General features: G+C 51.4%; 2 protein-coding genes across 2 annotated transcripts in view; both read left to right on the top strand.

The window, feature by feature from the left end:
• Positions 1-34,523: 34,523 nt before the first annotated feature.
• EFNA3 (ephrin A3) lies at positions 34,524-93,531 on the top strand. Its single transcript, XM_040412306.1, has 5 exons — positions 34,524-34,670; positions 88,644-88,933; positions 89,717-89,782; positions 89,864-89,941; positions 92,308-93,531. The coding sequence occupies exons 1-5, from the start codon at positions 34,564-34,566 to the stop codon at positions 92,427-92,429; spliced, it is 663 nt and encodes a 220-aa protein (XP_040268240.1). The 5' UTR covers positions 34,524-34,563; the 3' UTR covers positions 92,430-93,531.
• Positions 93,532-136,949: 43,418 nt separating this feature from the next.
• EFNA1 (ephrin A1) overlaps positions 136,950-144,179 on the top strand; it is a 14,373-nt gene continuing 7,143 nt past the window's right edge. The window contains exon 1 of the mRNA XM_040411957.1: positions 136,950-137,063. Coding sequence (XP_040267891.1) covers positions 136,972-137,063 — 92 coding nt within the window. The 5' untranslated portion in view covers positions 136,950-136,971. The remainder of the gene's footprint in view (positions 137,064-144,179) is intronic.

Here is a 144,179-nt window from a genome sequence, read left to right as displayed (position 1 = left end):
TCACTGCAGAGCAATACACAATAAAATTTGTATTGCACCAACACACTGTGCAGAGGTATATTCGGACATCTTCACTGCACCACTGGGTTTCTCTGGAGGGCCCATGCAGGGGACCACAAAGTGACTGGTTTGCAGATTTTTGGAAGCAATTATTCCTGACAGTGCTTATGAATGACACAGCCTCATGACTTGCCCACTCCCCAGAGTGACTTAATCACATAAGAGTATAATGAGAGGTTAAATTGCTGTAATCTGGGAAAGTGGCTGAAATGAAAATGATGGATGAATGACCACTCATTAGAGTTATGGACAGCGAGGGTAGAAGTCAAAATAACCCTGTCTGGAACAGCAGAAAACACTGTGACACATGTTCACATTACATGTAATTAACGATGACGTGCTATATGAACTCATTTATGCCTGTCACATGGAATACATTTATTGAGCCCAGTCCATCCTACTTTCTAGATCATACGTGTTTCATCCTCAGAGCTCATAGTCGAAAGCTATACTTGGGTATTACTGATGACCATCTATTGTAAAGGATCAGTATACCCTACAAAACCAACTACTGACCCCACATGTCCAGCCTATTTTTGCCATCTCTTCTACGTCCGTGGCTACTCCAGGTATTGAGGAGAAATTGCTACATCCTCTTTCTCATTCACATTATACAACTCTTTGAGGATTATGAAGAGTCTATTTATTGTTCATTGCGGATCATGCCACACATAAACGTGTGTAATCTTCTCCCTTGGACACACTACCGCACATTACTTGGTCACTCATTTAAAGGGCTAGATGTACTGGTCAAGAGATGCGTCATTGAAAGGTTTGTCTATGTTGGGGCAAGTCTAGAATCTCAAACACTTTGTGCTTGGATACTCATTCCTTACGGCCCAACAGTAACTAAACTGCCTGTGCATCCGGCTGGTTGTATGATATATGGCTCTGCAGTACTGTATTGGATTTCATGAGCGGAGAGCGCTGACCTGTGCTTTGTTTCATTCATTCTGACTCCTGGGACTTCTGGCTGTAGGAACTACTCCATTAGAGAGTCACTTATTATACACGAGTAGCCTCCATGCAGCATGGCCTTGTTCTCTTACGTTCCTCATTGTTTTCAGGAGCAGCACCTGGAGAATGTGTCCCAGATGCCCTGTGTAATGGACAGGAGAAGCCACTCTTTTTGACTTGCTCTACCATGACTTCTCTATATGGTTGCTCTCAATAGGCGAGGGGAGCAAATGCGGCAGACTCAGAGCTTGTATGTGAGCTCAGTGCGTATTGTTAGTTATCCTTCTGTCACTTGGTTTCTATGCTTATATATTGATGATGCACAAGAAAGGCCCTGAGACCCTTTTGTGAGCACCCCAACACCATAGCTCAATGCGGAGAAGAAACAGGGTTATTTGTGCTACTGACTGAAAGCATGTGAGCCGGTGATTGTAACGGCTGTTGCTAACCGCTGGGGCTCCCCTTCTCACCGCTGCAGTCCCCGGCTCTGTGCTCGTGCAAGCACTGTCCTTTGTGGCCCGGCCGCTTCTGTCATTGTCTGGCTGCATTATGGGGCAGGTAGTTGCGGTGATCTGTTGCCGGCGTCTTCCCATTCACCATCGCGGTCCTTGGCTTTGTCCTTGCAAGCATCGTCCTTCCTGGATTCCACTTCATGGTTTCCTTCCAGCCCTGCACACTGCATGCCTTTCCTGTAACACGTTAAGGGCCAATGCGTGTCCCCTCCTGTTCTTTAAAGGTTTTGCACATGTGACCTGTGTGACCAATCCCAGACATCCTGCACCTATATAAGTGGTCCAGACCCCTTCCCAGGTGCCTGAGCGTCAAAAGTCCTTGTGTCCTGCAAAGGTAGAATTTGTCATGCTTGTGATCCTGACCCGTGCTTGTCTTCTGGATTCCGCTACCTATCTGATCCTTGCCTGCTACGTCTCAACTCTTCTGTTGCTGAAGTGGATTGCCTGACCTGTATCTGTGCCAACTGCCTGACTCATTGCTTGGAGGACTACGCCTCTGCCTCATCCTTTGGTCTTGCACTGTCGCTCCTGGTTATGACTCTGCCTGTTGACTACATATGTACCTCTGGCACCTTTCTCGTGTACCTCCTGTACCAGCTGCTTCATGTGCCTATCCCCCTCAAGAGGTAGCGACCTGGTGGTCTCCTTGGGAAAGTCTATCCCCACCATCTGCTGTACTGTGAAGAACGAGGGGTTCACTTAGACAACGCCCTTAGAGAGGGTTGGTCACGTGGCACAGTGGATTCACACCCGTTGGTTCGTGACAGTGATTCAGTGATAAAATCTGTACCTATTCAAACTCCAGGAAACACCTTTGCTATATTCACCACAGACATCTTCTATGGAAGTGCATGAGTTAATCAGAAATTGTGTTCCCCTTTAACAGGCTGTATTGGATTTGCAATAAAAAAAGAAAGCGCTCGCTCGGCTAACGCACTTTCTGATGGTTTTAACGTTTCTTCCATAATTTATGACGCATTTAAAAGCTTTTGAACTTCAGGCCTAGAGGAGCCGTGTGGCAGAGAGCGGAGGATCTGCAGATTCCATCGTCGGTCATGTCAGAACATAATGTCGTCATCCGGCCACAATTACACTTCGGCTTTTGGGAGAGAGCTTCATCCTTGTTACGTCCATTTTTATGAGGTCTCCTCTATAATATATTCACCATTCAGGCCCCGAAGATGAAATTTTGTGTCTCAGAGGAAGTAACTGGGATATAAAATACTGTCTGAGGCGTCAGGTACAGGGTTCCATTCAGATATCGTTATTCTACTTAGAGATGTTTATGGTAGTCATACAATCTAGCAGTCATGGAACTGAGCCCTGAAGATCTCTTTCTGGAGTGAGACACTGTTTATAAGGTGATTGTCAAGACAACAATGACACCGTCAGGCTTATGGCGCTGCCTGGCATATCCACTAAATTGACCCCATACAACCTGGCTTTTTGGCTCAATTCAATGTTTGAGCCAAGGATGGAAAAAATTGTTAAAAAGCCTCACCCAAAAATCATATTTAGAAAAACAACACACCCTCATATTCCATGTGAGACGCTGTCGACACCATTAGATCCAGAAAATCTCATTGGGCAGGGCAAACGGAAGTGTAGGAAATGTGTGACTGTTTATTTTTTGAAAAGCAGATTGGAAAGTACGGTTGTGAATGAAGTGTTGCACACATGTGCCGTCCTGGCATTGAGCACCCCCTAATTACTTTTCTAGAAGTTTCACGGCTGACCTGAATTGTCAGAGAGAATGAGTTGTGATCACAGAACGTGAACACATGACATGACCACGCTAATTACGTGGATGTGATGGACACAGGAGGCTGCTAAGAAGAAAGTAGCATGGTGACCTCATGTCAGTAAATGAGTGTGTAAAGGAGATGTTGTGTCAGGTTGTCACAGCACAGCAACAATTAGAATAATATCATTACTGTAATAATCGCGCTCACAGAACGGCGCTTCATTCTACACCAGACTTACTCAGCCCTGCTGCCCATTAAATGAGCCCGTCATAGCATATTCTGATGGTCATGTGTCGCTGCGGTGACATCACCCTGTATGGGGTCTAAACACACTATAATAATGTATTCATACGTAATTGGAAATCTATCCACATTGATTGCATGATGTCATTTTGCCTGACATTGCTTCACGTGTCAGGATCACCTCCTTATAGGATGATTAGTCGGGGTCCCCAGGGCAAGTGCCACCCCCCCCCCAGTTATTGCATAGTTGCATTCACTATCACATCTCCTGATAATGAGGCCTGTGGCTATGGACATTATGGCAAGTACTCTACCAACATGCAAGCTCACGGTGCGAGTGCCACGACTTCAGGTCTGTTTCTGCAGGCAATGCTTCAGTATGTACTAATTCACACTGTCTTCAGTGAGTGAAAAGTGTGCCATGGCCTCCAAGCCTCATCTATATCTGCTACTTAAACTATATGCACAATTTTCAATGGGGGGACATGCTGAGTACCACGCTCACATGCGCTTTCTAGGACCCCAATTATCACATTCCAATGGATCAACTTGGAACGTGTGCACAGTCTGTAATCAAAGAGAGTCACCAATGTGCATAACAAGGACCCTGCTCCTGGGGGGCCCATGCATGAAAGGATAGGACTATATGTAAGCAATAACTGTATACAGGTAACTCATTACACAAGTCATGCTTATATACCATATGGAGTGTAATGTGATCACGGCACAAAGTTGTTGGTGGTTAGGCGGCTGGACCAGCGAGCAAAGAGCTTCGGCTGACAACTCTGTCTGTGTAGCTCCTGTTCCTCAAAATTCATCACAAGCCCCAGCTTTCCCAGGACAAGAGCCTCACAGTGAGAGGCCATGTGGCGGCTTTATTGTTCTGGTTTCTCTTCCTGGCTTCGTGGTGGATGCTTTATCCTTATAAAACTTATATGAGGTTTTCATTGTAAAAATAGCGTGTAGACGCTGCACCAATCATCTCCTGCTTCTTTATTTAGCGAGGAAATAGGCAAATGCTCGCCTGCCCTTCCACGAGTGCTCTCGGCGTATCCTTACATGAAATTAAAGCCCTCTTTAAATAAATTGGCAAACTAAAGGGAACTAAGACAGGAATGTTCAATATTATATGGAAGTGGCAGAGCTGATGGTTTCTCTAACGTTCTCTGATACTGAAGCGATGCAGATATCTGCGGTGCGCACTTAAGATGCCAGCGGAACAGCGAGAAATGAGAAAAGGAAAAATTACACTGCGAGCTGGAGATGATTCCTCGGGGACGCTCGATAAGGCCGAGTCCCCGTTTAATGAATATGACACCTGCAGCACAATATGATGTGAACCATCCCATCTGGGAGAAGGTTACTGGGCTGTCAGCCGGCTCTCCACTGACTTTTATTGTGCTTGATCAAATCTGTCACTGGAGTGAGATGTGACGGAGGAATAATGTCATCCAGCTGTGCTCTGAAATCCCAGCTTTGCCTTCTTCGCCTTGTTCGGGGCATGGGTGAGATGTTTATTTGTACAGAAAAATGGATCATCCTCCAGACAAGGCTTTCCGTCAAGAACCCCAATCAGAGAGTAAATAAACAGTTACCTGGATCAGAGTTGTGATTTTTTTGGGATAAAGTGGCTCTGTACCAGGTGCCAGCAACCCACAAGTCATAGATTACTATGAAGCCTGCCAGGGCATGCTGGGACTTGTGATTCTGAAACAGGAGCCACAGGATGCAGACCACTGCTGTAAATAGACAGAAAGGGGTATAGAAAAGGAAAGCCATAAAGGAATTTTGTGAGATTTTTATACTGATGACCCACCCTCAGGACAGGTCATCAGTATCTGATCGGTGAGGGTTTGCCACCTGGGACCCCACCCCGAAGGTACAAATGCTCCTGAGATCACCGCAGCCTTCCTTCAGCTTTTCCTAGGCCAGCAGCTCAGCCCCATAGAAGTGAATGGGGCTGAGCGTGATACCAAGCACGGCCACTAAACAATGTACGGCGCTGTGCTTGGTGAGCTGTGAGAAGGCTGCAGCACTCACAGGAGCGCTAGTGCCTTCTCAAACATCTGATCGGTGGGGGTCCTGGGTTTAGGGCCCCCACCCATCAGATACTGATGACCGATCCTGTGGATAGCTCATCAGTAGTAAAACCTCAGAAAACCCTTTTAATTATTTCACATGTCCAGCTTGATGTTGAGCAGAGAAAATAACGGTGGCTTTAGCCTGCAGCAAATTCCAATCATGTTCATACCCTTAATACAGAATGGTCACCCTTTCAGGAACGTTTTTTGCTACTTTCCATCTCTTTTGGGAGGTGGCCTGAACCCTGAAATGATGGTCCTGCTGCCATATCTGGTAATGGTGACATTTGGGTACCTGTAGTTACTGAATGTCTTATAACTGGCGACACTAATGATCCAGACTGAGAATGAAATCATTTGCAGCCTCCGTGCAGGACATTTTTAATCATTGGTTTTGCAGAGAATTATCCGTCTTGGCCGGCTGTGCTTCTAAGTAAAAGGCAACGAGACCATTACGCCAATGGAAGCATGGCTCAGCGCTGCATGTCATTAAAAGTCAGGGACTAGACACAAGCGGGGAGCAGAAGACCTGCATGGGCGAATCAGTCTCTAAACACGCAGAATAAAAGTCATCCAGATGATTATATCTATGATTTTACACAGTAGATAGACTCTGTCCTCTCCTTGTCTTAACTGTCGGTGTTAGTTCATCCGCTGACCTTTGCTGAACCTCTGGTCATATATGTACAGGCCCATCATGTAATTATAATGGATATTTGTGTTAAAAATGGTGAGGGTTGTCCACACAAATAATCTGATGTATGACCATACACCGCCCTTCTTGTGTATGGCCTGCTTTAGGCATCAGTTTTGTATTTGGAGGTGGAAATGGGAAAGGGGCTATTGGTAGCGGACACTTTGGTACACTACAGAAGAGGGGCGTGAGCTGTGCTACAGGAGAGGAGAGCGCCCACTGCTACAGGAGAGGCACACAGACCCTGCTACAGGAGATGCGAGCGGTCCCTGCTAGAGGAGAGGCACACAGACCCTGCTACAGGAGAGGAGAGCGGACCCTGCTACAGGAGAGGCACACAGACCCTGCTACAGGAGATGCGAGCGGTCCCTGCTAGAGGAGAGGCACACAGACCCTGCTACAGGAGAGGAGAGCGGTCACTGCTACAGGAGAGGCGAGCGACCCTGCTACAGGAGAGGAGAGTGCCCACTGCTACAGGAGAGGCACACAGACCCTGCTACAGGAGAGGAGAGCTGTGCTACAGGAGAGGCACACAGACCCTGCAACAGGAGAGGAGAGCGGTCCCTGCTAGAGGAGAGGCACACAGACCCTGCTACAGGAGAGGAGAGCGGACCCTGCTACAGGAGAGGCACACAGACCCTGCTACAGGAGAGGAGAGCGCCCACTGCTACAGGAGAGGCACACAGACCCTGCTACAGGAGATGCGAGCGGTCCCTGCTAGAGGAGAGGCACACAGACCCTGCTACAGGAGAGGAGAGCGGTCACTGCTACAGGAGAGGCGAGCGACCCTGCTACAGGAGAGGAGAGTGCCCACTGCTACAGGAGAGGCACACAGACCCTGCTACAGGAGAGGAGAGCTGTGCTACAGGAGAGGCACACAGACCCTGCAACAGGAGAGGAGAGCGCCCACTGCTACAGGAGAGGCACACAGACCGTGCTACAGGAGAGGAGAGCGGACCCTGCTACAGGAGAGGCACACAGACCCTGCTACAGGAGAGGAGAGCGGTCACTGCTACAGGAGAGGCACACAGACCCTGCTACAGGAGATGCAAGCGGTCCCTGCTAGAGGAGAGGCACACAGACCCTGCTACAGGAGAGGAGAGCGGTCACTGCTACAGGAGAGGCGAGCGACCCTGCTACAGGAGAGGAGAGTGCCCACTGCTACAGGAGAGGCACACAGACCCTGCTACAGGAGAGGAGAGTGCCCACTGCTACAGGAGAGGCACACAGACCCTGCTACAGGAGAGGAGAGCTGTGCTACAGGAGAGGCACACAGACCCTGCTACAGGAGAGGAGAGCGCCCACTGCTACAGGAGAGGCACACAGACCCTGCTACAGGAGATGCGAGCGGTCCCTGCTAGAGGAGAGGCACACAGACCCTGCTACAGGAGAGGAGAGCGCCCACTGCTACAGGAGAGGCGAGCGACCCTGCTACAGGAGAGGAGAGTGCCCACTGCTACAGGAGAGGCACACAGACCCTGCTACAGGAGATGCGAGCGGTCCCTGCTAGAGGAGAGGCACACAGACCCTGCTACAGGAGAGGAGAGCGGTCCCTGCTAGAGGAGAGGCACACAGACCCTGCTACAGGAGAGGAGAGCGCCCACTGCTACAGGAGAGGCACACAGAGCCTGCTACAGGAGATGCGAGCGGTCCCTGCTAGAGGAGAGGCACACAGACCCTGCTACAGGAGAGGAGAGCGGTCACTGCTACAGGAGAGGCGAGCGACCCTGCTACAGGAGAGGAGAGTGCCCACTGCTACAGGAGAGGCACACAGACCCTGCTACAGGAGAGGAGAGCTGTGCTACAGGAGAGGCACACAGACCCTGCTACAGGAGAGGAGAGCGCCCACTGGTACAGGAGAGGCACACAGACCCTGCTACAGGAGATGCGAGCGGTCCCTGCTAGAGGAGAGGCACACAGACCCTGCTACAGAAGATCAGAGTGCCCACTGCTACAGGAGAGGAGAGCTGTGCTACAGGAGAGGCACACAGACCCTGCTACAGGAGATGCGAGCGGTCACTGCTACAGGAGAGGCACACAGACCCTGCTACAGGAGATGCGAGCGGTCACTGCTACAGGAGAGGCACACAGACCCTGCTACAGGAGAGGAGAGCGCCCACTGCTACAGGAGAGGCACACAGACCCTGCTACAGGAGAGGCACACAGACCCTGCTACAGGAGAGGAGAGCGGTCCCTGCTAGAGGAGGCACACAGACCCTGCTACAGGAGATGCGAGCGGTCACTGCTAAAGGAGAGGCACACAGACCCTGCTACAGGAGAGGAGAGCGCCCACTGCTACAGAAGAGGCACACAGAGCCTGCTACAGGAGAGGAGAGCGCCCACTGCTACAGGAGAGGCACACAGACCCTGCTACAGGAGATGCGAGCGGTCACTGCTAGAGGAGAGGCACACAGACCCTGCTACAGGAGAGGAGAGCGCCCACTGCTACAGGAGAGGCACACAGAGCCTGCTACAGGAGAGGAGAGCGGTCCCTGCTACAGGAGAGGCACACAGACCCTGCTACAGGAGAGGAGAGCGCCCACTGCTAGAGGAGAGGCACACAGAGCCTGCTACAATAGAAGCGAGCAGTCCCTGCTGCAGGAGAAGCACACAGACCCTGCTACAGGAGAGGAGAGCGGACCCTGCTAGAGGAGAGGCACACAGACCCTGCTACAGGAGAGGAGAGCGGTCACTGCTACAGCAGAGGCGAGCGACCCTGCTACAGGAGATGAGAGCGGTCCCTGCTGCAGGAGAGGCACACAGACCCTGCTACAGGAGATGCGAGCGGTCCCTGCTACAGGAGAGGCACACAGACCCTGCTACAGGAGAGGAGAGCGGTCACTGCTACAGGAGAGGCACACAGACCCTGCTACAGGAGAGGAGAGCGACCCTGCTACAGGAGAGGCACACAGACCCTGCTACAGGAGAGGAGAGCGACCCTGCTACAGGAGAGGCGCATAGACCCTGCTACAGGAGAGGAGAGCGGACCCTGCTACAGGAGAGGCACACAGACCCTGCTACAGGAGATGACAGCGGTCCCTGCTACAGGAGAGGAGAGCGGACGCTGCTACAGGAGAGGAGAGCTGTGCTACAGGAGAGGCACACAGACCCTGCTACAATAGAGGCGAGCGCCCACTGCTACAGGAGAGGCACACAGACCCTGCTACAATAGAGGCGAGCGCCCACTGCTACAGGAGAGGCACACAGACCCTGCTACAGGAGAGGAGAGCGGACCCTGCTAGAGGAGAGGCACACAGACCCTGCTACAGGAGAGGAGAGCGGTCACTGCTACAGCAGAGGCGAGCGACCCTGCTACAGGAGATGAGAGCGGTCCCTGCTGCAGGAGAGGCACACAGACCCTGCTACAGGAGATGCGAGCGGTCCCTGCTACAGGAGAGGCACACAGACCCTGCTACAGGAGAGGAGAGCGCCCACTGCTACAGGAGAGGCACACAGACCCTGCTAGAGGAGAGGAGAGCGGTCCCTGCTACAGGAGAGGCACACAGACCCTGCTACAGGAGAGGAGAGCGACCCTGCTACAGGAGAGGCGCATAGACCCTGCTACAGGAGAGGAGAGCGGACCCTGCTACAGGAGAGGCACACAGACCCTGCTACAGGAGAGGAGAGCGGTCCCTGCTACAGGAGAGGCACACAGACCCTGCTACAGGAGAGGAGAGCGCCCACTGCTACAGGAGAGGCACACAGACCCTGCTACAGGAGAGGAGAGCGGTCCCTGCTACAGGAGAGGCACACAGACCCTGCTACAGGAGAGGCACACAGACCCTGCTACAGGAGATGCGAGCGGTCCCTGCTACAGGAGAGGCACACAGACCCTGCTACAGGAGAGGAGAGCGGTCCCTGCTAGAGGAGAGGCACACAGACCCTGCTATAATAGAGGCGAGCAGTCCCTGCTGCAGGAGAGGCACACAGAGCCTCTTACAGGAGAGGCGAGCGGTCACTGCTACAGGAGAGGCACACAGACCCTGCTACAGGAGAGGAGAGCGGATCCTGATACAGGAGAGGCACACAGACCCTGCTACAATAGAGGCGAGCGCCCACTGCTACAGGAGAGGCACACAGACCCTGCTACAATAGAGGCGAGCGGTCCCTGCTACAGGAGAGGCACACAGACCCTGCTACAGGAGAGGAGAGCGGTCCCTGCTAGAGGAGAGGCACACAGACCCTGCTATAATAGAGGCGAGCAGTCCCTGCTGCAGGAGAGGCACACAGAGCCTCTTACAGGAGAGGCGAGCGGTCACTGCTACAGGAGAGGCACACAGACCCTGCTACAGGAGAGGAGAGCGGATCCTGATACAGGAGAGGCACACAGAGCCTGCTACAGGAGAGGCACACAGAGCCTGCTACAGGAGAGGCGAGCAGTCCCTGCTGCAGGAGAGGCACACAGACCCTGCTACAGGAGAGGAGAGCGCCCACTGCTACAGGAGAGGCACATAGACCCTGCTACAGGAGAGGAGAGCGCCCACTGCTACAGGAGAGGCACATAGACCCTGCTACAGGGGAGGAGAGCGCCCACTGCTACAGGAGAGGCACATAGACCCTGCTACAGGAGAGGAGAGCGGACCCTGCTACAGGAGAGGAGAGCGGACGCTGCTACAGGAGATGCGAGCGGTCCCTGCTACAGGAGAGGCACACAGACCCTGCTACAATAGAGGCGAGCAGTCCCTGCTGCAGGAGGGGCGCACACAGAGCCTGCTACAGGAGAGGCGAGCGGTCCCTGCTGCAGGAGAGGCACACAGACCCTGCTACAGGAGAGGCACACAGACCATGCTACAGGAGAGGCACACAGACCCTGCTACAGGAGAGGAGAGCGGTCCCTGCTACAGGAGAGGCACACAGACCCTGCTACAGGAGAGGAGAGCTGTCCCTGCTACAGGAGAGGCACACAGACCCTGCTACAATAGAGGCGAGCAGTCCCTGCTGCAGGAGAGGTACACAGAGCCTGCTACAGGAGAGGAGAGCAGTCCCTTCTGCAGGAGAGGCACACAGACCCTGCTACAGGAGAGGAGAGCGGACCCTGCTACAGGAGAGGCACACAGACTCTGCTACAATAGAGGCGAGCAGTCCCTGCTGCAGGAGAGGCACACAAGGCCTGCTACAGGAGAGGCGAGCGGTCCCTGCTACAGGAGAGGCAAACAGACCCTGCTACAGGAGATGTGAGCGGTCCCTGCTACAGGAGAGGAGAGCGCCCACTGCTACAGGAGAGGCGAGCGGACCCTGCTACAGGAGAGGCGAGCGGATCCTGATACAGGAGAGGCACACAGACCCTGCTACAGGAGAGGCAAGCGGACCCTGCTACAGGAGAGGCGAGCGGATCCTGATACAGGAGAGGCACACAGACCCTGCTACAGGAGATGCGAGCGGTCCCTGCTAGAGGAGAAGCACACAGACCCTGCTACAGGAGAGGAGAGCGGTCACTGCTACAGCAGAGGCGAGCGGACCCTGCTACAGGAGAGGTGAGCGGACCCTGTTACTTGGAGAGGAGATCCGTCACTGCTACAGGAGTGGCGAGCGGACCCTGCTATAGGAGAGGCGAGCGGACCCTACTACAGGAGAAGTGAGCGGACCCTGCTATAGGAGAGGCGAGCAGTCCCTGCTCCAGGAGAGGCACACAGACCCTGCTACAGGAGAGGAGAGTGGTCACTGCTACAGGAGAGGCGAGCGGACCCTACTACAGGAGAGGTGAGCAGTCCCTGCTCCAGGAGAGGCACACAGACCCTGCTACAGGAGAGGAGAGTGGTCACTGCTACAGGAGAGGCGAGCGGACCCTACTACAGGAGAGGTGAGCAGTCCCTGCTCCAGGAGAGGCGAGCAGAACCTGCTCCAGGAGAGGCACACAGACCCTGCTACAAGAGAGGAGAGCGGCCACTGCTACAGGAGAGGCGAGCGGACCCTGCTACAGGAGAGGCGCGGACCCTACTACAGGAGAGGCACACAGACCCTGCTACAGGAGAGCGGTCACTACTACCGGAGAGGCGAGCAGACCCTGCTACAGGAGAAGTGCGGACCCTACTACAGGAAAGGCGAGCAGTCCCTACTACAGGAAAGGCGAGCAGTCCCTACTACAGGAAAGGCGAGCAGTCCCTGCTACAGGAGTGGCCAGTGGACCCTGCTATAGGAGAGGCGAGCGGAACCTGCTACAGGAGAGGCACACAGATCCTGTAACAGGAGAGCGGTCACTGCTAAAGGAGAGGTGAGCGGATCCTGCTACAGGAGAGGCGAGAAGTCACTGATACAGGAGAGGCAAGCAGACCCTGCTACACAAGAGGCGAGCAGTTCCTGCTCCAGGAGAGGCACACAGACCCTGCTACAGGAGAGGAGAGCGGTCCCTGCTACTGGAGAGGTACGCAGACCCTGCTACAGGAGAGACAATCGGACCCTGCTGCAGGAGAAGCAAGCGGACCCTGCTACAGGAGAGGCAAGCGGCCCATGCTACGGGAGAGGCATGTGGACCCTGCAACAAGAGGCGTGCGGTCACTGCTACAGGTGAGGTGCACGGTCCCTAATACAGAAGAGGTAAGCGGTCCCTGCTACACGAGAGGTTACTGGTCCCTGCTACAGGAGAGGTGTGCAGTCTCTACTATAGGAGAGGCGTCCAGTCCCTGCTACAGGACAGGTGAGTGTTCCCTCCTACTGGAGATGTGCATGGTCCCTACTACAGGAGAGGCGTGCAGTCCCTGCTACGGGAGAGGTGATTGGTCAGTGCTACAGGAGAGGCGAGCGTTCCCTGCTACAGAAGAGGCGAGCGGATCCTGCTACAGGAGAGACAAGCGGACCCTGCTGCAGGAGAGGCAAGCGGACCCTGCTACAGGAGAGTCAAGCGGCCCATGCTACGGGAGAGGCATGTGGACCCTGCTACAAGAGGCTTGCGGTCACTGCTACAGGTGAGGTGCACAGTCCCTAATACAGAAGAGGTAAGCGGTCCCTGCTACACGAGAGGTTAATGGTCCCTGCTACAGGAGAGGTGTGCAGTCTCTACTACAGGAGAGGCGTCCAGTCCCTGCTACAGGACAGGCGAGTGGTCCCTCCTACTGGAGATGTGCATGGTCTCTACTACAGGAGAGGCAATCAGTCAGTGCTACAGGAGAGGCGTACAGTTGCTGCTACGGGAGAGGTGATTGGTCAGTGCTACAGGAGAGGCGAGCGGTCCCTGCTACAGAAGAGGTGAGCGGATCCTGCTACAGGAGAGGTGATTGGTCTGTGCTATAGGAAAGGCGTGCAGTCCCTGCTACGGGAGAGGTGATTGGTCAGTGCTACAGGAGAGGCGATCTGTCAGTGCTACAGGAAAAGAGATTGGTCAGTGCTACAGGAGAGGAGAATGGACCCTGCTACAGGAGAGGCGAGCGGTCCCTGCTACAGAAGAGGCGAGCGGATCCTTCTACAGGAGAGGTGATTGGTCTGTGCTATAGGAGAGGTGATTGGTCTGTGCTATAGGAGAGGCGAGCGGTCCCTGCTACAGGAGAGGCGATCGGTCAGTGCTACAGGAGAGGTATTGGTCTGTGCTATAGGAGAGGCGTACAGTCCCTGCCACGGGAGAAGAGATTGGTCAGTGCTACAGGAGAAGAGATTGGTCAGTGCTACAGGAGAAGAGATTGGTCAGTGCTACAGGAGAAGAGATTGGTCAGTGCAACAGGAGAGGAGAATGGACCCTGCTACAGGAGAGGCAAGCGGTCCCTGCTACAGAAGAGGGGCATGGTTCATGCAATGAGATGCTTGTTAGTAATTCACCAGCAAAATGAGAACCAAATGAAAGGGAGACAGACTGCAGGGGAATCTGACACAAAGAAGCCTCTGTTCTATAATCCTGAATTTATTTAATGCGTGGTGACCCTCATGCCTGGACAAGCTTCATTAGGGATCTCATCAAACACATCCCTGCCAGAATTCTGGTTCCTGACAGCTTCCCCCCTGTACATGGAGCTTGTTATTTAGAGGAAAATGTGTCCTTCTTTGGGCCCCACACAGCCCATAATTAGCCATTCAGAAAGCCAAGCTGAGGAGCAATATTGTCCTCGTGGTGTCAGTCTGCAATGTTCCACTGGAAATAATCTATGTAGCCCCTTCAATTGCTTTCTCTATTCCCCCTCCTCAATCTCACTGGGATGAGGCTATAACAGAATGAGCAGGTTTTGTTTCCCAAAATGGCTGCCATGGTCGAGGCTCAGCGAGATCTCTCTTGTCAGCACTGCGAGCCAGTTTTCATAATTTTCCTAAGCTTATTGCCAATTATTTTGTAGGCCATAAACCTGCTCCAGAGTTTTACCATGGAAACCAGACCTGTTCCTCTGTAATATTCAGTTCCAGTTTTTGTGTCAGAATTTTATTTTTTTCTCAATGATACAAAACGGTAATGCAGCGAAAACCCACCAAAGCCAATGAAACAAGGGCGATGCAATTAGGTGACTTTAACATATGTGCAAAAAATCTCAATTTTCTTCCACAGCAGCCTTTCTCGTGATACAGCAAAGAAGACGGCATGCTGAGAGTGGTTGTTCCCTGATCAGTAACCATTTGGAGACTTCTGATGTCAGCAATCAGGGTCATTTGTGCTATTAGAAATGAATGATTTCACAGCTACAGGTTCCCTGAACAAATACAGTAATGACGCTTCCTTTTCCCGTGATCCGCAAAATATCATAACCCCAGATATAAAGTGTGCGTGGTTTCTGTGTGGCAGTCGCACTGCGATTCTTTGATTGATATCTGATTCCATCTAATGATATCCGCCAAGTCAATGACCCAGTCATGAACACCCCGACGTGAGAGACTGCTCATGCGCACACCTTATCATTGCTCATCAGAAGGCTGGATTTACAGTTTGTAGTCAGGAGTGGGCCCATATGAGAGAAAAAGTACCCAGCGTTCCTTTAAACGTTTCAGTCCTTTAAGATCCATTCGTGGTGTTTCCTATTTTTTTAAAAAGGATCAAAAACTGTATGTATGAATCCAGTCTGTTTCAGTCAAATTCCTTTAATCCAGCGCCCAACAATTCAGAAATCAGGACTGCAAAATGATGCCTCTTCCACGTCAGATTCTGTAGGTCTTCTTAGATGAAAATTATTAAGATAAATATTTCCAAAGCAAATATTCAGGAAGGTTTCTCTCTGCCTTGTGGATCTCTTGGAATTTCTTACACGCTCAGGCCAGGCAGGGTCTCTACCTTTTTAAAGTGATAGGGACACCTTTGTGGAGGACCACAACCCTTCTATTACTGATAATCCAGGATGTCTCGCAATGTAGCAGCACCTATTTTACTGTATTTGGCTCAAGATAAAGCCCAGGTTCTAGCGTGGTAAGTACAACCCCACACGTGTTTTCTTTAGGAAGAAGCGTGACTTTAATAGACCATTAATCTAAAGAACCCCCGATGCTCCTGTTGGTGTCCTCTGTCTGTAAGGTCACGTAAAACACACTGCTTGACCTCTGCCCTTTACACACTTCACATTCTGTCAAGCCTCTCCGCGCCACTTGAAACTCTAGTCCTAATCACACAATGAAGGATGGCCAAACTGCCCTCTGCATCCCTGACATTTTTAAAAATCTTTCCATTAATTAAGTTTGCAGGTGTGGTGAGGTCCAGAAATGCACGGCATCTCTCCTCTAATTTTTGCAGATGAAGCAAGATGACACCATGACCAAAAGAAAAAAAGACAAGTCACCAACAAGTGTCAGGAAGGCTTTGAAAGTATGCTGAAAGGAGCAACGCCGCCGACAAGGCGGAGAACCTTGAGGTTATCGGAAAATCCACGACAGTTCAGACTACTGACACACTGAAGAGGGGGGCGGCTCATCAGAGCTCTACCTGTGAATACCAGCCACTTCCTAGTGCATTGTGAGTCTCCATATTGCCTCCATTCCTGGCTGGATTTATTTTCCATCACATTATATACTGCTTGTTTCCAGGGATTACAACCAGCGCTACAAGGTGTCCAGGAAAGGATCTGCTGGGCACGGGTGCCTATGTATGCTCCCAAGGGCCTGGTCACCAGAAAGGCTGGTGCAAGCACGGCCACGGCTGCTGGATTACAAGATGGTCGTAACCTCTGGAAATCAGCCACGTATAATGCGATGGAAAAAGGAACCAAGCAAAGGAGGCAATATGGAGAATCACAGTGTATTAGTAAGGGCCTGGTATTCACTGCATCTACAGGATAAATGCCACCTGCTGAAGTGAGAGGACCCCTTTAATATTCACACTGTAGGTGATTGGGACATTGTAAAGGTTCACACATGGCAGATTCAGAGTAGAGAATTCTGCACCTGAAAATCTGGTCCCATACATGTTCTGCAGCAGATGCTTGGATTTCTGCAGACAGGGTGAATATACCTAATGACAGCCTTCTGGTCATCTATTGTTTGCAGAGAAGGTGGGGTGTAAATTTTACTGAAATATTGCATGGACAAAACTGCATTGGGCCCAATTACAGCCTTTTAGAAAATGATCTTTAGTTTATTACCTCTTGTACACGCTTTAGAAACTCAGCGTGTACAACCAACTAGGCCATACCTCTCAACCGAGAGCTGTCTACTGTGTGGAACCCAGTGTCAGGGGAACTACAAGTCAAACCCTAAAAAACTAAACCGGCCGGTGTCATCAGCTTGTCACTCCATCTTGCCCTTTGTGGTACGGCTTTCACACATGTCATACATGAATCCTGCACTTCATTAAGACAGCGTCTCCCCGCTCGCGTTCGTGAAGGAGATGAACAGAGGTGAAGTGGGAGCTTTTATGACAACTCAGGTCAAACAAAAAGACAAAAGATGCCAATTTCCATCAGTGCAGTAATAGCAGAAGAGTTCCCCCAACTGCACTTTCCTCCGACTCCATCAATGGCTGACAAGGAGCAGCACTTACGACACCGACCCCACTTCATGCGCTCATCTCTCTAAATTTGGCTCCGTCTGGACACTTTATTGCTGCTGTTTGTTTTCCTTATAATTTTCTCATCCTGCATCTAAATGTTTAATTACTATGAAACTCTTGTCTCGTATCCTGTTTTATTGTGCGCTACTGTTTTTTTTTTTTTTTTACCATCCATTAATAACGCTGCTAATCCCTGACATTACACAGCGGGGACAGGTTTTTCGGTTAATGACAGTTTGTAAGCAAGTTGCTTGGTGACATTAGACAATCCAGGAACATTATGTGAGATTAAGATGAGACGTTTCATAGATAACATTCTCTTTTCTCCGTGCTCTGCTTGGGAAAGTGCTGAGAAAGTGGGATAATACTACACAGGCAGCAGCAGAGAAAGCGGTTATAGCGGAGAGGGCGGCTGGACGGACATACCGCGGTTGTCAGCACACAATCAACCAGCTTATATGTTCCGCACACACTGTCATGACACATCATTAATGACCGCCATACGCACATCATCATTTCACAAGAATGAGCGACAAAACAAAAAATCATTTGGAATGATCTTTCGGAAGCCATCAATTATTCTTAAAGAGTAACTAAACTTTTAGTAAACTTTATTTCTATATGTATTAATGGACTAAAAATCATCGGCATCCTGGGTGCCGATTGTACTTTACATTCAGTATTTGCAAATGGCTGACTTTTCAGCAGCCCACTCCGCTCAGCTAATCCTGGCATCGTTCATCCTTACAGGATTTAGCCAGACTAAGGGGACACGGGCAGGAGGGGTGATGCGTGCGTTCGCAGGGGCCCCCATTGCTCCAGTACAGTGATGTCTGTACACCAGATCATATACTGAATGAGACTTTAGGTGCCCATCTGCTTAGTAAAATCAGTTAATAAAGTATATTAGATAATGATGTTAGGCCATGTGTTACTCTTTAATGACCACTATCTGCAGTGAGGCTGCGGCCAGCCTGTATAGAAGTGACCACTCTGGACCAGAAGCTAGGACGTTCTGGAGGTGGGGGAACTTATGACTGAAGGGGCTAATTCTGGGGACGCACTCCCTTTATTCCAGGATTAACACAGGCTTACAGAGAGGGCATATAACAAAAAGTCTCTCTTCCTGCATTTGCTCTGCTGGTCCATTACAGAGACGTCACCAAACAAATGCTGTCACTCATCAGGCTCCCGGTAGGTAGAGCGCACAAACCCAGAGGTTTGCAATCATGGCACCAAAACCAGCGTCACCACGGCTGAACATGCACACACCTCTGGACTGTTATCACTTCATCATGATCAGGGTGGAGAATGGAATCTGGCAGCAGATGAGGCCCTCCTGCCTCAGTCACATACGCTTCCAGACTGCGCACATACACTTATTGCTTCCTTTTCACCAGTTCTACAGAGCTGATGCCCGCTATACAGTGAGAAGAGCATCATTTCTAGATCACCGTCCCATACCCCACTGTACACCTGAATTGATGGATATTTTATCCCGATGCTTTCCGTCACATGTAAATAATTCGGAACGTAAGGAAACCTTTTCTCCTTCCTCTTCCTGGATTTACAGGCACATAGATTCCCTATGCAGCTTTAATATTTAAAAAACAGAACATATATATCAGGGGTCAGCAACTTTCGGCACCCCAGCTGTGGTGAAACTACGACTCCCGGCATGCACACTTGCTTAGCTTTTCTCAGAACTCCCATAGGAGTGAATGGAGCATGCTGGGAGTTGTAGTTTTACAACAGCTGGAGTGCCGGTGGTTGCTGACCCCTGATATATACCAACACCAGCCTGCTGCCTGAAAGGCCTGCATCATTACCAGGATTCGCACATCCATAAAGGAGGTGGTGGGTCGGCAGTCAGCGGTCTGCTGTATATTTCGTTTACGTGGTGAAGTCTGTCAGGCACACGTGTACAGGTCTGTGTGCAGGGACAATTCCCACCCATTTATCTGAAGGCATTCCATGTTACCATGCACTGCAACAGTACCTCCTCTAGTTATGGCACATATGGGCCAGCTTATATAGCACACACTCCAAATCCTTGTAAGATGTGAAGTAGGGCTGAAACGATTACTCAATTGAATCGAGTAATTCCACACAAAAAAAATCCACGGAGCGGGAGTGAAGCGCTTGCTATTACTCACTGCTCCATGGTCGCCGGCCCGCACCGCCCTTTCCTCCTGACATATCGTCAGGACAGTGTACGTAAGTGCGCACTATTACCTGACGCTGTGTAACGTCAGGACGAGAAGATGGACGAGCTGTGGAGTGGTACCCCTACAGGAGAGGTAAGTATTTTATTTCACTGGTGCTGGGGACATGGCTAGGAGGGGGAGAAGGTGGCACTGGGGGCAAGTTGGTGGTACTGGGGGATGAAGCTGGTGACATTGAGGAGGCAGCTGATGGCACTGAGGGGGAAGACATATTCATTGTTTTATTCCTCCAGAGAACATTAATTACTTCCTCTACTTTGCATATGTAAAAGTAAAACCAAGAAGTAATAGGAAAACAGAGAAGAAAAAGAAGGTAAATGACTGTGGTAATGAAGGAGACGGAAGTGCTTCATCGATTGCTAACACTGGTTGAGGGAGCCTTTGTGCAGCGAAGACCCCTGTAATTTGCAGGGCCCCTCCTAATGTCAGACCATTAAGAGACCATTAGGAGGCTGCAGACTACAGTCTTATCTTATTACTTTAAATGCTCTCCACTGCAAGCCATAAATCTGGGAGACATTTCTCCGACTCCAGGTCCACTCTCCTCCCAGCTCTGAGTCATGATGTCCACAGTCTATAGCACAGAGTTTGCTCCTCCATCATGACACAATACACCCGATGCCACATGAGGTTGTGTCACCTCAGGGAAGCTGGGTGGCACGATGTGGTTACAGGACGGAGCCCAGCACTCCTCATTCTGCTTGTGATAGTTCAGCTCTGCACATCCTGTTCCCATCCCTCAAGGCCATTTAAACCACTGCCTCGCTTCTACAATACCGTTCAGTTTGCCTTCTTGCCATAAATTTTGGCTGAGGAGAAAACTACCGGTACATCCTACATGGCAGCGATTTCCGATGCTGCACAGAGGCTGCCAATCTCTGATCAGTTACCATCTTCTGATATATTAGCAGTGTGTTGATCCTACGATGCCTCCATGTGTTAGACTTCTGGGAAGAAGCGTTCAGCACATGGGGCTCTGTCACGCTTCACATACTTAACCCAATCAGCTATTAGGCTGTTTGATGCCTAACTGAGAGAATCAATTGGGGCAGATCAACGTTACATGACTGGGGAAAACGGAGGCAGTGATTGTCTGGGGTTTCATCCAGACCAGAAAACCAGTTATGGTTCTAGCTTGGACATGTGAGTTTATCCCACAGTTCAGACTGCGCTTTGTACTTATGTCAGAGCTCAGTACTTAGCAGACAATATAAGCTCTAGTCTAGAGTAGCTTGGGCAGGTATGAAGGAAGAGTAATGTTTGTGAAGAAATGTGACCTTAAGGCAGCAGGACTAAACCCAAATCACAGGCAGCAGGCAATCTTCAGAAATGTCAGGGCCAGTCTAAGCTAAGGGGGGCCACAATGGCCACATCCGGAGTCTCCAATAACAGAGGGTCCAATATCAATCATGGTGTCACCTTAACAGCGCCTGTTTGTCTTCTCCTGTTATCTCAGCTGCTTCTCTGCACAGTGGTTTGACTGGGAAATAATCTGTCTTCTTCCGAACAGGTGGGTTGGCCTTTTAACCCCCTCAATGCCAAAACACCACAGTCTTATGACCTCACCAACACGGCCTGTGTCAGCCACACTTCTCAGTTTGTTGCCGGCAGCATTCCGCTCCTGTACGTGGACGGTGTACGTGGAGCTTCAGCATATGCTGGTCAGCAGTATGCTCTGCAGACATCAATGGCTTTTGCCCACAGTCGTCTTAATTGCACTGTGTTGTATCCCAGCCGCTAAACATAGGCCTGCGCTGCGTATCTGGTGAAGAAAACTATTTCCATTTTCTATGGAAACTTAGATTTTTTTTCCTACACGCAAGAAAACCTGCGACACAATCTTATTGCACGGCCTTCGTGAGCAGGTTATTTGTAGGCTTTCTCTGCCGTACAGCAAATCTCACATGCAAAAAATCAAACATCACAATGGCTGACTTTCAAATTGCCCATTAGGTTATACTGGTGAAGCAGGTCACGCGTGTTGTGTGTGTGAAGGCTCTGGTCATGCATTATCTTGCAGACACACATTATCCTTGCATTTGCAATGTAAGACTTGCTTTTATGGCCCCTTCATTATCTGTTGCAATTTGTCGCATAATTCCTCTGATTTCAAACCGTCTGGTGTGCAGAATCTCTTCTCTTCATTTCCATATGTCTATAAGCCGCTACGTCACACATATCATATGTGTTTCCAGTCACTGGTCTGTAAACGGCAATATGTTAGAGCCCAGCAATAAACACGTCTCAGTCCCCGAACCCTGACGATGCCGATTTCCAGGCTGCTCGGCTGATTTACTCTTCCTTTAGATTTCATTGTGGAGACTCCCCTCACAATGGAGCGCATTTCCCAGAGCGTGAACAGATCTCACATCACATAGCATTCTTCCCAGAGATTGCATTAATATAGGAAGCATGCACACCTCTCTCCCAGACTCGGGATGCTGCTATCATTTGGTATGTCTAATCTGCAGGATTGCCTCTGGATTCTGACCTTTCTGTCCCATTATGAGGCAGGAGACAAACCTCTTTGAGTCACCTGTAATGTATAATATTCCGGCTCAGCGTGAGAGAGATTCTCATCAGCATATAAATAGCCGCGGTTTTAATCGTGTTTTCTCCTGAAAGACGCACGCTCTGCTTTATTCCTGTAATGTGCATTTCAAGCCTCCTTTAGTCTGCTGCCAGAGTCTTCCATCCCGTTCTGTCAATGTGTACAATACGATATCTGGATTCACTGCACTGGTACACACAGTCTGGCACCTAGCACAGTGGTCTATGGTCATCTCACAATGTATACCAACCAAATGGGCATCATTTACATTCAGATATTGCCTGATTCAAGACTGTACAAGCCAAGCACTTTAATTAAGAAACTTGGAGGACCATTTGCCTGAGACAGTGTGATAAGCAATCACTTGTTACGTAGAACTACATTTTTTCATGGTGAAAAAACACTGGAATATTGTAATAGGAACCTCGGCTGATTTCAAAGATATCAGCTCATCAGAAATCTGAGCCGTAGACTGTTAGTGAGTGCACAACTGAAGACTGTGTACACGGGCGGCAGAAGGTCAAGATGATAGGCTGGGTTCTTTAGTTGCTTTGATGAGGGGCGGAAGAAGGTCAATATGATAGGCTGGGTTCTTCAGTTGCTTGGATCACTACTACAACTACAGATTCTTGATTGGGTTGGGAACTCCACAGTGATTTGGGGATTATGATGAGAAGCCCCCAATGTTCATTATTGTAGATCTGAGGAATAATCAGTGTTGGGATTGCACAGCATGTGGTATTTTCACCATCTCCCACATTGTAGATGGGTGTCTCTGAAGCTTTCTGGGTGAATATTTGTCAGAGGTTTCTGGGAGAATACTTACTCAAAGCTTTGTGGGTAAATACGTCTGAGGTTTAGGGGTGCATACTTGTCTGAGGTTTCTGGACGAACACTTGTCAAAGGTTTCTGGGCGAACACTTGTCAAAGGTTTCTGGGCGAACACTTGTCAAAGGTTTCTGGGTCAACACTTGTCGGAGGTTTCTGAGTGAACATTTGTCATTGGTTTCTGGGTTAACACTTGTCATTTTTTTCTCGGTGAACACTTGTTGAAGGTTTCTGGGCGAACACTTGTCTGAGGTTTCTGGGCGAACACTTGTCTAAAGTGTTTCTGGGCGAACACTTGTCTAAAGTGTTTCTGGGCGAACACTTGTTGGAGGTTTTTGGGTGAACACTTGTAGGAGTTTCCGGGTGAACATTTCCCAGAGGTTTTGGTGTGCATACTTGTCTGAGGTTTCTGGGTCAACACTTGTCGGAGGTTTCTGGGTGAACATTTGTCGGAGGTTTCTGGGTGAACACTTGTCAGAGATTTCTGGGCGAACATTTGTCTGAGATTTCTGGGCGAACACTTGTCGGAGGTTTCTGGGCCAACACTTGTCGGAGGTTTCTGGGCGAACACTTGTCAGGGGTTTCTGGGTGAACACTTGTCAGGGGTTTCTGGCTGAACACTTCTCAAAGGTTTCTTGATGAGTACTTGTTGGAGGTGTCTGGGTGAGCACTTATTGGAGGTTTCTGGGTGAATACTTGTCAGAAGTTTATGGGCAAATACTTGTCGGAGGTTTCTTGACAAATAGTTGCTGGAGGTTTCTGGGCGAACACTTGTCGGAGGTTTCTGGGTGAATACTTGTAAGTTTCTGGGTAAATACTTGTAAGTTTCTGGGTGAACACTTGTCGAAGGTTTCTGGGCGAACACTTGTCGAAGGTTTCTGGGCGAACACTTGTGGGAGGTTTCTGGGCGAAGACTTGTGGGAGGTTTCTGGGCGAACACTTGTGGGAGGTTTCTGGGCGAACATTTGTCGGAGGTTTCTGGGTGAACATTTGTCAGAGGTTTTGGGGTGCATACTTGTCTGAGGTTTCTGGGTGAACACTTGTCAGGTTTCTGGTCAAACACTTGTCGGAGGTTTCTGGTTGAATACTTGTCGGAGGTTTCCGGGTAAATGCTTGTCAGGGGTTTCCGGGTGAATGCTTGTCAGGGGTTTCTGGGTGAATACTTGTCAGAGGCTTACCTTCTATGGTGAGGACAGGAGCTTCTTCAGTGTCCTTTACAGGATACACAGTGCACCAGTATATAGGAGGACCCGTTCATAAAGAACAGTACTTTATAAACTGTATGTAGATTCAGCTGTGGAGACTTTCAGGCTCCATATATGTTTTATTGGTATATATGACCTCCAGGCTCAGTATACACAGTTTATTGGTATATATGACCTCCAGGCTCAGTAAATGAGGTGTACATGGTATATATGACCAGTAATTATGGTATACAATCGACGTATATAACAGAAATAATCAACATGGTCAAAATGATGTCTATTAATCAGGCTGCATTTCATTTTCGGTTACGGTAGAGACTGTGTGAGTGTGTGCCTGCCTGTATACAGTGGCCCCTCAAGATACAATGGCCTCGGGATACAATATTTTCAACATACAAAGGTCTTTTCTGACCCATCCTAAGATGAAACTAGATTCAACATACAATTTCTCAGACTCAGATCCAACCAATCAATATGGCCACTTCACTCACTGGATGTCTAGCACTCCTCTGTGGTACTACATGTTCTGTACTGCCCACTGTCTGCGATAGGATGAGCTGCTCTTATGGACACCAGTTGAGTGTCAACTCCATTTTACTTTTCTGGTCCATCTACAGGGAGTGCAGAATTATTAGGCAAGTTGTATTTTTGAGGATTAATTTTATTATTGAACAACCATGTTCTCAATGAACCCCAAAAACTCATTAATATCAAAGCTGAATATTTTTGGAAGTAGTTTTTAGTTTTAGCTATTTTAGGGGGATATCTGTGTGTGCAGGTTACTATTACTGTGCATAATTATTAGGCAACTTAACAAAAAACAAATATATACCCATTTAAATTATTTATTTTTACCAGTGAAACCAATATAACATCTCAACATTCACAAATATACATTTCTGACATTCAAAAACAAAACAAAACAAATCAGTGACCAATATAGCCACCTTTCTTTGCAAGGACACTCAAAAGCCTGCCATCCATGGATTCTGTCAGTGTTTTGATCTGTTCACCATCAACATTGCGTGCAGCAGCAACCACAGCCTCCCAGACACTGTTCAGAGAGGTGTACTGTTTTCCCTCCTTGTAAATCTCACATTTGATGATGGACCACAGGTTCTCAATGGGGTTCCGATCAGGTGAACAAGGAGGTCATGTCATTAGATTTTCTTCTTTTATACCCTTTCTTGCCAGCCACGCTGTGGAGTACTTGGACGCGTGTGATGGAGCATTGTCCTGCATGAAAATCATGTTTTTCTTGAAGGATGCAGACTTCTTCCTGTACCACTGCTTGAAGAAGGTGTCTTCCAGAAACTGGCAGTAGGACTGGGAGTTGAGCTTGACTCCATCCTCAACCCGAAAAGGCCCCACAAGCTCATCTTTGATGATACCAGCCCAAACCAGTACTCCACCTCCACCTTGCTGGCGTCTGAGTCGGACTGGAGCTCTCTGCCCTTTACCAATCCAGCCACGGGCCCATCCATCTGGCCCATCAAGACTCTCTCTCATTTCATCAGTCCATAAAACCTTAGAAAAATCAGTCTTGAGATATTTCTTGGCCCAGTCTTGACGTTTCAGCTTGTGTGTCTTGTTCAGTGGTGGTCGTCTTTCAGCCTTTCTTACCTTGGCCATGTCTCTGAGTATTGCACACCTTGTGCTTTTGGCCACTCCAGTGATGTTGCAGCTCTGAAATATGGCCAAACTGGTGGCAAGTGGCATCTTGGCAGCTGCACGCTTGACTTTTCTCAGTTCATGGGCAGTTATTTTGCGCCTTGGTTTTTCCACACGCTTCTTGCGACCCTGTTGACTATTTTGAATGAAACGCTTGAATGTTCGATAATCACGCTTCAGAAGCTTTGCAATTTTAAGAGTGCTGCATCCCTCTGCAAGATATCTCACTATTTTTGACTTTTCTGAGCCTGTCAAGTCCTTCTTTTGACCCATTTTGCCAAAGGAAAGGAAGTTGCCTAATAATTATGCACACCTAATATAGGGTGTTGATGTCATTAGACCACACCCCTTCTCATTACAGAGATGCACATCATCGAATATGCTTAATTGGTAGTAGGCTTTCGAGCCTATACAGCTTGGAGTAAGACAACATGCATAAAGAGGATGATGTGGTCAAAATACTCATTTGCCTAATAATTCTGCACGCAGTGTATGTGCTATGCAAAACCCTGAAGAAGATCCTGCCCTCACCCTAGAAGGTGACTTACATCTCCCAGCACCTATCCCTGTCTGTTGTACCCATCGACTTACCTTATACGTCTTATTATTTTGGGATGACATTGTTGGGCTCCGGAACCAATTATCAGTGATGGACGCACCTTATATATGTGATACATATGACCTCCGGGCTCAGTATACATGGCCTTTGGATTCAGAAATTCTGGCATATACTGTATATTTAGACCTCTAGGCTCAGTATAAATAAGGTTCACATGGAATATATCACCTCCAGACTCGGTATATATCTGACCTCCGGGCCTTATATGTAGGTACACATGGTATATATGAGGTATATAATATATATCTGACCTCCGGGCAATATATGTAGGTACACAAGGTATATATGAGGTATATATCTTACCTCCGGGCCGTATATGTAGGTACACACGGTATATATCTGACCTCCGGGCTGTATATGTAGGTACACACGATATACATGACCTCCGGGCTGTATATGTAGGTACACACGGTATACATGACCTTCGGGCTGTATATGTGTAGGTACACACGGTATACATGACCTCTGGGCTGTATATGTCGGTATACACGGTATACATGACCTCCGGGCTGTATATGTCGGTACACACGGTATATATGAGGTATATATCTGACCTCCGGGCTGTATATGTCGGTACACACGGTATATATGAGGTATATATCTGACCTCCGGGCTGTATATGTCGGTACACAGGGTATATATGAGGTATATATCTGACGTCCGGGCTGTATATGTCAGTACACATGGTATACATGAGGTATATATCTGACCTCCGGGCTGTATGTCGGTACACACGGTATACATGACCTTCGGGCTGTATATGTAGGTACACACGGTATATATGAGGTATATATCTGACCTCTGGGCTGTATATGTAGGTAGACACGGTATATATGAGGCAAATATCTGACCTCTGGGCTGTATATATAGGTACACATGGTATATATCTGACCTCCGGGCTGTATATGTCGGTACACATGGTATACATGACCTCCGGGCTGTATATGTCGGTATATATGAGGTATATATCTGACCTCCGGGCTGTATATGTCGGTACACACGGTATACATGACCTCCGGGCTGTATATGTCGGTACACACGATATATATGAGGTAAATATCTGACCTCCTGCCTGTATATATAGGTACACATGGTATATATGAGGTATATATCTGACCTCCGGGCTGTATATGTCGGTATACATGACCTCCGGGCTGTATATGTCGGTACACGCGGTATACATGACCTCCGGGCTGTATATGTCGGTACACACGGTATATATGAGGTATATATCTGACCTCCGGGCTTTATATGTCGGTACACAAGGTATATATGAGGTATATATCTGACCTCCGGGCTGTATATGTCGATACACACGGTATACATGACCTCCGGGCTGTATATATCGGTACACACGATATATATGAGGTAAATATCTGACCTCCGGGCTGTATATATAGGTACACATGGTATATATCTGACCTCCGGGCTGTATATGTCGGTACACACGGTATACATGACCTCCGGGCTGTATATGTCGGTACACACAATATATATGAGGTAAATATCTGACCTCCGGGCTGTATATATAGGTACACATGGTATATAACTGACCTCCAGGCTGTATATGTCGGTACACACGGTATATATGAGGTAAATATCTGACCTCCTGGCTGTATATATAGGTACACATGGTATATATGAGGTATATATCTGACCTCCGGGCTGGATATGTCGGTATACATGACCTCCGGGCTGTATATGTCGGTACACACGGTATACATGACCTCCGGGCTGGATATGTCGGTACACACGGTATATATGAGGTATATATCTGACCTCCGGGCTTTATATGTCGGTACACACGGTATACATGACCTCCGGGCTGTATATGTCGGTACACACGGTATATATGAGGTATATATCTGACCTCCGGGCTGTATATGTCGGTACACACGGTATACATGACCTCCGGGCTGTATATGTCGGTACACACGATATATATGAGGTAAATATCTGACCTCCGGGCTGTATATATAGGTACACATGGTATATATCTGACCTCCGGGCTGTATATGTCGGTACACACGGTATACATGACCTCCGGGCTGTATATGTCGGTACACACAATATATATGAGGTAAATATCTGACCTCCGGGCTGTATATATAGGTACACATGGTATATAACTGACCTCCAGGCTGTATATGTCGGTACACACGTTATATATGAGGTAAATATCTGACCTCCTGGCTGTATATATAGGTACACATGGTATATATGAGGTATATATCTGACCTCCGGGCTGGATATGTCGGTATACATGACCTCCGGGCTGTATATGTCGGTACACACGGTATACATGACCTCCGGGCTGTATATGTCGGTACACACGGTATATATGAGGTATATATCTGACCTCCAGGCTTTATATGTCGGTACACACGGTATATATGAGGTATATATCTGACCTCCGGGCTGTATATGTCAGTACACACGACCTCCGGGCTGTATATGTCGGTACACACGGTATATATGAGATAAATATCTGACCTCCGGGCTGTATATATAGGTACACATGGTATATATGAGGTATATATCTGACCTCCGGGCTGTATATATAGGTACACATGGTATATATCTGACCTCCGGGCTGTATATGTCGGTACACACGGTATACATGACCTCCGGGCTGTATATATAGGTACACATGGTATATATGAGGTATATATCTGACCTCCGGGCTGTATATATAGGTACACATGGTATATATGAGGTAAATATCTGACCTCCGGGCTGTATTATGAGGTATATATCTGACCTCCGGGCTGTATATGTCGGTACACACGGTATATATGAGGTAAATATCTGACCTCCGGGCTGTATATATAGGTACACATGGTATATATCTGACCTCCGGGCTGTATTATGAGGTATATATCTGACCTCCGGGCTGTATATGTCGGTACACACGGTATACATGACCTCCGGGCTGTATATGTCGGTACACATGGTATATATGAGGTAAATATCTGACCTCCGGGCTGTATATGTCGGTACACATGGTATATATGAGGTAAATATCTGACCTCCGGGCTGTATATATAGGTACACATGACCTCCGGGCTGTATATATAGGTACACATGGTCTATATGAGGTAAATATCTGACCTCCGGGCTGTATATATAGGTACACATGGTATATATCTGACCTCCGGGCTGTATTATGAGGTATATATCTGACCTCCGGGCTGTATATATAGGTACACATGGTATATATGAGGTAAATATCTGACCTCCGGGCTGTATATATAGGTACACATGGTATATATGAGGTATATATCTGACCTCCGGGCTGTATTATGAGGTATATATCTGACCTCCGGGCTGTATATGTCGGTACACACGGTATACATGACCTCCGGGCTGTATATGTCGGTACACATGGTATATATGAGGTAAATATCTGACCTCCGGGCTGTATATGTCGGTACACATGGTATATATGAGGTAAATATCTGACCTCCGGGCTGTATATATAAATACACATGACCTCCGGGCTGTATATATAGGTACACATGGTATATATGAGGTATATATCTGACCTCCGGGCTGTATTATGAGGTATATATCTGACCTCCGGGCTGTATATGTCGGTACACATGGTATATATGAGGTAAATATCTGACCTCCGGGCTGTATATATAGGTACACATGGTATATATGAGGTATATATCTGACCTCCGGGCTGTATATGTCGGTACACACGGTATACATGACCCCTGGGCTGTATATGTCGGTACACATGGTATATATGAGGTAAATATCTGACCTCCGGGCTGTATATGTAGGTACACATGGTATATATGAGGTAAATATCTGACCTCCGGGCTGTATATATAGGTACACATGACCTCCGGGCTGTATATATAGGTACACATGGTATATATGAGGTATATATCTGACCTCCGGGCTGTATTATGAGGTATATATTTGACCTCCGGGCTGTATATGTCGGTACACATGGTATATATGAGGTATATATCTGACCTCCGGGCTGTATATATAGGTACACATGGTATATATGAGGTATATATCTGACCTCCGGGCTGTATTATGAGGTATATATCTGACCTCCGGGCTGTATATGTCGGTACACACGGTATACATGACCTCCGGGCTGTATATGTCGGTACACATGGTATATATGAGGTATATATCTGACCTCCGGGCTGTATTATGAGGTATATATCTGACCTCCGGGCTGTATATGTCGGTACACACGGTATACATGACCTCCGGGCTGTATATGTCGGTACACACGGTATACATGACCTCCGGGCTGTATATGTCGGTACACATGGTATATATGAGGTAAATATCTGACCTCCGGGCTGTATATATAGGTACACATGACCTCCGGGCTGTATATATAGGTACACATGGTATATATGAGGTATATATCTGACCTCCGGGCTGTATTATGAGGTATATATCTGACCTCCGGGCTGTATATGTCGGTACACATGGTATATATGAGGTATATATCTGACCTCCGGGCTGTATATGTCGGTACACACGGTATACATGACCCCTGGGCTGTATATGTCGGTACACATGGTATATATGAGGTAAATATCTGACCTCCGGGCTGTATATATAGGTACACATGACCTCCGGGCTGCATATATAGGTACACATGGTATATATGAGGTATATATCTGACCTCCGGGCTGTATTATGAGGTATATATCTGACCTCCGGGCTGTATATGTCGGTACACACGGTATACATGACCTCCGGGCTGTATATATAGGTACACATGGTATATATGAGGTATATATCTGACCTCCGGGCTGTATATGTCGGTACACATGGTATATATGAGGTATATATCTGACCTCCGGGCTGTATATATAGGTACACATGGTATATATGAGGTATATATCTGACCTCCGGGCTGTATATGTCGGTACACATCATAGGCGTGCGCACGGGGTGTGCCGGGTGTGCCTGGGCACACCCTAATCATCACCTCCGTGCTGCACTGCCATCTGCCAACTCCTGATGCGATCCTTCACATAGGCTTCAGGCTAAGGGTCTGAAGCCTATGAGACAGTAGAGCGCTAGAATGGATTTGCTCTAGGGAGGTATGATGTCGGGAAAGAGGCGGAGTCTCTTCATACAGGGGGCGGGGCCTCAATATATGCAGGAAATTCAACAGAGCAAGTTGCAGAGAGGAGCAGATTAAGGTTAGAGGGGTCTAAAGAGAGGGGGTGAAGTGATATTTTTTACCTGGGGACTGTATGCTGGAGGGGCTAAAGGCAGAGATAGTGATGTATTTTACATGGGACTGTATGCTGGAGGGGCTGAAGGTAGGAGGGGTGATATTATTTTACATGGGACTGTATGCTGGAAGGGCTAAAGGCCGGGGGAGTTTTGTATTTTACATGGGACTGTATGTTGGAGGGGCTGAAGGCAGGGCGTGATGTATTTTACATGGGACTGTATGCTGAAGGGGCTCAAGGCAGGCAGCGAAGAGAGGAAGGGTGATATTATTTACATGGGACTATGTTGGAGGGGCTGAAGGCAAGGAGTGATGTATTTTACATGGGACTGTATGCTGGAGGGGCTGAAGAGCGCCATAATTATTACTATTAGGGTTCATTCACAAGTCTGCAGTGTTTTGCGGATCCGCAATACACCCGCCAGGCACCCTTATAGAACAGCCTATTTTTGTCTACAGCTGCGGACAAGAATAGGACATGTTCTATTTTTTTCCAGAGCCGCGGACCGGAAGTTCGGCAGGCCGCTCCGGAAATGCGGATGCGAAGAGCACATTGTGTGCTTTCCGCATCCATTCCGTCCCCATGGAGAATGCATGGGTCTGCACCCGTTCCGCACAATTGCGGAATGGATGCGGACACATTTTGCGGACGTGTGAATGGAGCCTAATACAGAGGGGGCCATTATAATATTAAGAATAATAACAACACAGAGGGGCCAGTATATATTATAATTATACGGAGGGCATTATACTTATGGGCACTACGGGTGGAGGGGAGGTCTGTTATCTGAGGAGGATAGTAAAGTGAGAAATCTAAACATTTTTCTGTGAAACTCTGCAGAGACGCGGCTGAAAGAAGGTATCTCCGAATGAAGACGTTGAGGAAGGTCTACATCACAGGAGACGTCACTGGATGTAACAGGTATGTGCTGCTGTACTCTACTGTATAGTGTGCACCATTATATGTAATGTCCATCCACATATCTGGGGGGGGTGGCTATAGGATTTAGCTCACACTGCCGCAGTCCGGTCCCAGACTTCAGGTCACACTGTGCGTGTTCTGAATTCTGGGGCCTCATACCCATCTACTACATTATCTGTACTCAGAGAGTTACCACTGTGTCATCTGTGGTATTACATAGGACTGCAGGTGACATCTACTACATTATCTGTACTCAGAGAGTTACCACTGTGTCATCTGTGGTATTACATAGGACTGCAGGTGACATCTGCTACATTATCTGTACTCAGTTACCACTGTGTTATCTGTGGTATTACATAGGACTGCAGGTGACATCTGCTACATTATCTGTACTCAGAGAGTTACCACTGTGTCATCTGTGGTATTACATAGGACTGCAGGTGACATCTGCTACATTATCTGTACTCAGTTACCACTGTGTTATCTGTGGTATTACATAGGACTGCAGGTGACATCTGCTACATTATCTGTACTCAGTTATCACTGTGTTATCTGTGGTGTTACATAGGACTGCAGGTGATATCTACTACATTATCTGTACTCAGAGAGTTACCACTGTGTCATCTGTGGTATTACATAGGACTGCAGGTGACATCTGCTACATTATCTGTACTCAGTTACCACTGTGTTATCTGTGGTATTACATAGGACTGCAGGTGACATCTGCTACATTATCTGTACTCAGTTACCACTGTGTTATCTGTGGTATTACATAGGACTGCAGGTGACATCTGCTACATTATCTGTACTCAGTTATCACTGTGTTATCTGTGGTGTTACATAGGACTGCAGGTGATATCTGCTACACTATCTGTACTCAGTTATCACTGTGTTATCTGTGGTGTTACATAGAACTGCAGGTGACATCTGCATTATTTGTAAAAAGGGGCGTGTCCACAGATTTGGGGGGAGAAATACTTGGCTTGCCCCGGGTGCTAACAACCCACGCTACACCACTGGAATCTGCCCTGTATGTTCCCTGCTGCTTGCTACCCCTCCTCAATTACACCCCTGTATAATGTACCCTGATACCCCTCAGTTATATGATACTGTATAACTGAGGGGTATCAGGGTAAATTACAGGGGGTAATATAACTGAAGGATCAGGGTAAATTATACAGGGGGTAAAACTAAGGGGTATTAGGGTACATTATTATACAGGGGCAATATAACTGAGGAGGGCTATCTCAGGGGACATGATGAAGGGGTAATATAACTTATATAATATAAGTTATATTACCCCTGTATAATGTCCCTGATAGCCCTCCTCAGTTATATTACTCCTGTATAATAATGTACCCTGATACCCCTTAGTGTATTTGTGTGTGTGTGTGTATATATATGTGTGTGTGTGTATATATATATACACACGCGCGCGAGCGGCGTGTGTTTGTGCTTTAGGGTGCACACCCTAATGCAATAGGCTGCGCACACCTATGGTACACATGGTATATATGAGGTATATATCTGACCTCCGGGCTGTATATATAGGTACACATGGTATATATGAGGTATATATCTGACCTCCGGGCTGTATTATGAGGTATATATCTGACCTCCGGGCTGTATATGTCGGTACACATGGTATATATGAGGTATATATCTGACCTCCGGGCTGTATATGTCGGTACACACGGTATACATGACCTCCGGGCTGTATATATAGGTACACATGGTATATATGAGGTATATATCTGACCTCCGGGCTGTATATGTCGGTACACACGGTTACATGACCTCCGGGCTGTATATATAGGTACACATGGTATATATGAGGTATATATCTGACCTCCGGGCTGTATATGTCGGTACACACGGTATACATGACCTCCGGGCTGTATATATAGGTACACATGGTATATATGAGGTATATATCTGACCTCCGGGCTGTATATGTCGGTACACACGGTTACATGACCTCCGGGCTCCGCTCCGGTTAGCGCGGGAATCCCAGTCGTCTGTCACGTAGCGGGACGCTGAGCAGGTGTGGGCGTGTCTTGCGCGATGTGGGCGGAGTGGCGGGGGCGAGCGGCGCGTCCCCGGCGCGGTGGTGGCAGTGCGCTGCTCGGTGCGGCTCTAGGATGGCTCTGTTCTCGCTGCTGCTGCCTCTGCTCTCCCTGCTGCCCGGGACCGGAGCCGGAGCCGCAGCCAACCGGCACGCTGTGCACTGGAACAGCTCCAACTACCAGTGAGTGCGGGTGTCCTGTGTATGACTGTAGTGGGGGGTGTTAGTATTGGGGGTGTCCTGTATATGACTGTGTAGTGGGGGGGTATTAGTATTGGGGTGTCCTGTATATGACTGTGTAATGGTGGGGTTGTTAGTATTGGGGTGTCCTGTATATGACTGTGTAGTGGGGGGTATTAGTATTGGGGTGTCCTGTATATGACTGTGTAGTGGGGGGTATTAGTATTGGGGGGGTGTCCTGTATATGACTGTGTAGTGGGGGGGTATTAGTATTGGGGTGTCCTGTATATGACTGTGTAATGGTGGGGTTGTTAGTATTGGGGTGTCCTGTATATGACTGTGTAGTGGGGGGTATTAGTATTGGGGTGTCCTGTATATGACTGTGTAGTGGGGGGTATTAGTATTGGGGTGTCCTGTATATGACTGTGTAGTGGGGGGTATTAGTATTGGGGGGGGTCCTGTATATGACTGTGTAGTGGGGGGGTATTAGTATTGGGGGGGTGTCCTGTATATGACTGTGTAGTGGGGGGTATTAGTATTGGGGGGGTGTCCTGTATATGACTGTGTAGTGGGGGGTATTAGTATTGGGGTGTCCTGTATATGACTGTGTAGTGGGGGGTATTAGTATTGGGGGGGTGTCCTGTATATGACTGTGTAGTGGGGGGGTATTAGTATTGGGGTGTCCTGTATATGACTGTGTAGTGGGGGGGTATTGGGTGTCCTGTATATGACTGTGTAGTGGGGGGTATTGGGGTGTCCTGTATATGACTGTGTAGTGGGGGGGTATTGGGTGTCCTGTATATGACTGTGTAGTGGGGGGTATTGGGGTGTCCTGTATATGACTGTGTAGTGGGGGGGGTATTAGTATTGGGGGTGTCCTGTATATGACTGTGTAGTGGGGGGTGTTAGTATTGGGGGTGTCCTGTATATGACTGTGTAGTGGGGGGTATTAGTATTGGGGGTGTCCTGTATATGACTGTGTAATGGTGGGGTTGTTAGTATTGGGGTGTCCTGTATATGACTGTGTAGTGGGGGGTGTTAGTATTGGGGGTGTCCTGTATATGACTGTGTAATGGTGGGGGTGTTAGTATTGGGGGTGTCCTGTATATGACTGTGTAGTGGGGGGTATTAGTATTGGGGTGTCCTGTATGACTGTGTAGTGGGGGGGGTATTAGTATTGGGGTGTCCTGTGTATGACTGTGTAGTGGGGGGGGTATTAGTATTGGGGTGTCCTGTATATGACTGTGTAGTGGGGGGGGGCATTAGTATTGGGGTGTCCTGTATATGACTGTGTAGTGGGGGGGGCATTAGTATTGGGGGTGTCCTGTATATGACTGTGTAGTGGGGGGTATTAGTATTGGGGTGTCCTGTATGACTGTGTAGTGGGGGCTGTTAGTATTGGGGGGGGGGCCCGGGCTGTTAGTATTGGGGGGTGTATTAGTATTGGGGTGCCCTGTGTATGACTGTGTAGTGGGGGCTGTTAGTATTGAGGGGGAGCAATGGGGCCCGGGGTGTATTAGTATTGGGGTGCCCTGTGACTGTAGTGGGGGCTGTTAGTATTGGGGGGGCCTGGGGTATTAGTTTTGGGGTGTAGTTAGTATTGGGGGTGTCCTGTGTAGTGGAGGGGGGCCTGTGTATTAGTATTGGGGGGGTGTTAGTTTTGTGGTGTCCTGTATATGATTGTGTAGTGGGGGCTGTTAGTATGGAAGGGGGGGGGGGGAAGGGACCCCTGGTGTTAGTATTGGGGGGGGGTGTATTAGTATTGGGGTGCCCTGTGTATGACTGTGTAGTGGGGGCTGTTAGTATTGTGGTGTAGCTAGTATTGGGGGGGCGGCTGGGGTATTAGTATGGGGGTGTATTAGTATTGGGGTGCCCTGTGTAGTGGGGGTGTTAGTATTGGGGTGTAGCTAGTATTGGGGGGCGGCTGGGGTATTAGTATGGGGGTGTATTAGTATTGGGGTGCCCTGTGTAGTGGGGGTGTTCGTATTGGGGTGCCCTGTGTAGTGGGTGTTAGTATTGGGGTGTAGCTAGTATTGGGGTGCCTTGTGTATTAGTATCGGGGGGTGCCCTGTGTATGACTGTGTAGTGGGGGCTGTTAGTATTGGGGGGGCGAGGGGGCCCGGGGTATTAGTATAGGGGTGTATTAGTATTGGGGTGCCCTGTGTATGACTGTGTAGTGGGGGCTGTTAGTATTGGGGGGGCAGCTGGGGTATTAGTATTGGGGTGCCCTGTGTAGTGGGGGTGTTAGTATTGGGGTGCCTTGTGCATTACTATCGGGTGTGTCCTGTGTATTGGGGGGGCCTGTGTATTAGTATTGGGGGGTGTTAGTTTTGTAGTGTCCTGTATATGATTGTGTAGTGGGGGCTGTTAGTTTTGGGGTGCTCTGTGTAGTGGGGGCTGTTAGTATTGGGGTGCCCTGTGTAGTGGGGGCTGTTAGTATTGGGGTGCCCTGTGTAGTGGGGTTTGTTAGTATTGGGGTGCCCTGTGTAGTGGGGGCTGTTAGTATTGGGGTGCCCTGTGTAGTGGGGGCTGTTAGTATTGGGGTGCCCTGTGTAGTGGGGGCTGTTAGTATTGGGGTGCCCTGTGTAGTGGGGGCGTATTAGTATCGGGGGTGCCCTGTGTAGTGGGGGGTGTATTAGTATCGGGGGTGCCTTGTGTAGTGGGGGGTGTATTAGTATTGGGGTGCCTTGTGTAGTGGGGGGTGTATTAGTATTGGGGTGCCCTGTGTAGTGGGGGGTGTATTAGTATTGGGGTGCCCTGTGTAGTGGGGGGTGTATTAGTATTGGGGTGCCCTGTGTAGTGGGGGGTGTATTAGTATTGGGGTGCCCTGTGTAGTGGGGGTGTATTAGTATTGGGGTGCCCTGTGTAGTGGGGGTGTATTAGTATTGGGGTGCCCTGTGTAGTGGGGGGTGTATTAGTATTGGGGTGCCCTGTGTAGTGGGGGTGTATTAGTATTGGGGTGCCCTGTGTAGTGGGGGTGTATTAGTATTGGGGTGCCCTGTGTAGTGGGGGTGTATTAGTATTGGGGTGCCCTGTGTAGTGGGGGGGTATTAGTATTGGGGTGCCCTGTGTAGTGGGGGTGTATTAGTATTGGGGTGCCCTGTGTAGTGGGGGTGTATTAGTATTGGGGTGCCCTGTGTAGTGGGGGTGTATTAGTATTGGGGTGCCCTGTGTAGTGGGGGTGTATTAGTATCGGGGGTGCCCTGTGTAGTGGGGGTGTATTAGTATCGGGGGTGCCCTGTGTAGTGGGGGTGTATTAGTATCGGGGGTGCCCTGTGTAGTGGGGGTGTATTAGTATCGGGGGTGCCCTGTGTAGTGGGGGTGTATTAGTATCGGGGGTGCCCTGTGTAGTGGGGGTGTATTAGTATCGGGGGTGCCCTGTGTAGTGGGGGTGTATTAGTATCGGGGGTGCCCTGTGTAGTGGGGGTGTATTAGTATCGGGGGTGCCCTGTGTAGTGGGGGTGTATTAGTATCGGGGGTGCCCTGTGTATGATCCGGAGGTTACGTGGACGTTGGGGCCGATGGGGGGGTGATGGCTGACCACTGGCTCCGCTGTCTTGTCCTGTGAGCTGACACTCTGTTCGGAGAAGGGCTTCTTCCTCTCCCTGCACCCAGACATGTAGTGACACCTTTCTTTATGGCCGCGCACACTCGGCTCTGCCTTGTCCTGTCTGATTTCCTTTACGTTGTGGTGGTCGCTCTGCTGCTGAGATTTCCGTACGTTTCCGCGCTGCGACTGCCACATCTCTGGGGGGAGGGGGGTTATTAATGAGGTATCAGGATTTAATGTGGGGCAGCGGCGGAGCAGATGTACGTCCTGCTGCCGCATCCATCATCCATAACTGCTGTGTGAGGCCGGACCGTGCGCCCACCGTCCCTGCATGACACCGCACTGTCCTATACCCTGATGTATGGTGCCCAGGGCCTCCATCACACTGCTCCATCCTATACCCTGATGTATGGTGCCCCCCCTCGACCCAGGGCCTCCATCACACTGCTCCATCCTATACCCTGATGTATGTGCCCCCCCTCTCGACCCAGGGCCTCCGTCACACTGCTCCATCCTATACCCTGATGTATGGTGCCCCCCCCCCCCTCGACCCAGGGCCTCCATCACACTGCTCCATCCTATACCCTGATGTATGTGCCCCCCCTCTCGACCCAGGGCCTCCGTCACACTGCTCCATCCTATACCCTGATGTATGGTGCCCCCCCCCCTCGACCCAGGGCCTCTGTCACACTGCTCCATCCTATACCCTGATGTATGGTGCCCCCCCCCCTCGACCCAGGGCCTCCGTCACACTGCTCCATCCTATACCCTGATGTATGGTGCCCCCCCCCCCCCTCGACCCAGGGCCTCCATCACACTGCTCCATCCTATACCCTGATGTATGGTGCCCCCCCCCCTCGACCCAGGGCCTCCGTCACACTGCTCCATCCTATACCCTGATGTATGGTGCCCCCCCCCCCCTCGACCCAGGGCCTCCGTCACACTGCTCCATCCTATACCCTGATGTATGGTGCCCCCCCCCCCTCGACCCAGGGCCTCCGTCACACTGCTCCATCCTATACCCTGATGTATGGTGCCCCCCCCCCCCTCGACCCAGGGCCTCCGTCACACTGCTCCATCCTATACCCTGATGTATGGTGCCCCCCCCCCCCCTCGACCCAGGGCCTCCATCACACTGCTCCATCCTATACCCTGATGTATGGTGCCCCCCCCCCCTCGACCCAGGGCCTCCGTCACACTGCCCCATCCTATACCCTGATGTATGGTGCCCCCCCCCCCCCCTCGACCCAGGGCCTCCATCACACTGCTCCATCCTATACCCTGATGTATGGTGCCCCCCCTCGACCCAGGGCCTCCATCACACTGCTCCATCCTATACCCTGATGTATGTGCCCCCCCCCCCCCCGCCCCAGGGCCTCCGTCACACTGCTCCATCCTATACCCTGATGTATGGTGCCCCCCCCCCCTCGACCCAGGGCCTCCGTCACACTGCTCCATCCTATACCCTGATGTATGGTGCCCCCCCCCCCCCCTCGACCCAGGGCCTCCGTCACACTGCCCCATCCTATACCCTGATGTATGGTGCCCCCCCCCCCCCCTCGACCCAGGGCCTCCATCACACTGCTCCATCCTATACCCTGATGTATGGTGCCCCCCCCCCCCTCGACCCAGGGCCTCCATCACACTGCTCCATCCTATACCCTGATGTATGGTGCCCCCCCCCCCTCGACCCAGGGCCTCCATCACACTGCTCCATCCTATACCCTGATGTATGGTGCCCCCCCCTCGACCCAGGGCCTCCATCACACTGCTCCATCCTATACCCTGATGTATGGTGCCCCCCCCTCGACCCAGGGCCTCCATCACACTGCTCCATCCTATACCCTGATGTATGGTGCCCCCCCCTCGACCCAGGGCCTCCGTCACACTGCTCCATCCTATACCCTGATGTATGGTGCCCCCCCCCCCCCCTCGACCCAGGGCCTCCGTCACACTGCTCCATCCTATACCCTGATGTATGGTGCCCCCCCCCCCTCGACCCAGGGCCTCCATCACACTGCTCCATCCTATACCCTGATGTATGGTGCCCCCCCCTCGACCCAGGGCCTCCATCACACTGCTCCATCCTATACCCTGATGTATGGAGCCCCCCCCTCGACCCAGGGCCTCCGTCACACTGCTCCGTCCTATACCCTGGTGTATGGTGCCCCCCCCCCCCACGACCCAGGGCCTCCGTCACACTGCACTGTCCTATATCCTGATGTATGGTGCCCCCCCCCCCCTCGACCCAGGGCCTCCATCACACTGCTCTGTCCTATATCCTGATGTATGGTGCCCCCCTCCTCGACCCAGGGCCTCCATCACACTGCTCTGTCCTATATCCTGATGTATGGTGCCCCCCTCCTCGACCCAGGGCCTCCATCACACTGCTCTGTCCTATACCCCAATGTATGCTGCCCCCCCTCTCGATACAGGGCCTCCATGACACTGCTCTGTCCTATACCCCAATGTATGATGCCCCCTGCCCCCCCTCGACTCAGGGCCTCCATCACACTGCTCCATCCTATACCCTGATGTATGGGAGCTGGAGAAATCCAACTTCCTTCCTGGTAGCGGCAGGGCTCGTGGTGAGGAGGGGCGACGCACACGTTGATACATAATATATGGACACAAGGGGCACTAACGCCGTCAAATATGGATTCGCAGAGGGCAGCTGCCGGCACACGTGATGCTCCTACAGCCTGCTCTCCCACGTCAGAGGCTGATGGGTGCCAAGTGGTTGTGGGTGGCTGCCCCTCGCTGCCAGCATTCACCGGATGCCGGGAGATAATTGCTCGGTTTGGGGAGTAGAATATTGTAAACAGTGTTCGGGGGAGGGGGCATCAGGACGAGCGCTGCCGGCGTAAAACACAGAAAATGACTGGTCGATGTGTAAATGTCTCGCTGCTTCCTCCTCACGTTCAGCGCCTGCTCTCATATTGATTCTCCTCTCCCTCCAAAACCTGGAAATCTGTGAAGTGATGTATATGACTCTGGTCAGGTGGTATACATGGAGCGCGGGGTGTATATGACGCTGGTCAGGTGGTATACATGGAGCGTGGGGTGTATACGACGCTGGTCAGCTGGTATACATGGAGCGCGGGGTGTATATGACGCTGGTCAGGTGGTATACATGGAGCGCGGGGTGTATATGACGCTGGTCAGGTGGTATACATGGAGCGTGGGGTGTATACGACGCTGGTCAGCTGGTATACATGGAGCGCGGGGTGTATATGACGCTGGTCAGGTGGTATACATGGAGCTCGGGGTGTATATGACGCTGGTCAGGTGGTATACATGGAGCGCGGGGTGTATACGGCATTGGTCAGCTGGTATACATGGAGCGCAGGGTGTATATGACGCTGGTATACATGGAGCGCGGGGTGTATATGACGCTGGTATACATGGAGCACGGGGTGTATATGACGCTGGTCAGCTGGTATACATGGAGCACGGGGTGTATACGACGCTGGTCAGCTGGTATACATGGAGCGCGGGGTGTATACGACGCTGGTCAGCTGGTATACATGGAGCGCGGGGTGTATACGACGCTGGTCAGCTGCTATACATGGAGCGCGGGGTGTATACGACGCTGGTCAGCTGCTATACATGGAGCGCGGGGTGTATACGACGCTGGTCAGCTGCTATACATGGAGCGCGGGGTGTATACGACGCTGGTCAGCTGCTATACATGGAGCGCGGGGTGTATACGACGCTGGTCAGCTGCTATACATGGAGCGCGGGGTGTATACGACGCTGGTCAGCTGCTATACATGGAGCGCGGGGTGTATACGACGCTGGTCAGCTGCTATACATGGAGCGCGGGGTGTATACGACGCTGGTCAGCTGCTATACATGGAGCGCGGGGTGTATACGACGCTGGTCAGCTGCTATACATGGAGCGCGGGGTGTATACGACGCTGGTCAGCTGCTATACATGGAGCGCGGGGTGTATACGACGCTGGTCAGCTGCTATACATGGAGCGCGGGGTGTATACGACGCTGGTCAGCTGCTATACATGGAGCGCGGGGTGTATACGACGCTGGTCAGCTGGTATACATGCAGCGCGGGGTGTATACGACGCTGGTCAGCTGGTATACATGGAGCGCGGGGTGTATACGACGCTGGTCAGCTGGTATACATGGAGCGCGGGGTGTATACGACGCTGGTCAGCTGCTATACATGGAGCGCGGGGTGTATACGACGCTGGTCAGCTGGTATACATGGAGCGCGGGGTGTATACGACGCTGGTCAGCTGGTATACATGGAGCGCGGGGTGTATACGACATTTGTGTGAGCAGTTACTGGACTGGCATTATTTACCTGTGCAGCCCTTAAACAGTATCAACTGACAACCAGCCCAATTATCACCCGGACTGAGAGGTTGTCACAACCCCGCCCCCCGGAATGTGGAGTATAATAGTAAGGAATGGACTTTATCTTCAGTTTCTCTCAGTTGGCACCAATAAAGATGTAGGACCGGACACGACTATGCGTTGTATCCTGTTTACAGGAGCTTACGGCGGGGGTTCTCTGCTCACCCAATGGTGGATGGCCCTGTGTACGGGAGCCTGCGGCGGGGGTTCTCTGCTCACCCAGTGGTGGAGGTCCCTGTGTACGGGAGCCTGCGCCGGGGGTTCTCTGCTCACCCAGTGGTGGAGGTCCCTGTGTACGGGAGCCTGCGCCGGGGGTTCTCTGCTCACCCAGTGGTGGAGGTCCCTGTGTACGGGAGCCTGCGCCGGGGGTTCTCTGCTCACCCAGTGGTGGAGGGCCCTGTGTACGGGAGCCTGCGCCGGGGGTTCTCTGCTCACCCAGTGGTGGAGGGCCCTGTGTACGGGAGCCTGCGCCGGGGGTTCTCTGCTCACCCAGTGGTGGAGGGCCCTGTGTACGGGAGCCTGCGCCGGGGGTTCTCTGCTCACCCAGTGGTGGAGGGCCCTGTGTACGGGAGCCTGCGCCGGGGGTTCTCTGCTCACCCAGTGGTGGAGGGCCCTGTGTACGGGAGCCTGCGCCGGGGGTTCTCTGCTCACCCAGTGGTGGAGGGCCCTGTGTACGGGAGCCTGCGCCGGGGGTTCTCTGCTCACCCAGTGGTGGAGGGCCCTGTGTACGGGAGCCTGCGCCGGGGGTTCTCTGCTCACCCAGTGGTGGAGGGCCCTGTGTACGGGAGCCTGCGCCGGGGGTTCTCTGCTCACCCAGTGGTGGAGGGCCCTGTGTATGGGAGCCTGCGCCGGGGGTTCTCTGCTCACCCAGTGGTGGAGGGCCCTGTGTATGGGAGCCTGCGCCGGGGGTTCTCTGCTCACCCAGTGGTGGAGGGCCCTGTGTTCAGACCCCACCAGTCACATCGATGGCCTTTGCAGTGTTAGAGCTGGCGAGTTCCAGTTTGCGTATTTTGCCAGACACGCCTGAGACCCCCGATCACACCCTGGTCTTGTGTGATGTCCCCTTTCCCTCAGGAGACCTGTACCGCCCTCCGGTTAGTGAGATCCTTTCTTCAAGCCACCATATTGTCTTAGCTTTCCTTACATGTCTGGGATGTAGGGCCGAGCACCATGGACTTTCACCATTCTAACGAATCCTTTGTTCTTGTGGCCCGACACAAGCTGAGTGTTTGTGGGGCTCGGGAGGGGTAGCTTCTGGTACCATGAGGTTTAGGCAGAAAGTGGGATACGACCTCGGTTGATCAGGTAGAAGGTAGCCAACTCGTGCTGTTCTGCTGAGGAACGCCTGCTCTGACAAAATGCTGCGCTCGTTTAGGGGCTCGAAACATCACTAATTAATTAGCAGATTTGCAAGTCAGATGATTGCTTCCGGCCATGTTATCAAAGTGAATGTTAAATGGAGCCACCAAAGCCTCCAGCGGGAGTATGGCAGCACTCTGCTCTTTTGTGGATGCAGGGAAGGGTTAAGTCTGGCTGGAGAGGTGGCCCTCACCTGGGGTCATTACTAATAAATTGTTAGCGTCCCACCCGGGCCGGGCACAGATGCTATCGGTGGGCTCTGTAATTACATGTTGAGGAGTGAGGCCAATTGTTCAGGAGAGATGATCTTATCGCTCTTCTGGTGGAAAGTAATTAGAGTGCGGTGTGTGAGCGCGGCCTCGCGGGGATTGGTGGCCTCTCTGTCCTTTGTCCAGGACTGATTCTTCTGTATGAGACGGCGTGACCTCCCCGGGGGCGCAGGGCATTCCTCTGCTTCTGCAAATCTCATCTTGCTCACCTCTGGGAGCAGTCTTGTGTGGAGAACGTCCTCTTCTCTACTTGGGCGCCATCTCTTGTAGTGGAAGGATTGTCGTACAGTCGTAGTGACACGAGGTTCACGCAGTAGTGTCATATAATTGGCGCATACTTTCCTTGCCTTGTGGTCATCAATGCCTGGTACAAGTCAGGACAGGCCTGAGTGGCCACAGGACCTCGTTTAGTGTCGGTATACCTGGACTTACAGGGGGGTGGTGTTATAAGGGTGGCCTCCCATGTGGTCTCTCACATCTGTAGATGTGGACACTGTGAACCCCCAGTATACTAGGACTTACAGGAGAAGGTATTATAAGGGTGGGCTCCCTTGTGGTCTCTCACATCTGTGGACATGGTGAACCCCCAGTATACCAGGAATTACAGGAGAAGGTATTATAAGGGTGGGCTCCCTTGTGGTCTCTCACATCTGTAGATGTGGACATGGTGAACCCCCAGTATACCAGGACTTACAGGAGAAGGTATTATAAGGGTGGGCTCCCTTGTGGTCTCTCACATCTGTAGACGTGGACATGGTGAACCCCCGGTATACCAGGACTTACAGGAGAAGGTATTATAAGGGTGCGCTCCCGTGTGGTCTCTCACATCTGTAGATGTGGACACTGCACCCCCAGTATACCAGGACTTGTGTATAAGAAGTACACACCGCATGTCTTCACGCTCACGTTGGTTTGGGCACCGTTGTCTTCATGGCATCTCGCAGCTTTCTGGATAAACATGAGCTTCGCACACCTCTGTTTTCCCAGCAGCATCTGCTTCATTTCCCAGTTTCCCATCCATCTCGCTGCCTGTGATCTACTTCTGCGGCTCTTCTATATAATTGTGTCACTGGGGACAGGGTGAAGCGGGAGATAAGAGGCTCGGTTAAACAGTGAAGTGCCACCTGGAGCCACAAGGGAAGGCACTCAACCATGCAACAACACATGTGCGTGCCGTGGGGCCTGCTGCCTACACTGCCGAGAGCCGGCTCGGCGAGACCGCGTCCTGGTCTATAAAGACCGGGGGCTAAGAGATTCGCACAGGGTCCTGTAGGTCTGTAGCTAGGCGACTGGTGGGCTGTGGTGGTTTTGCGTGTGTATTTCTGTATTATGCTGCTGACAGGAGATACTTGTTACGTGTACCAGTGACACCAGTCGTCAGGCTCCAGCAAGAATCTGTGTATGCCTGTTTTCTCGTGTGATGAGCCGTGACAATGCCTGGACAATCAGGAGATGATTATGTGGATAGCATGTGTGCATAACATGGGCATTGGGTGAGGGACTGGAGGGGCGTCATGTGGTGGCCTCTACAGACCCCACTGCTGTTAGAACAGGGAATAGCGCTCTTATTGTGGTAAAGGCCGGGTGTGCCCGAAACGTCCTTTTTAATGGAGAGACTTCATTGGTATTTCCAGTTGGATCTTTCATTGTGGTCATTCTGCGGTGGAGTGGATGGGCGTCCAAGCATCAGGAGTGGTGCAAGAGAGCAGCAGTGTGCACCATAATGTCATCTGGTAGCGTTTCTGCGTCCACGTCATGCCCACTGGTAATGAGCCTGTTCTCGGCACCACTCACGATTATTGCCATCTACAGCTCTCATGTCGGAACATAACCCCGTAAGACAGGAGGCTGTAAACCCGACACCCATCATCCGTGTCGCTAGTGTTCACGTGCTCAGTATTACGTCGGGTCATCTGGTTAATGGTAGGTGAGATGCCGGTTGATACGTACCAGGGTGGCTAAATAGAACCGAGGAACATAGTCGGTGACCGTGTTTGTTTGGTGCCAGCAGGTAACACTTTGTACAGCGTTGTGTTGGGGTGCTTTCATGCGAATCAGTAGCGAGCCTGTAACAATCGCTGGCCGACTCTATTTGAAGGCGACTGGCACCTGTTAAAATGATTGGGAGGGGTTTGTCTCCGTTCCTTCCCCTCCTCGCGTACACAGAGTGATGTCCTGCTGACCAATTATAATTCATGTCTACATCAACGTGGTCATGACGGGGGGGTCGTACGTACATGTTCAACCCTCTTTAGGGTACTATGGAGCACGAAATCTGCTTCGCTGCATATTTTACCCTTTACATTGCAACGTGTTTGTGGTATTTGCCCTGTGTTGCTGCTGATCACCAGGGTGATGGCGTCTTTTACGCGGCGCCCTGTTTGTTGGCCGCTCATCGCTGTATGTAGCCGTGCTGCTGGCAGATGATAATTTTCTGTGAATGTGCACAAGGACCAGTGGTCGCCGTACTAATCACCCTTCCCCATACAGAGGAGATGATTGCTGCGTGTAAATCCAGCTAACGCACTTCCTCACCAGGTCCGTGCCCGCTGTGTTGGCGAATGATGGGCCGAGACAAGTGTCGATCAGCGCTCGTTTTCAGGGCCTCTGTCAGGGACGATCACATGACTAACTAGCAGTGGTCATTGTCGGGGGATCAGCTTCCACCAGCCAGTTTTCAGGAACAAACCTTCGATAATTGGCGGTATTCTCAGCCCGTGTAAAAGGGCCTTTAACATCAGAATTTGAGCGGTTGTCTGCCGTGACAGGTTCAGCAGTGATTACGAGGCATAATCCCGTGTTCTCCCTTCCGTGCCCGTTGGGTTTTACATGGCAGTGGATAGCTTGCTTAGCAGATGGGCAGGTTTTACGTCCTCTTTGTAGTTGGTTATTCTCCTCGCTTTTCCAGGGCTTCCTTGAATGATACTAAGCCCACCTATTGTCCTGACCAGTGCCATTGTGAGGGTGCCGCACTCGTCCCTGTTCACACGCATATTCCTGCTGCCCCAGAGATCTCAAAGGTGGGAACTGTGCTCGGCTTACTAGGAGTTCTTCACCAAGAGGGGTGGGGATAAATGACTCTGCATGGGGCCCATTAATACAGGATGCTGCCTCTCAATGGATGCAGAGTTGGGGTGTGTGCATTTAGTGGCGAGCGGAGGACCCGCATTCTGCCCGGTTAAGCAGGCTGGAAGTGATATGCTTGCAGTTAGAGGGGAGAACTCCCAGGCCGTTTGGCTTCAGTCAGCTGTTAATGATGTGGGAGAAGAGGCCACTCTGACAGTCCGCTGTAGAGCCGGGGTTCAGGAATATAAGGGTGCTCTATGCCCTGTGGATTGTATAGTTAAGGGTGGCACAACGAGTGGATTGGCACTTATGGTTGGGATCATTCTTCCCCTACATGGTTGACATTACTGTCAGCAGCACACCCTGTTCACACGAGATCTGCTGACGACAAGCAAGGGTTTATTAATGATGAGGGTGTGTACATTTGGAGATGGAGTGAACGACTGCTCACTCCTGGTCATCAGCCAATGTAAAAGGAGCTAAGAGCCTTTCACCATCATCAGTTGTCAGCAGCAGATCTCCTCAAGTAAACTGGAATGTCCTGCCAACAATTCGGGGGGGGGGGGGGAACGATCACACTACTTGGCAGTCACGTACAGTACCAATGATTGTTGCTGCAGATGAAGCTAAATGAGTGCCAACTGGCCTTCTGTCTTGACCAATGGCACACATTACCAGTGTATATGAACCCTTATTGTGAGGGTGGATTATGATGGTGGAGGTGGCTGTACCATCCCCATCCTTAAGCTCTATGTGGGCGGTTGGTTAGGTGCTTTTTAGAATGATCTCTTCATTTAGCTTCATCTTATCCAACCATTCTCTTGCTCTCCAGATCTCCTCCTAGTGTTGGCCATATGTCCTCCCGCTCTCGATATCTCCTCCTGGTGCTGGCCATTTGTCCTCCCGCTCTCCAGATCTCCTCCTGGTGCTGGCCATTTGTCCTCCCGCTCTCCAGATCTCCATTTGGTGCTGGCCATTTGTCCTCCCGCTCTCCCGATCTCCTTCTGGTGCTGGCCATTTGTCCTCCCGATCTCCTTCTGGTGCTGGCCATTTGTCCTCCCGATCTCCTTCTGGTGCTGGCCATTTGTCCTCCCGATCTCCTTCTGGTGCTGGCCATTTGTCCTCCCCACTCTCCAGATCTCCTTTGGGTGCTGGGCATTTGTCCTCTCCGCTCTCCAGATCTCCTTTGGGTGCTGGGCATTTGTCCTCTCCGCTCTCCAGATCTCCTTCTGGTGCTGGCCATTTGTCCTGCCGCTCTCCAGATCTCCTTCTGGTGCTGGCCATTTGTCCTGCCGCTCTCCTTCTGGTGCTGGCCATTTGTCCTCCCGCTCTCCCGATCTCCTTCTGGTGCTGGCCATTTGTCCTCCCGCTCTCCCGATCTCCTTCTGGTGCTGGCCATTTGTCCTCCCGCTCTCCCGATCTCCTTCTGGTGCTGGCCATTTGTCCTCCCGCTCTCCCGATCTCCTTCTGGTGCTGGCCATTTGTCCTCCCGCTCTCCCGATCTCCTTCTGGTGCTGGCCATTTGTCCTCCCGCTCTCCCGATCTCCTTCTGGTGCTGGCCATTTGTCCTCCCGCTCTCCCGATCTCCTTCTGGTGCTGGCCATTTGTCCTCCCGCTCTCCCGATCTCCTTCTGGTGCTGGCCATTTGTCCTCCCGCTCTCCCGATCTCCTTCTGGTGCTGGCCATTTGTCCTCCCGCTCTCCCGATCTCCTTCTGGTGCTGGCCATTTGTCCTCCCGCTCTCCCGATCTCCTTCTGGTGCTGGCCATTTGTCCTCCCGCTCTCCCGATCTCCTTCTGGTGCTGGCCATTTGTCCTCCCGCTCTCCCGATCTCCTTCTGGTGCTGGCCATTTGTCCTCCCGCTCTCCCGATCTCCTTTGGGTGCTGGCCATTTGTCCTCCCGCTCTCCAGATCTCCTTCGGGTGCTGGCCATATGTCCTCTCTGTAAGGCTACTTTCACATCTGCGCTTTTGCTGTCCGGTTTTTAGATTCGGCATGGTATCTCAAAACCACAGCAAAACGCTTCCGTTATAATAATTCAACCGGCTGCATGCATCCTGAACGGATCTGGTTTTAATATATCGAAAATAAAGAGACCAGGTCCAGCACTAAAACCATTGTAAGTCAATGGGCACCTTATCTGTTTGTTTTTTTGGGGGGATTTTTTGGTCAGAAAAAAATGGATCCAGCACCATTTATTTACATGTTTATTTTTGCCGGATCCTGCTTCTTCCGTTTTTCATGCCTCACACAAACGCTGCTTGTGCTGGTTTTGTGTCTGGTGTGGGAACACTTCAATCTGGAACAGAATGCATTCTGGTGCACCCTGTTCAGTTTTTTTGAGTTTTGAAAGCCTGTGCTGGATTTCAAAAATGTAAAGGAAAACGCCCATGTGAAAGTAGCCTAATCTGGAGTGTGAATTTTTTTTGTTTTAATTTCAAGTTGCCTGATCCTGGATTTGGTGGTGGCTGTGGTGTACTGCTGGCTCCATGTTGGTTGTGCAGACACGGAGTCCCTCTGGATTTGGTGGATAATGTGGCACTCTTAGACTGAAGTCTTACCCCTGGAGATGGCCCTGGCTCTGGCGAGCTGTGAGGATTCTAGGATTTGTTCCGGCCTCTGAACTTTTGGTGTGAAATCAGGAGACGTTAATCCTCGGCCCTGTCAAGGGGCAATGAAAGCTGAAGAGGGCCCTTTAAGGAGGCGCTTTCCTTGCATGAAAGAAGGCTGAGGAGACAGAGAGGCCCTTCTGTGCTGGCGGAGCGATCAGTCAGAGGGCTGAATGTGACTGTCACGGCCTCCATTGTGCGGCCTCGTTGCTCTCAGGAGCCCATCTTCTCTTATTCTGATGAAGACTTCTGCTCAGACGGGCGCATTCAGCCGCTGCGCTGCCCCTGAATGCCAGAGCGCTTATCTTCTCACCCATTGTGTCCCAACAAAAACGGGTGGGGAGTGGGAAAGGCCCCCACCAAATAAAAAATACCACCAGGAGGCAGGGCAGCAGAAAACCTGCAGCTCTGGATGTGACTGGAGTAGATGGCCTAGTATAACAGCAGCTCCGGATGGGACATGAGTAAAAGGCCTAGAAAAACAGCAGGGTGGTGCCCTCCCAAGTCTCCCCAGCATCTTGGAGTCTGGACGGTCACTGATCGTATGAGGGTTCTTCCTGCTGACGGGGCCCCTGTGTCGGGCTGATCCTCTGCGGAGTGTGCGCTGTCTTGTTAGCCTCGTCTGCTACTTGACAACTGGATCTATGTAAATCAGGCCTAGAAGTCTTCGCCGCCCGAGGCTCCAGCTTCACTACAGCCTCAGACTAGTTGTTTTTCTGCACATTTACTGTTTGCAGCCGCCCTCCGATCCTTCACCAGGGGGGAGATGAAGGTGCAGCTGATGCCCTAGACTGTGCGTGGTAATGTGTCTGGTATGTGTGGTGATGTATGGGCTGAAGATAGATCTGGGGTTCCTGGACTGTGTGGGGTAATGTGTCTGGTATCATGTGTGGTGATGTATGGGCTGAAGGTAGATCTGGGGTTCCTGGACTGTGTGGGGTAATGTGTCTGGTATCATGTGTGGTGATGTATGGGCTGAAGGTAGATCTGGGGTTCCTGGACTGTGTGGGGTAATGTGTCTGGTATCATGTGTGGTGATGTATGGGCTGAAATAGATCTGGGGTTCCTGGACTGTGTGGGGTAATGTGTCTGGTATCATGTGTGGTGATGTATGGGCTGAAGATAGATCTGGGGTTCCTGGACTGTGTGGGGTAATGTGTCTGGTATCATGTGTGGTGATGTATGGGCTGAAATAGATCTGGGGTTCCTGGACTGTGTGGGGTAATGTGTCTGGTATCATGTGTGGTGATGTATGGGCTGAAATAGATCTGGGGTTCCTGGACTGTGTGGGGTAATGTGTCTGGTATCATGTGTGGTGATGTATGGGCTGAAGGTAGATTGGAGGTGCTCTGGCTCCAGTTTTGCATGTGTCACCAGATCAGTTAATATTAAGTTCACATGGTCTTACTATTAACCTGTGTCAGTAAGGCTACATGCACACGACAGTGAAAAATGGCTGCGTGACAGCCGTCACACGGGCATTTTTAGCACCAGTGAAAGTCTATGGGGCTATTCACATGGCCGTTCTTTTAACGGCCAGTGACTAGCGTCCGTCCAAAAATAGGACATGTCCTATCTTTGGCCGTTTTCACGGCCGGACGGACCCCATTGAAGTCAATGGGACAGTTTTTAACGGCCGATTGGACAGGAGTGCACCCGTCTAACGGCCGTTCAAAACGGGTACACAGGCCATTTAGGGGTTAAAAAAAACTCACCTCATCCACTTGCTCGCGTTGCTGCAGTCTCTTCTCTCTTCATTGAGCAGGACCTGCGATCTGCGTGGTGATGTAACCATGTGGGAGCGCGCAGTGACGTCATCGCGCACCTTCGGCAGGTCCCGTTCTGTGAAGAGACTGCTGCAGTGCGAGCACGTGGCTAGGGTGAGGGCTTGTTTTGTTTTTGTTTTTCTTTGTTGCAGGACACTTTGGGGGCATTACATAAACTATGGGGGACATTATAAAGCTGGGGGGCCCTAAAAAGAAACACACTATGGGGGGCATTATTTAAGATGGGGCCCTACATTGGGGGCATTATTAAAGCTAGTGGTGGTTAAAAAAAAATGATATACACTGTGGGGGACATTTATTTAGCTGGGGGCCTTCCATCCTGTGGGTGTTCTCAGAAGGGTGGGTCTAGAAATAACTGGCAATCAAATTCATCTTTTTTTTTTTTTTTATGTCCGTTTTTAACGGACATGAAAAACTGATCCAAAACGGACATTAAAAACGGAGACACGGCCAGAAAATGGATGCACACACTAATGCAAAATGGCCATGTGTCTGTTTTTAACGGATGTTTTTTTTCACTGTCGTGTGCATGAGGCCTAAGTCTTCCCCAAAGCCTCCTTTCTGTGGTAGCGTGCCCAGGGTTGTGAGGAGCTGATTGTCTTCTCACATGGCTGTTGAGTCTCTCTCATGGATGATGGTGGATCTGTCAGAATCCCTGCTGCCCAATTTCTCTCCACCTGACACATTATCTGCGTGGCGTCGTCTTTTCCTCATGTTCTGAGCTCTCTGTTCTCTCTGCCGCTTATGACGCGTGCCTCGTTCTTCTTCGAGGCAGTTAAATGGAGGCGTATGTCAGAAGAGATTGGGTTGGGAATTGTCAGAGCGGAGTCGTCCGTAGTGTGAAGCAGCTGTGGTCATTGTCACACGTCTCCATGCCAGGAAATTCTCTGATCTAATCTGGGGGAGAAGGTTCGGAGAGGGCAACATCTGCTGTGCTGCCCACGGGTCATCTTTCCGTTGGACACATGGTTCTCCTCCACTTTGTTGTTGAACATTCCTTCCTTCTCCACCACACATGGCCTGTAATGCTCCTTCTGTGCCATCGTCTTCTGACATAACAAACGCATATGAATCTGTCTAGCACATACAGATGGGTGGTGAGACGTGCCCGTCTTCTATGCCATCTGGTCCTCCTATGTGAACTGTGATAGGCTGGTGCGAAGATTGAGTGGTGAGTATGACCACCAAGCATCCCATATACATGTGGCTTCTCCCTGTATCACCGAACCTTTAGACTGTGGCATGGTGGGGGGTTCCCTTGTCTGCAGGTACACGGAGGTTCTCTTTAACCCCTTTGCTGGTGGAGTGTTATATTCCTGGTTCTTCATTACAATATGAGAACTTCATTGTTACATGAGACTACGTGAGTAACATCGCCAGAGGGCCCTGACCAAACTCTAGAGTCGTGTCTCCTCTGGAGCACAACTGGGCACACATGTAGCGATTCAGGAAGTTCTGACCTGATCCTAACGCATCATCAAAATGTTGACTTGGAGATCCCTGTTGAGTAATACAGAATTTTGTTAATAAGTAAGGCATTTTTCCTGGGCGTTTCTTGCCCTCATCCCATATGTCTTTGTGTACAGTGTGTACATGGACCTCACATGGGTAACTGAGCAGCAGTGTGCCCTCGTGTGGCTGGCCCATGGTGATGAAGGACATCACTCCTTTACTATTCAGTGGCTTTGGCCTGTGCAGATAAAGTGTGTACCATGGCATTTAGTCTCGTCTGGGGTCCTTCTGGTCTATCCATACTGACGGGTGATCGGTATGGGTTTGTGAGGTCTTCCATGTTGTCTATCTTCGTGGTGGGGAGAGGACTTGGGTCACCTTGCAGATGTCTGGAGGGTTGACATCTTCGGTTCTCCTGTGCAGAACAGCAAGTATTGTGTGGTGACTGAATATCGTTGGGGCCACTAATTGAGTAAGTGGATGGAGATTGATTGTTTAATTAAAACCCAATTTAGTGCCGCATCGATCTCGTTAGCCGGAAACCCCAATGGTCGGACGCTTAGAGATAACAACCGGCCAGGGAAATGTCATGGATGTGAGCGCAACAACTCTGTATGGTCAAGATGGCAACTTTATAAAGGGGCAATCATCATGTTATCAGCCATCTCGGTGAGGTGTACACGGTCTACCCCAGTGGTGGTGGGTGCCTTATTTGCCAAGACTATCATCTGTGCAGTTGGATTCATTTTGATGTACCAGTTCTGTGTACCTATAGACTGGTTAGCTGGTGACAATACCCATCATGGATGGGGTGATCACATGTGTGAACCAGGGTGGTTATCTGACTTTGGAGAAGTTGCGTCCAGTGACTGGCTGAAGACTGTCAGTGCTAAACAAACATGTCCACTGAACTGTCCTGTCCATATTTCTGATGGTTATACTGGTGGACCTATCCTCTGACCTCAGTGTCGGGGTGAATCTTCGTCATCACTTGTATGGGTCACTGATCTTACCAGTATAGTGGCAGAGCAGTGGGCTCCATGACTGGGCCGTAGACCCTCTGCCGCTGGTGGAGGCTCCTGTGTAGAGTTCTTTGCTGTGTTTGTCACTGCAGTGTTACATGGCCGAGACTGTCCTACATAAGCAGTCATCCGCATGATGTGAACAGTCTTCCCCACTGCTTTTAAAGGAGACGTCTCTGGGATCATGTGATCATATCAAAGCAGTACTGGCTGTATGTGTCGAGTCCTCGGGACTGTGCGTGGCTGTATGTGTCGAGTCCTCGGGACTGTGCGTGGCTGTATGTGTCGAGTCCTCGGGACTGTGCGTGGCTGTATGTGTCGAGTCCTCGGGACTGTGCGTGGCTGTATGTGTCGAGTCCTCGGGACTGTGCGTGGCTGTATGTGTCGAGTCCTCGGGACTGTGCGTGGCTGTATGTGTCGAGTCCTCGGGACTGTGCGTTGCTGTATGTGTCGAGTCCTCGGGACTGTGCGTTGCTGTATGTGTCGAGTCCTCGGGACTGTGCAGGTGTGCGTGTAGACATATAGATATATATTTATATAGATAAATAGCTAGCACTCAGGACAGTAACTTGTATTGAGAGGTTCTGCGGTGTACTTACCCCCTGTGGAGTAGTAATAGGGGGCATTGGATGGGCGAGGGGCAGGCTGCTGGGTCCCCACCCCTCCTCCAGCGTGTGCGCAGCCATGCAGTAAATGGTTCTGATATGTAGATCCGGGAGAGCTTGTTACTAATTTAGGGCTCGGATACGGCGGCCATGCTCTGTTGCTGTAAACCTTTCTGACAGCAGCAGTGTGGGGGAGGGAAGTAGACTGATGGATATGGGTCTAATGGGCTGATGCACGTGTGTCTGGCCCGCTGACTGCGCAGCGTACTGGTGAGGACAGCTGCCCTCATACGCCACGGCTCGGGGTTTCCTGCAGGTGGGGTCCTTGTTGTCATCCTCCGTGTGTGTTGTGTACAGGGGCCCAGGTCAGCTGGTCCAGGCTTGATGCCATTACATCTCTGGTACTAACAAGGTGCGATGCTGGGGAAGTGCGGAGCCGCTGTGTTACCTCCGCTCCCAGCCGCAGGCAGCAGATAAATCAAAGTGAAGGAACCTTAATGGATTCTGAGTCTGATCAGCAGCGGTAAATTAGAGGAAGGAAGGACTGGTGCTGCTTGGTAAACACATTACTTATCCGGTGATCCCTCACTGGCGCAGATGGTTTACAGGGCACCCGTGCTGGTGATGAAATCTCTCCTCTGACGTGTGCAGTCAGGCTCTATCGCTTACACGGGGTCTCCATGGTGGTGATCACCCTCATAGAGAACCCAGAATGAGATTACAATTTAAAAAGTTTAAAGACTTTCCTCGAAACCTGGGGAGGGAGACGAGCGTCGGGCCTCGAAACCCGGGGGGGGGGGGGGGGGGGGTTAGGCGTCGGGCCTCGAAACCCGGGGGGGGGGGGGGGGGTTAGGCGTCAGGCCTCGAAACCCGGGGGGGGGGGGGGGGGGGTTAGGCGTCAGGCCTCGAAACCCGGGGGGGGGGGGGGGGGGGTTAGGCGTCGGGCCTCGAAACCCGGGGGGGGGGGGGGGGGTTAGGGGGCGGGCCTCGAAACCCGGGGGGGGGGGGGGGGGGTTAGGCGTCGGGCCTCGAAACCCGGGGGGGGGGGGGGGTTAGGCGTCGGGCCTCGAATCCCGGGGGGGGGGTTAGGCGTCGGGCCTCGAAACGCGGGGGGGGGGTTAGGCGTCGGGCCTCGAAACCCGGGGGAGGGGGAGCCTCGTTAGGCGTCGGGCCTCGAAACCCGGGGGGGGGGGGTTAGGCGTCGGGCCTCGAAACCCGGGGGGGGGGGGGTTAGGCGTCGGGCCTCGAAACCCGGGGGGGGTTAGGCGTCGGGCCTCGAAACCCGGGGGGGGGGGGGGGGTTAGGCGTCGGGCCTCGAAACCCGGGGGGGGGGGTTAGGCGTCAAGCCTCGAAACCCGGGGGGGGGGGTTAGGCGTCGGGCCTCGAAACCCGTGGGGGGGGGGGGGTTAGGCGTCAAGCCTCGAAACCCGGGGGGGGGGGAGGCGGCGGGCCTCGAGACGCGGGGGAAGGCGGGGGGCCTCGAAACTCGGGGGGGGGGGAGGCGGACGGCGGGCCTCGAAACCCGGAGGGGGGGGGGAAGGAGGCGAGCGGTGGGCCTCGAAACCCAGGGGGAAGAAGGCGGGCGTCGAAACCCGGGGAAGGAGGCGAGGGGCGGGCCTCGAAACCCGGGGGGGGGGGGAAGGCGGCGGGCCTCGAAACCCGGGGGGGGGGGAGGAGGCGAGCAGCGGGCCTTGAAACCCGAAGGGGGGGTGAGAGGAGGCGAGCGGCGGGCCTCGAAACCCGGGGGGGGGGGGAAGGCGGCGGGCCTCGAAACCCGGGGGGGGGGGGAGGAGGCGAGCAGCGGGCCTTGAAACCCGAAGGGGGGGTGAGAGGAGGCGAGCGGCGGGCCTCGAAACCCAGGGGGAAGAAGGCGGGCGTCGAAACCCGGGGAAGGAGCCGGGCGACTGTGTCAAAACCAGGGGGGGGCGGGGAAGGCGGCGGGCCTCGAAACCCGGGGGGTGGGGGGAGGCGAGCGGTGGGCCTCGAAACCCGGAGGGGGGGGGTTAGGCGTCGGGTCTCGAAACCCGGGGGGGGGGGTTAGGCGTCGGGCCTCGAAACCCGGGGGGGGGGGGGGTTAGGCGTCGGGTCTCGAAACCCGGGGGGGGGGGGGGTTAGGCGTCGGGCCTCGAAACCCGGGGGGGGGGGGTTAGGCGTCGGGTCTCGAAACCCGGGGGGGGGGGTTAGGCGTCGGGCCTCGAAACCCGGGGGGGGGGGGTTAGGCGTCGGGCCTCGAAACCCGGGGGGGGGGGAGGCGGCGGGCCTCGAGACGCGGGGGAAGGCGGGGGGCCTCGAAACTCGGGGGGGGGGGAGGCGGACGGCGGGCCTCGAAACCCGGAGGGGGGGGGGGGGAAGGAGGCGAGCGGTGGGCCTCGAAACCCAGGGGGAAGAAGGCGGGCGTCGAAACCCGGGGAAGGAGGCGAGGGGCGGGCCTCGAAACCCAGGGGGGTGGGGGAGGAGGCGAGCGGCGGGCCTCGAAACCCGGGGGGGGGTGAGAGGAGGCGAGCGGCGGGCCTCGAAACCCAGGGGGAAGAAGGCGGGCGTCGAAACCCGGGGAAGGAGGCGAGGGGCGGGCCTTGAAACCCAGGGGGGTGGGGGAGGAGGCGAGCAGCGGGCCTCGAAACCCGGGGGGGGGGAGGCGACGAGTGGCGGGCCTCGAAACCTGGGGGGGAGGTGGCGGGCCTTTGAAACCCGGGGGGGGAGGAGGCGAGCGGCGGGCCTCGAAACCCGGAGGGGGGGGGGGAGAGGAGGTGGCGAGCGGCGGGCCTCGAAACCCAGGGGGAAGAAGGCGGGCGTCGAAACCCGGGGAAGGAACCGGGCGACTGTGTTGCGGAAATTTTTCTTCTATAAAGTATCTTCTATAAGGGTCATCTGAATTTTAGAAAGTTTTTTACTTGCAGCATGGAGGTGACCTAGAGGAAGGTGTCATCAAAAAGACCCAATACATACTTTTTTTACCTTCTCACCGGCAGTGACCGTTATCACCACATTTCTGTTTTCTGCAAAGGTATCGATCACATGTTATGTACAGACCTTTGCCGTTAGCTCTAAGTCCCTGTCTGGTTTCCTTCATTTCCAAAAACCTCAGCGCCCCCGCGCAAACAAACAAATTTTAACTCCTTTTAACACAATTTAAGCATAATTTTTTCAAAAGACGGCCCTCGAAACTCGGGCAGGGCGACGGGCCTCGAAACTCGGGGAGGGAGCCTGGCAGTTTTGATCCTTGTACTAGAAATGTTTGACTTGTATAAGAGAGACCTGAACCATGAGTATGCGGGAGCGGTGATGACTGCTAATGGTGGCGCGCTCTTGCCGATCTAATGTGCGGCGTGTTACAGCCTCATCCGTCCTGATCGTGGTGCGGCCGTGGCGATGTTGTCGTCTCCTCGCCCGGCATCCGCCCCTGCTGTGGATCATCTTTCTCCTCTCCTTTTTTTCCCGGGATTTGTGACTCTCCGAGTCTTTGGGGCACATTTGAATTATTTTATTGTGTGGTTCTTCAAAGGCTCGTCGTGAAGGTCGAGGGCGCCGCTCCGGCACCTTGGCTCTGCCGCTTTGATGTTTGTAAATCGTGTGGAGATGAATCCCCCATGAATTATTCAGGACAAGAAATGGAATATTTTAACCCAGATTTTCGCCGGGCCCTGTAAGATGGCGGCAGCAATGTTTACACTGGCGGGAGGAAGCTGCCTCCTCAGAGTCTGTCCTGCGGCTTCTCTGCTGACTAGTTACAAGCCAGGCCTTGTCTGCAGAGCTTACGCTTCCTAATAAAAGCCTCTTCATCTGGCGTTGGTTCCTACTCCCTCTGAATTACTTTGAATTGCAGATCTCTGCCAGCTTCTAAATGACCTCATAAAGCTGATTTATGGCATGTTGGTGTCAGGAATGGCGGCTTTCATTGCCGGGATGCGATTTATCTCCTCATCCTGCTGCTCCTCTTCTTCCGGCTCATAAACCACACCTCAGCCCTGACGGTGGGGTGCTGAGCCTGTTCTCAAGAGCTTGCAGTCATCCAGTGGATGCGAACTGCAGGGGTGGGGTGGGGGGGCTTCGCCTCTCATTAGATGTTCATTGATGTCAGGTGGTCATTAGTAGCATCCATTCCATTAGGGAGATGGAAGGGGTTAATCAGCGGCTTTGGGGCGTCTGCTCATGGTGTTCCCGCATTGTAACATGGCGGATTCTCCTACACGATGGAGCCACATAAAATGCCGCTGTTAGACATCACATGACCCCACAGTGAGGCACAGACGTAAATGCGGGCACTGAGTAGAGCGGGTCACCTCCATGTGACGGGCGGCTCTCCGGCCTGTGATTTGCCTGCTGGGAGGAGGCGCAGACTCTGGAGCCGTCTAGAATCAGCACTTCATGCTCTGCAATTAAGACACAAGTCTCATCCCCCGCAGTTACATCCTAATGACTCCTCCTAATTTACATGGCGACCTTGTGAGAGCAGGACACCCACTGTCACAGGGGGCAGAGAGGTATGGATGATGTCCAGGAGAGGTATGAATGATGGGGGGAGAGGTATGGAGGGTGTCCGTGCAGGGGGGAGAGGTATGGAGGGTGTCCGTGCAGGGGGGGAGAGGTATGGAGGGTGTCCGTGCAGGGGGGGAGAGGTATGGAGGGTGTCCGTGCAGGGGGGAGAGGTATGGAGGGTGTCCGTGCAGGGGGGGAGAGGTATGGAGGGTGTCCGGGCAGGGGGGAGAGGTAGAGAGGTATGGAGGGTGTCCGGGCAGGGGGGGGAGAGGTATGGAGGGTGTCCGGGCAGGAGGGGGAGAGGTATGGAGGGTGTCCGGGCAGGGGGGGGAGAGGTATGGAGGGTGTCCGGGCAGGGGGGGGGGGGGTATGGAGGGTGTCCGGGCAGGGGGGGGGGGGGGTATGGAGGGTGTCCGGGCGGGGGGGGGGGGGGGGAGAGGTATGGAGGGTGTCCGGGGGGGCGCGAGAGGTATGGAGGGTGTCCGGGGGGGCGCGAGAGGTATGGAGGGTGTCCGGGCAGGGGGGGGAGAGGTATGGAGGGTGTCCGGGCAGGGGGGGGAGAGGTATGGAGGGTGTCCGGGCAGGGGGGGGAGGGGTATGGAGGGTGTCCGGGCAGGGGGGGGAGAGGTATGGAGGGTGTCCGGGCAGGGGGGGGGAGAGGTATGGAGGGTGTCCGGGCAGGGGGGGGGAGAGGTATGGAGGGTGTCCGGGCAGGGGGGGGGAGAGGTATGGAGGGTGTCCGGGCAGGGGGGGGAGAGGTATGGAGGGTGTCCGGGCAGGGGGGGGGGGGGTATGGAGGGTGTCCGGGGGGGGGGGAGGGGTATGGAGGGTGTCCGGGCAGGGGGGGAGAGGAATGGTGGGGGATGGGGAGTGGAGGGGTATGGATGTCAAATGGTGGGGGACGGGGGGTGGAGGGGTATGGATGGTTCTTCTTTCTTTGTGTCCAGGGGATACCGATATTTGTAAAACACCAGTACTGTAATGTGTGTCAACACCCAACAGACCACCAAATACATAACCACACCCATATATTATATTATATTAAATTCAATCTTTATTAGTTAAAAATTGTGGACAAATTGTATACATAGCAGTGATTACAGGAAAATTCACTCCTTCCAAAAACTCCTGGTAACGGTAATACAGATTTACAAAAATATGCGTAGTGGCAATAGTTTTATTATGCTGTCAAAAATAGGCCAACAGGTCAGGTAGGTGTAATTGGCTTATGCAGGTCTGAATAATGATGCGATGTCGGGTGCACTTGAGCCATAGAGTCCAACCTTAGAATTCAAAGACCATGCATGGTACAAAAGTGTGGACACAATGGTTCAAACTGAGCACAAATAGCAAATTACAAAAACCGCATATCTGTAGGCTAAGATAATACAAAAAGATGGTGTCTGCACCAAGGCAGCACCGCACATGTCCGACACAAAAACCCCTTTGGTAGTCCACAGCCACACTAGTGGACCTCCGTATGGATCCACACTACAGCACCAACCATACTGATAGGGGCACAACAGACATGTTGGATCAACAGACCAAGCACCTACATGCCACAATGGATACCAGGAGTGCAAGGAGATCGCCCACCCCAACGCGCATTTCCCTAATGCTTCCTCTTGGGGGCACTATTGCCACTACGCATATTTTTGTGAATCTGTATTACAGTTACCAGGAGTTTTTGGAAGGAGTGAACCTTTTATATTGTCGCAGAATTTTCCTGTAATCCACTGCTATGTATACAATTTGTCCACAATTATGTATTTATACATTTTTAACTAATAAAGATTGAATTTAATTTAATGTGTGTGTGTGGTTATGTATTTAGTGGTCTGTGTCCAGGGGATGTATAATTGGTATCCGGGATCTCATGCGCTCTTTCTCACACATCTCCTAAATGATACGCAGGGTCTCTTTCTCTCTCTCTCTCGCCTCTCTATAAATGATACGCAGGGTCTCTTTCTCTCTCTCGCCTCTCTATAAATGATACGCAGGGTCTCTTTCTCTCTCTCGCCTCTCTATAAATGATACGCAGGGTCTCTTTCTCTCTCTCGCCTCTCTATAAATGATACGCAGGGTCTCTTTCTCTCTCTCGCCTCTCTATAAATGATACGCAGGGTCTCTTTCTCTCTCTCGCCTCTCTATAAATGGTACACAGGGTCTCTCTCTCTCTCGCCTCTCTATAAATGGTACTCAGGGTCTCTCTCGCCTCTCTATAAATGGTACTCAGGGTCTCTCTCTCTCTCTCTCTCCTCTCTATAAATAGTACATGGGGTCTCTATAGTGTTTTCTTTCTCTCACCTCTCTATAAATGGTACGCAGGGTCTCTTTCTTTCTCTCTCTCGCCTCTCTATAAATGGTACATGGGGTCTCTATCGTGTTTTCTTTCTCTCACCTCTCTCTATAAATGATACGCAGGGTCTCTCTCTCTCTCTCTCTCTCTCTCTCTCTCTCTCTCTCTCTCTCTCTCTCTCTCTCTCTCTCTCTCTCTCTCTCTCTCTCTCTCTCTCTCTCTCTCCTCTCTATAAATAGTACATGGGGTCTCTATAGTGTTTTCTTTCTCTCGCCTCTCTATAAATGGTACTCAGGGTCTCTCTCTCTCTCTCTCTTCTCTATAAATAGTACATAGGGTCTCTATCGTGTTTTCTTTCTCTCACCTCTCTAGAAATGGTATGCAGGGTCTCTATCGTTCTTTCTCTCACCTCTATAAACGGTACAGAGAGTCTCTATAGCTCTTGCCTCTCTATAAACGGTACGCGAGCCCTCCAGTATTAATACTGCCCTCACAGAGCCCCCAGTAGAAATAAGGCTCCCCTATTGTTCCCCCAGTGGTAATAAAGCTCTCTGCAGACCCCTCAGTAGTAATAAGGCCCCCATAGTGCTCCTAGTAGAAATAAGGCAGATCTATAAGTCCCTCCTATAGAGCCCCCAGTAGTAATAACGCCTAATGTCCCCTGGATTTAAAATGCCCCCACAGTGGCCCCATATTTCTATCGCTCCCCCCTACTGTTATAATGCTCACCCTGAAGCCTTCCCAGTATTTATAATGCCCCCTGTAGTTATATTCCTCCACTTAGTGTCCTCAGAAATTATAATTCCTCCGCCCCTCCACCATACAGTCCCATGTAAATAACATTATTTCCCTCCCTCCCATCAGAGTCCCATGTAAATACCATCAAACCACCTCTCCAGTCCCCTCCAATATACAGTCCCACGTAAATGGCATGACCGCCTTCAATATACAGCCCCATCTAAATAACATTACCCCTCAACATTCAGTCCCGTGTAAATATCACCCCCCCCCACAGCTGCTTTCAACATATAGTCCCATGTAAATAAAATTACCCTGCCCTAGCGACCTCCGACATGCATTCCTATGTAAATAACATCACCCACAAAATTTTCAGTCCCATGTAAATAACTTCCCTCCCTTCAGCCCTGACATACAGTCCCAGTTAAATAACTAAAACTCCCAGCATTGCTCTGCCTCTACCTTCACTTACCTCTCCTCATGTAGCCGACCTCACCTCAGCCTCTTTCCAGGGCTTCTCTTCACTGCTGAGCCGTCCTCTCCTGCACTGGTCACATGATGGTGACATAATTGCAGGTCCTTTTCAGCTACTGCAATTCGAACTGATCACATGACCTGTGATGTCACCACAGGTCCTTCAGCTTGCAGGGCATTAGATTCAATTGTTTAGCTGTCCTGAGGATGGCAATACAGTTGTATCTATCTGGTAGGCTGGACATTCGTGACTTGGAACAAAACATCAGGGGCCCAGGCCCCAAATGTTTTAACCTAGCAATGCCCCTGGTACAGAGGGTCTCTATCTCTGTCACCTCTATGAATAGTACAGGGGGTCTCTCTCTCACCTCTATGAATAGTACAGGGGGTCTCTCTCTCGCCTCTATGAATAGTACACGGGGTCTCTCTCTCGCCTCTATGAATAGTACACGGGGTCTCTCACTCACCTCTATGAATAGTACACGGGGTCTCTCACTCACCTCTATGAATAGTACACGGGGTCTCTCTCTCACCTCTATGAATAGTACACGGGGTCTTTCTCTCACCTCTATGAATAGTACACGGGGTCTCTCTCTCACCTCTATGAATAGTACACGGGGTCTCTCTCTCACCTCTATGAATAGTACACGGGGTCTCTCTCACCTCTATGAATAGTACACGGGGTCTCTCTCTCACCTCTATGAATAGTACACGGGGTCTCTCTCTCACCTCTATGAATAGTACACGGGGTCTCTCTCTCACCTCTATGAATAGTACACGGGGTCTCTCTCTCACCTCTATGAATAGTACACGGGGTCTCTCACCTCTATGAATAGTACACGGGGTCTCTCTCTCACCTCTATGAATAGTACACGGGGTCTCTCTCTCTCACCTCTATGAATAGTACACGGGGTCTCTCTCTCTCTCCTCTATGAATAGTACACGGGGTCTCTCTCTCACCTCTATGAATAGTACACGGGGTCTCTCTCTCACCTCTATGAATAGTACACGGGGTCTCTCTCTCTCTCTCTCTCTCCCCTCTATGAATAGTACACGGGGTCTCTCTCTCTCCTCTATGAATAGTACACGGGGTCTCTCTCTCACCTCTATGAATAGTACACGGGGTCTCTCTCTCTCCTCTATGAATAGTACACGGGGTCTCTCTCTCTCCTCTATGAATAGTACACGGGGTCTCTCTCTCTCTCTCTCTCCTCTATGAATAGTACACGGGGTCTCTCTCTCTCCTCTATGAATAGTACACGGGGTCTCTCTCTCTCTCCTCTATGAATAGTACACGGGGTCTCTATCGCTCTTTCTATCACCTCTCTCTGGGGTGGTATATATTTTTTGTGACCTCTCTCTGACAGGGTCTCCCTCCTCTGCAGGGTCTATCCTGTGCACCCTGCTGCGATGTCCTCCTGTCAGGGGGAGCACAGACGGGTGCTTGTCCCTGGTATTTGGGGCAGCATTACCATGCATGAGGGTGGCAGGCCGGGCTTGGGCGCGGTGCTCGTGTGGAATTTATGGCTGGTTCCGGATGATGGATACCATTGGCTGCGCTCGGGTTCGCAGGAGAGTGACATGTTTGCGGGGTCACCAGGTGGAACGCTGTACACTTTGCTGGCGCATTTGAATTGCGGATTTTGCCGTCCCCTCTGCTTCTTGTATGTTCACCCAATTGGAAATAACGCTCAGCCGAGTCGGTGACTGACAGCGGCCGGGAGAGGCTTCTCGGGGGCGCTATAAGAGCTCTGCTTCAATGTGTACTGGGCCAACAGTGTGCTGCGTACATATATACAGCTCCCAGGCTGTCACCTCATGTACCGCGGTCTCAGTCACTGTTCACACACATAACTGCACTCGTCCATTAATGTGATCCTTCGCACCAGCAAATCTGTGAAGTCCAGTGCAGGGAGTGCCGTCACGAGAACTCTGCAGTACCAGTGGTAATGGTCACCTGGAGGTCCTGGACATTTGGTCCTTCTTGCCCTGTCTCACAAATCCTCCTGATCCAGACAGTGGAGATTGTAGTGCCGTCAGGATGGGCTCATGTCTGGTGATCATGGACCTTGGATTACCAGGACTGATGTCTCATACCTGCTGTCAGTGACTTACCTTGTGTTCTGGATGTTGAAGATCATCATGTGGAGGTAGCCTGACCCCCCAGATTAGAACCTAAAGATGAGTTCTAGACCTGTTCCTGGCAGCAGTGATCACCAGTGGCCTCTGTGGGGGCATCTTGTCTCCTGTCCTGTAGGTAGTGATCACCTGTGGTCTCTGTGGTGGCTGCTTATCTCCTGACCTGTAGGTAGTGATCACTTGTGGTCTCTGTGGTGGCTGCTTATCTCCTGACCTGTAGGTAGTGATCACTTGTGGTCTCTGCGGTGGCTGCTTATCTCCTGACCTGTAGGTAGTGATCACTTGTGGTCTCTGTGGTGGCTGCTTATCTCCTGACCTGTAGGTAGTGATCACCCGTGGTCTCTGTAACTGCTGCTTATCTCCTGGCCTGCAGGCAGCGATTGCAGTGTTCTCTGGCGGCTGCTTATCTCTGGACATGTTTGTTTGGGATGTTTGACATGTCGATGGGTCAGATTGCACACACCACAGTGGTTGTGGTGATGGGGCAGTGTCAGATCATAGCCTGCTGTGTCACCTTACCAGTAGGGTGCCACGGTATGTCCCAATAGACTGGCGTCCTCTACTAGCAGGGTTTGTAGAGGGATCTGTGTGAAATATACACTGGTTTATCTGCTGAGCCTGGAGCATGAGAGGCGGGTTAATAATTAATTGAGCGGGACCGCAGGGTCACCGGCTCTGGCGATGATCAGACGTCTACGAGTGGATGTGCTGGGATTGAAGCTCTTAATCAATGATGGCTGCTCCCGTTAGGCTGCCCTTTATAAAGAGGGATTTAATTTGCATCGGGCGAGAAATCCTCTTTCTGTTCGCCACACCGAGACTCATTAGTACGCGCGAAACCACAGCACTTAGCGCCTGCTTATCCTCCGCTAAATAACCCTCCTGCTGCATAGCAGAGATGATCCTCCCCTTGTACGGGTGATGAACGACACAAAAAAGGTGTAGACCGTTACACCAGGTGATATCCGTCTCATGTCGAAGGGTCTCCGCTCTGGAGATATGGGACATGTAGTAATCCTGGTTGGTCTGGGAAGGGGGACTTCTAGACTTGCTGTCATTCATCCCATTGAACACTAGAGTCAGCCTGTCTCTGGTCTGAAATGACTGATAACAGGGGGCAATAGACTGTATTCTCCTGTCCTACAGTCATCCTCTCCCCTGAAATGGCTGATAACAGGGGGCAATAGACTGTATTCTCCTGTCCTACAGTCATCCTCTCCCCTGAAATGGCTGAGAACAGGAGGCAATAGACTGTATTCTCCTGTCCTACAGTCATCCTCTCCCCTGAAATGGCTGATAACAGGGGTCAATAGACTGTATTCTCCTGTCCTACAGTCACCCTCTCCCCTGAAATGTCTGATAACAGGGGGCAATAGACTGTATTCCCCTGTCCTACAGTCATCCTCCCCCCTGTAGTGGCTGATAACAGGGGGCAATAGACTGTATTCTCCTGTCCTACAGTCATCCTCTCCCCTGAAATGGCTGATATTAGGGAGCAATAGACTGTATTCTCCTCTCCTAAAGTCATCCTGTCCCCTGAAATGGCTGATAACAGGGGGCAATAGACTGTATTCTCCTGTCCTACAGTCATCCTCCCTCCTGAAATGGCTGATAACCGGGGGCAATAGACTGTATTCTCCTGTCCTACAGTCACCCTCTCCCCTGAAATGGCTGATAACAGGGAGCAATAGACTGTATTCTCCTGTCCTACAGTCATCCTCTCCCCTGAAATGGCTGATAACCGGGGGCAATAGACTGTATTCTCCTGTCCTACAGTCATCCTCTCCTCTGAAATGGCTGATAACAGGGGGCAATAGACTGTATTCTCCTGTCCTACAGTCATCCTCTCCTCTGAAATGGCTGATAACAGGCGGCAATAGACTGTATTCTCCTGTCCTACAGTCATCCTCTCCCCTGCAATGGCTTATAACAGGGGACAATAGATTGTATTCTCCTGTCCTACAGTCATCCTCTCCCCTGCAATGGGTGATAACAGGGAGCAATAGATTGTATTCTCCTGTCCTACAGTCATCCTCTCCCCTGAAATGGCTGATAACAGGAGTAATAGACTGTATTCTCCTGTCCTACAGTCATCCTCTCCCCTGAAATGGCTGATAACAGGGAGCAATAGACTGTATTCTCCTGTCCTACAGTCATCCTCTCCCCTGAAATGGCTGATAACAGGGGGCAATAGACTGTATTCTCCTGTCCTACAGTCATCCTCTCCCCTGAAATGGCTGATAACAGGGGGCAATAGACTGTATTCTCCTGTCCTACAGTCATCCTCTCCCCTGAAATGGCTGATATTAGGGAGCAATAGACTGTATTCTCCTGTCCTACAGTCATCCTGTCCCCTGAAATGGCTGATAACAGGGGACAATAGATTGTATTCTCCTGTCCTACAGTCATCCTCCCTCCTGACATGGCTGATAACAGGGGGCAATAGACTGTATTCTCCTGTCCTACAGTCATCCTCTCCTCTGAAATGGCTGATAACAGGGGGCAATAGATTGTATTCTCCTGTCCTACAGTCATCCTCTCCCCTGAAATGGCTGATAACAGGGGCAATAGACTGTATTCTCCTGTCCTACAGTCATCCTCTCCCCTGAAATGGCTGATAACAGGGGACAATAGATTGTATTCTCCTGTCCTACAGTCATCCTCTCCCCTGCAATGGGTGATAACAGGGAGCAATAGACTGTATTCTCCTGTCCTACAGTCATCCTCTCCTCTGAAATGGCTGATAACAGGGAGCAATAGACTGTATTCTTCTGTCCTACAGTCATCCTCTCCTCTGAAATGGCTGATAACAGGGGGCAATAGACTGTATTCTCCTGTCCTACAGTCATCCTCTCCCCTGAAATGGCTGATAACAGGCGGCAATAGATTGTATTCTCTTGTCCTACAGTCATCCTCCCCCTGAAATGGCTTATAACAGGGGACAATAGATTGTATTCTCCTGTCCTACAGTCATCCTCTCCCCTGAAATGGCTGATAACCGGGGGCAATAGACTGTATTCTCCTGTCCTACAGTCACCCTCTCCCCTGAAATGGCTGATAACAGGGGGCAATAGATTGTATTCTCCTGTCCTACAGTCATCCTCTCCCCTGAAATGGCTGATAACAGGGGCAATAGACTGTATTCTCCTGTCCTACAGTCATCCTCTCCCCTGAAATGGCTGATATTAGGGAGCAATAGACTGTATTCTCCTGTCCTACAGTCATCCTGTCCCCTGAAATGGCTGATAACAGGGGACAATAGATTGTATTCTCCTGTCCTACAGTCATCCTCCCTCCTGACATGGCTGATAACAGGGGGCAATAGACTGTATTCTCCTGTCCTACAGTCATCCTCTCCTCTGAAATGGCTGATAACAGGGGGCAATAGATTGTATTCTCCTGTCCTACAGTCATCCTCTCCCCTGAAATGGCTGATAACAGGGGCAATAGACTGTATTCTCCTGTCCTACAGTCATCCTCTCCCCTGAAATGGCTGATAACAGGGGACAATAGATTGTATTCTCCTGTCCTACAGTCATCCTCTCCCCTGCAATGGGTGATAACAGGGAGCAATAGACTGTATTCTCCTGTCCTACAGTCATCCTCTCCTCTGAAATGGCTGATAACAGGGAGCAATAGACTGTATTCTTCTGTCCTACAGTCATCCTCTCCTCTGAAATGGCTGATAACAGGGGGCAATAGACTGTATTCTCCTGTCCTACAGTCATCCTCTCCCCTGAAATGGCTGATAACAGGCGGCAATAGATTGTATTCTCTTGTCCTACAGTCATCCTCCCCCTGAAATGGCTTATAACAGGGGACAATAGATTGTATTCTCCTGTCCTACAGTCATCCTCTCCCCTGCAATGGGTGATAACAGGGAGCAATAGATTGTATTCTCCTGTCCTACAGTCATCCTCTCCCCTGAAATGGCTGATAACAGGAGGCAATAGATTGTATTCTCCTGTCCTACAGTCATCCTCTCCCCTGAAATGGCTGATAACAGGGGGCAATAGACTGTATTCTCCTGTCCTACAGTCATCCTCTCCCCTATAATGGCTGATAACAGGGGGCAATAGATTGTATTCTCCTGTCCTACAGTCATCCTCTCCCCTGAAATGGCTGATAACCGGGGGCAATAGACTGTATTCTCCTGTCCTACAGTCACCCTCTCCCCTGAAATGGCTGATAACAGGGGGCAATAGATTGTATTCTCCTGTCCTACAGTCATCCTCTCCCCTGAAATGGCTGATAACAGGGGCAATAGACTGTATTCTCCTGTCCTACAGTCATCCTCTCCCCTGAAATGGCTGATAACAGGGGGCAATAGATTGTATTCTCCTGTCCTACAGTCATCCTCTCCTCTGAAATGGCTGATAACAGGGAGCAATAGACTGTATTCTCCTGTCCTACAGTCACCCTCTCCCCTGAAATGGCTGATAACAGGGGGCAATAGACTGTATTCTCCTGTCCTACAGTCATCCTCTCCCCTGAAATGGCTGATAACAGGAGGCAATAGACTGTATTGTCCTGTCCTACAGTCATCATCTCCCCTGAAATGGCTGATAACAGGGGGCAATAGACTGTATTCTCCTGTCCTACAGTCATCCTCTCCCCTGAAATGGCTGATAACAGGAGGCAATAGATTGTATTCTCCTGTCCTACAGTCATCATCTCCCCTGAAATGGCTGATAACAGGGGGCAATAGACTGTATTCTTCTGTCCTACAGTCATCCTCTCCTCTGAAATGGCTGATAACAGGGGGCAATAGACTGTATTCTCCTGTCCTACAGTCATCCTCTCCCCTGAAATGGCTGATAACAGGCGGCAATAGATTGTATTCTCCTGTCCTACAGTCATCCTCTCCCCTGAAATGGCTTATAACAGGGGACAATAGATTGTATTCTCCTGTCCTACAGTCATCCTCTCCCCTGAAATGTCTGATAACAGGGAGCAATAGATTGTATTCTCCTGTCCTACAGTCATCCTCTCCCCTGAAATGGCTGATAACAGGGAGCAATACACTGTATTCTCCTGTCCTACAGTCATCCTCTCCCCTGAAATGGCTGATAACCGGGGGCAATAGACTGTATTCTCCTGTCCTACAGTCACCCTCTCCCCTGAAATGGCTGATAACAGGGGGCAATAGATTGTATTCTCCTGTCCTACAGTCATCCTCTCCCCTGAAATGGCTGATAACAGGGGCAATAGACTGTATTCTCCTGTCCTACAGTCATCCTCTCCCCTGAAATGGCTGATAACAGGGGGCAATAGATTGTATTCTCCTGTCCTACAGTCATCCTCTCCTCTGAAATGGCTGATAACAGGGAGCAATAGACTGTATTCTCCTGTCCTACAGTCACCCTCTCCCCTGAAATGGCTGATAACAGGGGGCAATAGACTGTATTCTCCTGTCCTACAGTCATCCTCTCCCCTGAAATGGCTGATAACAGGAGGCAATAGACTGTATTGTCCTGTCCTACAGTCATCATCTCCCCTGAAATGGCTGATAACAGGGGGCAATAGACTGTATTCTCCTGTCCTACAGTCATCCTCTCCCCTGAAATGGCTGATAACAGGAGGCAATAGATTGTATTCTCCTGTCCTACAGTCATCCTCTCCCCTGAAATGGCTGATAACAGGCGGCAATAGACTGTATTCTCCTGTCCTACAGTCATCCTCCCCCCTGAAATGGCTGATAACAGGAGGCAATAGACTGTATTCTCCTGTCCTACAGTCATCCTCTCCCCTGTAATGGCTGATAACGGGGAGCAATAGACTGTTTTGTGGATGTTGGTTGGAGGACCAAGTCTCAGACTGCCCTGTATCTTTGGTCACCCCTTTCAGCAGATGTCTCTGTGAGGTGGCCGGGCTGTACAAGGTGTGCTCCCTGATGTCTCAGCCCCCAGGGCTCCTCATGCCATGTCGGGACTTCCTTGTTGTTTGTGCTTCTGTCCTCCGGAGGTTCTTGTGCCGGTCACATCTGCAACTTGCAATTCCCTGGTGAAGCTGTTCACCTCTCCTGTGAGATTGTGTGCTCCTATGCTCAGCACGTCTCTCCCCAGAGGTCACCTGCCCAGTAATAACACCGGCTCAGCTTGATGGCAAAGTTCATGAGTAGTTGTCGGCCATCTAGCGCTAGGTGTTGGGCCAGGTTGAATTTGTAGATTTTTAGAAACACCAGAGAGCAGGGACTGCATCTTAAGGAACTTTTGAGGACCCCTCAGAATTGTGGTGATGATTCAGTGGTGACCCCACAGAATACTGAACCCGGCAATCCACCTCATTCCTAGGGAGTTTCTCCTGGTGTGACCCCCAGAGCTATGTACCGAGGGGTTCTGAGATGAGGATTTGGTGGTGACCCTACAGATTACTAAACCTGGGAATAGTCCTTATGGCGTGTGAACCCCCCCCCCCCCCCCCAGAGCTGTGTACAGAGGCGTTTTCGCCTGTTCCTCCTGCAGTGAATACATTGTCCCTCAGATCCGTGACCTCTGCTGGGTTTGCAATTTGTCGTGATGTGCAGTTTTCTCGTCTTTCTCTAGAGACCATTTTGTTTAAATCAATGCACATCTGGCCGGTAAAACCTTGTGTGGGTCTACAGAGCTGTAAGGAGCCCTTGAAGGTGCGGCCAACACATCCCCATCCTGAGACGCCCTGGCCTGTGTACATTCCATGTATCGTAAGGATTGCCACCTACTAATGCTTTGTCAGTAAGGATGGGGTGTGAGGCATCATTTACCTCCTGCCTAGCTCTGTGTGTGTGTAAGGACCTCTATGGCTTAGATCTGATTATTGATGGGCGTACATTGTGACAATGTTCCAGGCGATGGGTTTTGTAATAAATGTATGATGCCTCTGATAGAACTGAGCTCCTGATCATCTAGAAAGGAATACATCTCCATGTTTACTCCCTCCGGCATGTCACCAGGTTACTGGGGAATAATGTGCATTCCTGTATCGGATGGACGCCTCGCTCCCAACATGGCGATCATCCGGAACCTGCTTGTAATGTGTGGTGCTGGGATCGATTGGCCCGCAGACTATATGTGCTCATTAAGACGTTTGTCCCGTCTCAGACCACATCCTGCTGCAGCGTCTTCTCTCGTAATGGAAGGAGCCGTTTGCTTTCCTCATATCTGATTAATTAAGAATAAAGCCACCAGCCTGGCATCTGGAGGATGATCATCTGAGGGCGTCTCGAAGAGAAGAGCTTGACTGCCATAAAACGGAAGCTTCTTGCCGTCTTCCACCTCCATCCCCTGGGAGCTTATTCCTTTGTTTCTCCCACCAACGCTTTGTTGAGTCATTTCATGATTCGTCCCGGGAGGATTGTGAGTCGTTTTTGGACACCTGATGGGGGAGGCTCTTGGAGACGGGCTTGAGCAGCTTGGCACCACTTTAAGACGACAAATCATTGCCAACAGGATAATAAGCCTGTGTTAAAGATGGAAACTGCCAGCAGTGCCACTCAGTGCTGGGGTGTCTATGTTCTTCAGTTTAACTTCTCCTGACGATGGGTCCACCAACAATGCATGCACCCCCAGACCGAGTAGTGGTGTCTCACACCTCAGTTCTGGAATCTGCATTAACCAGAACAATTCTACAACCCCGCAGAAAAACGTAAAGAACCATGTGCAAAAACATCAGAGTCCAGAAATTGCAGGTCGTGTATGTGTTAGCTAGAGTTGGGCTAGTCATGAAATGTAAGGGCCACTCCAGGTCTTGGTGTTTTTGGAAACGCAGTGAATGGTTTGCGTCCTTTTCTGGTGCGTCCTGTGCAGTTTACATCCAGGTGTGATGTAATTATGGAAACTATAACCTTTAAAAGTTCAGAATCTGCTCAATTCAGTGAGTTTTTATTTTATTTTATCTCCACAGTCCCCTATGACTCTACCACCAAGTGAGAAAAGGGCGTTCAGGACAATTGAGCTGGCAGAGCTTTGGTCACATTACTGGAACACAGTCACAGTCCTTACTTGTCCACCTCCCTGTGTGTATGGTGGACGTCAGGGTTCTGTTAAGTGATTTCCAGTTCTGTAGCCTATTTTAATATATTTATTTCTCCAGAGAACAGCTTGGACATCTGGGGAACACTGGCAACCAAAAATTAAATGTCCCACATCCCACCCCTAGTGGAATGTCCTCTGCCAACTGACCCCAGTCTTGACCGTGGTCCCTCTCTTGGCTGTAGACCTTAGATTAAACACTCCTCTGAAGTCCTGACCACCATCATTCTGGTCAGTTGTGTTTTACGCTCAGTATCTTCTCTGTTTTTATAGTCTCCAGTGGTGGTGATGGAGTAGAGACTTGTCCAGTAGCGTAGGATCTCGGTTTACTTGTTGCGATTTCCCCACGTATCCTTTATCTGAGACTCCTCTCATACTTTCGTCTTCTGCTTGCAGGGTCTTATATGGTGGGCACACAATGGGATTCATGCTACATACATTGCCATCTACATCCTGGTGGCTGCAGCTTGCAGGGATGTCATTATGGAGGTCATTCATCTGCATGGATAACATGCTGTCTTGCTGACAACTTATGGACCTAGGGCAGGCAATGAATTCTAGGAAAAAACATGTCCTTTAGCAGTCTGCACCCAAGGGTGAGTTCACACGGACGCACTCAAACACGTTCTTTCTGTGCGGCCTTATAAGACTGGAATCTGATCACCCCTCACTAACGTGTCATTACCTGCAGCACTGCAGCCATCTTAGTCTCTTTACGTGAATAGATCAGCCTTGCGTAGTGGAGTCGCGTCCTTCGTACCGCGTATTTGTCATGGTAGAAGCGGCTATTCCACCTGAAGCTTTGGACTAGTGAGGACATCATGGAGTCGAGGTGATTTGCAGAGACTCAAATTTGTCAGAGGCTTAGAAACCGAGACAATTCCCAGGGTTTCTGGTCAGTGGCTGCCGCCGCCTAATATTGCTATGGAAATTGTCACTTTCATGCATGGCTTCCTTCTGCAGATAGATGACCATCTCTGAGCGCCCCTTGTGCATTCAGCGGGACAATAGAAAGGAGAGAACAGATTGAGGCCAGAGCCTGTCACTTATATCATTGAAAAGCAGAACCCACTAATGAGATCTCGCCGGGTGGATGGGGCGCTACTTCTGCCGGGATGGGAGTCTATGAGCCTTTCTCCATCTTTTAATAAGTGCACTGAGGCCCAGCTGCAATGATAGGCACATCAGTCTTAGGCTGTTCATACACATTCAGGTTTTTTTCAGAGTTTTTTTAATGCAGTTTTTGATGCCAAACCGGGAGTAAATTGAAAGAAGTATCTGTCTTTTATACTTTATCTCCTGTTATGATCCACACTTTCAAAAACTGCAGAAAAGGAACTGGATCTGAACCTGAATGTGTACGGCCACCCTTACTTGTGGGCTAGACGAGTCCCCGGAGGCAGGTGGCCAATAGGCCTAGGAATGTGGCTGGTTTTCTGTTGATGACTGTGGAAGCTGATGGGGTCCGCTGTCTCCTCTGACATGCAGGACATATAGTACATGTGCTTGATCTCGGCAGTAGAAATATGTTTGTGTTGCTTGTATGAGTTGATAAGTGTGTGAGAAGCGGTGAGCCCTGGAACATGGATGTGTGAGAGCGCGGTGAGGCCTGGTGTCCGGGTTTTACGAGAATGGAGCGGTAAAGCCTGGTATCGGGGTTTTACGAGAGAGGAGCGCGGGGCCTGGTATCGGGGTTTTACGAGAGAGGAGCCGTGAGGCCCGGTATCAGGGTTTTTAACGAGAGAGGAGCCGCGAGGCCCGGTATCGGGGTTTTACGAGAGAGGAGCCGTGAGGCCCGGTATCGGGGTTTTCTGAGAGAGGAGCCGCGAGGCCCGGTATCGGGGTTTTCCGAGAGAGGAGCCGCGAGGCCCGGTATCGGGGTTTTACGAGAGTGGAGCCGTGAGGCCCGGTATCGGGGTTTTACGAGAGTGGAGCCGTGAGGCCCGGTATCGGGGTTTTACGAGAGTGGAGCCGTGAGGCCCGGTATCGGGGTTTTACGAGAGAGGAGCTGCGAGGCCTGGTATCTGGGTTTTTAACGAGAGAGGAGCGGCGAGGCCTGGTATCTGGGTTTTTAACGAGAGAGGAGCGGCGAGGCCTGGTATCGGGGTTTTACGAGAGAGGAGCGGCGAGGCCTGGTATCGGGGTTTTACGAGAGAGGAGCGGCGGGGCCTGGTATCGGGGTTTTACGAGAGAGGAGCCGTGAGGCCCGGTATCGGGGTTTTACGAGAGAGCAGCGTCGAGGCCCGGTATCGGGGTGTTACGAGAGAGGAACTGCGGGGGCGGTATCGGGGTTTTACGAGAGAGGAGCTGCGGGGCCCGGTATCAGGGTTTTACGAGAGAGGAGCTGCGGGGCCCGGTATCGGGGTTTTACGAGAGAGGAGCCGCGAGGCCCGGTATCGGGGTTTTACGAGAGAGGAGCCGCGAGGCCCATTATCGGGGTTTTACGAGAGAGGAGCCGCGAGGCCCGGTATTGGGGTTTTACGAGAGAGGAGCCGCGAGGCCCGGTATCGGGGTTTAACGAGAACGGAGCCGTGAGGCCCGGTATCGGGGTTTTACGGGAGAGGAGCGGTGAGGCCTGGTATCGGGGTTTTAAGAGTGGATCCCTGAGCTGAAAGCATTGTTTCTATGCCTTTAACATGCTTTATTAGCTTCCTAATTAAGTCTGTCTCTTAGATGTCACATTAGACGGGCGGACGTTTTATCTGCTCCTCTGTAGCAGTTATTAATTGCTGATGCTCTCACAGGCCGGCGTTTCTGCCTCGGTGGTCCAGGACCTGGCGATTGGAGCTCTGATTGTGATGCTGATCACAACCTCCTGTCTCCAGGTCCACGTGACTTGCGGTCGATAGCATCTGACAGTTGGACAATAGTTTTTTTCTGTAAAATGGATTCCCCTCATCTGCAGGAAGCTGTTACACGCTGTTCTACAAGCAGGAGCCATTAGTATGGACCCCGGGAAGCCTCCGAAGATTTCTCACCAGTGACGCGTGACCTCCACATGGTCATATGTCACCGGCAGGAGGCCACCTGGGTTAAGTGCCAGCCTGGACACCCCTGCAGCCTTTGCTCAGCGCCGACCCCCGGGGCTCGTGTTCTGCTCCTGGGGGTTGCACGTGGTACTTCACTGCTGGTCGGGGAGATGTGCTGTCCCTTCTCTGGTGTTCTCTCAGACGTCAGGGGGTCAGCAGTGTTGGGACCACTTCAGCTGATTTGCCCGTCCTGGCCGATTCCTCGGCATGTCACTCAGGCTCACGGCTGCCTGGCTGATGTATCGTCCGTCTGATGCGCACTCAATTATTTATGACTGGAGCGCGGGAGACGCGAGGCTCTGTGTACCGGAGGATTGTCTAACTAGGACACGCTTCATTGTCCTCCCTGTGTGCTGTCCTACACCCCGGCTCTAGCCCATCCACAGCTATATTGCCAAGTGTAAGCACCACACGTACCAGCAGTCATCTTCCACCGGCTGCACCCCCAACCTGTGCTAACCCCACCGCGCAGGGCCCCCTCCCATGTCTCTGGAATGTCGGTAATGTCCTCCCTCCTTTGCCCTGCTCCATTTTGCCTGCCGCGTACAGCTGTGTGCGCCTGCCGGCTTAAATTAGTCCCATTGAAAAGACGGAGATGCGGTGGCTGCGGTGTTACCGGCAGAAGTCTCTGTGGATTTGGTCTCTGGGAAGAAAGGCAGAACCTGAGCCGCTGTACCGGTGCCAGGTCTGTGATGTGCGGCCACCCCACGTCGGATGGACCAGCCTTTGTGGCCGGTAGCACATACATAGATAAGGCTGGCCCCCGTTGAGCCAGCTGTACCCCAGATTGTTGGGCAGCTGCCAAGGCGGCTCCTCATCCGTCTTTCCAGTCGGAGAGAAGTAGCAGTGTGACTGCATGCTCCTGCGGGCACTTGGTCTCACCATCACGTCTGTCCCAGATATGTCAGGCCGGTAGCCCAGGGCTTGCTGCTTGCGCCTCGTCGCGGGGGTTGAGCAGACCTTCTGTGATGTCGAGCAGATGCGGGGTGTTGGGACTGCTGTAGTCATTTGTGGAGATTTGTGATCTGGCGGCGTAGCTGTGCCCCTCAATCCGCTCGCTGCACCGGGCCAAGCTCGAGACCCCAGCTAAGGATATTACTGCCGATGGGGCAGGGCAAGCCATGCGGGAAGATGGTAGGGGTGATCGTAATTGTACAATGTGCAGGAAACCTGGTGGGCTACGTATTGTATAGATAATGGGGGTTGTAATTGTGATCCAGACCGTGTGCTTGCCTCTTAGTGCCCCACCGTCCTCCGCTCTGTGTGTACGGGCCTACAGCTAACGGGCACAAGTCAGCCGAAGCCAGTGATTGGCTGCACATGCCCTGTATACAGCTACCGCAGTAGATGATGCTGGTAGTAGTAGTACGTTCAGGGCAGTGTTGCTGGGTTGATAGACTGGTTTCTGCACATGCCCTGTATACAGCTACTGCAGTAGATGGTGCTGGTAGTAGTAGTACGTTCAGGGCAGTGTTTCTGGGTTGATGAACTGGTTTCTGCACATGCCCTGTATACAGCTACTGCAGTAGATGATGCTGGTAGTAGTAGTACGTTCAGGGCAGTGTTGCTGGGTTGATGAACTGGTTTCTGCACATGCCCTGTATACAGCTACCGCAGTAGATGATGCTGGTAGTAGTAGTACGTTCAGGGCAGTGTTGCTGGGTTGATGAACTGGTTTCTGCACATGCCCTGTATACAGCTACCGCAGTAGATGATGCTGGTAGTAGTACGTTCAGGGCAGTGTTGCTGGGTTGATAGACTGGTTTCTGCACATGCCCTGTATACAGCTACCGCAGTAGATGATGCTGGTAGTAGTAGTACGTTCAGGGCAGTGTTGCTGGGTTGATGAACTGGTTTCTGCACATGCCCTGTATACAGCTACTGCAGTAGATGATGCTGGTAGTAGTAGTACGTTCAGGGCAGTGTTTCTGGGTTGATAGACTGGTTTCTGCACATGCCCTGTATACAGCTACTGCAGTAGATGATGCTGGTAGTAGTACGTTCAGGGCAGTGTTGCTGGGTTGATGAACTGGTTTCTGCACATGCCCTGTATACAGCTACCGCAGTAGATGATGCTGGTAGTAGTATGTTCAGGGCAGTGTTTCTGGGTTGATAGACTGGTTTCTGCACATGCCCTGTATACAGCTACCGCAGTAAATGATGCTGGTAGTAGTACGTTCAGGGCAGTGTTGCTGGGTTGATGAACTGGTTTCTGCACATGCCCTGTATACAGCTACCGCAGTAGATGATGCTGGTAGTAGTAGTACGTTCAGGGCAGTGTTGCTGGGTTGATAGACTGGTTTCTGCACATGCCCTGTATACAGCTACCGCAGTAGATGATGCTGGTAGTAGTAGTACGTTCAGGGCAGTGTTGCTGGGTTGATAGACTGGTTTCTGCACATGCCCTGTATACAGCTACCGCAGTAAATGATGCTGGTAGTAGTACGTTCAGGGCAGTGTTGCTGGGTTGATGAACTGGTTTCTGCACATGCCCTGTATACAGCTACCGCAGTAGATGATGCTGGTAGTAGTAGTACGTTCAGGGCAGTGTTGCTGGGTTGATAGACTGGTTTCTGCACATGCCCTGTATACAGCTACCGCAGTAGATGATGCTGGTAGTAGTAGTACGTTCAGGGCAGTGTTGCTGGGTTGATAGACTGGTTTCTGCACATGCCCTGTATACAGCTACTGCAGTAGATGATGCTGGTAGTAGTAGTACGTTCAGGGCAGTGTTGCTGGGTTGATGAACTGGTTTCTGCACATGCCCTGTATACAGCTACCGCAGTAGATGGTGCTGGTAGTAGTAGTACGTTCAGGGCAGTGTTGCTGGGTTGATGAACTGGTTTCTGCACATGCCCTGTATACAGCTACTGCAGTAGATGATGCTGGTAGTAGTATGTTCAGGGCAGTGTTGCTGGGTTGATAGACTGGTTTCTGCACATGCCCTGTATACAGCTACCGCAGTAGATGATGCTGGTAGTAGTACGTTCAGGGCAGTGTTGCTGGGTTGATGAACTGGTTTCTGCACATGCCCTGTATACAGCTACCGCAGTAGATGATGCTGGTAGTAGTACGTTCAGGGCAGTGTTGCTGGGTTGATAGACTGGTTTCTGCACATGCCCTGTATACAGCTACCGCAGTAGATGATGCTGGTAGTAGTAGTACGTTCAGGGCAGTGTTGCTGGGTTGATGAACTGGTTTCTGCACATGCCCTGTATACAGCTACCGCAGTAGATGATGCTGGTAGTAGTACGTTCAGGGCAGTGTTGCTGGGTTGATAGACTGGTTTCTGCACATGCCCTGTATACAGCTACCGCAGTAGATGATGCTGGTAGTAGTAGTACGTTCAGGGCAGTGTTGCTGGGTTGATGAACTGGTTTCTGCACATGCCCTGTATACAGCTACCGCAGTAGATGATGCTGGTAGTAGTAGTACGTTCAGGGCAGTGTTGCTGGGTTGATGAACTGGTTTCTGCACATGCCCTGTATACAGCTACCGCAGTAGATGATGCTGGTAGTAGTAGTACGTTCAGGGCAGTGTTGCTGGGTTGATAGACTGGTTTCTGCACATGCCCTGTATACAGCTACCGCAGTAGATGATGCTGGTAGTAGTAGTACGTTCAGGGCAGTGTTGCTGGGTTGATGAACTGGTTTCTGCACATGCCCTGTATACAGCTACCGCAGTAGATGATGCTGGTAGTAGTAGTACGTTCAGGGCAGTGTTGCTGGGTTGATGAACTGGTTTCTGCACATGCCCTGTATACAGCTACCGCAGTAGATGATGCTGGTAGTAGTAGTACGTTCAGGGCAGTGTTGCTGGGTTGATGAACTGGTTTCTGCACATGCCCTGTATACAGCTACCGCAGTAGATGATGCTGGTAGTAGTAGTACGTTCAGGGCAGTGTTGCTGGGTTGATGAACTGGTTTCTGCACATGCCCTGTATACAGCTACCGCAGTAGATGATGCTGGTAGTAGTACGTTCAGGGCAGTGTTGCTGGGTTGATAGACTGGTTTCTGCACATGCCCTGTATACAGCTACCGCAGTAGATGATGCTGGTAGTAGTAGTACGTTCAGGGCAGTGTTGCTGGGTTGATGAACTGGTTTCTGCACATGCCCTGTATACAGCTACCGCAGTAGATGATGCTGGTAGTAGTAGTACGTTCAGGGCAGTGTTGCTGGGTTGATGAACTGGTTTCTGCACATGCCCTGTATACAGCTACCGCAGTAGATGATGCTGGTAGTAGTAGTACGTTCAGGGCAGTGTTGCTGGGTTGATGAACTGGTTTCTGCACATGCCCTGTATACAGCTACCGCAGTAGATGATGCTGGTAGTAGTACGTTCAGGGCAGTGTTGCTGGGTTGATGAACTGGTTTCTGCACATGCCCTGTATACAGCTACCGCAGTAGATGATGCTGGTAGTAGTACGTTCAGGGCAGTGTTGCTGGGTTGATAGACTGGTTTCTGCACATGCCCTGTATACAGCTACCGCAGTAGATGGTGCTGGTAGTAGTAGTACGTTCAGGGCAGTGTTGCTGGGTTGATGAACTGGTTTCTGCACATGCCCTGTATACAGCTACTGCAGTAGATGATGCTGGTAGTAGTAGTACGTTCAGGGCAGTGTTGCTGGGTTGATGAACTGGTTTCTGCACATGCCCTGTATACAGCTACCGCAGTAGATGATGCTGGTAGTAGTAGTACGTTCAGGGCAGTGTTGCTGGGTTGATGAACTGGTTTCTGCACATGCCCTGTATACAGCTACCGCAGTAGATGATGCTGGTAGTAGTAGTACGTTCAGGGCAGTGTTGCTGGGTTGATGAACTGGTTTCTGCACATGCCCTGTATACAGCTACCGCAGTAAATGATGCTGGTAGTAGTACGTTCAGGGCAGTGTTGCTGGGTTGATGAACTGGTTTCTGCACATGCCCTGTATACAGCTACTGCAGTAGATGATGCTGGTAGTAGTAGTACGTTCAGGGCAGTGTTGCTGGGTTGATGAACTGGTTTCTGCACATGCCCTGTATACAGCTACTGCAGTAGATGATGCTGGTAGTAGTAGTACGTTCAGGGCAGTGTTGCTGGGTTGATGAACTGGTTTCTGCACATGCCCTGTATACAGCTACCGCAGTAGATGATGCTGGTAGTAGTAGTACGTTCAGGGCAGTGTTGCTGGGTTGATGAACTGGTTTCTGCACATGCCCTGTATACAGCTACTGCAGTAGATGATGCTGGTAGTAGTAGTACGTTCAGGGCAGTGTTGCTGGGTTGATAGACTGGTTTCTGCACATGCCCTGTATACAGCTACTGCAGTAGATGATGCTGGTAGTAGTAGTACGTTCAGGGCAGTGTTGCTGGGTTGATAGACTGGTTTCTGCACATGCCCTGTATACAGCTACCGCAGTAGATGATGCTGGTAGTAGTAGTACGTTCAGGGCAGTGTTGCTGGCTTGATAGACTGGTTTCTGCACATGCCCTGTATACAGCTACCGCAGTAGATGGTGCTGGTAGTAGTACGTTCAGGGCAGTGTTGCTGGGTTGATGAACTGGTTTCTGCACATGCCCTGTATACAGCTACCGCAGTAGATGATGCTGGTAGTAGTAGTACGTTCAGGGCAGTGTTGCTGGCTTGATAGACTGGTTTCGGTGCAGATTTTGTGGCGGTGACAGCTGACAGGTGCAGCGCGCTCTCCTCGGCATGGCGAGACTGGCTGTCGGTTTGTGTGGGGGCACAGAGATACCTCTTAATTAGTATAGATGGGACCCACTTGCTAAAAATATCTGCTGGCCGGGAGCGGAGCGCCTCTGACAGCTGGATTCATCTAATGCCGCTTGCCAGCTAAACGGATCCCTCCAGGCAAACACAACATTAATCCTGACAAACTGAACCTCTCTATTACCGCCTCTCGCCTGTGCCAGGAACACGCCGGTGGTCCGACACCTACCCCTACTGCGGCCATCTTCACTCACAGCCCGGGGCGCAGCACGTCCTTGGCCCGCTGCGGACATTATTACAGCTGTGGAGCCGTTCTCCTGGTCGCTTATACTGGCGCAGAGCGTGGCCCTGACACAGCACGTGAATCCTGATCATGCGCCCCCGTATGACGGCAATGACCGTACACTGGTCTGGACCGGAATAACCGCGTATAAAGCGTTAGTGCCATCGCTGCTTGTCGCGTGCACACTTCACACCTCAGACTGTTTGATTCTCTCTGCTTTCTGGAGACAAGGGCGCCACTTATCACCGATTCTATACCTTGTGCTTACTACCCAGCGTGTGACCCCTGATCCCCCAGCAAAGTTAATGCAGCTCACGTGGAGGTGGACGGGCAGGAAAGGTCGTGTCGGCACCGCCATGGGCTTGACGTGACCCTTGGCAATTCCCTTACATCTGTCTGGCCTGGTGACCGCGGAGCCTGTAGGGAAGACTTGTAGCCGCGGAGAAGAACGGACGTTACTTGCATGCCCTCCAACCATCCATATGCCAGTACGTATGCCACATTGTCCTTCCCAAGGACAGCAGCAACACTAAATAGTAATACTGCTGACCCCTCCGTGCCATGTGACAGCATACCGCCATATGTCAGAAGGTAGAGCAGATGGAGGACAATACCAAATCGTCAGAAATGTCCACCCAGCCCAGAGAATCGTCAGGGACTTCATAATTCTCCATAGTTTCTTCTTCATGTGACCACAGCTCTATATAATCCTCACACGTCTCTTCTTCATGTGACCACAGCTCTATATAATCCTCACACGTCTCTTCTCCTTCATGTGACCACAGCTCTATATAATCCTCACACGTCTCTTCTTCATGTGACCACAGCTCTATATAATCCTCACATGTCTCTTCTTCATGTGACCACAGCTCTATATAATCCTCACACGTCTCTTCTCCTTCATGTGACCACAGCTCTATATAATCCTCACACGTCTCTTCTTCTTCATGTGACCACAGCTCTATATAATCCTCACACGTCTCTTCTTCATGTGACCACAGCTCTATATAATCCTCACACGTCTCTTCTTCTTCTTCATGTGACCACAGCTCTATATAATCCTCACACATCTCTTCATGTGACCACAGCCCTATATAATCCTCACACGTCTCTTCTTCATGTGACCACAGCTCTATATAATCCTCACACATCTCTTCATGTGACCACAGCCCTATATAATCCTCACACGTCTCTTCTTCATGTGACCACAGCTCTATATAATCCTCACACATCTCTTCATGTGACCACAGCCCTATATAATCCTCACACGTCTCTTCCTCATGTGACCACAGCTCTATATAATCCTCACACGTCTCTTCTTCATGTGACCACAGCTCTATATAATCCTCACACGTCTCTTCTTCATGTGACCACAGCCCTATATAATCCTCACACGTCTCTTCTTCATGTGACCACAGCTCTATATAATCCTCACACGTCTCTTCTTCTTCATGTGACCACAGCTCTATATAATCCTCACACGTCTCTTCTTCATGTGACCACAGCTTTATATAATCCTCACACGTCTCTTCTTCATGTGACCACAGCTCTATATAATCCTCACACGTCTCTTCTTCTTCATGTGACCACAGCTCTATATAATCCTCACACGTCTCTTCTTCATGTGACCACAGCTCTATATAATCCTCACACGTCTCTTCTTCTTAATGTGACAACAGCTCTATATAATCCTCACACGTCTCTTCTTCATGTGACCACAGCTCTATATAATCCTCACACATCTCTTCTTCAGGTGACCACAGCTCTATATAATCCTCACACGTCTCTTCTTCATGTGACCACAGCTCTATATAATCCTCACACGTCTCTTCTTCATGTGACCACAGCCCTATATAATCCTCACACGTCTCTTCTTCATGTGACCACAGCTCTATATAATCCTCACACGTCTCTTCTTCTTCATGTGACCACAGCTCTATATAATCCTCACACGTCTCTTCTTCATGTGACCACAGCTTTATATAATCCTCACACGTCTCTTCTTCATGTGACCACAGCTCTATATAATCCTCACACGTCTCTTCTTCTTCATGTGACCACAGCTCTATATAATCCTCACACGTCTCTTCTTCATGTGACCACAGCTCTATATAATCCTCACACATCTCTTCTTCAGGTGACCACAGCTCTATATAATCCTCACACGTCTCTTCTTCTTCATGTGACCACAGCTCTATATAATCCTCACACGTCTCTTCTCCTTCATGTGACCACAGCTCTATATAATCCTCACACGTCTCTTCTTCATGTGACCACAGCTCTATATAATCCTCACACGTCTCTTCTTCATGTGACCACAGCTCTATATAATCCTCACACATCTCTTCATGTGACCACAGCCCTATATAATCCTCACACGTCTCTTCCTCATGTGACCACAGCTCTATATAATCCTCACACGTCTCTTCTTCATGTGACCACAGCTCTATATAATCCTCACACGTCTCTTCTTCATGTGACCACAGCCCTATATAATCCTCACACGTCTCTTCTTCATGTGACCACAGCTCTATATAATCCTCACACGTCTCTTCTTCTTCATGTGACCACAGCTCTATATAATCCTCACACGTCTCTTCTTCATGTGACCACAGCTTTATATAATCCTCACACGTCTCTTCTTCATGTGACCACAGCTCTATATAATCCTCACACGTCTCTTCTTCTTCATGTGACCACAGCTCTATATAATCCTCACACGTCTCTTCTTCATGTGACCACAGCTCTATATAATCCTCACACGTCTCTTCTTCATGTGACCACAGCTCTATATAATCCTCACACGTCTCTTCTTCTTCATGTGACCACAGCTCTATATAATCCACACACGTCTCTTCTTCATGTGACCACAGCTCTATATAATCCTCACACGTCTCTTCTTCATGTGACCACAGCTCTATATAATCCACACACGTCTCTTCTCCTTCATGTGACCACAGCTCTATATAATCCTCACACGTCTCTTCTCCTTCATGTGACCACAGCTCTATATAATCCTCACACGTCTCTTCTCCTTCATGTGACCACAGCTCTATATAATCCTCACACGTCTCTTCTTCTTCATGTGACCACAGCTCTATATAATCCTCACACATCTCTTCTTCTTCATGTGACCACAGCTCTATATAATCCTCACACGTCTCCTTCATATGACCACAGCTCTATATAATCCTCACGTCTCTTCTTCTTCATGTGACCACAGCTCTATATAATCCTCACACATCTCTTCTTCTTCATGTGACCACAGCTCTATATAATCCTCACACGTCTCCTTCATATGACCACAGCTCTATATAATCCTCACGTCTCTTCTTCTTCATGTGACCACAGCTCTATATAATCCTCACACGTCTCCTCTTCTTCATGTGACCACAGCTCTATATAATCCTCACACGTCTCTTCTTCATGTGACCACAGCTCTATATAATCCTCACACGTCTCTTCTTCTTCATGTGACCACAGCTCTATATAATCCTCACACGTCTCCTCTTCTTCATGTGACCACAGCTCTATATAATCCTCACACGTCTCTTCTTCATGTGACCACAGCTCTATATAATCCTCACATGTCTCTTCTTCATGTGACCACAGCTCTATATAATCCTCACACGTCTCTTCTTCATGTGACCACAGCTCTATATAATCCTCACACGTCTCTTCATGTGACCACAGCTCTATATAATCCTCACACGTCTCTTCTTCATGTGACCACAGCTCTATATAATCCTCACACGTCTCTTCTTCATGTGACCACAGCTCTATATAATCCTCACACGTCTCTTCTTCTTCATGTGACCACAGCTCTATATAATCCTCACACGTCTCTTCTTCATGTGACCACAGCTCTATATAATCCTCACACGTCTCTTCTTCTTCATGTGACCACAGCTCTATATAATCCTCACACGTCTCTTCTTCATGTGACCACAGCTCTATATAATCCTCACACGTCTCTTCTTCTTCATGTGACCACAGCTCTATATAATCCTCACACGTCTCTTCTTCATGTGACTACAGCTCTATATAATCCTCACACGTCTCTTCTTCTTCATGTGACCACAGCTCTATATAATCCTCACACGTCTCTTCTTCATGTGACCACAGCTCTATATAATCCTCACACGTCTCTGCTTCTTCATGTGACCACAGCTCTATATAATCCTCACACGTCTCTTCTTCATGTGACCACAGCTCTATATAATCCTCACACGTCTCTTCTTCTTCATGTGACCACAGCTCTATATAATCCTCACACGTCTCTTCTTCTTCATGTGACCACAGCTCTATATAATCCTCACACGTCTCTTCTTCTTCATGTGACCACAGCTCTATATAATCCTCACACGTCTCTTCTTCTTCATGTGACCACAGCTCTATATAATCCTCACACGTCTCCTTCATATGACCACAGCTCTATATAATCCTCACGTCTCTTCTTCTTCATGTGACCACAGCTCTATATAATCCTCACACATCTCTTCTTCTTCATGTGACCACAGCTCTATATAATCCTCACACGTCTCCTTCATATGACCACAGCTCTATATAATCCTCACGTCTCTTCTTCTTCATGTGACCACAGCTCTATATAATCCTCACACGTCTCCTCTTCTTCATGTGACCACAGCTCTATATAATCCTCACACGTCTCTTCTTCATGTGACCACAGCTCTATATAATCCTCACACGTCTCTTCTTCTTCATGTGACCACAGCTCTATATAATCCTCACACGTCTCCTCTTCTTCATGTGACCACAGCTCTATATAATCCTCACACGTCTCTTCTTCATGTGACCACAGCTCTATATAATCCTCACATGTCTCTTCTTCATGTGACCACAGCTCTATATAATCCTCACACGTCTCTTCTTCATGTGACCACAGCTCTATATAATCCTCACACGTCTCTTCATGTGACCACAGCTCTATATAATCCTCACACGTCTCTTCTTCATGTGACCACAGCTCTATATAATCCTCACACGTCTCTTCTTCATGTGACCACAGCTCTATATAATCCTCACACGTCTCTTCTTCTTCATGTGACCACAGCTCTATATAATCCTCACACGTCTCTTCTTCATGTGACCACAGCTCTATATAATCCTCACACGTCTCTTCTTCTTCATGTGACCACAGCTCTATATAATCCTCACACGTCTCTTCTTCATGTGACCACAGCTCTATATAATCCTCACACGTCTCTTCTTCTTCATGTGACCACAGCTCTATATAATCCTCACACGTCTCTTCTTCATGTGACTACAGCTCTATATAATCCTCACACGTCTCTTCTTCTTCATGTGACCACAGCTCTATATAATCCTCACACGTCTCTTCTTCATGTGACCACAGCTCTATATAATCCTCACACGTCTCTTCTTCTTCATGTGACCACAGCTCTATATAATCCTCACACGTCTCTTCTTCATGTGACCACAGCTCTATATAATCCTCACACGTCTCTTCTTCATGTGACCACAGCTCTATATAATCCTCACACGTCTCTTCTTCATGTGACCACAGCTCTATATAATCCTCACACGTCTCTTCTTCATGTGACCACAGCTCTATATAATCCTCACACGTCTCTTCTTCATGTGACCACAGCTCTATATAATCCTCACACGTCTCTTCTTCATGTGACCACAGCTCTATATAATCCTCACACGTCTCTTCTTCATGTGACCACAGCTCTATATAATCCTCACACGTCTCTTTTGTATAATCCCGTCGCTGTCTATTATAGGTTTGGTGGGCCAGCTCTCCATGGGTGTTTGTTACAGGGAGAGCGTGAACATTACTAAGTGCCTTTGGCCGGCTCAATATTTTCTAATTAATTCTCAGCCTCAAGAGCCGAGATTAAAGAAAAAACCAAATTACCGCTCAACCGTGCGTTCACTGTATTGACTGGGGCGTGTTACACAAGGAGAGCAGTTCTTCTGGAGATGTTGGGGGGCCTGTGATGTGCAGACACGTTCTTCTGGAGATGTTGGGGGGCCTGTGATGTGCAGACACGTTCTTCTGGAGATGTTGGGGGGCCTGTGATGTGCAGACACGTTCTTCTGGAGATGTTGGGGGGCCTGTGATGTGCAGACACGTTCTTCTGGAGATGTTGGGGGGCCTGTGATGTGCAGACACGTTCTTCTGGAGATGTTGGGGGGCCTGTGATGTGCAGACACGTTCTTCTGGAGATGTTGGGGGGCCTGTGATGTGCAGACACGTTCTTCTGGAGATGTTGGGGGGCCTGTGATGTGCAGACACGTTCTTCTGGAGATGTTGGGGGGCCTGTGATGTGCAGACACGTTCTTCTGGAGATGTTGGGGGGCCTGTGATGTGCAGACACGTTCTTCTGGAGATGTTGGGGGGCCTGTGATGTGCAGACACGTTCTTCTGGAGATGTTGGGGGGCCTGTGATGTGCAGACACGTTCTTCTGGAGATGTTGGGGGGCCTGTGATGTGCAGACACGTTCTTCTGGAGATGTTGGGGGGCCTGTGATGTGCAGACACGTTCTTCTGGAGATGTTGGGGGGCCTGTGATGTGCAGACACGTTCTTCTGGAGATGTTGGGGGGCCTGTGATGTGCAGACACGTTCTTCTGGAGATGTTGGGGGGCCTGTGATGTACTGAGCCTGTCTCTTGCTGGTGCCTGGGGCTGTGACGTGCCTTGTACTGATGACTTTGTCTTGATGTCTTCCAGTTTACGGCGGGATGGTTACACCGTCCAGGTGAATGTGAACGACTACCTTGACATTTACTGTCCACATTATAACGAGTCGATAGCGGAGCACCGGATGGAGCAATATATCCTGTATATGGTGAATTATGAGGGTTACCGCACCTGTGACATCAGCCTGGGCTCGAAACGCTGGGAATGTAACCGGCCGCACTCCCCACACAGCCCCATCAAGTTCTCTGAGAAGTTCCAGCGATACAGCGCCTTCTCTCTGGGATACGAGTTCCACGCGGGACACGAGTACTACTACATCTGTAAGTAAACAGTATTGGACGTGAAACCTTACGTCTGCTTTTCTGGAGGTGCCGGAGGTCGGCAGGTCTTTTCCTTTTTTTTTGGTATGATGACCCAGAGAATCCACCATGTAGGTCCCCATAGTCCAGGGATTCCAAACCTGTGGCCCTCCAGCTGTTTCAAAACTACAACTTCCAGCAAGCCCTGACTGCCTACAGCTATTAGCTTATAGCAGGGGATGGTGAGAGTTATCGTTTTACAACAGCTGGAGAGCCGCAGTTTGGCCATGCCTTGCGTGTAGCTATTTAGGGCATGCTGGGAGTTGTAGTTTTGCGACAGCTGGAGGCCGACAGGTTGATCATTCCTGCCGTAGTCCTTTCTCTTCCACCCTGTAACATGGAGTCCTCTTTTTTACACTTGAATGCAGATGTATGATCTGTAAGTGTGGTGCCCACTGCCCCCTAGTGGCTGAACTGCATGGTGCGACCAGCGTGGGAATCAAGAAACGGCCGCAGCCTGGGAGTGACGCTTCCATCCATCTTCCCCCAGGTCTACCAGTCTTGGCCTTTTCCAGTGCTCATAACTGAGGGTTTGTTACAGTGTGTCAGTGCAGCTGTGACACGAGTCCAGGACAGGAGGGGGTTGAGGGTTTTTGCACTCCACATAGAAATGAGCTCCTTTATTGGTTGGCTTCCGCTGTACAGGGGTGCGGCTCTCTGCAGGCGTAGGGTCCTCTCTCTGCGCCTCCTGGCATCCAGGGCTTGCATTGACTTCATTCTCCATTTTTATTTTTTTCTCTCTAGCAACGCCGACTCACAACCACCGGCGCTCCTGTCTGAAGATGAAAGTGTTTGTGTGCTGTGCAACCAGTAAGTATTCTCCCTCCAGGACATGGCTGGGGGGCAGTGATGCCGTGGTCAGGTAGTAACGCTGCTGTCCTTCCTCTGCAGCAGCTCGTTCAGGAGAGAAGCACGCTCCCACACTACCCCAGTTCACGATAGAACCTGATGTGAAGATCGAGGATCTAGGTGAGTCCCTGTGGGGCTTTGTCTCCATCTGCTGGACAGTCATGAAATAGCAGGGTCTCCCCTTACTGGACTCGCACCTGACTGAGCGGATAAGGCTACTTTCACACTAGCGTTCTGCTGTCCGCTCGTGAGCTCCGTTTGAAGGGGCTCACGAGCGGAGCAGAACGCTTCCGTCCAGCCCTGATGCAGTCTGAATGGATGCGGATCCGCTCAGACTGCATCAGTCTGGCGGCGTTCAGCCTCCGCTCCGCTCGCCTCCGCACGGCCAGGCGGACAGCTGAACGCTGCTTGCAGCGTTCGGGTGTCCGCCTGGCCGTGCGGAGGCGTGCGGATCCGTCCAGACTTACAATGTAAGTCAATGGGAACGGATCCGCTTGAAGATGACCCCATATGGCTCAATCTTCAAGCGGATCCGTCCCCCATTGACTTTACATTGAAAGTCTGAACGGATCCGCTCAGGCTACTTTCGCACTTAGAAATTTTTCTAAGTTATTAATGCAGACGGATCCGTACTGAACGGAGCCTCCGTCTGCATTAATATGATCGGATCCGTTCAGAACGGATCCGATCAAGCGCTAGTGTGAAAGTAGCCTTAGCTAGATCTGCAGTTCGGGACTCCTGCTGCTTCTGTGCCTCATCCAAGTATCTCTGGTCCTGATCCACATCCAGGACTGTCCTGGGTCTTGGGTTGTATCTGCCACCAGTCACCACATACCCCCTGCCATGAATCCAGGTGGTGGTCTGCAGACAGGTCCCTGGTGGTCTGTGCTGCTCAGGAGATGGGGCACGGCTTTCAGTTTCAGGGATCGCTGCCAAGAGGAATGTATCAGGGGGATTATAGAACGAGCCGTGTCCGCCCGCCAGCCACGAAGACTGGAGCGCGGACGAGGGTTGTTCCTGGCCGTGGCTTCTCCTTACTGTGCTCGCAGGCAGCCAGACCTTCACACAGGCTGCGCCCGCTCCCTGCCAGCGCCTCCATTACCCTCCCATCGTCTTTAGCTCTTAATATGGCCAGCGGGACGGCTTCACAGGGCGACTTGGAGCTCTCACGTTCTTCGTCTCCAAAGAGAACCTTCTGCTCCTCCGCATGTTGTGAGGCTCGTCAGGTGGCTCCCTTATATACTGTGACCTGAGCGTGGCACCAGCCAACTGATGATCAGACCATAGGAGAAGATGCTGCAGGAACCACAGAACTGCAATGGACGTCCTCTCTGCCTACACTCATCCGCTCCTGAGTGGGTGTCCTCTCTGCCTACACTCATCCGCTCCTGAGTGGATGTCCTCTCTGCCTACACTCATCCGCTCCTGAGTGGGTGTCCTCTCTGCCTACACTCATCCGCTCCTGAGTGGATGTCCTCTCTGCCTACACTCATCTGCTCCTGAGTGGATGTCCTCTCTGCCTACACTCATCCGCTCCTGAGTGGGTGTCCTCTCTGCCTACACTCATCTGCTCCTGAGTGGATGTCCTCTCTGCCTACACTCATCTGCTCCTGAGTGGATGTCCTCTCTGCCTACACTCATCCGCTCCTGAGTGGGTGTCCTCTCTGCCTACACTCATCCGCTCCTGAGTGGGTGTCCTCTCTGCCTACACTCATCCGCTCCTGAGTGGATGTCCTCTCTGCCTACACTCATCTGCTCCTGAGTGGATGTCCTCTCTGCCTACACTCATCCGCTCCTGAGTGGGTGTCCTCTCTGCCTACACTCATCTGCTCCTGAGTGGATGTCCTCTCTGCCTACACTCATCTGCTCCTGAGTGGATGTCCTCTCTGCCTACACTCATCTGCTCCTGAGTGGATGTCCTCTCTGCCTACACTCATCCGCTCCTGAGTGGATGTCCTCTCTGCCTACACTCATCCGCTCCTGAGTGGGTGTCCTCTCTGCCTACACTCATCCGCTCCTGAGTGGGTGTCCTCTTTGCCTACACTCATCTGCTCCTGCGTAGACGTCCCCTCCTGCGTAGACGTCCCCTCTGCTCGCACTCGTCCCCTCCACGCCTGTCCTTTTTGCGTAGCTGCCCTCTTTCTCCACCCTGGTGCCGTTTCATAGACCTCCATGTCTTTTGCACCCGCCTCATCCGATGACTGTTCCTGATCACAGAACTGGGGAATATCGGAAATCTGATTTCCGGTGCCGGACTCTCCCATTCTGTCTCCCTGAACTCCCGATATGATGTCTCTGCGCTCTCTTTATAAGCTCTGTTACATACTTTACAATCTGCAGCACTGGTATCCATCTGCTGGGAAACTCCAACTCCCAGCATGTGACCTGTCGGAGAATGCTGAGAGTTGCAGTGTCACAGCAGCTGGCGGGCTGCCTGTCTGTTCGAGGTCCTTCTGACGGCTCACCTTTCCTCTCCTTTATTTCAGATAACTTTAATCCAGAGATCCCCAAGTTGGAGAAGAGCATTAGCGGGACGAGCCCGAAGCGGGAGCACTTACACTTGGCGGTGGCGGTGTCCCTCCTCCTAATGACTCTTTTGGCCTCGTAGTTTTCTTGCCGGGACCGAAGACCTTGAAACTGGAAAATAAAGAACTGTTAGGACTGCGCAGGTTGGGTCGCGCTGAAGGATCGGCCTCCTCCCTGGATTTAGTTTTTTGCTGTCCTCTACAGAGACTCAACCTGCGAACCCACAGCCAAGTCACCAGTGGATACCACGAGGTCACGGTCTAGAGACTTCACCAACATTATCAATAAACTGGGGCCAAAACTGGACCAAGGAGCTGCTGCCGGGAGTTGTGATGGTACAGGAGACTGCTCGGTTCCGGCCCCGATGTCGACGTGGCAGCCATAACTGTGGGCTGTTATTACTTGAGTGCCTACGCCCGCTAGGTTCCTGCAAGGACCGGATGTGCTCCAAGTGCAGGACCTTGGGGTGACAACAGACCATCGTGTTAGCCAGCCTTACCGTCCCTCCATTTCTGAGCCTGTGGTACTTTGTTCCCCTCTGTAACCCCATGGATTTCGTAGGCCCGCGTGCATTTGTGCACAGTAGCAGAACCCTCTACACACCAAATGGTCCGCTCTACCACTTCTTGGTGCCAATTGTGTACTACTCCACCCATATCCCCCAACACCTTGTATCAAGCAACCCGACCCAGTGCAATGGAGGACGCGCCTGTGCTAGAGCTGCTCCCCTCTGCTGGGGTCGGGGGGGTTCCAGACTATCGCTGATGGACGCCACTTCTTCTGGATTTCCAGGATTCGGAATAGCTCCCGGTATTTTCAGGCCTTGAGATGGAACCTAACATACTACAGATGTAGCAGAGCCCGGACGCAGCGGAACGAGCAGGTCCTGGTCTAGTCACGGCCCCAGGAGGGGCAGTGTCTTCCCGCGACTCTTCTAATAATCACGTGTGGGAGGAAATTGCACTAAATGACCCCATGTTGGGGGCGTTGGGAGCGTGACACTGTACAGTCGGGCAGCATGCGGAGTTGTACATACATGTCTATATACTGTCTACATGGATCATGTCTTCTGTGAAGGCTCCTCCACTATGCAATGCACAGACACTTTCAGACCTTTTTATCGAACGCCATCGGCTGTGATTTTCATAAAACGCTGTTAACCTAGAAAATGAATAAAAGAACCAATCCTCCGTGTGCGTGCTCAGTGCGCCGCCCAGACATGACGCCGTCCCCCCACAACCTGGGAAAGGCTGATGCCTGACCTTCTCAGAATTGAGGAGCCCTTTATCTCCTGCAGCTGCTCTGCTGACCAAAGCCCTGTACATGCCAGGAGCTCTGCACCTCCCCCGCTGTGTAGTCGCTGACCATGCCCGCATCTCGACTATATACAGGGCCCCAGACTGGTGGGGGTATCCAGAGACTGCAGACATCTGGTGCAGCAGCAGGGGGCGCCATACTGAGAGTCTGGTGCAGCAGGGGGCGCCATACTGAGAGTCTGGTGCAGCAGGGGGCGCCATACTGAGAGTCTGGTGCAGCAGGGGGCGCCATACTGAGAGTCTGGTGCAGCAGGGGGCGCCATACTGAGAGTCTGGTGCAGCAGGGGGCGCCATACTGAGAGTCTGGTGCAGCAGGGGGCGCCATACTGAGAGTCTGGTGCAGCAGGGGGCGCCATACTGAGAGTCTGGTGCAGCAGGGGGCGCCATACTGAGAGTCTGGTGCAGCAGGGGGCGCCATACTGAGAGTCTGGTGCAGCAGGGGGCGCCATACTGAGAGTCTGGTGCAGCAGGGGGCGCCATACTGAGAGTCTGGTGCAGCAGGGGGCGCCATACTGAGAGTCTGGTGCAGCAGGGGGCGCCATACTGAGAGTCTGGTTCAGCAGGGGGCGCCATACTGAGAGTCTGGTTCAGCAGGGGGCGCCATACTGAGAGTCTGGTTCAGCAGGGGGCGCCCTACTGAGAGTCTGGTGTAGCAGGGGGCGCCATACTGAGAGTCTGGTTCAGCAGGGGGCGCCCTACTGAGAGTCTGGTGCAGCAGCAGCAGGGGGCGCCATACTGAGAGTCTGGTGCAGCAGGGGGCGCCCTACTGAGAGTCTGGTGCAGCAGCAGCAGGGGGCGCCATACTGAGAGTCTGGTGCAGCAGCAGCAGGGGGCGCCCTACTGAGAGTCTGGTGCAGCAGGGGGCGCCCTACTGAGAGTCTGGTGCAGCAGGGGGCGCCATCCTGAGAGTCTGGTGCAGCAGCAGCAGGGGGCGCCCTACTGAGAGTCTGGTGCAACAGCAGCAGGGGGCGCCCTACTGAGAGTCTGGTGCAGCAGCAGCAGGGGGCGCCCTACTGAGAGTCTGGTGCAGCAGGGGGCGCCCTACTGAGAGTCTGGTGCAGCAGGGGGCGCCCTACTGAGAGTCTGGTGCAGCAGCAGCAGGGGGCGCCCTACTGAGAGTCTGGTGCAGCAGCAGCAGGGGGCGCCATACTGAGAGTCTGGTGCAGCAGCAGCAGGGGGCGCCATACTGAGAGTCTGGTGCAGCAGGGGGCGCCATACTGAGAGTCTGGTGCAGCAGGGGGCGCCCTACTGAGAGTCTGGTGCAGCAGGGGGCGCCATACTGAGAGTCTGGTGCAGCAGGGGGCGCCATACTGAGAGTCTGGTGCAGCAGCAGCAGGGGGCGCCATACTGAGAGTCTGGTGCAGCAGCAGCAGGGGGCGCCTTTCTATTAGTTTAGTGCAGGAATGGGCAAACTACAACTCCCAGTATGCCCAGTCTGCCTACAGCTATCAGCCTACAGCAGGGCATGATGGGCTTTGTAGTTTTATAACAGCTGGAGACCTGCAGTTTGCCCGTCCCAGGTCTAGTGCAGCAGGGGGAGCCGTTCTACTAGTCTGGTGCTGGAGCGGCAGGGGGCGCCGTTCTACTAGTCTGGTGCTGGAGCGGCAGAGGGCGCCGTTCTACTAGTCTGGTGCTGGAGCGGCAGGGGGCGCCGTTCTACTAGTCTGGTGCTGGAGCGGCAGAGGGCGCTGTTCTACTAGTCTGGTGCTGGAGCGGCAGGGGGCGCCGTTCTACTAGTCTGGTGCAGGAGCGGCAGAGGGCGCCGTTCTACTAGTCTGGTGCGGCAGGGGGCCCCCCGTTCTAGTAGTCTGGTGCGGCAGGGGGCCCCCCGTTCTAGTAGTCTGGTGCTGGAGCGGCAGAGGGCGCCGTTCTACTAGTCTGGAGCGGCAGAGGGCGCCGTTCTACTAGTCTGGTGCTGGAGCGGCAGAGGGCGCTGTTCTACTAGTCTGGTGCTGGAGCGGCAGGGGGCGCCGTTCTACTAGTCTGGTGCTGGAGCGGCAGAGGGCGCTGTTCTACTAGTCTGGTGCTGGAGCGGCAGGGGGCGCCGTTCTACTAGTCTGGTGCTGGAGCGGCAGAGGGCGCTGTTCTACTAGTCTGGTGCTGGAGCGGCAGGGGGCGCCGTTCTACTAGTCTGGTGCAGGAGCGGCAGAGGGCGCCGTTCTACTAGTCTGGTGCAGGGGGCGCCGTTCTACTAGTCTGGTGCAGCAGGGGACGCCGTTCTACTAGTCTGGTGCAGGGATGTAGAACGGGGGCCCCCTGCTGCCCCGGACCAGGGATGGGCAAACTGCGGCTCTCCAGATATTGTAAAACTACAAATCCCATCATGCCCTGCTGTAGGCATACTGGGCATTGTAGTTTTACAATATCTGGAGAGCCACAGTTTGCCCATCCCTGCACCAGACTAGTAGAACGGCGCCCCCTGCTGAACCAGACTAGTAGAACGGCGCCCCCTGCTGCTGCACCACCAAACTAGTAGAACGGCTCTAGTAGTCTGGTGCGGCAGGGGGCCCCCCGTTCTAGTAGTCTGGTGCGGCAGGGGGCCCCCCGTTCTAGTAGTCTGGTGCGGCGGCAGGGGGCCCCCCGTTCTAGTAGTCTGGTGCGGCAGGGGGCCCCCCGTTCTACTAGTCTGGTGCGGCAGGGGGCCCCCCGTTCTACTAGTCTGGTGCGGCAGGGGGCCCCCCGTTCTACTAGTCTGGTGCGGCAGGGGGCCCCCCGTTCTAGTAGTCTGGTGCGGCAGGGGGCCCCCCGTTCTAGTAGTCTGGTGCGGCGGCAGGGGGCCCCCCGTTCTAGTAGTCTGGTGCGGCGGCAGGGGGCCCCCCGTTCTAGTAGTCTGGTGCGGCGGCAGGGGGCCCCCCGTTCTAGTAGTCTGGTGCGGCGGCAGGGGGCCCCCCGTTCTACTAGTCTGGTGCGGCGGCAGGGGGCGCCGTTCTACTAGTCTGGTGCAGCGGCAGGGGGCGCCGTTCTACTAGTCTGGTGCAGCGGCAGGGGGCGCCGTTCTACTAGTCTGGTGCAGCGGCAGGGGGCGCCGTTCTACTAGTCTGGTGCAGCGGCAGGGGGCGCCGTTCTACTAGTCTGGTGCAGCGGCAGGGGGCGCCGTTCTACTAGTCTGGTGCAGCGGCAGGGGGCGCCGTTCTACAGTCTTCAGGAAGGTCAGAGTCTTGGACTTGTCCTCTACTCTTTGTGTTAGTGCAGTTTCAGGGTCAGAATGAAGGTGCTGCATGGATTTGGGGTGCCACCATATCCCACCCATCAGCAGCATCCACCACTAAGTGACCTTTCTCCCTGAGCGCTGACTGCTTTGAGACAGGGTTGATGTCTCGTGTGTAAAGGCCACCCTATAACTAGAGGCCGTGTAATATGTATGGGGGCTCCCCGACTCCCTGCTGACAGATTATGTCGGAGGAGAGAAGGATTGCACAAGTAGAAGGTCAGCTTTTTCTTCTGGAGACAGATCCTCCTCCACTGATGACTCGTGGACTATGTGTATGAGGTAGTCAGAAGGACTGGCAAACCAGAGCTCAGCGGAGGATGAGCACCATAAAGCGGGTGTGCCATGTGCCTCTGCTTCCTCTCCTTCTATAGACTTCCAGTCCCTGGACGGGGTTTGAGCACCTCTCCCGTCAGTGACTGGCTTCAGCGGTCACATGGCCCCAAGTGGCCATCACTGATGGGTCACATGCAGCCCAGAGACACCACAGAGGAGCAGCCGACCACAGGCTTGTCACTTGGGCAGTCCAATGGGGTTGAAATAAAAAATGGACCCCTCTGCCCTCTTCTCTGGACCCCTCTGCCCTCCCACATCATCTATTGGGGGATCAGGTTCGGGATGGCCTTGTCACGGAACCATGAACCAGACGTACAACAAGAGATAAGAGAAAATAAGAAGGCTTTATTGAAAATAAAGCTGTAAAGCAAAAGTCCAAAAGGATGGTGAAACCGAGCAGAGTCTTTGCGAAGCCAGAGGTCAGGAACCAGAAGGGTAGTCAGACGAAGCCAGGATCAGGAACCAGAAGGGTAGTCAGACGAAGCCAGGATCAGGAACCAGCAGGGTAGTCAGACGAAGCCAGGATCAGGAACCAGCAGGGTAGTCAGACGAAGCCAGGATCAGGAACCAGAAGCAGCAGCAGTCTTAGAAGCATGTGAACACAAGAGGACCAAGCAAGGAACTGAAGCCACAGACCTCCTATATATATATATGAGCTAGGCATCCAGCTCCTCCCAGTGGGAAGGAGGAGCCGCAGGGTGGAAGGCTACAAGAAACCCAGAAACCAAGATGGCCGCCAGCACATGTCAAACGAAGGAGAACAGCAAGAAGGTAAGACCATGACAGTACCTCCCCCTCAAGGGCCCCTCCTCTGCGGAGCACAAAACGGTTTCTGAGGGAAGCGTGCGTGGAAGGCTCGGAGCAAGGCAGGAGCATGGACATCTGCGGAGGGAACCCAGGAACGCTCCTCTGGACCATAACCACGCCAATGGACCAAAAACTGCAACCGACCGCGGACCAGGCGTGAGTCCAGGATATTGCTCACCTCATATTCCTCACGATTGCCCACTTGGACCGGACGAGGCCGAGGAACCGAGGAAGTGAAACGATTACACACCAGTGGCTTCAACAGGGAGACATGAAACACGTTGGAGATCCGCATGCCAGGAGGAAGCGCAAGGGCATAGGCTACCGGGTTTACCCTGCGAAGCACTCGGAAGGGACCAACAAAGCGAGGCGCCAGCTTGGGAGTGGGCACTCGAAGGTTGAGGTTGCGGGTGGACAACCATACACGGTCTCCGACCTGGTAGGAAGGAGCAGGCGCTCGTCTGCGATCAGCCTGGAGTCTCTGGCGCTGCGCAGAGACCTCAAGGGACTTCTGGATCTGTACCCAAGAAGCACGTAGGACGGAAAGGTGATCCTCCACAGCCGGAATATCCTGGGGAGAGAATACCTCCGGTAACACGGCAGGTTGGAACCCATAATTGGCCATGAAGGGAGACGTCCCAGAGGAAGAGTTCACCGCCGTGTTCCTGGCAAACTCAGCCCAAGGCAAGAGGTCAACCCAATTGTCTTGGTGATCGGAGACATAGCAACGAAGGAATTGCTCCAAGGCCTGATTGGATCGTTCTGCGGCCCCATTGGACTGAGGGTGGTAGGCCGAGGAGAAGGAGAGATGAATCCCCAACTGGGAGCAAAAGGCGCGCCAGAACCCGGACACAAACTGACTCCCCCGATCCGACACAATCTCCTTAGGCAAACCGTGCAACCGGAAGACCTCCCTGGCAAAAATCGTGGCCAACTCTTGTGCAGAGGGTAACTTCTTGAGAGGAACACAGTGGCACATTTTGGAAAACCGATCCACAATCATGAGAATGACCGTATCGCCTAGGGATGCAGGGAGGTCCACAATGAAATCCATCCCCAGGTGTGACCATGGGCGCTCCCCGGTGGCTATGGGTTGCAGAAGGCCCAACGAAAGGTGCCGAGGGGACTTACTCTGGGCACAAACGGAGCATGCCGCTACATATGCGGCGATGTCGGAACGTAGGGAAGGCCACCAGAACAGACGTGAAACAGCCCAGGACAGCTGATTCTTTCCAGGATGCCCCGCGGTCTTGGAGTTATGGTAGGTTCGCAACAACCGAGTGCGCAACTCCTCAGGCACAAAACATCTGCCGTTGGGTCTCCCAGAGGGAGCACCAGATTGAGCCGCCAAAATCTGCTCACCCAGGGGAGAGGTCAGGCTGGTGCGAATGGCGGCCAGGATCTGATTCGGAGGTATGACCGAAGTCGGAATCGACTCCTCCCTGGACAGCTCGGAGTACTGCCGTGATAAGGCATCCGCCCTGATGTTCTTGGAACCGGGTAGGTAGGAGACCACGTAATTAAAACGTGACAAGAACAGAGCCCATCTGGCCTGACGTGGTGTCAATCTCTTGGCCTCAGAAAGGTAGGTCAGATTCTTGTGGTCCGTCAGGATGAGAACCGGAACCACCGAACCCTCGAGCAAGTGCCTCCATTCTTTAAGGGCCTGCACGATGGCCAATAACTCCCTGTCACCAATCTGATAGTTGCACTCAGCGGAAGACAGTTTCCGGGAGTAAAACCCACAAGGAAGCAGGGGACCCTCTGGTGTTCTACGCTGAGACATTAGGGCGCCTACTCCCGTCTCAGACGCGTCCACCTCGAGGACAAAGGGCAACCCAGGGTTGGGATGCGACAGAATTGGAGCCGACACAAAGGCAGACTTTAGGGCCTCAAAAGCTCGGATGGCCTCGAGCGGCCAGACCTGGGAATTACTGCCCTTCCTGGTCAGATCCGTGAGAGGCTTGGCCAGCATGGAAAAGTCCCTGATGAACTTCCGATAATAATTGGCGAAGCCCAAAAAGCGCTGCAGGGAACGAAGACCACTGGGCTGGGGCCACTGTAAGACAGCCGAAACCTTCTCAGGATCCATGGAGAACCCCTCAGCGGAAATGATGTAACCTAAGAAGGTTACCTGGGATCGGTGAAATTCGCATTTCTCAAGCTTACCGAACAGCTTGTTCTCTCGTAACCGTTGCAACACTCGTCTGACATCCAGAATGTGGGCCTCCATGGATTCAGAATATACCAAGATGTCATCCAAATAGACCACCACACACTGCTGCAACAGGTCACGGAAAACATCGTTGATGAATTCCTGACAGACTGCGGGCGCATTGCACAACCCAAAGGGCATAACCAAGGATTCATAATGACCGGTCCTGGTGTTAAACGCGGTCTTCCACTCATCGCCCGCCTTGATCCTTACCAGGTTATATGCCGCCCTCAGGTCGAGTTTGGTAAAGACCGTGGCCCCTTTAAGGCGATCGAACAGCTCGGAAATCAAGGGTATCGGGTAAGCGTTCTTGATCGTGATGCGATTGAGACCCCTGTAATCGATGCAAGGCCTCAACTCACCGCCCTTCTTTTTCACAAAGAAAAATCCAGCCCCTGCCGGGGACGAAGATTTGCGAATGTGTCCGCGTGAAAGCGCCTCCCTCACGTACTCCTCCATGGCCTCATTCTCCGCTACCGACAGTGGATAGACTTTGCCACGAGGAGGAACGGCACCAGATTGTAACTCTATGGCACAATCGTATGGGCGGTGCGGAGGTAGGGCAACCGCGCGCACCTTATCGAATACATCCCGGTACTCCTCGTATTCAGGAGGCAACAGAGAGTCCGAGGAAGTACACAGCAACTTGACAGACCCATGGATGCAACTAGCCCCACACTGCGGTGAGCACGAGAGGATCTCGACCGATCTCCAATCGAAAGTCGGATTATGCTTCTGGAGCCAGGGGTACCCCAAGACCACCGAGTAGTGTGGAGACGAAATAACCTGGAGGCAGACCGACTCTCTGTGAACGGCACCAATGGCTATCCCCACTGGAAGGGTCTCATGAGTCACGTGTGGCGGCAGAAGGGGTCTGCCGTCTATCGCCTCAAGAGCCAGTGGTGAACCCCGAGCCTGCAGAGGAATGGAATTGGCGGCAGCGAACACACTATCAATGAACAAACCACCAGCACCAGAGTCCACCAACGCCTGGGTCGTCACCGAGCCCCCGACCCAGGAGAGGACAACAGTGATCAGTGGTTTGTCAACACGGGAAACCGGGGACGAGGAGACTCCACCCAAGATCTGCCCCCGACAGGATCTCAGGTACGAGCGGTTCGGACATGCCAACCGAAAATGCCCACCGAGACCACAGTACATGCATCGGCCCTCGCGTCTCCGGAGTGCCCTCTCCCCCTCGGACAGGCGAGCAAACCCCAGCTGCATGGGTTCACCCCCAGACAAGTCATCCCCAGGAGGCGTGGGAGGAGAGGGAGGCACGGGTGGGACAGCAAACGTAGGCACCAATCTGTTAGAAGACCTCCGCAGGTTCTCCTTAAAGGAAGGTCTCTCCCTGAGTCTGGTGTCAATCAAAATCAGGAAAGAAATAAGAGACTCGAGCTCCACTGGTAGGTCCTTAGCTGCAACCTCATCCTTCAAGGCATCCGAGAGACCATGAGAGAAAGCAGCGACCAGAGCCTCATTATTCCAGCCCACCTCTGCTGCCAGGGTACGAAACTCAATGGCGTATTCAGCTACGGATCGTGAACCCTGTCTGATGGACATAAGGAGCTTCGCAGCAGAGGCAGCACGAGCCGGCACATCGAATACCTTCCGAAGAGAAGCAACAAAACCGGAAAACTCGGCAACCACCGGATTGTTGTTCTCCCATAAAGGGCTGGCCCAGGCCAAGGCCTTGTCCGAGAGCAGCGAGATCAAGAAGCCCACCTTTGATCTCTCAGTAGGAAAGGCATGTGGCAGCAACTCGAAATAAATGCCCACCTGGTTAAGGAAACCTCGGCACTGAGTTGGCTCTCCCCCAAAGCGCTGTGGAAGAGGGGCAGAACCGGTCATACCCCGAAACACCGCAGGCGCAACAACAGGTGTCGGGGTAGACTCTGGCGCAACAACCGGAGCGGCAGTAGGAGCGAGCCCAGGAGCGACAACCGACCCATCGGCAACGGGAGCGAAATAAGCCATGCGTTCAAGCAGGGTTTGCAACGCCACAGCGAACCGACCCAACAGGTGATCCTGCTGATCAAGTCTGGCAACCAGCGTGGGTAGCGAGGATGGCCCTGTACCGTCAGAATTCATGGCTTGGTCCTAATGTCACGGAACCATGAACCAGACGTACAACAAGAGATAAGAGAAAATAAGAAGGCTTTATTGAAAATAAAGCTGTAAAGCAAAAGTCCAAACGGATGGTGAAACCGAGCAGAGTCTTTGCGAAGCCAGAGGTCAGGAACCAGAAGGGTAGTCAGACGAAGCCAGGATCAGGAACCAGCAGGGTAGTCAGACGAAGCCAGGATCAGGAACCAGCAGGGTAGTCAGACGAAGCCAGGATCAGGAACCAGAAGCAGCAGTCAGACGAAGCATGTGAACACAAGAGGACCAAGCAAGGAACTGAAGCCACAGACCTCCTATATATATGAGCTAGGCATCCAGCTCCTCCCAGTGGGAAGGAGGAGCCGCAGGGTGGAAGGCTACAAGAAACCCAGAAACCAAGATGGCCGCCAGCACATGTCAAACGAAGGAGAACAGCAAGAAGGTAAGACCATGACAGGCCTCCATACTTATAAGATAGTCGACCATTGCCAATGCAATCAGTCAGTTTTGTTGCTTGTTTTCGTGGACGTCTTAATGAACTTCTGCTGTACAGCAGGGCCCCCCATCATCAGTATAGGGGCCCCATACAAGGTCAGCCCTGTGAAGAACTGGGAAACCCTTTCACCAAGCCTGTGGTGTGAAGCGCCCTCTGTCACACATTTTAGTTCTCCATATTCTCCTCTAGTCCCCTAAGTTGAGGATGATGCTTCTTGTATGTGTGTGTCCCCAGCCCTGATCAAGCTGAGCCCTATAGTGGAGCAGAGAGGCAGTGGCCCCTGATGAGCCGCAGGCTGCCGGTCCTACCTGAGGCTGGGAGCAGGCCCATGACTTCATTGTGTCTGTGCTGGTGCCGTGATAATACCAATGCATCGGCCTTCTAACAATGGGGCACAAAATGGTGTTATTACTGTGTGAGGGAGCAGCAAGGGGCACTGGGAGGGCACCTTTACTCTGTGGTGAGTGTGTGCTGAGAAAAGGAATAGAGGATACTGGGGAAAAACAGGAGCCAATGGTATCTGTCTCAAATTCTGCAGAAGTCATCATGGCGGTCTGGGCTGAATAGAGAACAAAAGGTAGGTAAAATCAGGGATGTGTGTGAGGCCCTGCCATAGTCATACAGGCTGCAGGGCGCCATCATCCGCCCCCTAGACAAAGACCAGGACTACTGCCAGCGGCCGTCTAGTGGTAATGTCCAGATTGTATGACCGCACACACACACTTACCGCTATCTACCTCCATGAAGAGAGCGCGGTCAGTGCAACCGTGTGCCACTCAGGGGGGACTGCAAACTTTTTCTCCATGTTGGAGATGTGCCAATGAATTGAGAAGGCCTTCATAGACATGGCGGCGCCCTGTCTGCTGGGACCAGGAGAGGGGTCTGTGGCCGGGACATGGGGCAGTGTAATAAGACCCCTTTAATAGATGACGTGAGGGAAGGAACTGTTTACTCGCTGCACGAACGGTCTGCTGGGGGCCAGGTACCATGGTGCAGACGCCCGTCCTGACTCCAGCCTGCAGTAATGACACAATGTGCCCAGAAGGGGGCAGCAGATGACTGCTTCATGACCAAAACACCCCCCCTCTGCGGGGACCCTGCTCCACCTACTGCGTGTATCTCCGTGTAGTTGGGGCGCACTATCGCTCCTTGGGGAGAGCGCCGTAATCGGTGTGAGGAGACTTAGAGGCCATACCTGGAATTCTGGGAAAAAGGGATGCAAATGAGCTCTTCAGCTCCGCCTCTAATGCCACCAGACGTCAATGTTCGACCCTTTAAACAGGCCATGACTCGGATATTAATAAGCCAGCATCTCATCTGCATGGAGGTGTCAGTCCACACTGCTTGCATCAGGTTCACATCATACACGCCAAAAGAACTAGTGTATAATGTACAGGAGATTATAAATATATATATACACACACTGTATGAAGGTATTTAATGTCCAGGAGATCCCCTATACGTATAGTGTGTGGAGGTGTATAATATCCGGGAGATCCCCTATACGTATAGTGTATGGAGGTGTATAATGTCCGGGAGATCCCCTATACGTATAGTGTATGGAGGTGTATAATGTCCGGGAGATCCCCTATACGTATAGTGTGTGGAGGTGTATAATGTCCGGGAGATCCCCTATACGTATAGTGTGTGGAGGTGTATAATGTCCGGGAGATCCCCTATACGTATAGTGTGTGGAGGTGTATAATGTCCGGGAGATCCCCTATACGTATAGTGTGTGGAGGTGTATAATGTCCGAGAGATCCCCTATACGTATAGTGTGTGGAGGTGTATAATGTCCAAGAGGTCCCCTATACGTATAGTGTGTGGAGGTGTATAATGTCAGGGAGGTCCCCTATACGTATAGTGTGTGGAGGTGTATAATGTCCGGGAGATCCCCTATACGTATAGTGTGTGGAGGTGTATAATGTCCGGGAGGTCCCCTATACGTATAGTGTGTGGAGGTGTATAATGTCCGGGAGATCCCCTATACGTATAGTGTGTGGTAGATCCCCTATCCGTATAGTGTATGGTAGATCTCCTATATGTATAGTGTATGGGGGGGTATATTGCCTGTATACCCTGCATTACACTCGGTCAGTATACACCACTCAGTATGTCGGGTTGGCATGGACGCTCTGGTATTAGGTGAATTTTATGGCTGACCGCCCCTCTATGCGCAGCCATTGTGTGTGGGATTCTCACTGGTTTATTGTCTGCCTGGTGCTAGAATCATAGAGGCGATCCCCCCGCCGCCGGGGCCTGGGACCCTGTAATCCCTGATCTGTCGACTCACAGTACTTTACTGGAGCATGAAACCCCTCTAATATGGTGGGAAAGAGAAGTGCCCAGCACCCCCCAGCCTTACCCCACACCTTCTATACAGGAGGTGACATCACCGCTCTCCAGATATCAGTTATATTATACAGGAGGTGACATCACCGCTCTCCAGATATCAGTTATATTATACAGGAGGTGACATCACCGCTCTCCGGATATCACTTATATTATACAGGAGGTGACATCACCGCTCTCCAGATATCAGTTATATTATACAGGAGGTGACATCACCGCCCTCCAGATATCGGTTATATTATACAGGAGGTGACATCACCGCCCTCCAGATATCAGGTATATTATACAGGAGGTGACATCACCGCTCTCCAGATATCAGTTATATTATACAGGAGGTGACATCACCGCTCTCCAGATATCAGTTATATTATACAGGAGGTGACATCACCGCTCTCCGGATATCAGTTATATTACACAGGAGGTGACATCACCGCTCTCCAGATATCAGTTATATTATACAGGAGGTGACATCACCGCTCTCCAGATATCAGTTATATTATACAGGAGGTGACATCACCGCTCTCCGGATATCACTTATATTATACAGGAGGTGACATCACCGCTCTCCAGATATCAGTTATATTATACAGGAGGTGACATCACCGCTCTCCAGATATCAGTTATATTATACAGGAGGTGACATCACCGCTCTCCGGATATCAGTTATATTATACAGGAGGTGACATCACCGCTCTCCGGATATACCTTATATTATACAGGAGGTGACATCACCGCTCTCCAGATATCAGTTATATTATACAGGAGGTGACATCACCGCTCTCCAGATATCAGTTATATTATACAGGAGGTGACATCACCGCTCTCCAGATATCAGTTATATTATACAGGAGGTGACATCACCGCTCTCCAGATATCAGTTATATTATACAGGAGGTGACATCACCGCTCTCCGGATATCAGTTATATTACACAGGAGGTGACATCACCGCTCTCCAGATATCAGTTATATTATACAGGAGGTGACATCACCGCTCTCCGGATATCAGTTATATTACACAGGAGGTGACATCACCGCTCTCCAGATATCAGTTATATTATACAGGAGGTGACATCACCGCTCTCCAGATATCAGTTATATTATACAGGAGGTGACATCACCACTCTCCAGATATCAGTTATATTATACAGGAGGTGACATCACCGCTCTCCGGATATACCTTCTATACAGGAGGTGACATCACCGCTCTCCGGATATCAGTTATATTATACAGGAGGTGACATCACCGCTCTCCGGATATCAGTTATATTATACAGGAGGTGACATCACCGCTCTCCGGATATCAGTTATATTATACAGGAGGTGACATCACCGCTCTCCAGATATCACTTATATTATACAGGAGGGGACATCACCGCTCTCCGAATATACCTTCTATACAGGAGGTGACATCACCGCTCTCCAGATATCAGTTATATTATACAGGAGGTGACATCACTGCTCTCCGGATATCAGTTATATTATACAGAAGGTGACATCACCGCTCTCCGGATATCAGTTATATTATACAGGAGGTGACATCACCGCTCTCCAGATATCAGTTATATTATACAGGAGGTGACATCACCGCCCTCCGGATATACCTTCTATACAGGAGGTGACATCACCACTCTCCGGATATCAGTTATATTATACAGGAAGTGACATCACCGCTCTCCAGATATCAGTTATATTATACAGGAGGTGACATCACCGCTCTCCAGATATCAGTAATATTACACAGGAGGTGACATCACCGCTCTCCGGATATCAGTTATATTATACAGGAGGTGACATCACCGCTCTCCGGATATCAGTTATATTATACAGGAGGTGACATCACCGCTCTGCAGATATCAGTTATATTATACAGGAGGTGACATCACCGCTCTCCAGATGTTATATTATACAGGAGGTGACATCACCGCTCTCCAGATGTTATATTATACAGGAGGTGACATCACCGCTCTCCAGATGTTATATTATACAGGAGGTGACATCACCGCTCTCCGGATATCAGTTATATTATACAGGAGGTGACATCACCGCTCTCCGGATATCAGTTATATTATACAGGAGGTGACATCACCGCTCTCCGAATATCAGTTATATTATACATAAGGTGACATCACCGCTCTCCGGATATCAGTTATATTACACAGGAGGTGACATCACCGCTCTCCAGATGTTATATTATACAGGGGGTGACATCACTGCTCTCCAGATATCAGTTATATTATACAGGAGGTGACATCACCGCTCTCCGGATATCAGTTATATTATACAGGAGGTGACATCACCGCTCTCCGGATATCAGTTATATTATACATGAGGTGACATCACTGCTCTCCGGATATCCGTTATATTATACAGGAGATGACATCACTGCTCTCTGGATATACCTTATATTATACAGGAGATGACATCACTGCTCTCTGGATATACCTTATATTATACAGGAGATGACATCACTGCTCTCTGGATATCTGTTATATTATACAGGAGGTGACATCACCGCTCTTCAGATATCAGTTATATTATACAGGAGATGACATCACTGCTCTCTGGATATCAGTTATATTATACAGGAGTTGACATCACTGCTCTCTGGATATACCTTATATTATACACAAGGTGACATCACCGCTCTCTAGATATCAGTTATATTATACAGGAGGTGACATCACTGCTCTCCAGATATCAGTTATATTATACAGGAGGTGACATCACCGCTCTCCGGATATCAGTTATATTATAAAGGAGGTGACATCACCACTCTCCGGATATCAGTTATATTACACAGGAGGTGACATCACCGCTCTCCGGATATCAGTTATATTATACAGGAGGTGACATCACCGCTCTCCGGATATCCGTTATATTATACAGGAGATGACATCACTGCTCTCTGGATATACCTTATATTATACAGGAGGTGACATCACCGCTCTCATGATATCAGTTATATTATACAGGAGATGACATCACTGCTCTCTGGATATACCTTATATTATACAGGAGGTGACATCACTGCTCTCCGGATATCAGTTATATTATACAGGAGATGACATCACTGCTCTCTGGATATACCTTATATTATACAGGAGATGACATCACTGCTCTCCGGATATCAGTTATATTATACAGGAGATGACATCACTGCTCTCTGGATATACCTTATATTATACAGGAGGTGACATCACCGCTCTCCGGATATACCTTATATTATACAGGAGATGACATCACTGCTCTCCGGATATCAGTTATATTATACAGGAGATGACATCACTGCTCTCTGGATATACCTTATATTATACAGGAGGTGACATCACTGCTCTCCAGATGTTATATTATACAGGAGGTGACATCACTGCTCTCCTGATATCAGTTATATTATACAGGAGGTGACATCACTGCTCTCCTGATATCAGTTATATTATACAGGAGATGACATCACTGCTCTCCGGATATACCTTATATTATACAGGAGGTGACATCACCGCTCTCCAGATATCAGTTATATTATACAGGAGGTGACATCACTGCTCTCCTGATATCAGTTATATTATACAGGAGATGACATCACTGCTCTCTGGATATACCTTATATTATACAGGAGGTGACATCACCGCTCTCCGGATATACCTTATATTATACAGGAGATGACATCACTGCTCTCCGGATATCAGTTATATTATACAGGAGATGACATCACTGCTCTCTGGATATACCTTATATTATACAGGAGGTGACATCACTGCTCTCCAGATGTTATATTATACAGGAGGTGACATCACTGCTCTCCTGATATCAGTTATATTATACAGGAGGTGACATCACTGCTCTCCTGATATCAGTTATATTATACAGGAGATGACATCACTGCTCTCCGGATATACCTTATATTATACAGGAGGTGACATCACCGCTCTCCAGATATCAGTTATATTATACAGGAGGTGACATCACTGCTCTCCTGATATCAGTTATATTATACAGGAGATGACATCACCGCTCTCTGGATATACCTTATATTATACAGGAGATGACATCACTGCTCTCCGGATATCCGTTATATTATACAGGAGATGACATCACTGCTCTCTGGATATACCTTATATTATACAGGAGGTGACATCACCGCTCTCATGATATCAGTTATATTATACAGGAGATGACATCACTGCTCTCTGGATATACCTTATATTATACAGGAGGTGACATCACTGCTCTCCGGATATCAGTTATATTATACAGGAGATGACATCACTGCTCTCTGGATATACCTTATATTATACAGGAGATGACATCACTGCTCTCCGGATATCAGTTATATTATACAGGAGATGACATCACTGCTCTCTGGATATACCTTATATTATACAGGAGGTGACATCACCGCTCTCCGGATATACCTTATATTATACAGGAGATGACATCACTGCTCTCCGGATATCAGTTATATTATACAGGAGATGACATCACTGCTCTCTGGATATACCTTATATTATACAGGAGGTGACATCACTGCTCTCCAGATGTTATATTATACAGGAGGTGACATCACTGCTCTCCTGATATCAGTTATATTATACAGGAGGTGACATCACTGCTCTCCTGATATCAGTTATATTATACAGGAGATGACATCACTGCTCTCCGGATATACCTTATATTATACAGGAGGTGACATCACCGCTCTCCAGATATCAGTTATATTATACAGGAGGTGACATCACTGCTCTCCTGATATCAGTTATATTATACAGGAGATGACATCACCGCTCTCTGGATATACCTTATATTATACAGGAGGTGACATCACCGCTCTCCAGATATCAGTTATATTATACAGGAGGTGACATCACCGCTCTCCAGATATTAGTTATATTATACAGGAGGTGACATCACTGCTCTCCAGATATCAGTTATATTACACAGGAGGTGACATCACCGCTCTCCAGATATCAGTTATATTATACAGGAGATGACATCACTGCTCTCCGGATATCACTTATATTATACAGGAGATGACATCACTGCTCTCCGGATATCAGTTATATTATACAGGAGATGACATCACTGCTCTCTGGATATACCTTATATTAAAACGGGGGTGACACCAGCAGATCTATATTATACAGGGGCTTACAGTAAGACACTTGTTAGCACCCAGTGTCATGGAAGGCGTCATGTACTCTACCATCAGTATGCAGTTGTAGTAACAGTTGTGTGGCTCTGTTCATCCAGTAGGACATGCTTTATTGCTGGGTCAGAGACCGCCTGTGCCCAGAGGGTTGGCACCATGTGGAACCAATCCCGCCCCGGTGCCCGTGTGTAGGTGCACGTCGGTGTGTAAACATGTGTGGCAGAGTGTACGCAGTCACATGAGGTTTATAGCAGATAAGTGACAACCTGCACGACAACACAAGCAGACTTTAACCCTCCACATCATTGCGCGTGGCAGTCAGATGTCAACAGTAACTGGACGTCACCTGGGTCCCCTGGAGTATCCACCACATCTCAGGAGACACTACACCCCTCTTCTGACATCATCTACTCCTTATGTCCTACCACATCTACAGTCATGGCCAAAACTTTTGAGACTGACATACATTTGTGTTTTCACAGGGTTTGCTGCTTCAGTGTTTTTGGATCTTTTTGTCAGATGTTTCTATTGAAACCGAAGGTCAGATATCAGCATTTCAGAAGGTTTTGTTTCACTTTTCTTGACAAAATCAAGTTTATTAAAGACTCAATATTTCCAGTGTTGACCCTTCTTTTTCTTCTGCAGTTCGCCCTGGATGCTGGATGTCAGCTTTTGGGCCAAATCCTTACTGATGACAACCCATTCTTGCATAAAAAGTGCTTGGAGTTTATCACAGATTTCATTGTTTTCATTTGTCCGCCTGCTTTGAGCATTGACCACAAGTTCTCAGTGGGATAGAGATCTTGGGATCTTGGGCCATGGCCCTGGCATGTCAATGTTTTGTTCACCAGGCACTTAGGAGCACATTTATTCAGATTCCAGTCTTAATAAAGCCCTGCAGTGGCGGTGTATCTGCCGCAGTTATGTAGAGGCACCAGCCTCTCCATAACTTCAGCAGATCCACTGCCGCTTCTAAATGTAAGACAGCTTCCTCACTTACATTTAGACCATTTTCTACATCTAGAAAATGGTAACGGAGACCCCTTCCCCGGCCGCGGCACGCCGACTTTTTATATCTGGCGTGAACAGGGAAAAGTTGCAATCTGCGCCATATATAGTCGTATTTCTGTGTAATAAATGACCCCCTTAATTCTAATTTTTCAGTGTGACATGATGTCCATCATGCTGGAAAAAGCATTTTTCATCACCACATTGCTCCTAGGTGGTTGGGAGATGTTGCTTCTGCATAGTTAGGAGACATTGCTCCTAGATGATTGGGAAACGTTGTTCCTAGATGGTTGGGATACATTGCTCCTGGATGGATGGCAGAAGCTGCTCCTAGATGGTTGGCAGAAGTTTCACTTGGATGGTTGGCAGAAGTTTCACTTGGATGGTTAGGAGAAGTTGCTCCTGGATGGCTGGTGGAGGATGCTCCTGGATGGTTGGGGGAAGTTGCTCCTGGATGGATGGCAGAAGCTGCTCTTAGATGGTTGGCAGAAGTTTCACTTGGATGGTTGGCAGAAGTTTCACTTGGATGGTTAGGAGAAGTTGCTCCTGGATGGCTGGTGGAGGATGCTCCTGGATGGTTGGGAGAAGTTGCTCCTGGATGGATGGCAGAAGCTGCTCTTGGATGGTTGGGAGAAGTTGCTCTTGGATGGTTGGGAGAAGTTGCTCCTGGATGCTTGGGATAAGTTGCTCCTGGATGGTCGGGAGAAGTGGCTCTTGGATGGCCGGGAGAAGTTGCTCTTGGGTGGCCAGGAGAAGTTGCTCTTGGATGGTTGGGAGAAGTTGCTCCTGGATGGTTGGGAAAAGTTGCTCCTGGATGGTTGGGAAAAGTTTCTCCTGGATGGTTGGGATAAGTTTCTCCTGGATGGTTGGGAGAAGTTTCTCCTGGATGGTTGGGAGAAGTTTCTCCTGGATGGTTGGGAGAAGTTTCTCCTGGATGGTTGGGAGAAGTTTCTCCTGGATGGTTGGGAGAAGTTTCTCCTGGATGGTTGGGAGAAGTTTCTCCTGGATGGTTGGGAGAAGTTTCTCCTGGATGGTTGGGAGAAGTTTCTCCTGGATGGTTGGGAGAAGTTGCTCCTGGATGGTTGGGAGAAGTTTCTCCTGGATGGTTGGGAGAAGTTTCTCCTGGATGGTTGGGAGAAGTTTCTCCTGGATGGTTGGGAGAAGTTTCTCCTGGATGGTTGGGAGAAGTTTCTCCTGGATGGTCGGGAGAAGTTTCTCCTGGATGGTCGGGAGAAGTTTCTCCAGGATGGTCGGGAGAAGTTGCTCTTGGATGGTTGGGAGAAGTTGCTCCTGGATGCTTGGGATAAGTTGCTCCTGGATGGTCGGGAGAAGTGGCTCTTGGATGGCCGGGAGAAGTTGCTCTTGGGTGGCCAGGAGAAGTTGCTCTTGGATGGTTTGGAGAAGTTTCTCCTGGGTGGCTGGTTGAAGTTGCTCTTGGATGATTGGGAGAAGTTGCTCCTGGATGGTTGGGAAAAGTTGCTCCTGGATGGTTGGGAAAAGTTTCTCCTGGATGGTTGGGATAATTTTCTCCTGGATGGTTGGGATAAGTTTCTCCTGGATGGTTGGGAGAAGTTTCTCCTGGATGGTTGGGAGAAGTTTCTCCTGGATGGTTGGGAGAAGTTTCTCCTGGATGGTTGGGAGAAGTTTCTCCTGGATGGTTGGGAGAAGTTTCTCCTGGATGGTTGGGAGAGGTTTCTCCTGGATGGTTGGGAGAAGTTGCTCCTTGATGTTTGAGAGAGAAGCTTCTCCAGGATGGTTGGCAGAAGTTGCTCTTGGGTGGCTGGGAGAAGTTCTCGAAGTTCCGATATTCGCGATCAACACTACTCATAATAGCGTTCACCTTTTCTTCTCCAGATGTCTGAAGGGGCTTCATCAGATAACTTTCCCCTAGTCCATTGCAGTCCAGTCCCTGTACTTCTTACAGACTGTCCTTGATGTTTTTCTTCAGAAGTGGCTTTTTTTCTGCCCTTCTTGACACCAGGCCATCCTCCAAAAGCCCTTGTCTCACTGTGCCTGCCAAGTGTAAAGCATCCTGAGACAATTCATGTGTAGGGTTGCTTCTCATCAAATGGAGTGGGCTAAGAACCATGCCATGAATAAAAAATGGGATTAAGACCTCCTCCAAGACCAACTTTTCCCAGCCATCTAGGGGCAACTGATTCCAATCATCTAGCAGCAACTGCTCCCAGCCATCCAGGAGCAATGTCTCCCAAGCATCCAGGGGCAGCGCCTCCCAGACTTCCAGGGGCAGCGCCTCACAGCCATCCATACTTCTGAAATCCTTCTAATTGTCCTTCAGTTACCATAGAAACATCTGATAAAAAATATCCAAAAACACTGAACCAGCAAACCTCATGAAAACCAAAATTGGTGTCAGTTTCAAAACTTTAGTACAAATACTTCATGTCCTATCCCAGCTACACCTCATGTCCTACCACATCTATACCTAATGTCCTACCACATCTATTCCTCGGGTTATACCTCATGCCCTATCACATCTATACCTCATGTCCTGTCCCATCTATACCTCATGACCTGTACACTTCATGTCCTACTCATGTCCCACTAAGTGTACACCTCATGCCCTGTCCCATCTGTACCTCATGTCCTACCACATTTATACATCATGCCCTGTCTCATCTACTCATGCTCTACTACATCTATACCTCATCTATACAACATGTAAGTTGTACCTCATTTACACATCATGTTGTACCTCATCTATACGTCATGTCCTACCACATCTACACCTCAAGTTATACCTCATGTACTCTTCACATCATACCTCATGTACACTTCATGTCCTACCTCATCTACTCATGTCCTACCTCATTTGTACCACATGCCCTACTCGTATACCACTTAAAGAATCTATAGGGCTCTGAGAGCAAAGGTAATTGGGGACTATGTCCAGACACGGACTGGCCGTCTCCTGAGCAGGGTGTGGGCGAGGGGCTGCAGACTGTCTCAGGGCCTTTGATGAACACTTTCTCCTTTTTATCTCCTAATGACCTCCCACCGGGGCCCCATAAGGCTCTTATCTCTGGTGAGAATTGACTGTGGGTGTGTAGAGTAAAGTGATTGTTCTATGAGGTTGATATTGGGGTGGGGAAGGTAGTACCCCCCAGGAGACAACTGATTAGATTTGACATTGAACAAGAAAAGATAAATAGAAAAGTCAATTCAAGTTGATTAGTGTGAGTGGTGGTGGTGGTTGGGGGTTAGATTGTTAGAAGGTCAGGCCTGGGCTCAGGGTGCAGTAGAAGGTCAGCCCCTGGGCTCAGGGTGCAGTAGATGGTCAGCCCCTGGGCTCAGGGTGCAGTAGATGGTCAGCCCCTGGGCTCAGGGTGCAGTAGATGGTCAGCCCCTGGGCTCAGGGTGCAGTAGATGGTCAGCCCCTGGGCTCAGGGTGCAGTAGATGGTCAGGCCCTGGGCTCAGGGTGCAGTAGATGGTCAGCCCCTGGGCTCAGGGTGCAGTAGATGGTCAGGCCCTGGGCTCAGGGTGCGGTAGATGGTCAGCCCCTGGGCTCAGGGTGCGGTAGATGGTCAGCCCCTGGGCTCAGGGTGCGGTAGATGGTCAGGCCCTGGGCTCAGGGTGCAGTAGACGGTCAGCCCCTGGGCTCAGCGTGCAGCGTCTATATATATATATATATATATATATATATATATATATATATATAGTCATTAACCATCTCCCATGTATAGCCTGGAATTATCACCCCTTCCCCCCATATATATATGCAGCAGGGTCTAGGGCCCCCATATATACAGTACAGACCAAAAGTTTGGACACACCTTCTCATTCAAAGAGTTTTCTTTATTTTCATGACTATGAAGGCATCAAAACTATGAATTAACACATGTGGAATTATATACATAACAAACAAGTGTGAAACAACTGAAAATATGTCATATTCTAGGTTCTTCAAAGTAGCCACCTTTTGCTTTGATTACTGCTTTGCACACTCTTGGCATTCTCTTGATGAGCTTCTAGAGGTAGTCCCCTGAAATGGTCTTCCAACAGTCTTGAAGGAGTTCCCAGAGATGCTTAGCACTTGTTGGCCCTTTTGCCTTCACTCTGCGGTCCAGCTCACCCCAAACCATCTCGATTGGGTTCAGGTCCGGTGACTGTGGAGGCCAGGTCATCTGGCGCAGCACCCCATCACTCTCCTTCATGGTCAAATAGCCCTTACTTTCAAAGTTTTCCCAATTTTTCGGCTGACTGACTGACCTTCATTTCTTAAAGTAATGATGGCCACTCGTTTTTCTTTACTTAGCTGCTTTTTTCTTGCCATAATACAAATTCTAACAGTCTATTCAGTAGGACTATCAGCTGTGTATCCACCTGACTTCTCCTCAACGCAACTGATGGTCCCAACCCCATTTATAAGGCAAGAAATCCCACTTATTAAACCTGACAGGGCACACCTGTGAAGTGAAGACCATTTCAGGGGACTACCTCTTGAAGCTCATCAAGAGAATGCCAAGAGTGTGCAAAGCAGTAATCAAAGCAAAAGGTGGCTACTTTGAAGAACCTAGAATATGACATATTTTCAGTTGTTTCACACTTGTTTGTTATGTATATAATTCCACATGTGTTAATTCATAGTTTTGATGCCTTCATAGTCATGAAAATAAAGAAAACTCTTTGAATGAGAAGGTGGGTCCAAACTTTTGGTCTGTACTGTAGATATATATAACAAAATAACGGAACAGCACCTCCAGAGACAATCGCAGGTGCAAGCTACCAGGCAACAATGTAGAAAAACTAAAAAAGTAGCAGCACACTACTGAATGCACTAAGGCTGGGTGAACAGGTGATTGTGTGAACAGGGTCAAATACATGACGCCAATACTTACTATATGCGCTAAGAGCTTCTTCCCCACTTAATAGTAAGTATTGGCGTCATGTATTTGACCCTGCCTTGGTGCATTCAGTAGTGTGCTGCTCCTTTTTTAGTTTTTCTATATTGTTGCCTGGTAGCTTGCACCTGCGATTGTCTCTGGAGGTGCTGTTCCGTTTTTTGTATGTATGTATAATAGAGGAATAGGCGTCCTCTGTGGAACCTAGCACTCCCCGCCCACCCCCTGGTGCTTTTAATCAGAGTAACAATGGAGCTGGACACTCCGTGTTAGAGTAGGTCCCATCTGATGAGAAGCCACCTTGACATCTGGTAGATGGGCCCGACATATTTTTTATCAATTATATGCGCTAAGAGCTTCTCCCCCGCTTAATAGTAAGTATTGGCGTCATGTATTTCACCCTGTTCACACATTCACCTGTTCACCCAGTCTTAGTGCATTCAGTGGTGTGCTGCTACTTTTTTTGTTTTTCTATATATATATATATACACGTAGCAGGGTCTGGACCCCCGGGCCCTCATTAACCCTTCACCTCAACACCTGCAGGTCCAGCTGATGTTTACCCATAGATGGCGTCACGCTCCGGTCCTGGTATGTCGCGCTGCAGGTTCCTTCTAAATATATAACCGCCTGCGCCGCACGCAAGAAAATATCTGCATGTCAGACAAAAACAACAAGTCTCCAACCCCCCCCCCCCCCAAGAACCAGGACACAAGAGCCTACCCCCCCCCCCAAGAACCAGGACACAAGAGTCTACCCCCCCCCAAGAACCAGGACACAAGAGCCTACCCCCCCACCCCCAAGAACCGGGACACGGGAGCCCCCTCCTTGAGAACCGGGACACGGGAGCCCCCTCCTTGAGAACCGGGACACAGGAGCCCCCTCCTTGAGAACCGGGACATGGGGGCCCCCCACCCGAGAACCAGGACACGAGAGCCTACATCCCCCCCCAAGAACCAGGACATAAGAGCTTCCCCCCCCCCCCCCCCAGGAACCAGGACACGAGAGCCTCCCCCCCAGGAACCAGGACACGAGAGCACTGCCCCTTCGAGAACCAGGACATGAGAGTACCCCCCTTCGACCCTTCAAGAACCAGGACACAAGAGCCTCCCCCCCAGGAACCAGGACACGAGAGCACTGCCCCTTCGAGAACCAGGACATGAGAGTACCCCCCTTCGACCCTTCAAGAACCAGGACACAAGAGCCTCCCCCCCAGGAACCAGGACACAAGAGCACTGCCCCTTCGAGAACCAGGACATGAGAGTACCCCCCTTCGACCCTTCAAGAACCAGGACACGAGCACTGCCCCTTCTAGAACCAGGACCCCCCCTTCGACCCTTCAAGAACCAGGACACGAGAGCCCCCTGGAGAACCAGGACACGAGCGCTCCCTCCGAACCAGGACACAAAAGCACCCCCCTCAACATACCCTCCACCAACCATATCTTGTCAATTCAGCGGGGGCTGAAGAGTCTGACACAAGATAACATCCACAAATCAGAACCAATATGGTTGCAGAATGACCTAAAAGACCAGAAAATGTCCAATCAGACTGTGGGACACGGAGTGAGGACCGGATCACACAAGGTCACGTATGTGGAGAGACCATTCACCCCAAGAAAATATCCTCAATCTGATCAGATGATATCAGATACATAGACGGGCCTGTAGAGTGTCAGCTCTTGAGCCCATCACCAGCTGCTACTCTACAATGCTTCCAGCTCAGATTGGCAGCTGTTTGGTCCAGGCCAGACATGAGACGTCTGGGTACGTCTATCTAGACATCTTTACAGCTGTAGTGAGACCAGTAGTCTCCATCCTCACCTTATCTCCTGGGAACAATAGACTGCTCACTAGAGTGTCAGCTCTGCAGCTCAGGGATGACAATGCACATTCCTCACATTATCTGTATATGTTAGGTGGGGGAGGGGAGTAAACAGCAACTAAAAACACCGAAGGGTCACCTACAGTACATGAGGATCCTCCTTGACCAGAGACTGCCAACCCAGCACCAGTAAAGTAGCTACCTAATTAATGTTAGTGTCCTCGTATCTCTACTAGGGGTGACCGACTGTCATATGTGATGGCTTCCCCGATCATCACACCAGCAGTTGTTAGCCTTGCCATGGGGGGAACACATGTGGTGTCAGGATGGTCTGTACATATCACTGAGCTGCTAGTGTCCTCGTATCTCTACTATGGGGTGACCGACTGTCATATGTGATGGCTCCCCCGATCATCACACCAGCAGTTGTTAGCCTTGCCATGGGGGAACACATGTGGTGTCAGGATGGTCTGTACATATAACTGAGCTGCTAGTGTCCTCGTATCACTACTAGGGGTGACCGACTGTCATATGTGATGGCTTCCCCGATCATCACACCAGCAGTTGTTAGCCTTGCCATGGGGGGAACACATGTGGTGTCAGAATGGTCTGTACATATCACTGAGCTGCTAGTGTCCTCGTATCTCTACTATGGGGTGACCGACTGTCATATGTGATGGCTTCCCCGATCATCACACCAGCAGTTGTTAGCCTTGCCATGGGGGAACACATGTGGTGTCAGGATGGTCTGTACATATAACTGAGCTGCTAGTGTCCTCGTATCACTACTAGGGGTGACCGACTGTCATATGGGATGGCTCCCCCGATCATCACACCATCAGTTGTCAGCCCTGCCATGAGAGGAGCACTTTTATGCCCTTTTTTTTTTTTTTAAAGATCCAGTGTCCTCATTTGTGAATTTTAACATTTAATCCCTTTCTTCTAGGAGATAAGCCACCACCAGAGGTATCTCGCAGCAGCTATCTCCTCCCTCTTCCCATTAGCAAACACATATCTACTGATATGAGCATGCATGTGTATGGGAGAGTCGGGGAGAAAGTTGTAGGCCCGGCAAGCTGACAACTAGGTGTATGGGCTACCCAGGGAGTGGGCAGGCTGAGACACTTTCTACCCTCAGACGTTATGATCATGCAGTTGATTTCCTCCCTGGACCCACACAACTCCATGGTTCGGCCACCCATTGTCTCTTCCGAAGGCAAGAGCCATGTCTCAAAGCATTAGAATTCTCTTCCCCACCGAAACTGGCGGCCCAGTACTAACAATAAAATGAGTTGTCTACTAAGCTGGAGCTAAGAAGGCTTCAGGAGATGAATAGAAGACAGCGTTTAACACCCAGGTCTGGCACCTCAAGCACCTTGTTGAGCCCCTTGGGCTTGATAATTACCTAAGTACCTTCCAAGAATTTGATGGGATCTTCTTTATGTGTAGTGGTGTCCTCAATGACACCCTTGTGTTCGCCCCTGATCTAAATACCTATCAAAAACATGAGCACACAGTTCTGCATTAGCTCTGAGAGAATTCTCTGCCCGCCAAACTAGAAAATGTATTTTTGAGAAGTCTTTTTTGCCCTTCCTAGGGTATGTAATCTTATGTGAAGACCTTCAATTGGATCCTAAGAAGCCATCTCCTCAGCCTCTATTCTCCATTAGCTTGGCCCCTATAAGCCCTACTTCCTGGAAGTGGGTGCTTCGTCATGGAGAGTTGGTGTGGTTCTTGCACAGAAATGGAGTAGAGAAGATACTTCAACTGATTGCTTCTTTTCTAAGGATTTCTCTCTGGAGACATCTGTGGGAAAATGCCCAACATTCTGGACATTGCTAGAAGTTATTTTTCTTCTGGTTTGACTTGAAAGCAGATGCCTTTAAAAAAGTAGATGCCAGTTCCCATCCTACTCACCCAGACAATTGGGCTTCAGAACCTCTGTTTATCATCAATCCCAGCTGCTTTGTATTGGGGTTAGGGTCCATCTGAGCACAAGGGTGTCCTCCTGGAAGGACTTCAGAAAATGGATACTCACCTGTGGTCATCATCCAAACTTGCTGGTCTCCCAAGATAAGACTTCATCTATCACCAATATTGGTGGTCTTCCCTGGTCGAGACGTCAAAGGCTATTGCTAAATAAGTTCACACCAAAAGTCAGCTGGCTGGCTCCTCCACAAACCAACTCCTGACTCCCCTTGGACCCATAAATCTATGGAATTCATTACTGGTTTGCCGAGTTCCCAGGGTGCTGCTTGTCCGTTTCTCTAAAATGGTGCTCCTTCCAACCGGCCTGATTCCTTGGTTGTCAAGAACATTTTCTACCTACAAGGGCTACCCAAAGCACAACATGTCTGACATAGGTTCCATTTACCCCCAGATCCTGGTGAGCTCTTTGAAACTCAATTGAGGTCAAGCTAGACTTCTCTTTGGCCTACCATCTACAGTCCAGTGGTCAAGTAGAATGCATTTGGGAGAATTTTCTTAGAAACGTTGTTGCTCAACAGGATAATTGGCATCCAAAAGTGCCTCTTCCTCTTCCCCCACTCTCTGAGATACCTGCAGCTCATGCTTCTCACACTGATTTCCTACACATTGGGCAGAGAGCCAAGGATTCTTTAGGAAAAGCCAAGGCGAGAAAAACTGAGACAAGAAGTGGAGATTTCCTCCTCAGTCTGCCTGTCTTGTAAACACATCCGTCTTAAGACTCAATACAAGCTTGCCTCTGGGTTCGTCCCCCTGGTTCATTTGCCCTGGGTTCTTGCCCCTGGATCCTTGGGTTCATCAGTTAATCTGGTCTCTTATAAACTTTATGTTTCAGCATCTTTATACCCTCCTCAAGCCTCTAAGTTCTGGACTCTTCTGGCCCTGAGTGTGAAGTCAATGAAATTCAAGAAATCTCAAAGTCCAGACATACATTGTACATATCTTACTGACCTCCTCCAGCTCCGACTACGTCCTGTCTTCTCTTGTAAACAATCTCTGCCAGCTCTGACCCCGTCCTGTCTACTGTTGTTAACTGTCTCCTCTAGCTCCAGCAGAAGCCTGTCTACCGTTGTGAATGATCTCCGACAGCCACTACCCCAGCCTGACAACTGCTGTGAACGACTACTGCCAACTTTAATCCTGGCCTAACAACTGTCGCGAACAGCCTCTGCCAACCTGTCTACTGTTGTGAACGATCACTGCCAGCTCCGATCCCAGACTTACTGTCCTGAACTATCCCCACCATCCCAAGCCCTGGCCTGTCTACTGTTGTGAACAATCTTTACCAGCTCCAATCCCGGCCTGTCTACTATTGTGAACTATCTCCAGCAGCTCCAATTCCGGTCTGTCAACTATTGTGAACTATCTCCAGCAGTGATCCCTGCCTGTCTACTATAGTAAACTATCTCCAGCAGTGATCCCTGCCTGTCTACTATTGTAAACTATCTCCAGCAGTGATCCCGGCCTGTCTACTATTGTAAACTATCTCCAGCAGCTCTGATCCCGGCCTAACTGCTATTGTAAACTATCTCCAGCAGCGATCCCGCCCTGTCTACCATTGTAAACTATCTCCAGCAGCTCCGATCCCGGCCTGTCTACTATTGTAAACTATCTCCAGCAGCTCCGATCCCGGCCTGTCTACTATTGTAAACTATCTCCAGCAGCTCCGATCCCGGCCTGTCTACTATTGTAAACTATCTCCAGCAGCTCTGATCCCGGCCTGTCTACCATTGTAAACTATCTCCAGTATCTCCGATCCTGGCCTGTCTACTATTGTAAACTATCTCCAGCAGTGATCCCGGCCTGTCTACTATTGTAAACTATCTCCAGCAGCGATCCCGGCCTGTCTACTATTGTAAACTATCTCCAGCAGCTCTGATCCCAGCCTGTCTACTATTGTAAACTATCTCCAGCAATGATCCTGGCCTGTTTACTGTTTTGAATGATCTCTTCCAACTCCAACCTTGATCATGCATTTGTGTCTACCATAAAGTTAGTGAAATAAATCTCCCATAACAGTGTGTCCTCCACAGATCCCCCATAACAGTGTCCTCCACAGATCCCCCATAACAGTGTCCTCCACAAATCCCCATAACAGTGTCCTCCACAGATCCCCCATAACGGTGTCCTCCACAGATCCCCCATAACAGTGTGTCATCCACAGATCCCCCATAACATTGTCATCCACAGATCCCCCATAACAGTGTCCTCCACAGATCCCCCATAACAGTGTCCTCCACAGATCCCCCATAACAGTGTGTCATCCACAGATCCCCCATAAAAGTGTCCTCCACAGATCCCCCCTAACAGTGTCCTCCACAGATCCCCCATAACAGTGTGTCAACCACAGATCCCCCTTAACAGTGTCATCCACAGATCCCCCATAACAGTGTGTCATCCACAGATCCCCCATAACAGTGTGTCATCCACAGATCCCCCATAACAGTGTGTCCTCCACAGATCCCCATAATAGTGTGTCCTCCACAGATCCCCCATAACAGTGTGTCATCCACAGATCCCCCATAACAGTGTGTCATCCACAGATCCCCCATAACAGTGTCCTCCACAGATCTCCCATAACAGTGTGTCCTCCACAGATCCTCCATGACAATGTCCTCCACAGATCCCTCATAACAGTGTGTCATCCACAGATCCCCCTTAACAGTGTCCTCCACAGATCCCCCATAACAGTGTGTCATCCACAGATCCCCCTTAACAGTGTCCTCCACAGATCCCCCATAACAGTGTCCTCCACAGATCCCCCATAACAGTGTGTCATCCACAGATCCCCTTAACAGTGTCATCTACAGATCCCCCATAACAGTGTGTCATCCACAGATCCCCCATAACAGTGTGTCACCCACAGATCCCCCATAACAGTGTCATCCACAGATCCCCCATAACAGTGTGTCATCCACAGATCCCCCATAACAGTGTGTCCTCCACAGATCCCCCATAACAGTGTGTCCTCCACAGATCCCCCATAACAGTGTGTCCTCCACAGATCCCCCATAACAGTGTGTCCTCCACAGATCCTCCATAACAGTGTCCTCCACAGATCCCCCATAACAGTGTGTCCTCCACAGATGCCCCATAACAGTGTGTCCTCCACAGATCCTCCATAACAGTGTCCTCCACAGATCCCACATAACAGTGTCCTCCACAGATCCCCCATAACAGTGTGTCCTCCACAGATCCCCCATAACAGTGTCCTCCACAGATCCCCCATAATAGTGTGTCCTCCACAGATCCCCCATAACAGTGTGTCATCCACAGATCCCCCATAATAGTGTGTCCTCCACAGATACCCCATAACAGTGTCATCCACAGATCCCCCATAACAGTGTGTCCTCCACAGATCTCCCATAACAGTGTCATCCACAGATCCCCCATAACAGTGTGTCATCCACAGATCCCCCATAACAGTGTGTCATCCACAGATCCCCCATAACAGTGTGTCCTCCACAGATCCCCCATAACAGTGTGTCCTCCACAGATCCCCCATAGCAGTGTCATCCACAGATCCCCCATAACAGTGTGTCATCCACAGATCCCCCATAACAGTGTGTCCTCCACAGATCCCCCATAACAGTGTGTCCTCCACAGATCCCCCATAACTGTGTGTCCTCCACAGATCCCCCATAACAGTGTGTCCTCCACAGATCCCCCATAACAGTGTGTCCTCCACAGATCCCCCATAACAGTGTGTCCTCCACAGATCCCCCATAACAGTGTGTCATCCACAGATCCCCCATAACAGTGTGTCATCCACAGATCCCCCATAACAGTGTGTCATCCACAGAACCCCTATAACAGTGTCATCCACAGATGCCCCATAACAGTGTGTCCTCCACAGATCCCCCATAACAGTGTCCTCCACAGATCCCCATAACAGTGTGTCATCCACAGATCCCCTATAACAGTGTGTCCTCCACAGATCCCCATAACTGTGTGTCCTCCACAGATCCCCCATAACAGTGTGTCCTCCACAGATCCCTCATAACAGTGTCCTCCACAGATCCCCCATAACAGTGTCCTCCACAGATCCCCCATAACAGTGTCCTCCACAGATCCCCCATAACTGTGTGTCCTCCACAGATCCCCCATAACAGTGTCCTCCACAGATCCCCTATAACAGTGTGTCCTCCACAGATCCCCCATAACTGTGTGTCCTCCACAGATCCCCCATAACTGTGTGTCCTCCACAGATCCCCCATAACAGTGTGTCCTCCACAGATCCCCCATAACAGTGTGTCCTCCACAGATCCCCCATAACAGTGTGTCCTCCACAGATCCCCCATAGCAGTGTCATCCACAGATCCCCCATAGCAGTGTCATCCACAGATCCCCCATAACAGTGTCCTCCACAGATCCCCCATAACAGTGTGTCATCCACAGATCCCCCATAACAGTGTGTCATCCACAGATCCCCCATAACAGTATGTCATCCACAGATCCCCTATAACAGTGTCATCCACAGATGCCCCATAACAGTGTGTCCTCCACAGATCCCCCATAACAGTGTCCTCCACAGATCCCCCATAACAGTGTGTCATCCACAGATGCCCCATAACAGTGTCATCCACAGATCCTCCATAACAGTGTGTCACCCACAGATCCCCCATAACAGTGTGTCATCCACAGATCCCCTATAACAGTGTCATCCACAGATCCCCCATAACAGTGTGTCATCCACAGATGCCCCATAACAGTATCCTCCACAGATCCCCCATAACAGTGTGTCATCCACAGATCCCCCATAACAGTGTGTCATCCACAGATCCCCCATAACAGTGTGTCATCCACAGATCCCCCATAACAGTGTGTCCTCCACAGATCCCCCATAACAGTGTGTCCTCCACAGATCCCCCATAACAGTGTCCTCCACAGATCCCCCATAACTGTGTGTCCTCCACAGATCCCCCATAACAGTGTCCTCCACAGATCCCCTATAACAGTGTGTCCTCCACAGATCCCCCATAACTGTGTGTCCTCCACAGATCCCCCATAACAGTGTGTCCTCCACAGATCCCCCATAACAGTGTGTCCTCCACAGATCCCCCATAACAGTGTGTCCTCCACAGATCCCCCATAACAGTGTGTCCTCCACAGATCCCCCATAACAGTGTGTCCTCCACAGATCCCCCATAACAGTGTGTCCTCCACAGATCCCCCATAACAGTGTGTCATCCACAGATCCCCCATAACAGTGTGTCATCCACAGATCCCGCATAACAGTGTGTCATCCACAGATCCCCTATAACAGTGTCATCCACAGATGCCCCATAACAGTGTGTCCTCCACAGATCCCCCATAACAGTGTCCTCCACAGATCCCCCATAACAGTGTGTCATCCACAGATCCCCTATAACAGTGTGTCCTCCACAGATCCCCATAACTGTGTGTCCTCCACAGATCCCCCATAACAGTGTGTCCTCCACAGATCCCCCATAACAGTGTGTCCTCCACAGATCCCTCATAACAGTGTCCTCCACAGATGCCCCATAACAGTGTCCTCCACAGATCCCCCATAACAGTGTCCTCCACAGATCCCCCATAACTGTGTGTCCTCCACAGATCCCCCATAACAGTGTACTCCACAGATCCCCTATAACAGTGTGTCCTCCACAGATCCCCCATAACTGTGTGTCCTCCACAGATCCCCCATAACTGTGTGTCCTCCACAGATCCCCCATAACAGTGTGTCCTCCACAGATCCCCCATAACAGTGTGTCCTCCACAGATCCCCCATAGCAGTGTCATCCACAGATCCCCCATAACAGTGTCCTCCACAGATCCCCCATAACAGTGTGTCATCCACAGATCCCCCATAACAGTGTGTCATCCACAGATCCCCCATAACAGTATGTCATCCACAGATCCCCTATAACAGTGTCATCCACAGATGCCCCATAACAGTGTGTCCTCCACAGATCCCCCATAACAGTGTCCTCCACAGATCCCCCATAACAGTGTGTCATCCACAGATGCCCCATAACAGTGTCATCCACAGATCCTCCATAACAGTGTGTCACCCACAGATCCCCCATAACAGTGTGTCATCCACAGATCCCCTATAACAGTGTCATCCACAGATCCCCCATAACAGTGTGTCATCCACAGATGCCCCATAACAGTGTCATCCACAGATGCCCCATAACAGTGTCCTCCACAGATCCCCCATAACAGTGTCCTCCACAGATCCCCTATAACAGTGTGTCCTCCACAGATCCCCCATAACTGTGTGTCCTCCACAGATCCCCCATAACAGTGTGTCCTCCACAGATCCCCCATAACAGTGTGTCCTCCACAGATCCCCCATAACAGTGTGTCCTCCACAGATCCCCCATAACAGTGTGTCCTCCACAGATCCCCATAACAGTGTGTCATCCACAGATCCCCCATAACAGTGTCCTCCACAGATCCCCCATAACAGTGTCCTCCACAGATCCCCCATAACAGTGTGTCATCCACAGATCCCCCATAACAGTGTCCTCCACAGATCCCCCATAACAGTGTGTCATCCACAGATCCCCCATAATAGTGTCCTCCACAGATCCCCATAACAGTGTGTCATCCACAGATCCCCTATAACAGTGTGTCCTCCACAGATCCCCCATAACTGTGTGTCCTCCACAGATCCCCCATAACAGTGTGTCCTCCACAGATCCCCCATAACAGTGTGTCCTCCACAGATCCCCCATAACAGTGTCCTCCACAGATCCCCCATAAAAGTGTCCTCCACAGATCTCCCATAACAGTGTGTCATCCACAGATGCCCCATAACAGTGTGTCATCCACAGATCCCCCATAACAGTGTCCTCCACAGATCCCCCATAACAGTGTGTCATCCACAGATGCCCCATAACAGTATCCTCCACAGATCCCCCATAACAGTGTCCTCCACAGATCCCCCATAACAGTGTGTCATCCACAGATCCCCCATAACAGTGTGTCATCCACAGATCCCCCATAACAGTGTGTCATCCACAGATCCCCCATAACAGTGTGTCCTCCACAGATCCCCCATAACAGTGTGTCATCCACAGATGCCCCATAACAGTGTAATCCACTGATCCTCCATAACAGTGTGTCATCCACAGATCCCCCATAACAGTGTCATCCACAGATCCCCTATAACAGTGTCATCCACAGATCCCCCATAACAGTGTGTCATCCACAGATGCCCCATAACAGTGTCATCCACAGATCCTCCATAACAGTGTGTCCTCCACAGATCCCCCATAACAGTGTCCTCCACAGATCCCCCATAACTGTGTGTCCTCCACAGATCCCCCATAACAGTGTCCTCCACAGATCCCCTATAACAGTGCGTCCTCCACAGATCCCCCATAACTGTGTGTCCTCCACAGATCCCCCATAACAGTGTGTTCTCCACAGATCCCCCATAACAGTGTGTCCTCCACAGATCCCCCATAACAGTGTGTCCTTCACAGATCCCCCATAACAGTGTGTCCTCCACAGATCCCCCATAACAGTGTGTCCTCCACAGATCCCCTATAACAGTGCCATGCACAGATCCTCCATAACAGTGTGTCATCCACAGATCCCCCATAACAGTGTGTCATCCACAGATCCCCTATAACAGTGTCATCCACAGATGCCCCATAACAGTGTCATCCACAGATGCCCCATAACAGTGTCCTCCACAGATCCCCCATAACAGTGTCCTCCACAGATCCCCCATAACAGTGTGTCATCCACAGATCCCCCATAAGTGTGTCATCCACAGATCCCCCATAACAGTGTCCTCCATAGATCCCCCATAACTGTGTGTCCTCCACAGATCCTCCATAACAGTGTGTCATCCACAGATCCCCCATAACAGTGTGTCCTCCACAGATCCCCCATAACTGTGTGTCCTCCACAGATCCCCCATAACAGTGTCCTCCATAGATCCCCCATAACAGTGTCCTCCACAGATCCTCCATAACTGTGTGTCCTCCACAGATCCCCCATAACAGTGTCCTCCATAGATCCCCCATAACTGTGTGTCCTCCACAGATCCCCCATAACAGTGTCATCCACAGATCCCCCATAACAGTGTGTCATCCACAGATCCCCCATAACAGTGTCCTCCACAGATCCCCCATAACAGTGTGTCCTCCACAGATCCCCCATAACAGTGTGTCCTCCACAGATCCCCCATAACAGTGTGTCATCCACAGATCCCCCATAACAGTGTGTCATCCACAGATCCCCCATAACAGTGTGTTCTCCACAGATCCCCCATAACAGTGTGTCCTCCACAGATCCCCCATAACAGTGTCCTCCACAGATCCCCCATAATAGTGTGTCCTCCACAGATCCCCCATAACAGTGTGTCATCCACAGATCCCCCATAACAGTGTGTCCTCCACAGATCCCCTATAACAGTGTGTCATCCACAGATCCCCCATAACAGTGTGTCCTCCACAGATCCTCCATAGCAGTGTGTCATCCACAGATCCCCCATAACAGTGTCATCCACAGATCCCCCATAATAGTGTGTCCTCCACAGATCCTCCATAACAGTGTCCTCCACAGATCCCACATAACATTGTCCTCCACAGATCCCCCATAACAGTGTCCTCCACAGATCCCCCATAACAGTGTGTCATCCACAGATCCCCCATAACAGTGTCATCCACAGATCCCCCATAACAGTGTGTCCTCCACAGATCCCCCATAACAGTGTGTCCTCCACAGATCCCCCATAACAGTGTGTCCTCCACAGATCCCCCATAACAGTGTGTCATCCACAGATCCCCCATAACAGTGTGTCCTCCACAGATCCCCCATAACAGTGTGTCATCCACAGATCCCCCATAACAGTGTGTCCTCCACAGATCCCCCATAACAGTGTCCTCCACAGATCCCCCATAATAGTGTGTCCTCCACAGATCTCCCATAACAGTGTCATCCACAGATCCCCCATAACAGTGTGTCCTCCACAGATCCCCCATAACAGTGTGTCATCCACAGATCCCCCATAACAGTGTCATCCACAGATCCCCCATAACAGTGTGTCCTCCACAGATCCCCCATAATAGTGTGTCCTCCACAGATCTCCCATAACAGTGTCATCCACAGATCCCCAATAACAGTGTGTCATCCACAGATCCCCATAACAGTGTGTCCTCCACAGATCCCCCATAACAGTGTGTCCTCCACAGATCCCCTATAACAGTGTCTTCCACAGATCCTCCATAACAGTGTGTCATCCACAGATCCCCCATAACAGTGTGTCATCCACAGATCCCCTATAACAGTGTCATCCACAGATGCCCCATAACAGTGTCCTCCACAGATCCCCCATAACAGTGTCCTCCACAGATCCCCCATAACAGTGTGTCATCCACAGATCCCCCATAAGTGTGTCATCCACAGATCCCCCATAACAGTGTCCTCCATAGATCCCCCATAACTGTGTGTCCTCCACAGATCCTCCATAACAATGTGTCATCCACAGATCCCCCATAACAGTGTGTCCTCCACTGATCCCCCATAACTGTGTGTCCTCCACAGATCCCCCATAACAGTGTCCTCCATAGATCCCCCATAACAGTGTCCTCCACAGATCCTCCATAACTGTGTGTCCTCCACAGATCCCCCATAACAGTGTCCTCCATAGATCCCCCATAACTGTGTGTCCTCCACAGATCCCCCATAACAGTGTCATCCACAGATCCCCCATAACAGTGTGTCATCCACAGATCTCCCATAACAGTGTCCTCCACAGATCCCCCATAACAGTGTGTCCTCCACAGATCCCCCATAACAGTGTGTCCTCCACAGATCCCCCATAACAGAGTGTCATCCACAGATACCCCATAACAGTGTGTTCTCCACAGATCCCCCATAACAGTGTGTCCTCCACAGATCCCCCATAACAGTGTCCTCCACAGATCCCCCATAATAGTGTGTCCTCCACAGATCCCCCATAACAGTGTGTCATCCACAGATCCCCCATAACAGTGTGTCCTCCACAGATCCCCCATAACAGTGTGTCATCCACAGATCCCCCATAACAGTGTGTCCTCCACAGATCCTCCATAGCAGTGTGTCATCCACAGATCCCCCATAACAGTGTCCTCCACAGATCCCCCATAACAGTGTGTCCTCCACAGATCCCCCATAACAGTGTCCTCCACAGATCCCCCATAATAGTGTGTCCTCCACAGATCCCCCATAACAGTGTGTCATCCACAGATCCCCCATAACAGTGTGTCCTCCACAGATCCCCCATAACAGTGTGTCCTCCACAGATCCCCCATAACAGTGTGTCATCCACAGATCCCCCATAACAGTGTGTCCTCCACAGATCCTCCATAGCAGTGTGTCATCCACAGATCCTCCATAACAGTGTCCTCCACAGATCCCACATAACATTGTCCTCCACAGATCCCCCATAACAGTGTCTTCCACAGATCCCCCATAACAGTGTGTCATCCACAGATCCCCCATAACAGTGTGTCATCCACAGATCCCCCATAACAGTGTCATCCACAGATCCCCCATAACAGTGTGTCCTCCACAGATCCCCCATAACAGTGTGTCCTCCACAGATCCCCCATAACAGTGTGTCATCCACAGATCCCCCATAACAGTGTGTCCTCCACAGATCCCCCATAACAGTGTGTCATCCACAGATCCCCCATAACAGTGTGTCCTCCACAGATCCCCCATAACAGTGTCCTCCACAGATCCCCCATAATAGTGTGTCCTCCACAGATCTCCCATAACAGTGTCATCCACAGATCCCCCATAACAGTGTGTCCTCCACAGATCCCCCATAACAGTGTGTCATCCACAGATCCCCCATAACAGTGTCATCCACAGATCCCCCATAACAGTGTGTCCTCCACAGATCCCCCATAATAGTGTGTCCTCCACAGATCTCCCATAACAGTGTCATCCACAGATCCCCCATAACAGTGTGTCCTCCACAGATCCCCCATAACAGTGTGTCATCCACAGATCCCCATAACAGTGTGTCCTCCACAGATCCCCCATAACAGTGTGTCCTCCACAGATCCCCCATAACAGTGTGTCATCCACAGATCCCCCATAACAGTGTCATCCACAGATCCCCCATAACAGTGTGTCATCCACAGATCCCCCATAACAGTGTCCTCCACAGATCCCCCATAACAGTGTGTCCTCCACAGATCCCCCATAACAGTGTCCTCCACAGATCCCCCATAACAGTGTGTCCTCCACAGATCCCCCATAACAGTGTCATCCACAGATCCCCCATAACAGTGTGTCCTCCACAGATCCCCTATAATAGTGTGTCCTCCACAGATCTCCCATAACAGTGTATAATCCACAGATCCCCCATAACAGTGTCATCCACAGATCTCCCATAACAGTGTGTCATCCACAGATCCCCATAACAGTGTGTCCTCCACAGATCCCCCATAACAGTGTGTCCTCCACAGATCCCCCATAACAGTGTGTCCTCCACAGATCCCCCATAACAGTGTGTCCTCCACAGATCCCCCATAACAGTGTGTCCTCCACAGATCCCCCATAACAGTGTGTCATCCACAGATCCCCCATAACAGTGTGTCCTCCACAGATCCCCATAACAGTGTGTCCTCCACAGATCCTCCATAACAGTGTGTCCTCCACAGATCCCCCATAACAGTGTGTCCTCCACAGATCCCCATAATAGTGTGTCCTCCACAGATCCCCCATAACAGTGTGTCCTCCACAGATCCCCCATAACAGTGTCATCCACAGATCCTCCATAACAGTGTGTCCTCCACAGATCCCCCATAACAGTGTGTCATCCACAGATCCCCCATAACAGTGTGTCCTCCACAGATCCCCATAACAGTGTCCTCCACAGATCCCCTATAACAGTGTGTCCTCCACAGATCCCCCATAACTGTGTGTCCTCCACAGATCCCCCATAACAGTGTGTCATCCACAGATCCCCCATAACAGTGTGTCATCCACAGATCCCCCATAACAGTGTGTCCTCCACAGATCCCCCATAACAGTGTGTCATCCACAGATCCCCCATAACAGTGTGTCATCCACAGATCACCCATAACAGTGTGTCATCCACAGATCCCCTATAACAGTGTCATCCACAGATCCCCCATAACAGTGTGTCCTCCACAGATCCCCCATAACTGTGTGTCCTCCACAGATCCCCCATAACAGTGTGTCATCCACAGATCCCCCATAACAGTGTGTCATCCACAGATCCCCCATAACAGTGTCATCCACAGATCCCCCATAACAGTGTGTCACCCACAGATCCCCCATAACGGTGTCATCCACAGATCCCCCATAACAGTGTGTCCTCCACAGATCCCCCATAACAGTGTGTCCTCCACAGATCCCCCATAACAGTGTCATCCACAGATCCCCCATAACAGTGTGTCCTCCACAGATCCCCCATAATAGTGTGTCCTCCACAGATCTCCCATAACAGTGTGTCATCCACAGATCCCCCATAACAGTGTCATCCACAGATCCCCATAACAGTGTGTCCTCCACAGATCCCCCATAACAGTGTGTCCTCCACAGATCCCCCATAACAGTGTGTCCTCCACAGATCCCCCATAACAGTGTGTCATCCACAGATCCCCCATAACTGTGTGTTCTCCACAGATCCCCCATAACAGTGTGTCCTCCACAGATCCCCCATAACAGTGTCATCCACAGATCCCCCATAACAGTGTGTCATCCACAGATCCCCCATAACTGTGTGTTCTCCACAGATCCCCCATAACAATGTGTCCTCCACAGATCCCCCATAACAGTGTGTCATCCACAGATCCCCTATAACAGTGTCATCCACAGATCCCCCATAACAGTGTGTCCTCCACAGATCCCCCATAACTGTGTGTCCTCCACAGATCCCCCATAACAGTGTGTCATCCACAGATCCCCCATAAAAGTGTGTCATCCACAGATCCCCCATAACAGTGTCATCCACAGATCCCCCATAACAGTGTGTCCTCCACAGATCCCCCATAACAGTGTGTCCTCCACAGATCCCCCATAACAGTGTGTCATCCACAGATCCCCCATAACAGTGTGTCCTCCACAGATCCCCCATAACAGTGTGTCATCCACAGATCCCCCATAACAGTGTGTCCTCCACAGATCCCCCATAACAGTGTCCTCCACAGATCCCCCATAATAGTGTGTCCTCCACAGATCTCCCATAACAGTGTCATCCACAGATCCCCCATAACAGTGTGTCCTCCACAGATCCCCCATAACAGTGTCATCCACAGATCCTCCATAACAGTGTGTCCTCCACAGATCCCCCATAACAGTGTGTCATCCACAGATCCCCCATAACAGTGTCCTCCACAGATCCCCCATAACAGTGTGTCCTCCACAGATCCCCCATAACAGTGTGTCATCCACAGATCCCCCATAACAGTGTGTCATCCACAGATCCCCCATAACAGTGTGTCCTCCACAGATCCCCCATAACAGTGTGTCATCCACAGATCCCCCATAACAGTGTGTCATCCACAGATCACCCATAACAGTGTGTCATCCACAGATCCCCTATAACAGTGTCATCCACAGATCCCCCATAACAGTGTGTCCTCCACAGATCCCCCATAACTGTGTGTCCTCCACAGATCCCCCATAACAGTGTGTCATCCACATTTACCCCATAACAGTGTGTCATCCACAGATCCCCCATAACAGTGTCATCCACAGATCCCCCATAACAGTGTGTCACCCACAGATCCCCCATAACGGTGTCATCCACAGATCCCCCATAACAGTGTGTCCTCCACAGATCCCCCATAACAGTGTGTCCTCCACAGATCCCCCATAACAGTGTCATCCACAGATCCCCCATAACAGTGTGTCCTCCACAGATCCCCCATAATAGTGTGTCCTCCACAGATCTCCCATAACAGTGTGTCATCCACAGATCCCCCATAACAGTGTCATCCACAGATCCCCATAACAGTGTGTCCTCCACAGATCCCCCATAACAGTGTGTCCTCCACAGATCCCCCATAACAGTGTGTCCTCCACAGATCCCCCATAACAGTGTGTCATCCACAGATCCCCCATAACTGTGTGTTCTCCACAGATCCCCCATAACAGTGTGTCCTCCACAGATCCCCCATAACAGTGTCATCCACAGATCCCCCATAACAGTGTGTCATCCACAGATCCCCCATAACTGTGTGTTCTCCACAGATCCCCCATAACAATGTGTCCTCCACAGATCCCCCATAACAGTGTGTCATCCACAGATCCCCTATAACAGTGTCATCCACAGATCCCCCATAACAGTGTGTCCTCCACAGATCCCCCATAACTGTGTGTCCTCCACAGATCCCCCATAACAGTGTGTCATCCACAGATCCCCCATAAAAGTGTGTCATCCACAGATCCCCCATAACAGTGTCATCCACAGATCCCCATAACAGTGTGTCCTCCACAGATCCCCCATAACAGTGTGTCCTCCACAGATCCCCCATAACAGTGTGTCCTCCACAGATCCCCCATAACAGTGTGTCCTCCACAGATCCCCCATAATAGTGTGTCCTCCACAGATCTCCCATAACAGTGTGTCCTCCACAGATCCCCCATAACAGTGTGTCCTCCACAGATCCCCCATAACAGTGTGTCCTCCACAGATCCCCCATAACAGTGTGTCATCCACAGATCCCCCATAACAGTGTCATCCACAGATCCCCCATAACAGTGTCATCCACAGATCCCCCATAACAGTGTCCTCCACAGATCCTCCATAATAGTGTGTCCTCCACAGATCCCCCATAACAGTGTCATCCACAGATCCTCCATAACAGTGTGTCCTCCACAGATCCCCCATAACAGTGTGTCCTCCACAGATCCCCCATAACAGTGTGTCCTCCACAGATCCCCCATAACAGTGTGTCATCCACAGATCCCCCATAACAGTGTCATCCACAGATCCCCCATAACAGTGTCATCCACAGATCCCCCATAACAGTGTCATCCACAGATCCCCCATAACAGTGTCATCCACAGATCTCCCATAACAGTGTGTCCTCCACAGATCCCCCATAACAGTGTGTCCTCCACAGATCCCCCATAACAGTGTGTCCTCCACAGATCCCCCATAACAGTGTGTCCTCCACAGATCCCCCATAACAGTGTGTCCTCCACAGATCCCCCATAACAGTGTCCTCCACAGATCCTCCATAATAGTGTGTCCTCCACAGATCCCCCATAACAGTGTGTCCTCCACAGATCCCCATAACAGTGTGTCCTCCACAGATCCCCCATAACAGTGTGTCATCCACAGATCCCCCATAACAGTGTCCTCCACAGATCCCCCATAACAGTGTGTCCTCAATAGATCCCCCATAACAGTGTGTCCTCCACAGATCCCCCATAACAGTGTGTCCTCCACAGATCCCCCATAACTGTGTGTCCTCCACAGATCCCCCATAACAGTGTGTCATCCACAGATCCCCCATAACAGTGTCCTCCACAGATCCCCCATAACAGTGTGTCCTCCACAGATCCCCCATAACAGTGTGTCCTCCACAGATCCCCCATAACAGTGTCCTCCACAGATCCCCCATAACAGTGTGTCCTCCACAGATCCCCCATAACAGTGTGTCCTCCACAGATCCCCCATAACAGTGTGTCCTCCACAGATCCCCCATAACAGTGTGTCCTCCACAGATCCCCATAACAGTGTGTCCTCCACAGATCCCCCATAACAGTGTGTCCTCCACAGATCCCCCATAACAGTGTCATCCACAGATCCTCCATAACAGTGTGTCCTCCACAGATCCCCCATAACAGTGTGTCATCCACAGATCCCCCATAACAGTGTCCTCCACAGATCCCCCATAACAGTGTGTCCTCCACAGATCCCCCATAACAGTGTCCTCCACAGATCCCCCATAATAGTGTGTCCTCCACAGATCCCCCATAACAGTGTGTCCTCCACAGATCCTCCATAGCAGTGTGTCATCCACAGATCCTCCATAACAGTGTCCTCCACAGATCCCACATAACATTGTCCTCCACAGATCCCCCATAACAGTGTCTTCCACAGATCCCCCATAACAGTGTGTCATCCACAGATCCCCCATAACAGTGTGTCATCCACAGATCCCCCATAACAGTGTCATCCACAGATCCCCCATAACAGTGTGTCCTCCACAGATCCCCCATAACAGTGTGTCCTCCACAGATCCCCCATAACAGTGTGTCATCCACAGATCCCCCATAACAGTGTGTCCTCCACAGATCCCCCATAACAGTGTGTCATCCACAGATCCCCCATAACAGTGTGTCCTCCACAGATCCCCCATAACAGTGTCCTCCACAGATCCCCCATAATAGTGTGTCCTCCACAGATCTCCCATAACAGTGTCATCCACAGATCCCCCATAACAGTGTGTCCTCCACAGATCCCCCATAACAGTGTCATCCACAGATCCTCCATAACAGTGTGTCCTCCACAGATCCCCCATAACAGTGTGTCATCCACAGATCCCCCATAACAGTGTCCTCCACAGATCCCCCATAACAGTGTGTCCTCCACAGATCCCCCATAACAGTGTGTCCTCCACAGATCCCCCATAACAGTGTCCTCCACAGATCCCCCATAATAGTGTGTCCTCCACAGATCCCCCATAACAGTGTGTCCTCCACAGATCCCCCATAACAGTGTGTCCTCCACAGATCCCCCATAACAGTGTGTCCTCCACAGATCCCCCATAACAGTGTGTCATCCACAGATCCCCCATAATAGTGTGTCCTCCACAGATCCCCCATAACAGTGTCCTCCACAGATCCCCCATAACAGTGTGTCCTCCACAGATCCCCCAGCTCTGCGCTTTCGCCTGATCGCCGGTGTTGGGGGCGTGGCCTGGCTGCCCCTCCCGCTCATTAGCATGGAGGCGGGGCGGTATATAAGGCGGCCGCCCCTCCCCGCGCTCATTCTGCAGTCATGGCTCCGAGGTCCGCGCTGCTCCTGCTCTGCTGCTGCTGGGCCGCGGCCGCCGACCTCCACACCGTCTACTGGAACAGCACCAACCGCAGGTGAGGGGGCAATGCTCCGCAGCGTCCGGGGGTCCTGCCGGGTGTGCAATGCTCTGCACTGTCCTTTTAGGAATGCAATGGTCTGCAGGCACTGGGGTCCTGCGGAGAGTGCAATGCTCTGCAGGCACTGGGGTCCTGCGGGGAGTGCAATGCTCTGCAGTGTCCGGGTGCACTGTCCTTTTAGGAATGCAATGGTCTGTCGGCACTGTGGTCCTGCGGAGAGTGCAATGCTCTGCTAGGGCTGGGGTGCACTGTCCCTTTAGGAATGCAATGGTCTGCATGCACTGGGGTCCTGCGGGGAGTGCAATGGTCTGCAGGCACTGGGGTCCTGCGGAGAGTGCAATGTTCTGCTAGGGCGCGCTGTCCCTTTAGCAATGCAATGGTCTGCATGCACTGGGGTCCTGCGGAGAGTGCAATGCTCTGCAAGGGCTGGGGTGCACTGTCCCTTTAGGAATGCAATGCTCTGCAGGGACTGGGGTCCTGTGGGGAGTGCAATGCTCAGCTGGGGTGCACTGTCCCTTTAGGAGTGCAATGCTCTGCAGTTTCCGGGGTGCACTGTCCTTTTAGGAATGCAATGGTCTGCAGGCACTGGGGTCCTGCGGAGAGTGCAATGCTCTGCAGGGTCTGGGAGCACCCTCCTTGCTGTGTTGTGAAGTTCTTGCTGTGACTTGTGATCACATGTGATTCAGTGTAATGTTCTGCACTGGCGATAGTCTGCAGCATACTGCATTACTGAGGGAAGGGGTTCTGTAATGGTTGGTGCGCTGCTTTGCAGTCAGTCATGTTTTGCAGTGCCCTGTACTACAGAGTGTGATGCTCTGCAGGCTGTAGGACTGGCTCTCACAGTGCCCGGTGTGATGCTCTGCAGGCTGTAGGACTGGCTCTCGCAGTGCCCGGTGTGATGCTCTGCAGGCTGTAGGACTGGCTCTCGCAGTGCCCGGTGTGATGCTCTGCAGGCTGTAGGACTGGCTCTCGCAGTGCCCGGTGTGATTCTCTGCAGGCTCTAGGACTGGCTCTCGCAGTGCCCGGTGTGATGCTCTGCAGGCTCTAGGACTGGCTCTCGCAGTGCCCGGTGTGATGCTCTGCAGGCTCTAGGACTGGCTCTCGCAGTGCCCGGTGTGATGCTCTGCAGGCTCTAGGACTGGCTCTCGCAGTGCCCGGTGTGATGCTCTGCAGAGCCTGCTACCTGTGACACATGCGGCTCCGTCTGCTCTGAGTCATAATTGCTCAATAACAAACCAGGTGCCGGGAAGTTCTGTCCCCCCCCGGTGCACTGACTGGAGGGTGCACCTACATTGTGTGATGTCATCACGTGCGCTGCCGTCTGTGTGATGTCATGGGCTGAGTGTTTACATTGTATCCAGTGTACCCTGCAAGACACTGTCACGTGGCGCATTCAGGTGTGTGATGGCGGGGTATATACCGCCCTGTGTGTGTGTGATGGCGGGGTATATACCGCCCTGTGTGTGTGTGACGGCGGGGTATATACCGCCCTGTGTGTGTGTGACGGCGGGGTGTATACCGCCCTGTGTGTGTGTGACGGCGGGGTGTATACCGCCCTGTGTGTGTGTGACGGCGGGGTGTATACCGCCCTGTGTGTGTGTGACGGCGGGGTGTATACCGCCCTGTGTGTGTGTGACGGCGGGGTGTATACCGCCCTGTGTGTGTGTGATGGCGGGGTATATACCGCCCTGTGTGTGTGTGATGGCGGGGTATATACCGCCCTGTGTGTGTGTGACGGCGGGGTGTATACCGCCCTGTGTGTGTGTGATGGCGGGGTGTATACCGCCCTGTGTGTGTGTGATGGCGGGGTGTATACCGCCCTGTGTGTGTGTGACGGCGGGGTGTATACCGCCCTGTGTGTGTGTGACGGCGGGGTGTATACCGCCCTGTGTGTGTGTGACGGCGGGGTGTATACCGCCCTGTGTGTGTGTGTGACGGCGGGGTGTATACCGCCCTGTGTGTGTGTGTGACGGCGGGGTGTATACCGCCCTGTGTGTGTGTGTGACGGCGGGGTGTATACCGCCCTGTGTGTGTGTGTGACGGCGGGGTGTATACCGCCCTGTGTGTGTGTGTGACGGCGGGGTGTATACCGCCCTGTGTGTGTGTGTGACGGCGGGGTGTATACCGCCCTGTGTGTGTGTGTGACGGCGGGGTGTATACCGCCCTGTGTGTGTGTGTGACGGCGGGGTGTATACCGCCCTGTGTCACACTGATACATGGCGCATTCAGCTCTGCTATGTGTTGGCTCCAGGGTAGCAGACAGGTAGCTGTATTGGGCGGAGGGGTCGGAGGTCAGCTGTGGGGGAGGGGGTATTGTCCAGTGGACACAGGAGGGGTGAGGGGTCTCCACCACTGGGGCCATAAAACAGTCATCGTCTGAAGGGCGTTGTAGTACTGGTCACTGGTGACACGGCGGGTACTTTGGAGTCCTAGTAATATGGGGTGTCTGGGGGAGTAGTACTTATGATGGTGGTGGTAGTACGGGGGGCCCTGTGCGTAGCGGAGTAGTAGTAGTACGGGGGGGCCCTGTGCGTAGCGGAGTAGTAGTAGTACGGGGGGGCCCTGTGCGTAGCGGAGTAGTAGTAGTACGGGGGGGCCCTGTGCGTAGCGGAGTAGTAGTAGTACGGGGGGGCCCTGTGCGTAGCGGAGTAGTAGTAGTACGAGGGGCCCTGTGTCTGGGGCAGTAGTAGTAGTGGGGGGGGCCCTGTGTCTGGGGCAGTAGTAGTAGTGGGGGGGGCCCTGTGTCTGGGGCAGTAGTAGTAGTGGGGGGGGCCCTGTGTCTGGGGCAGTAGTAGTAGTACGGGGGGCCCTGTGTCTGGGGCAGTAGTAGTAGTGGGGGGGGGGCCCTGTGTCTGGGGCAGTAGTGGTAGTACGGGGGGGGCCCTGTGTCTGGGGCAGTAGTAGTAGTAGTACGGGGGGGCCCTGTGTCTGGGGCAGTAGTAGTAGTGGGGGGGGGCCCTGTGTCTGGGGCAGTAGTGGTAGTACGGGGGGGCCCTGTGTCTGGGGCAGTAGTAGTAGTAGTACGGGGGGGCCCTGTGTCTGGGGCAGTAGTAGTAGTACGGGGGGGGCCCTGTGTCTGGGGCAGTAGTAGTAGTACGGGGGGGGCCCTGTGTCTGGGGCAGTAGTAGTAGTACGGGGGGGGCCCTGTGTCTGGGGCAGTAGTAGTAGTACGGGGGGGGCCCTGTGTCTGGGGCAGTAGTAGTAGTACGGGGGGGGCCCTGTGTCTGGGGCAGTAGTAGTAGTACGGGGGGGGCCCTGTGTCTGGGGCAGTAGTAGTAGTAGTACGGGGGGGGCCCTGTGTCTGGGGCAGTAGTAGTAGTACGGGGGGGGCCCTGTGTCTGGGGCAGTAGTAGTAGTAGTACGGGGGGGGCCCTGTGTCTGGGGCAGTAGTAGTAGTACGGGGGGCCCTGTGTCTGGGGCAGTAGTAGTAGTACGGGGGGGGCCCTGTGTCTGGGGCAGTAGTAGTAGTGGGGGGGGCCCTGTGTCTGGGGCAGTAGTAGTAGTACGGGGGGGGCCCTGTGTCTGGGGCAGTAGTAGTAGTAGTAGTACGGGGGGGGCCCTGTGTCTGGGGCAGTAGTAGTAGTACGGGGGGGGCCCTGTGTCTGGGGCAGTAGTAGTAGTACGGGGGGGGCCCTGTGTCTGGGGCAGTAGTAGTAGTACGGGGGGGGGGCCCTGTGTCTGGGGCAGTAGTAGTAGTAGTAGGGGGGGGCCCTGTGTCTGGGGCAGTAGTAGTAGTAGTACGGGGGGGCCCTGTGTCTGGGGGAGTAGTAGTACGGGGGGGGCCTGTGTCTGGGGCAGTAGTAGTAGTACGGGGGGCCCTGTGTCTGGGGCAGTAGTAGTAGTAGTACAGGGACGCTCTGGTAGTACACATGATGGGGGTAGTAGTAGTGGGGGGTCACACACATGGGGCAGTAGTAGTAGTACGGGGGGGGGCCTGTGTCTGGGGCAGTAGTAGTAGTACGGGGGGCCCTGTGCGTAGCGGAGTAGTAGTAGTAGTACGGGGGGGTGCCCTGTGTCTGGGGCAGTAGTAGTAGTAGTACGGGGGGCCCTGTGCGTAGCGTAGTAGTAGTAGTACGGGGGGGTGCCCTGTGTCTGGGGCAGTAGTAGTAGTAGTACGGGGGGCCCTGTGCGTAGCGGAGTAGTAGTAGTAGTACGGGGGCCCTGTGTCTGGGGCAGTAGTACGGGGGGGGTGCCCTGTGTCTGGGGCAGTAGTACGGGGGGGGGTGCCCTGTGTCTGGGGCAGTAGTACGGGGGGGGTGCCCTGTGTCTGGGGCAGTAGTACGGGGGGGGGTGCCCTGTGTCTGGGGCAGTAGTATGGGGGGGGTGCCCTGTGTCTGGGGCAGTAGTACGGGGGGGGTGCCCTGTGTCTGGGGCAGTAGTACGGGGGGGGGTGCCCTGTGTCTGGGGCAGTAGTACGGGGGGGGTGCCCTGTGTCTGGGGCAGTAGTACGGGGGGGGGGCCCTGTGTCTGGGGCAGTAGTACGGGGGGGGGGGCCCTGTGTCTGGGGCAGTAGTACGGGGGGGGTGCCCTGTGTCTGGGGCAGTAGTACGGGGGGGGGTGCCCTGTGTCTGGGGCAGTAGTATGGGGGGGGTGCCCTGTGTCTGGGGCAGTAGTACGGGGGGGGTGCCCTGTGTCTGGGGCAGTAGTACGGGGGGGGTGCCCTGTGTCTGGGGCAGTAGTAGTAGTACGGGGGGGGCCCTGTGTCTGGGGTAGTAGTAGTACGGGGGGGGTGCCCTGTGTCTGGGGCAGTAGTACGGGGGGCCCTGTGTCTGGGGCAGTAGTACGGGGGGGGTGCCCTGTGTCTGGGGCAGTAGTACGGGGGGGGTGCCCTGTGTCTGGTGCAGTAGTACGGGGGGGGTGCCCTGTGTCTGGGGCAGTAGTACGGGGGGCCCTGTGTCTGGGGCAGTAGTAGTAGTACAGGGACGCTCTGGTAGTACACATGATGGGGGTAGTAGTAGTGGGGGGTCACACACATGGGGCAGTAGTAGTAGTACGGGGGGCCCTGTGCGTAGCGGAGTAGTAGTAGTAGTACGGGGGGGGGGGCCCTGTGTCTGGGGCAGTAGTACGGGGGGTCCCTGTGTCTGGGGGAGTAGTAGTAGTACGGGGGGCCCTGTGTCTGGGACAGTAGTAGTAGTACGGGGGGCCCTGTGTCTGGGGCAGTAGTACGGGGGGCCCTGTGCCTAGCGGAGTAGTGGTAGTACAGGGACGCTCTGGTAGTACACATGATGGGGGTAGTAGTAGTGGGGGGTCACACACATGGGGCAGTAGTAGTAGTACGGGGGGCCCTGTGTTTGGGGCAGTAGTAGTAGTAGTGGGGGGTCACACACATGGGGCAGTAGTAGTAGTACGGGGGGCCCTGTGTCTGGGGCAGTAGTAGTAGTAGTACGGGGGGCCCTGTGTCTGGGACAGTAGTAGTACGGGGGGGCCCTGTGTCTGGGGCAGTAGTACGGGGGGCCCTGTGCCTAGCGGAGTAGTGGTAGTACAGGGACGCTCTGGTAGTACACATGATGGGGGTAGTAGTAGTGGGGGGGTCACACACATGGGGCAGTAGTAGTAGTACGGGGGGGCCCTGTGTCTGGGGCAGTAGTACGGGGGGCCCTGTGCCTAGCGGAGTAGTGGTAGTACGGGGACGCTCTGGTAGTACACATGATGGGGGTAGTAGTGGGGGGTCACACACATGGGGCAGTAGTAGTAGTACGGGGGGCCCTGTGCCTAGCGGAGTAGTGGTAGTACGGGGACGCTCTGGTAGTACACATGATGGGGGTAGTAGTAGTGGGGGGTCACACACATGGGGCAGTAGTAGTAGTACGGGGGGCCCTGTGTCTGGGGCAGTAGTACGGGGGGCCCTGTGCCTAGCGGAGTAGTGGTAGTACGGGGACGCTCTGGTAGTACACATGATGGGGGTAGTAGTGGGGGGTCACACACATGGGGCAGTAGTAGTAGTACGGGGGGCCCTGTGTTTGGGGCAGTAGTAGTAGTACGGGGGGCCCTGTGCGTAGCGGAGTAGTAGTAGTACGGGGGGGGGGGGGGCCCTGTGTTTGGGGCAGTAGTACGGGGGGCCCTGTGCCTAGCGGAGTAGTGGTAGTACGGGGATGCTCTGGTAGTACACATGATGGGGGTAGTAGTGGGGGGTCACACACATGGGGCAGTAGTAGTAGTACGGGGGGCCCTGTGTTTGGGGCAGTAGTAGTAGTACGGGGGGCCCTGTGCGTATCGGAGTAGTAGTAGTAGTACGGGGGGGCCCTGTGTCTGGGGCAGTAGTACGGGGGGCCCTGTGCCTAGCGGAGTAGTGGTAGTACGGGGATGCTCTGGTAGTACACATGATGGGGGTAGTAGTAGTGGGGGGTCACACACATGGGGCAGTAGTAGTAGTACGGGGGGCCCTGTGCGTAGCGGAGTAGTGGTAGTACGGGGACGCTCTGGTAGTACACATGATGGGGGTAGTAGTAGTGGGGGGTCACACACATGGGGCAGTAGTAGTAGTACGGGGGGCCCTGTGCCTAGCGGAGTAGTGGTAGTACGGGGACGCTCTGGTAGTACACATGATGGGGGTAGTAGTAGTGGGGGGTCACACACATGGGGCAGTAGTAGTAGTACGGGGGGCCCTGTGTCTGGGGCAGTAGTACGGGGGGCCCTGTGCCTAGCGGAGTAGTGGTAGTACGGGGACGCTCTGGTAGTACACATGATGGGGGTAGTAGTGGGGGGCCCTGTGCGTAGCGTAGTAGTAGTAGTACGGGGGGGGCCCTGTGCGTAGCGTAGTAGTAGTAGTACGGGGGGGGCCCTGTGTCTGGGGCAGTAGTAGTAGTAGTACGGGGGGGCCCTGTGTCTGGGGCAGTAGTACGGGGGGGCCTGTGCCTAGCGGAGTAGTGGTAGTACGGGGACGCTCTGGTAGTACACATGATGGGGGTAGTAGTAGTGGGGGGTCACACACATGGGGCAGTAGTAGTAGTACGGGGGGCCCTGTGCCTAGCGGAGTAGTGGTAGTACGGGGACGCTCTGGTAGTACACATGATGGGGGTAGTAGTAGTGGGGGGTCACACACATGGGGCAGTAGTAGTAGTACGGGGGGCCCTGTGCCTAGCGGAGTAGTGGTAGTACGGGGACGCTCTGGTA

Source organism: Bufo bufo, chromosome 11 (genome assembly GCF_905171765.1).
Source record: "Bufo bufo chromosome 11, aBufBuf1.1, whole genome shotgun sequence".
NCBI classification, from domain to species: domain Eukaryota; kingdom Metazoa; phylum Chordata; class Amphibia; order Anura; family Bufonidae; genus Bufo; species Bufo bufo.
This window is presented reverse-complemented; position numbering and strand designations above follow the sequence as displayed.

Coding starts and splice junctions, on each gene's coding strand:
- EFNA3 (XM_040412306.1), top strand. CDS start 34,564: ATGGCTCTGTTCTCGCTGCTGCTGCCTCTGCTCTCCCTGCTGCCCGGG. Junction 88,934..89,716: donor ACACGAGTACTACTACATCT/GTAAGTAAACAG, acceptor TTTTCTCTCTAG/CAACGCCGACTCACAACCAC. Junction 89,942..92,307: donor TGTGAAGATCGAGGATCTAG/GTGAGTCCCTGT, acceptor CCTTTATTTCAG/ATAACTTTAATCCAGAGATC.